The 128,279-nt window shown below is 41.9% G+C and overlaps 1 protein-coding gene, 2 long non-coding RNA genes, 1 other non-coding gene and 1 pseudogene across 12 annotated transcripts; 2 read left to right on the forward strand and 3 right to left on the reverse strand.

Moving 5' to 3' along the window:
- Positions 1–13,391: 13,391 nt before the first annotated feature.
- On the reverse strand, positions 13,392–20,529 carry LOC150049607 (uncharacterized). Its single transcript, XR_016538860.1, has 4 exons — positions 20,406–20,529; positions 19,874–20,006; positions 14,397–14,541; positions 13,392–13,476 (listed from the first exon to the last, which is right to left on the reverse strand). It is a non-coding gene; the product is annotated as an uncharacterized LOC150049607 (long non-coding RNA).
- Positions 20,530–24,872: 4,343 nt separating this feature from the next.
- On the reverse strand, positions 24,873–78,544 carry Zcchc2 (zinc finger CCHC-type containing 2). Of its 8 annotated transcripts, none has more exons than XR_016538809.1 (15): positions 77,595–78,544; positions 64,355–64,466; positions 61,510–61,586; positions 58,619–58,690; positions 54,769–54,881; positions 49,239–49,333; positions 44,600–44,683; positions 43,360–43,417; positions 42,413–42,548; positions 41,298–41,362; positions 40,811–40,905; positions 34,956–35,099; positions 29,606–31,111; positions 28,558–28,697; positions 24,873–25,164 (listed from the first exon to the last, which is right to left on the reverse strand). XR_016538809.1 is itself a non-coding variant. In XM_090352996.1 (14 exons), the coding sequence occupies exons 1-14, from the start codon at positions 78,528–78,530 to the stop codon at positions 25,154–25,156; spliced, it is 3,504 nt and encodes a 1,167-aa protein (XP_090209122.1). In that variant the 5' UTR covers positions 78,531–78,544; the 3' UTR covers positions 24,873–25,153. The 8 variants fall into 8 exon arrangements, 6 of the variants coding, with proteins under 6 accessions (XP_090209122.1, XP_090209120.1, XP_090209118.1 ...); XR_016538808.1 differs by lacking the exon at positions 24,873–25,164 and adding an exon at positions 26,535–27,411; XM_090352996.1 differs by lacking the exon at positions 28,558–28,697.
- On the reverse strand, positions 51,691–54,313 carry LOC150049609 (tyrosine-protein phosphatase non-receptor type 2-like; annotated as a pseudogene).
- Positions 78,545–104,060: 25,516 nt separating the features above from the next.
- On the forward strand, positions 104,061–104,166 carry LOC150049610 (U6 spliceosomal RNA). The gene has a single exon (XR_016538927.1). It is a non-coding gene; the product is annotated as a U6 spliceosomal RNA (small nuclear RNA).
- A 6,384-nt stretch (positions 104,167–110,550) lies between these two features.
- LOC150049611 (uncharacterized) lies at positions 110,551–119,286 on the forward strand. Of its 2 annotated transcripts, none has more exons than XR_016538862.1 (3): positions 110,551–110,817; positions 116,354–116,609; positions 117,468–119,286. It is a non-coding gene; the product is annotated as an uncharacterized LOC150049611 (long non-coding RNA). The 2 variants fall into 2 exon arrangements; XR_016538861.1 differs by lacking the exon at positions 110,551–110,817 and adding an exon at positions 114,264–114,317.
- Positions 119,287–128,279: the final 8,993 nt, after the last annotated feature.

The raw sequence follows: 128,279 nt of genomic DNA on the forward strand, positions 1-128,279 counted from the left end.
ATTGGCCTTCCAGTTCTAAGGGGGAAAAGCCAATGAGACACTCAGACATCTCTAATCTGGAGACAAGAAGGCCCATCTTTAGGACCGAGCTTGTCATTCTGTTCTCGTCACAGACCTCCATCTGGAGAGGACAAACATAACATCTGGCCCACATCATGGGCTGAATATGTTCACTGCTGTCCCTCAAGGGAGCAGGCACACTTGGAGAGTTGACACCTGTGTCTAAAAAAAAAAGGGAATCCAGAAAACCAGGATATAAAGGATATGAGAGAGAGACAGATTGGAGTACCAAAAGTCACAAGTAGGAGAAAAATGGCTTAATAAGGCTGGTGCGAAACCAAGAAAGAAAACTAGATTAAAAACATATGCAAAGAAAAGGAGAAATTGGCCAAGGAACAAAAGAAATCTATTAAGCATAAAAAAACATGAGAGAAGCTGAAGGAGGCAGAGAAATAGAGGATCCACCTAGGAAACTCATGAAGAATCAGGCCTCCCCTACACATCCTGCAGAAAAATAGTCCTGTCCTCTTATATTTTATGGACTGGGTGGGGAGGTGGGGGGAGAATGGACTAACTTTAGGGTACAAAGATTCCCAAACTTTGAAATACCTTCTACCATAATGTCCAAAAGCAAAGGGCATTAGACATGTTGTTGATTCCCAAGAAACTGGTAGCTGACCAGCCCTGTGCACACAAAGGAATTGTCCTTGTTTCTCTCATTTTGCTGGGGTCCAGTGATATGTGGCCTCCAAACTCATGTTGAAATTCACTGTGGCAATGTTGGAAGTGGAACCGTTAAGAGCTGATTAGAGCAGAGAGTAGACTTGCAGTTCTCACTACGCAGGAAGCTGGGACCTAAGAATCATGGTCTGCGGCCATGCAGAAAAAGCCCTTGAGGCTCTTATCTCTAGTTAAGCAATGAAAGTGAGATAGGAGATGTGGCTCAAGTGGAAGAGCACCAGACTGGGGCAAAAAAGGCCAAGCAAGAGCCAAGACCTTAAATTCAAGCCCCAATGTCCAACACACACACACACACACACACACACACACACGCACACACACACGCACACACACCCCACAAAGAGCTTATTAGATCATTAAAAAGTATGATTACATTTCTTCAGGGAGTGAGGTCTTAGTCTCCAAGTAGCAGATTACCTAGAGTGTGGGTTGTTACAAAGCAAAACTGCACTTCATGTTCAGCAATTCTATAGGTACCCACCAGCCCTGCAGACTTCCTCCATGTTCTAAAGCAGCATGAAACCATCCCAAGAGTTGTCACCTGATCTCGGTGACCTTTTCAGCCTCCAGAACTACAAGCCAAAAATAAACTTCATTTATAAGTTATCCAGCCCCTGGCTTAGTCTATTACAGTACAACAAATGAACTCAGGCAAATGCTGAAAAAAAAAAAGCCACAGTGAAAGACTGGTACCAAGTCTCACCCTAGCATTTGAGAAACACCGCCTTACTGAATCTGACAGTTTAGTCATGAGATTCTGTAGGAAAATAAAAGAAAGATAACATTAATTGGCACTGACCATGTGCTGGTTATTACTGTCTTATGAAGTCTCCTGGCTAACCCAGTTCTAGTAATTATCTTGTTTCAAAGAAAACCTAGAGATTTATGAAACATGCCCATGATAAAGGAGCAGAGAAAAGATTTCATCTAAGTCCCTTGGGTTGAGATCATCAAAGGGTTAAACTACTGTGCTGTCCGGCAGGGGCGTGGGGGGGGGTATTCTACATTTACTGGACAATTTGTGACCTGGCTCCTGTTCTTGCCTCCAGCTCCTCCTTTATACCCTGGGTGGAGTCCTGTTCTTGCAGTTGCTATTCCTATCTGTATTTGTTCAGAGGCTTCCTTCCTGGCTCCCTTCACATTCTAAGATCTTCCTTGTTCAGCAGCTTTGGTCTTGATGTCCAACGCCAACCAGAACTCAAAATCAGAACTCCAGAAAGATAATGCCAGGTAGATCTTTCTCATTTTTCTTTATTGGAGACTTGGTTCCGGTAGGACTGATGCCTCTAAAGGCAACACCCCCCAGAGGATTAAGTGATAGATAAACAATAAACTGGGCTTTCCTCCTCTTCTTAATAGCGTGTTAGATTCTTTTATCTATTCATCATTCGCTGATTCTGTTTTATGAGCAATCTAATAATAAAGAAAACCTCCATCACAAATCTTTTATAGGCTTGGGGAACATAGAGTCTGTGTCTGGGCTGTATGCTGCTGGGGACGCCAGGATGTGGGAATCCTGATGGGAAGGAATGAAATGGTACCCAGCCTCACTCTATATAGATGAGCAAGAGTTGACCTGCTTTGTAACATCTCCAAGGAAGAATCGTCCACAGTCAACCATCTTAGCTCACCGACATGCTTAACAAACCTTATTGCAAGTCATTTTTCTTCCTTGAATACAAGTCTTTTCCATTGTAATTTTAAACCAAATGTGTGTGTGTGTATAATAAATATATATATAAATAATTGTCAGGGTAATGTATAGAGGGGTTACAGTTACATTTGCCAGGTAGTAGGTGCATTACTTCTCATACATTGATACCCCTTCTCATGCTTTTGTCCCCATTTCCCTCCCCCACCCCTTCCCAATCATATTTCATCCCCTTCCCTTTCCTATTTCAAATAAAAGTATATACAATAAACCAGGTAACAAAGTCAGATACAGTAAAATATGAGATTAAACAAAGGGCAAAAAAGAGAAGAGAAATTATATAGTACATTAAGAATAGCATAAACCTTTTCTTATGAGCATCCTCAAGAGAGGCAAAGATCCCATCTGCCCATACTAGCTTTCAGTACAAAGCTTCATAAAAAAGAAAAAAAATCTCTGATCTTTTCTCACTTTCCAACATTTTGAAATTCTCTTTATAGCCTTTGCCTCTGTCTCTGAATCTCCCCCACCTCTCTCTCTGTCTCTCTCTCTGTCTGTCTCTGTCTGTCTGTGTCTCTGTCTCTGTCTCTGTCTCTGTCTCTCTCTCTGTCTCTCTCTGTCTCTCTCTCTCTGTGTCTCTCTCTCTGTGTCTCTCTCTCTCTGTCTCTCTCTCTGTGTGTGTCTCTCTCTCTCTCTTTGCTGGTATTGTGTGGACCATATTCACAGCCATGATGCTCTCCCTTAGCCTTTTTGCTGGAAGATGGAACTCTACCACTTGAGCCATATCTTCTCTACTTCCAACTTCTGGCTGGTTAATTAGAGGTAAGAGTTTCAGAGACATTTCTGCTCAGGCTGACTCTGAACCTCAATTCTCAGATCTCAGCCTCCTGCGCAGCTAGGATTGTAGGCATGTCCCACCAACACGTGGCATTCCATTTTCTTTTGAACAAACCTAGAACTTGGAGAGAATACCCAAAAGATGCATTTCAGTGATTCCCAGACCTGCCACTACAAAATCACCTGAGAATTACCAGTGCCCAATAGGCGTCTGTGTGGTTGGGCTCCACAATGACATTTAACATTTCAGCTGACTTTGAGGCTGACATTGATGTCACAGGCACCTGGACACCTTTGACCCCACCTGACCCTTCTCCGTTCCCAGACAGATGGGACAAGTGTCCCAGGAGCGCACCTCACCTCCCAGGACAGCCCTTCCCCTCACATAATAGCGTAATAGCATAGTTCCTGCAGTGAGTCAGTACACCCTTAAGTTTCTATCAGCTATGTCAGGTATGGCCTCTGGTACAGGAATATTTCCAATTCCCTTCCTTAACCTTTTCAAATCCAGTACTATTTAAGTCACAATTCCAGAACAACATAAAGACAGAATCAATAGGCACTTGTTGCAGCATTTGGTACCAGGCATGATGATAACACATAGGCAAAGTTCTGGTTTAGACGTCAACAAATCGATGCAGGGGTTGGAGGGGAAGAGCTGTTCAAAAGGCTAGCTCAGTGTCAAGTATCCGAACGAACCAGAATCAGCCTGAAGACTTTTTCTCACCCAGATCCCAGGGCCCTGGGATCAGAAGATCTGATCCTGCAGGCCTGGGTGGAGCCTGAGAATCTGGTTTTGTAATTAGCATCCAGGCAATGCTTTGGCTGACCAAGAGCCCACAGACCACACTTGGAGAACCACTGCGCTAATTAACGTGCACTTAAGGCGGTACTCATTAGCCTGCGGAATGAGACCCTACTGCGTCAAAATCAGCTGGGGAAGCTTTACCAAAAAAAAAAGGACAGAATTCTCTAGGGCGTAGGCAACTGGAATAAAGCACCATCCGAGAATCCCTTAGTAGAATTTACTAGAAGTTGAGCTCCACTTGACTATGGTTGTTCGTTGTTTTGTTTTGTGCTGGTCCTGGAGCTTAAACTCATGACCTTCCTTGGCTTCCTCAGACCCTTAGACCACATCTCCATTCACTTCTGACTTCTTTGCTGGTTAACTGGAGATAAAATGTCTCATGAGGGGCCGAGAGTTTGGCCTAGTGGTTAAAGTGCTTGCCTAGCATGCATGAAGACCCAGGTTCGATTCCTCGGTACCACATATAAAAAAAAGCCAGAAGTGGTGCTGAGGCTCAAGTGGTAGAGCTCTAGCCTTGAGAAAGTCCAAGGACAGTGCTCAGGCCCTGAGCTCAAGCCCAGGACTGGCAAAAAAAAAAAATGTCTCATGAACTTTTCTGCCTGGGCTGGCTTTGAACCTTGATCTGTGTTCCTCAGATCTGTTCCCTGAGTAGCTAGGATTACGGGTGTGAGTCACTAGCACCTGGCTTGGCTCTGGCTTTGATATGGTAATAGATGCTGTGTCCATTAAGTCTCAGCTCAGGATGTGAAATGCATTCACAACATCTTGCATCTCATCTCCAGAAGTCTCTTCAGATCTTGCAAATCGGAAGCTCTGAACCCAGCAAACCACCTCCCTTTTCCTCTCCTGGAAGCCCCTCTCAACTGCCCATCTACTTTTTGTCTCTAAGATATTGACTAGCTGGTGACTGGCTTATTTCCCTGGTCATCACAGCTCATTTTAAATTGAAGAAGACAGTTTCACTGCCTGGACAGCCTTTCGGCTGTTCTAGTCTTTTCTTGCTTCTGTCAGGCATCCTTCCTGTTCCTGCTTCCTTAAATTCTGACAGCAACTGGGGCCTGCCCTGTAGACACGGCTCCCTCCTGGACATCTCCAGCTGATTTCCTGGCCTGCCTTGCCCTTGGTATCTGTGGCCAGGTGGAGGTTAGGACTGTGTCATTTCCTACCCAGGCCCTTCTATTCAACCATGCATCGTGTCTGGACTTGTATAGTACATCGAGCTCAGTGACTCGGGATATTGGGGGATCATGTAGAATAAGGACACAAACTCAAAAGAAACTCTAAGCAGGCAAGGTTTTACTTCTGCAGAAGGGCTTGCTACTGACAGGAAGCCAAGTAATCAAGCAGGCACTCCACTCTGCCTTTATCCCTAATGCTTTATCTGAGCATCAACCAAAACCACAGCATTGAGTGGAAGCAGGAACTTGACAGAAAAAAATGATTCTTACTCAGCTGGCGCTCTATCACTGGAGCCATGCCTCCAGCCCCCAGAAAAACAATTCTTATACCAGGATATGGCTTCTCTAAACCAGCCTATTGTAAGATGGCAGCACCCTGTAAAATGGCTGTGCTTATGTCCTGTGATTACTTCGACAGGAAATATTCTAACTCGCACACTCTGGAGCTTGTGTTGGCAAGAGGATAAAGCAGATACTTACTGCTGAGCTGCAGCTCTGGGGCCTTCCGACTCATGAATGGGGAGCAGAAGAACGTTCTGGAATGTCAAATCTCCTTGATGAAAAAGCTCAGAAGTGGGGTCAGGTGTGAAATTCAGGGGAAACAGATGCTTTATTACATCCCAGATGGACTTCAGCTGTCCGGGGAACCTAGTATATTGGAATTGAAGGTAGACATTTACCTTCCAAAGGCTACTCCTTCATTATACTGCTTTGTGGTACGGCGGATTCAACAGCCTAATGAATAATGAAAGTCAATCCGTGCCATATGAAACGTACTATAAATAAGCTATCATCTGCCTCTTACACTCACCTAGCCCATCTAGACGGTGTGTTTTTATAGCAAATGCTCAGATTTCTTTTAACTCCAAGTTGAGAATGACCATTGGTCTCCTGGTATACCTGAGCTCTGGAGATTCAATCAACAGGAAGGGCCAGCTTCTGGAGAGCTCTTTCTGGGGAGGAGAGGATCTGGGAGACATGTGAAAGTCTTTGCAATGTGAAGAATTTAGAATCAAAACATCTGCCCGAATTCTTCCTCAGCTACCCAAGAGGATTCGCAGCATGGAAGTCCTGGACTAGAATGGAATTCTTGAAAGCATTTACTATTTTCATTTGTATAATACTTACTGAAAACTATGCCTTCATGGTGCTATAATGAAAGCTTTATATGACCGACACATACAGCTAATGTCTTTCGTGGCCATGCCAACTTTAATGTGTGTGCCAAGTAGGAGCAGGAGGTTGGTGACTTTCCAATTTACCTGCAGCTGTCAGCACGACCAGAAGTGTCTGTGAGACAGGCGACCCTGAATGTATCTCTGCCTTCAACTTCTATAGCGTCATGTGTAACACGTTAAGGCAAATTACATTTCTGGAACCCACTTTCACATACACACACTCAAAGCTTGGAAGGGAAAAGAGATGAATGCTATTTTAGGATCTGTATTTTGAAAGAATAGCAACTCCCTAAGTGACAGGAGAGCAAGCAGAATCAATTTTATAATTAAAGGATGGTGTAGGAAGTAGGAAAGAGATCATAAAGCTTTGGAATCATAAATAAGACATGCTCCCTGGGTGTGCGCATGTGTGTGTCTGTGTGTGTATACCAGTGCCAGGACTGGACCTTCAACTCAGGCTTGAGCACTATCCTTTTGCTTTTTCACTCAAGGCTGGTGCTCTACCACTTGAGCCACAGCTCCATATCTAGCTTTTCGGTAGTTAATTGGACATAAGCCTCATGGGCTTTCTTGCCTTGAGCTGGCTTTGAACCTTGGTCCTCAGATCTCAGCCTCTCGAGGTATGAACTACCAACTGGCACCTGGTTCTGGTTCTCCTTCTTAACATTGTACACTTGCATTGAGTCCATTTGATATATGAGATCAATGTGCCAATGTGGCTGGCACCCAGGATTTCTAAGCATGGGGCACATGATCTCAACAGAAGGGTGCATGTGTTTGAGTGCTAACAGACTCGAGACATGGGGTTGCTGTGCTTAGAGCAGAGGGGAGAGCAAAGCAAGCTCCTTAGGAGATATGATGGCTGCTGTGTACTTCAGAACAGGTATCTCATGTCCCTTCAGACCCACAAGATTCATGGAGTTCAATGTCTGCCCTTGCATGGTAGCCACATCCCTGGCTATATGAATCCATTTCAGGCCATCTGCATGGCACCCATGAGCCAAGGCTGTCTAGGGCCTGGGTCCAGGAGAAACTTCGAGTTCAGATGTAGGGTTGCTGTCAGGATGAAGAGGCTCTAGAAGCTTGAAGTGAAACCACAAGACCAGGCTCAACTCTGTCGCAACTTTCAAAATACAAATGTGCCCGAATTCTTAGGGGTGGGGGTGTCACTCAGTGGTAGAGTGAAGTCAGAACCCATGTGTGTACACACACACACGGACACACAAGCACTTATACCTTAAAGAAATCTTGAATATCTATTAAATTAAGAAGAGGAAAACCAAAAACAAGTGGGAGGGGGAAGCTGGGAGGAAGGAAAAAAAGAAGCTATCTTTAGGCCCGAATGGAAAGTGGTATTTATATATTGCTAGTGGTTCTAAAAATAGCTTTAATCTCACAGAAAAAGAATGTGGCAAGATGTAATGAGTTATCAAATCTCTCGTGTGCTTGGAAGCAGTAGTTTCATTTTGGGAGATTGTGCCTCAAAAAATAGAAACAATCCTATTTTAGAAATCTGTGGCAGCTGGGCTTGCAGTAGCTCGTTCCTGTAAGCAGAGCTACTTTAGAGGCTGATATGGGGAGGATCTCAGATCAAGGCCAGCCCAGGCAAAGGCTAGGGAGCTCCCTACTCGACCAATTTAAATCCTGCTCAGGGGTGCACATCTGTCTGCGCAGGGCACATATAGGAGTATTGTCCAGGACAACCTGGGCAAAAAGCATGACATTATTTTTTTTAAAAAAATACCAAAAGCACAAAGGACCAAAGGGTAGACTGCCTGGCTGACAAGTGTGAAGCCATGAGTTCAAGCCACAAAGCCATCAAAACCAATGTTTTTAATTAAAAATCTATAGAATCACTATTTAGATGGTAAGAAATGACAAACAACTAATGGTCTATAACAAAGCATTTATTAATAAGTTACTGTTAGCCTCAAGACATTGTGAGAACAGCCTAGTAAGTGGGAATGAATATATAAAATATTGAGTAAAATATAAATGGGAAATTTTAAGTGTACTTACCCGTCTCTCCTTTGTGAAGTGGTATGTCTGTCTGTCTATGTATCTATGCATCTATCTAGTCTGTCTATCTATCTATTTATCTATGTGCTAATTCAACTAGCTTTCAGCCTCTGCAGCATTGAATTCTGGGAGTCTTTGTCTCTTGTAATGCCCCCTTCTTGGGGCTGGGCCCAGCTCCTCTCCCCTCTCCCCCCTCCCCCCCTCCCCCCCCCCCCCCCCGCCTCACCTCAGTGGTGGATGACTCCCACATTCCCTGAGGCCGCTGGCCACTCCATCTCATGCTCAGAGGACTCCCCCCCAGCTCCTGCTTCCTGGCACTGCATCTCTTCCCTGCTGGGCTGAGAAAAGGGGGTGGGGAAGGGAGCAGCAAGGGACAGCTGGCACCACAGCCCCCCACCTTGCCTTTCATCCTGTCCCTCTTGGAATATGGGGGCTGCCTGTGCAGCATCCTACCTGTGTGACACAGATAGAAGGTGAGACTTTTCTTTTCCTACAATGTCATTGCCAGGCCAGGCGGGGCGTGTGTGACATCTGCCTCCATCCAGGAACAGAGGGCAGAGTGTAGGGGAATCTGTGCATCCCACAGCATTCCTGGGCTGCGGTTCTGTGCTGAAGTCCAGCCACAGCCGTCTGAGGTGGGAGTAGGGAAGCCCTGAAGGTGTAGGCAGGGTCCACAGGTGGCTGGGCCATGTCCTTCCTACACCGAGGGCAGCAGGATGGCAGAAAGGCCAACAACAGCAGGGAAGGATTTCCCAGCCAGAGACCCTGGAGCAGAGCTCAGGCCCGCAACTGTGCACAGAAGAACCTGGAGGCTTCTTTCTGAAGCCCAGCTTGGGCTTCTTGCTGTGACCCTTCATTGCAGGAAAGGCACAGATCTGATGAGACCATGAGGCCCTGGTCTCTGAGAATGTGAGTGGTGGAATTCCTGTGGTGCTGGTGATGAGGAAGACAGGAGAGCGCAGAAGAATGGGTTAGATGCAGCCTGAGCTGATCACACAGCTGGAACAGGAACTGAGAACTGCCAGCCAGGGCAGCTGCAAAGGCAGCTGGTCCCTCGAGAGAGAGGAGAAACACCTGAGCCTCGAGGGCCATCCCAGGCTGTCCTGGGGCCTCAAGAAAGAGCAAGAATCACTTCTCCCTTGGGTGCGAGATCCTGGACAGGCAGCAGCCCTGCTGTAGGAAGGCTGCCCCGTCTCATGGTGCCCTGTGGATGGAAGCTAGAGAGGGGAGAGGGCCCTCATGCATGTAGGAGGCTCCGTCTGCAGCCAGCAGACAGTGAGCCCAGGACCCCGAATGCTAACATAGCAGGGACCTCTGTGGCTCTGATCTGCAAATATGGTTAGGAAATGTCCCGATCTAGGAAAGAGCCTGGCTGAGCTCACCCACACCTCCTTTTCTCCCTGAGATTTCTGGTCTCCCATATGTGCATCACCTTCAACTCCATTCTTTTTTTTTTTTCGATTTTAATTTTTTTGTCTATTGTGGGGCTTGAACTCAGGACCTGGGTATGGTCCCTTAGCTTTTTCACTGAGGGCTGACACTGTACCATTAAGCCGCCCCTCCACTTTAGGGAGATAAGAGTCTCTAGCTTTGAGCTTCAGTCCTCATATCCTCAGCCTCCTGAGTAGCTAGGATTACAGGCAGGAGCCGCTGCTGCCAGTTTATTCCTCCTCCTGTTAGTTTTTCTTTTTCCTTCTCCAGTTATTGTTTGTTTGTTTGTTTTTCCCTGTGAGAATGTCTGGTTATAACAGGATGCTTGTAGGCTAATGACATCCAGCATGGGGGATCTGGCCAAGCACAAAACAGAAACATTGAAACCCACCCAGGCCTATGTCTCCCTCCGCCGACCTCCACCCCTCCAGCTGCGCTCAGAGGCTACTGCTGCTCCCAACAGCTGCTTCCGATCTTCCAGGCATCCCTTCTCCAAGTGACATCTTCCCATATCAAAGACACATCCAGCTGTCAAAATAAGGGTTCATATTTTCATATCCAGGACAATTACTGCTGAAAACAGATTATACAAACACACACAGGAGTGGAGGAAAGCGGAGCAGGCTGGGGGCCTGCTTCCATGACAATTTCTCTTTCCTAGAGATGCAGGGACTGAAATGACCTCAGAGTCTTTAGCACAGTAACTGACAAGCACATCTCCTCCCAGCCACCGAGCCTGCATCAAAGGAAAAGAGAAAAAGGGATAAAAAAGAGTTTGATCTCTGGAGGAGAAAGATGGGGAGGAGGCAGAACGCTTGAGACAAAGGAGTGGCAGAGCAGGGAGCTCATTATTCGTCTGCAACCCACTCCGCCCCCAACAGAATGATGTGTGCATAATGAGCATAGAAAAAATGTCAAGTGAATTTCTAACAAGACAAGCAAGATGCCAAGCAAGGGCAGCCGAGTGAGCGGCGGGGGGAGGACTGGGGGATGAAAAGCGTGATCCCCTTATGCACTTGAAAATAGGGTCCTCCCTTCTTAGACAAATAATCCTCACAGCCACATAGCTCTGAAGTTGACGTCCAATGGAAAGGTTCAGAACAGGGTTCGCAATTAGGAAATGGAAGTTCTTAGTTTTGTCTGGTAACCCTGAATAAATCCATGAACTGTTCTCTGCCTTGGTTTCCCCAATTACTCAGCGAGGATCCTAAACCTACCTAGACTTGAGGGCTATGTTGAGGATCAGATGACTCTTAGAAAACAAAGGACGTAGCTCAAGGAGCCCCAGAGGTGTGGGTGTGTGCAGAGAACGCTCAGTGCCTGAGGGTGGTACACTACCATTTGATCCACAACTCTACATTTAGCATTTTGGCCGTTGATTGGTGATAAGAGTCTCTCCAATTTGTCTTCCCAGGCTTTGAACAGTGATCCTTAGATCTCAGCCTCCTGAGTAGCTAGGATTACAGGAGGGAGCCACCGACCGTGAGTTTATTTTTCACTGTCACTGGGTTTCATGGCTCATCACAGACTTTTGCAGAGCTTGCTCACTCATGACTGCCTCACTTGTGACTTGGGTGACAAAGCTGCCCTGCAGTCACACAGTAGGTCATTTTCCAGTGGTGGGGTGCCACCCCACCAACAGAAAAACACTGACCTATTGTTTCCTGACAAGCAAGGCATTTGTGTTGCCAGCCTGGCCAAAGGGAGCTGTGATTTACACACATGGGGATTCAAAAGCCCTGCTCTACCAGCTAGTAGATCCCACGGTGGGACCCCATAGTGGGACCCAGAGCTACTACAGAGGTGGTGTAACAGTCCCCTGCCAGTGAGCAACATGGCACCCTAAAAAAATAGATGCAGGGAGAGTTAGTTCCTCACATGAATGCTGAGACCTTCGGACAGAGCTGGGGGCCAAGTGGGCTCCCTCTGGGATGCGGCACAACCTCTAGGCTGGAAGGAATTCCAGAAGTGAGATGAATCCATGTCAGGGCACAGAAGGGACATGGATATGACCTGGTTAATTCTAAATTCTCCTACCCACAACTTGCAGCAGTCCTGTGTTATGGCAGAGGTCTCACTCTGGGAGGTTGGGATGGTGCCTGTAGGGTTTGGGACAAAGTAAGGACAAGTCACCAATATGGCTATCCTTTGTTCAGTGGAATTTGTGGATCCAGGAGCCGAGTGGAGGAGGGGCTCTCTCTCTGCCCATGCAGAAATTCTGTTTCTGTTCTACTGTTCTATAGAACCTGTATAAGCTGTGGTCACATTTGTTGTTCAGTACATGGACTGCGCAATGGAGAGAAATATCTGGGAGAGCTGCTGGGAACTGCTGGAACAAAACAGACTGGAACAGAAGTGACTAAATCTGAGAAACACTCACAACATGGTCCCTTGGTGCATCCCCCCCCCAAAAGAGTTTGAAGTTGTAAACCTTGCAATTTGTGTGCATAGTTTTATTCGGATTGAGGAGACAGTCCCTTACAGGTTTCTGAGGGTGCGCAGCCCTTCTGACCTTGAGTCTAGTCTCCCAAATTGGGTGACTTCATATTGCTTTTGTTCTAAGCCTCAGAGCTGACACTAATCTCTTCTGGCAGCCTTAGGAGACAAACTTGGCAACCGACTATAGGATTGCCTGTCTGTAAAAGTTAAGCACAGAGCTGTCAGGGCCTGATTGTATCCCCCAAATTCACAGGCAGAAGTCCTTACCTCTGGTACCTCACATATGACCTACTTGGAAAACAGAGCCAATGCAGATGCAATGAATGCAAGGTCGCTCAGAAGTGAGGTGGACCCCCATTCTAAAATGACTGCCCCCACAGGAAAGTGGGTGGTCTATCCCCATGGGTTCCGAGACACAGGGAAAATGTCATGGAAAGAAATCAGTGATCAGGTGATATGTTCACAGGAGTGGGACAGATCATTCCGCATGGCCTCAGGAAGCACCACCCCTGCCATGTCACCACCTCCCAAACACGGAGACAACTCTTGCTGTTGCCTAATGTTTCCTTTGTTATGTCAGCCCAATTTAGACCGGTCCATTTCTCTGTCTGTCTGTCTGTCTCTCTGCTTCAATGCAAGCTAGGAAATCCACGAGAACGAGGCAGTTCCCAGCAGAGAGAAAGAGAGAGACAGCATGGAGAGATGAGGAGAGCATGCACAGATTGCACCTGGAGGTGGCCATATTGGGCAGCAGGTAGAGGAATCTGAGTGGAAGAGGACAGGCACCACTGGCATGATGGGACAGGGGGGAGCAGCACCAGGAGGAGTGGGCGCTGGCAGGCCATCCCCAGATCCTCGTTGTCCTTCACAACCAGTCTGATCCAGTTATCAGTCACAGGGAGATTCTCAAAATACACTCCACTTCCCTTTCCTGAGCAACTTAACACCCCAAGAAGGGGTTAAGCAGAGCACTTAGCATGGGCCCAATTAGCCCAGAAAACTAACCCTCCTGAGAGGTAGGAATCTGGAGGTAGGCCATTGCCCTTGGGCCTCTGTGTTGTCAAAACATAGGAGTTCTGGTTCTCAGAATCCAGCTGGGGAGTTTCACACCCTAATTGCCCCACTTTGATGGTCATTATTCTTCTCAACACCCAGGAAGATATTGTAGCTACTGTTTGGAGAGTTTTCAAGTTTCTAAGGTGAAAAAAGAGAAAGGAAGTAAAGGGAGAAAGAAAATGGATTGTTCTTTTTTTCAGAATTGAGAGAAATGTCAGGAAGATCTCAACATGACCAAGGGAGAAAGAGATTATAGGTGAGTAGGTTCCTTCCTTCCTTCCTTCCTTCCTTCCTTCCTTCCTTCCTTCCTTCCTTCCTTCTTTCCTTCCTTCCTCGTAGACGGAGTTCTACCACTTAAATTTTACTTTCCAGTCCTGTTTTACTTTGGTTATTTTTCAGATTGGTTCTCCCATTTTCCTCAGGGCTGATCTCAAGTGCCTGATCTGTGCACCCTAGTGGCTGGGATTACAGATATGTGCAACCATGCTCAGTTTAATAAGTGGTTGCCAAAGTGGCTCTGCTCTATTTTATATAAATAACAATAATCCAGGTTTACCTTGAATCCAATAAAATAAAAAATAAATAAATAAAAAACAGAACAAGCCAAGCAGATATCCACAGGGATATCTGCAGTAAGACTTTCCCAGAGATCTGGGGAGCTTCGTGCTCTAGGCAGGAAACGCACTTGTCCTGTTGGAATGTTACCCAACTCAGATTCAGAAGTTTGTCACGTGGGAAGATCAATGCCCAGAGACCTAGCTATTGGAAGGACAAAATAGGCTTCACAGAGGCCCCCTGGTGAAATCTTTGGGGCAGTAGGGTCAGAGTGGAAGCTACGTGCCCCGTGCCGAGAGCAGCCACTGGGAACTTGAGTCAGGCAGGCTGGTATTTTGACACACCAGAAGTGATCATCTACAGACACAGATTCTTATCTTGAGAGTAAGACACTCCAGGATGCAGAGTGAAGGCCATATCCTGAGAATGAGAAAGAGACCAGAAAGAAAGCAAGATGGAGTTATCGCTAACCACAGCCCATTACCATAGTGACAATTACCCACCTCATGCTGGCCCACTTGGACAGTTGCCCTTTCTGTATGGTTCCTCAGTATTAGATGGAAAACAGCTGAGGCTCTCCTTCTGGGGGGAGGGAGAAAGGTCAGCAGCACCTCTGGCTTCCTGCTGGGGTCCTGGCTCTGCATTTGGCTGGGTGCAGCGTCTGCATTGCCAGGATGGTACAGTGGTATCTGATCAGAGTCTGCTGCCACCACTCACTGAGTTCTGCACCTCCGCAGCAGAGGCCAGGAAACCAAAGGCCAAGAAGATGGAGAGCTTTCTAGGTGTTTCTGGGAAAACTGGCCTATGGTAACTGGAGGAATGGATCCTGTGCCCTGGGGATGGTTTGAGGAATAGGAAGTAAATAGGATCTGGGTTGTCATTAGCAGTATTTGGCCCGATGTGAGAGGGGCGCATGGGTGTGGATAGAAGGATTGCCCATCTACAAGCAAAACTGGGAAGAGGGCCTGGGACAGTGTGCAGATATGTGAAGCCACCTCGGTTGGAAGAAGATCATTGCTTCAATACTCCAGAATGTAAGAAGATTAAGAAGCTCTCTGGGAGTGTGCTCAGGGGTAGAGGCCTGCCTCCCAAGCACAAGGCCCTGGGTTCCTTCCTCAGCTCTAGCAAGGGAAAGAACATTAAAAACGGGAAATAAAGTTGAACGTGAAAAGCTCTTCAAACAGCAAAGGCACAGAAAGATATCTGGGTTGGTCCCGGGGAGGTTGAACCCTTAGTGAAAATCTTGTGCTGAAACAGACTGATGAACTGACATTTCCACTCGTCCTTCCTCACAGCCTCAGGGGTGCTACAGACAGTGAGTCAGGATGGTGTTGAAGCAGCAGGCAGCCATGGAAGCCCCTCTCAGGGCAGGACTGGAATGTGGTTCCTGGTACAAGAGTCTAGCTGGAATCACAGAAGTCAGAGCCTACTAAGTTTTAGATAAAATTATTGCCTAAGAATTAGAAAATGATCCCCCTAGAGTCTTTTAACTGTAGAAGAATTAAAATGACCCCTTGAGCTACTCAGGAGGCTGAGATCTGAGGATCAACGTTCAAAGCCAGCCGGGACTCAAAAGGACCTGAGACTCATCTCCAATTAACCTCTAGAAAATGGGAAGTAGGGCTTGGCTGAAGGGTAGGATGGTAGCCTTGAGCTGAAGAGATCAGGGACAATGCCCAGGCCGATTTCAAGCTCCATGATCCACAGACACACACAAAAAATCCTGAGACTTTACTTGAAAAATAACTAAAGCAAAAAGGGATGGAAGTCTGACTTGTGTGGTAGAGTGCCTACCTAGAAAGCACAAAGCTCAAACCTCAGTACCACTAAACATCATCAAAGCCCTTTGGATTCCCATGCATAGGAGAAAGCTCTAAGACCTGAAGAGTGAAAGGAAAAGGGTTTAGAGATGCAGGGGACACTTCTGTGCAGCTAGTGAAGATAACAAAATAAAGGAAAACTACCTTGGAGGTAAGGCTGGAGGCAGAGTAGAAGAACATGGACAGGAAGGACCTTTGGCAAAGCCTCGCCAGGGCACCATGCCTCCCGCTGCCTGAGTCACAGGAAGGAGCTGGTCAGTACCTTCTTACAGGAGGGATATTCTCTCCCTAAGCTCCATGTTGGATGTGGGGAGGGACTGGAAGGCAGACAACACATTGCTGTAGCGCTTCCCTCAAGCTTACGGGAAGAGGATGCTCGAGGTCTCCTCTGTAGCTGAGCAGATACCTCGCAAGTTTAGGTTGACATAATCAGGCAGAGGCTGAAGTGAAAGAGCAGCACATTACAGTGTTGGGTAGCTGGCTGGCGGGGTGGGTTGTTAGAACGATTAGACAAGCCTGACCCAGAAGACCGCTCAATGACATACCTGAGTCTTCTCCTTTCACAGCCCAAGCTGGGAACAGTCAACACTGTTCTCCATTGCCTTTCTCTCTCTTTGCTCATATATGGAATTATTTCCTGCTGTTCCAAGTAATATGTACCCCAAATTTAATAATAAACAAGATTATTTAACAGTTGGTGATGACCTTAACAAATCTTTCTCCAGTCATGTGTGTCTAGCCAATAAGTCCATAGAAAGAAGTTCTTCAGCAAGCTTCACTGAGGAGCTGGCCCCCATTTAAGGACATGCAAAGCCCATCATCAGGGTGTTCACCAAGATAGCTGTTATTTCAAAACCAAACAAAACCCAGGCACCAGTGGCTGATGCTGTAATGCTAGCTACACAGGAGGCTGAGATTTGAGGACCGTGGTTTGAAAGCAGCCCAGGCAGGAAAAGTCCATGAGACTCCTATCTCCAATTAACCACCAGAAATCGGGCACTGTGGCCATACTGTGGTACAATATTAACCTTGAGTGAAATAGCTCAGGGACAGCGCCCAAGCCCTGAGTTCTATCATTCAGTCTTAAGAAAGAACAACACTTAGACAATGTTACCACAGAGGTGAAATGTGAGAATGCTATACTATATCAAATAAAGGCCAAATGGGATGAGTAGCCAAACTCATAAAGACAGCAAACAAAAAGTTAGCTGCCAGGGCTAGAAATTGAGGGGCAGGGAGATTTGTATAATGGGTACAGAGTTTAATTCTTTTTTCCTGGCAGTCCTAGGATTTGAACTCTGGGCCTCCTACTTGTTAAGGCAGGCACTCTACTGCTTGAGCCATGCCTTTAGCCCTGGGCACAAAGTTTAAGTGTGCAAGACGAAAAAACTTCAGAAGATATGCTGTTCAACAATGTCAGTATACTTAATGTTGCTTAAAATAATTAAGAGAATGAATTTTGTGATAGTTGTATTTTATCACAATTTAAAAATTAAAATTCGGGGCTGGGAGTTTGGCCTAGTGGTAGAGTGCTTGCCTAGCATGCACGAATACCCGGGTTTGATTCCTCAGTACCACATACATAGAAAAAAGCTGGAAGTGGTGCCAAGGCTCAAGTGGTAGAGCTCTAGCCTTGAGAAAGTCCAAGGACAGCACTCAGGCCCTGAGCCCAAGCCCAAGACTGGCAAAAAAATAAAATTAAATAAAATTAAAATTCAAAATGTAACACAGCCATTGTTAAAACTCGATAAAGTATAAAGTGAATGTCACTCTATTAGCCTGGTACAGATTACAGCTGTTGTAAGTCTTGTGGAATTCTTGTACAGGAACATTTATTCATCAGTATAATGCAAAAGCCTAGTCTTGAAGAAGGAAATCCTCTTATAAAGGGTGAGACTTCATTAACACAATGTTTGATTCCTGGAAAACTGGACTGATGCCAGTATTTTTACTAAGTCTTCCAATTCGGGTTTGATGAATGCTATCTATGTTACAAAAATGCAGAGCTTCATATACAAGCCAGGGTTTGGACAACAACAATTATGGATCCAGGATGAGACAACGGAATACTTTTCTGCTTCACTCATGCACATAGTCATTGGTTGATTCCAACATCTCCCTGCAGCCAGGGAGACAGCAGTGGACAGGGCAGGTCATGTTGGGAAACAAACACAGGAATTGTAAATAGCCAGAGTGGTCTGAGGGAGAGAAGGGCAATGAGGTGACATTGAGCTGAGACCTGGAGCATGACAGTTTATGTATAGATGGTCCAGATGAATGGACAGTGCAGAGGGTAGGGCGGGAGTGGGGGCATTTCGCCAGTGCTGGAAATGCTCTACATCACCACTGGGCAAAAACTATGTAAAAACTCACTGAGCTGTGTACTTAAGGGGTACTCACTTTCTTCTCAGGGAAGAAAAGGAAGGGGAAGGGAACATTCCAAGTGCCAGGAGTCATATCTTTTCAGAAGAGGGACAGGCAGCCCCAGCAAACTCTGCTTGGAGCCTGTGGGTTTAGGGACTTGTTGTTGTTCTTAGGTACATTGAGAAGAGCTCTGTGCATCGGTAACCAATAAGATCAAAGGAAGTTATAAGGAGGCATCCTTATAGGCCCACAATTCCTGTGTCTGTGAAGGTTATACAAGGTTGGTGGCTCAAGCCTGGAGACTGAGATCCAAAGATTACAGTTTGACGCAAGGGTAGGCAGATAAATCCAAGAGACTTTTATTTCTCCATTGACCAGCAAAAGTCTGTGTGTGGCTCAAGTGGTAGAGCTCTAGCTTTAAGTGGAAAAAGCTAAGCAAGAGCATGAGTCCCTGAGTTCAAGTCCCAGTACAAGCATCCTCTCTTCCCTCTCCCAAAATAAGGTCAGTCCATGTCCTCTGTTGGCTGTGGTGGAGGACATGGTGAAGGCAATTGGCTATTCCATTCCACACCATACTTTGGTGTATAAGGAAGCACCAAACAACAGGATATTTGGAATTTCATCTAGAAAGAAGAAAGATGGGCTAAAACCCTCTGGCCATTTTCTGTCTCTTGGTACTGCTGCATTTCTATTTCATTGCAAAACAAAGAACAAAGAAGGTTGGGCCTGGTGACTCATGCCTGTAATCTTAGCTATTTAGGAGACAGAGATGGGGAAGATCAAGGTTTTGAGCTTAGCCCTGAGACTCTCTTCCCAACCAATAAAAAGCTGCGTGCAGTGCTGCGGATCTGTCATCCCAGCTATGAGGAAAATAGAAATAGGAGGATAAGAGTCTAGGGAGGTGGCATTGGAATAAACGTGAGACTGTATATAAATAAATAATGAAAATAAAACCAGGCTGAGGATGTGCTTCAAGTGGTACCATGGCCTCCTGCCAAGGTCAAGCCATGAGTTCAAATCTCAGCTCCACCCAAACCTAAATAAATAGTGAAATAGAAAGGCATTAAGAGAACATACAGGCTACCAGCTAGGGGAATATATTGGATTTGAAACACATTTCCAGTAAAGGACTGGTACCCAAAATATGCAAATAATTTAAAACTCTACAATAAGAAAATAACCTGCTTGAAAATCAGCAAAAATGTGAATCTCACCAAAGCATACACAAAGATAAACATTCTTAGGGAGCTGAACATGGAGAAAGTATGATGTCACATTTTGTCACCTAGGATAGTGGTGTAAACCCAAAACACTGACATCATCAAGGATACGGAGACACCGGAACTGCTGGCCATTATTAGTAGAGATGCAAAATAACATGGCTGCTTTGGAAGACTGGTGGCTTCTTATGAACCCAAATATACTTTTACCATGTGATCCAGCGGTGAATGCATTGGCGCTTGCTCAAAAGAGTTAAACCTTAACAGCTACTCAAAAACCAGCACATAAGATGTTCATAATTTGTAATTGCCAAATCTTGAAAGCAATCAAGATATTCTTCAACATGTGACTGGATAAAGGTAGGTCACATTCATACAATGGGATGTTAATTCAGCCAAAATTTTTAAAAAAAGGCAATGGAGTCTTAGAAACACTAGGGGTGTGGTAAATGCACACTAAGTGAAAACAGTCTTTCTGAAGAGGCTATTTGACTCCAAGAATAGGAAGTCTCCATCTATGACAGTGTGACAATGGACACAGATCCAATAGAAACCAGACCTGGGGTTTTGACTTACTGGGGATAGCAATGAGCTGGAATTCCCAGTCACTCCATTCTGATTCTCTGCGTACTGTGTGCTCCACTGAAGAGATTTGACGGGCTGGGATGGCGCCATGGGGAATCCTGATGCCACTGTCTCAGAAGTGGAGCTGTGGTTCAAGTGGTAGAGCATTATTTTTGAGCAAAGAAGCTCCAGGGTAGCCCCAGGCTCTGAGTTCAAGCCTTAGAATCAGTATGAGCGTGCACGTGCATACACATACACACGCACACACACACACAAAAAGTATCAACAACTAGCTCATCAAATATAAAATAGAAATTGCAGGTACAGGAGGGTGGCAATTAGTAAAAACGAAACAAAAAACCAGCCAACACAAAGAAAACCAAAATCAAAGCACCATCTAAATCAAAAGGGAAGCTTTCCTGACCTTAGAGACCCTAAAGGAAGAAGGTAGGTTTTGAATAAGGAAACACTTTTTTTTACAGGAAATACAACCGTGTTTTAGGGCTTACTGTACAGTGGCCTCTATTTAAACGTATCACCTTACCACACACACTGGAGAAGTGGACTCTCTTGTTTTCTTTCTTTAGAAGTCATGGCTCTCAAGTCCTGTCACCTCAACTTGTTAAGTGGTAGATTAGGGAAAAAGGAAATTTTCTTAGGCTGCGGTTCCATATAGGAGTCTACGAAATAAACAGATGATACATAGAATTTCAGGGGGGGAAATATGCACAATACTCCATGCAAGTGCCCAGAAGCCAGGCAAAGTTTGATACTTGAAGGACAGAGGGTTGTTTTTACAATGAGGGTAGTGGTGGGTGCAGGGTCTCAGAGGGTGGTGAGCTACAGGAGAGGAGAGACCACCAGCAATTGTAGACAAAATTTGTTATGCAATGTTTCAGAGCATGTGACAAGAGCCTGTGGCCATGTTGGGCAGAAGTGTCCATGTGCTCTTTCTCAGGTCAAGTGAGAGATCAGGAGATTCAGGGACAGTCTGTGTTTCCCCTTTCACCACATTCGTGTGGATCTAGACAGACTTTTCATGAAGTCTGGCTCCTCGAAGCTGTTCTTGTGTCTGCATTTTCTCTGAAACCTGAAATGAGCAGAGGAGGCATATTTGGGTATAGTTTATTCTTCCACAGCAATAATATCTAAATAACCATGCTCAAAGGTTTTTGCAACCAGCCTGGGGCTACAGTTCAATTGTAAGATCAAATATATGGAAGAAAAAAACAACTCTATAGCAATTTCTGATCTGGGTGGGGGATGTTGAGCAGCATTTCTCCACAAATACCATCTCTGCTACTGTGTGGTGAACTGTTCTCCCACCCTGAGTGGCGAGTACAATGTCAGGTTCATCTTCTCACCCTTTTGTATCTTCTTAATCCAAATGGAGCCTGCCCATCACCTCGGTCAAGTTCAGCTGCTGCCAGGGGCAGCTCTGCTGGGTGACTTGCTCCCACTGCTGATTTGTGGACTGCGCTGGGAGCCACCTTTCATGACTACCTTTGTGGGAATGGTTGGGATCTGCTGGTCTCCACTTAGGTCTAGAGAAGTGTTCTGGAAGCTGGAACAGGAGGCAGGGCTTAGAAGATGAAGCAGTAGAGGGAGGCAGGCACCAGGATGTAGGGGCAAGGCCCAGAGCTGCTGTGAGCATGGGTACAGCAGCCCTTTGGGGCAAGGCATTAAGACTCCTGGAGGAAACAGGAGGCTTTGGGGGAGGGTGGCTGGAAAAGGGATGGCCTAAAATAAGTGGCTGCAAGACCAATACACAGTGTAACCCAGCCATCCCCACTCAGTTTCCTACATCATCAGAGGGTAGAAGAGTCCCTGAATTATATTGAGTGGCTGAACCTTGGATAATGGCTGTGAGCCTCAGTCAAAGCCCTGTGCACTTTGAGCAGGCAGACTGTGCAGACCACGGTCCCTCGCCTCCAGCCTTGCCTGTTCCAGCAAGACAGAGAGGACCAAGGACCAGCTCTCACATCCTTGGTGCCTGACACCACCAGCTCCATCTTTACAGCCTATGACCTGTAACACCTGTGAGGCGGGCTTCCTCCCACCCCAATGGGAATCCTCTTCTAGGTACCACCAGTCCAGGGACCACACAGAGTAACTCCTGCAAGAGCCTGGGATAGCCTTTTTTTTTTTTCCTGGAAACATTCCTGTTGTCTGAATTGTCCTTCTCTGTGATGGCTCTGCTCCCTGGGAACTTGAATTGTGTAGGCACGTGGGGTGGGAAAGCTTCAAGGTGTCTCTGTGGCAGGGACCCAAGTGCCATGAGGAGAAACCCAATGCCATGCAAGCACTCCAACTTCAGCCTGCAGAAGAATTCAGTCTTCTTTGTCAAACCCACTCTTCCTCCTCCCAGGCCCTTCCTGGGTTAAAGGACATTCATGGCCCCCAACAGGCCCCCAGCGAAGCGCTTTGTGAAATAGGTCTCTCTCCTCTTCCCTAGGGATCACCCTCCTTTCTGCTTTCTTGGCTCACGGTGTCACTTCAAAATCCTCCCCCCATTCTGGAGGTTGGGCAGCACTAATTTCCAGCTATGGTGACCCCAGGGCTGGCACCAGCTGTGGTAGAGGTTCTTCCTGCTGGACTGAACTCGCAGCCCGTGTGCACGGGAGTGAAAAGGAGGGTGTGAATTCACACATTAGGACCTTAAGGTAGAACAGAAAGAACCACTTGATCTAAGGAAGGTACATCAGGGGTCAAGCAAGCGAGGCTATGCGGCAGTCATAGGTGGAGAACAGGCAGGCAATGTGTAAGCATGACGGGAGCTGTGTTCCAATAAATGTTTATTTGTAGACATGGAACTTTGAACTTGGCATGGTTTTTGGTGTCAATAAATATGACTTTTGTTTGAGCCAGGGTCTGGCCAAGGAGCTCAGGCTGGCCTTAAACTCATGATCCTCCCGCCTCAGTGTTTCATCTGTCTGAAGATCTGAACTAGCCTCAGGTTGCAGGGCTGTTGTCAGACCTTTGTATTAGTGGCCAATCTTTTAATAACGCCATGATTTCCAGTGCAAGACTTATATATCTGTGTTTTTCTATTTTTGCTAAATCTTCCCTGCTCCAAGGGGGGAAAAATTATTTTTGAGATGAGCCTAGAAACTGAGAGTCGGAACCGCTCCAGGAATACCACACTAGCACATTTGTACTGCCACCTAGTGGCTGCACATCCTAGCTTCAGTCTTGCCTGTTTTTCTTTCCCTGCAAGTACCTCTCCTGGAGGTACTTTAAGTCCACTGAAACCAAAAAGACAAGAAAACTAAACCATAACAAACCATTTAAAGCAAAAAAGAAGCAAGCTTTAACTACAGAATTTTGGAACTGGAAGGTTTTTGTTTTTGTTTTGGTTTTTTGCCAGTTCTGGGCTTGAGCTCAGGGCCTGAGCACTGTCCTTGGACTTTCTCAAGGCTGGAGCTATACCACTTGAGCCTCAGCACCACTTCCAGTTTTTTTCTATGCATATGGTACCAAGGAATCAAACCCGGGTCTTCGTGCATGCTAGGCAAGCACTCTACCACTAGGCCAAACTCCCGGGCTTGGAAGGAACTTTTGAGATCCTCTCATGACTGCAGTTTTCAAACAAGAAAAGAAGGGGCTAGGCTGGGGCTCAGTGGCAGAGCATGAGCCAAGGATGCAGGAGGCTCTGGCATGCCAGGCTCCAGGAGCCTGTTTGGGCATCCTGCCAGCCTGATACCAGATCAGAGACATCTATTCCTCAGTGATGCATGTATGACAGGACACAGAAGAGAGGTACAGCTGTATTCTTGGGTCCTGGGTGCTAAACTAGCCTTTGTGTCTTGAGTTCCCTAAAACATTAGTGGAGCACAATCCTTACCTCTTAGGGCTGAAAAGCATGAGTATTACCCGAGAATGAGGAATTTGCTGCATGGGCTGTTTAAGACACTGAATGATTTATACATTTTGAAATATTCAGTTAGGGCAACTGCGCTATAAAGGGCTGATTGGCTTGAGAAAGGTGGCTGTCAGTGTGGGTGGGTGCCACCATTTGGAGACAGATTTTATGAAGGTGTCACAGGTATAAATTCCCATGTGACAAAGATGACTGACCTAATGCAACGATCTACATGAGAGTGGAGGTGCGTTATAATGCCACCAATTACTGGTCCTTTCTTCTTGCATTAACTCACTTTAAATTTTTTATTTATTTTTGTGTCCATACTGAGATTTTTCGCTCAACTGGTGCTCTACCACTTGAGTCACAGCTCCATTTACAGCTTTTTTGGCTGGTTAGTTGGAGATGAATCTCTTGAATTGTCTGTCCAAACTGGCTTTAATCCCCAATCTTCGGTTCTCAGCCTGAGTAGCTAGGATTACAGATGTGAGCCACCAATGCCTGGCTAAATTTCTTAATCTTGAATGTTCACTTTGTTTAAAACACATAGAGACTGGAGGTATGGCTCAAGTGGCAGAGTGCCTGCCTAGCCAACATGAGGCTCATTCAACTCCCAGTACCACTGGGGAAAAAAAGAGAAAAAGATAAAATAGGATACTAAAAGCTTTTAGAAGCCAGAGTTACAGAAGAGGATATTTGTACATTTTAAGCTTTCATTTAGTCACGCAGTCAAGCTTGACAGCACTTGGATTTATGACAAGACAAAGGCTTAAAGCTTAGTTCTCAAGGTTCTAAGGTTTCTTGTTTCTGGAAAGTTCTCAAATCCTTGAAGAGACCCTGAGAAGACACCATACGGAACTATGACACGGCCTGCATGGCAGCCAGACTCACACCCTGGCCAGCCATTACCAGGAGTCTAGGGCCATATGGGTGTGGCTCCCCTGAGAACTGGGGACTTCTCAGTTCAGTTACTACACTACCATGGGCACAGAGATGGTCTTGGAGGTAGACAGGGGCGCAGAGCCTTCATGACTGTGTGTCTGAGGACCATCAATCTCCCTGGCCCACTGAATGCTCCATCAGTAAACCAGGAGGCTCTTATCCCCTTTACAGCTGTGGTAACTGAGTGTCCTCAGAGGGGAAGTGCCAGGGAAAGCACAAGTACCATCCACGGCTGTAAGATACACAGACACAATGCTGGAAGAGGAGACTGCTCAGATTGCTTCCACAGCCACTTGCCTGCATTCTTAAAGGTTTGAGGGTACAGGCTTACAGTCTCCATTGCTTTCTCTTTTACATTTAATTTTCTCTAAATTAGGTCAGTAGAAAATATTTGCTTGCTTGCACTGTCTTCATCAACCACCAGGTGGCATTGCTTTCCCATGAGCAATTTCTTTCCGTGAGAGGCCTGCCCAGACCTTTGAGGTGGATCAAATTGAAGCTGCAAGAGGAAAAAGAAAAACCATGAAGAGCCATGCAAGCCCCACCTTCCCCAGCCCCCCAATTTCAAGAGGCAAAACTTGAGTTATGAGCTTTAGGCCCCAAGCCTGAAGTCACCACGGATGGATGGTGACCACAGGAGCCCACAGGAAGAACTGCATTTCCCAGAATAGGACAAGGTGGAACCCCTAACCCCACCCTGCCTTGCTCCTAGAAAGGCTCAAAGAAAAGCTGTGCATACAAATTGCAGGCAGCTGGTATCCAGCAGCCAGTCCAAAGGGTTTAGATTTTCCAAGGACGGTATTTAGGAATTTTGTGAATTTCTGTGCAACCTGGCAAAAGTTATTTTTGTATGTACAGACACAATAGCTGTGATATGTATGCAGTTAACTTAAAATATTGATGCTAGATTACCTTGGGAACCTGAAGTGTGCAAAGGAACGAGCTGATGGAGGCCCTGGAAAACACAGGATTTCCCAATACGGCCCTGCCTGCGCTCTCCTCAGGGTCATGCCGAAAGTCAACATGGAGGTCTGCCATGGAAGTACAACCTTCGCCCCCAGGCCACACCTGCTGCTCAGTTCTGGGGCCCTAGAACTAGTCTCATCCCAGAAAAAGGCAGAGCACCCACTTCCTCATTTCATCTGCCACCCTACCAAACCTATCTCTGAAAATGGAGAGGTAGGTGGGGCGGAAGAAGAGGAAGAGGAGGAGAAGAGGAGGAGGAGGAACTCCTGTAGCAGCCTGACAGCCTCAACCTTAGAATGCTTTTGTCATTCGTAAGTCGATAGTTGGTGTTCTCTATATGTGCTAGGCTCATTTCAAAAGCACTGCCCCCATACCCGCCTCCAGACAATAACACAGGGCCCTTGGGCCGGCCTGGTCCTTCTGCGTGGTTCTCACCATGCTGGAGGGTGGGAGAGCACTACTGAAGAGCCCTGGCGGAATAGCGCACTGGCCCCCATTGGCCGCCTCCACCAGTGCTTAAGGAATGACTGATGATCTGAAGGCCTCAAGTGGAGCCTGGGTGGTAGAAGAAATAACCAAGATGTTCATTACTAACCCCCCGAGATAGCTGCCTAGCTGAGCAAAAATCAAAACAGTTCTTTGTTTTGGGCAAGGAAGTCCTAAGCCAGAAATGGGCGCTGCAGGTGGAAGGGGCTACAGGAATGAAAGCCCTTTGTCCCAGCGGTGGCACGGGCGGCCTGCACGGGCAGCACCACTTGGGGGAACAACTAAAGAACAGCCAGGTGGGCATGGGGTTGGGACTTAACTGCCCGGTTACAGAGATGGCGGGAATCCTTAAAAAAATAAAATGACCACACGTGAGACGTCTATCTCTAGTTTTCACAAAATTTACAATAACAACTCTTCAGCTGTTTTTCACTTTTTTTTTATTGCTGTTAATTCAAGGAAAAAAGGTTGCATAAAATCCAATCTGTTCTAGAAATATAAGTGGCCTTTCCAGTACATAACATTTCAAATATCAAAGTATATGGTAAACATACAAATAAGGAGAAGGCAACATACCTCCTATGTACAGTACAGTATTGTAAATCATAAAATAAGCTCCATAAAGTACAACTGGCAAGTGACTCACACCGAGCTTGCTCGTACGTGGCTTATCAACCCTCTCACCTGAGCAACTCAACTGCAGCTTAACAATTTAATAATGTGGTCCAAAAATACCCAGGTCAAATAAAATATATTTAATCAAAATAATTTCCTTTAGTTGAATTTCTTTCTTTCTAAATTAAAGCTCTCATCTACCCTTTCTCCCCCCTTCCCTTTCCTGTACTCCCCACCCTGAAAGTTTCAAAATGTACACTGGTGCTATAAATAGAAATGCCACTTTTATGAAGCATCAAAGTGAGCTGCTTTCTTCTTCTTCTTCTTCTTCTTCTTCTTCTTCTTCTTCTTCTTCTTCTTCCTCCTCCTCCTCCTCCTCCTCCTCTTCTTCCTCTTCTTCTTCTTTTCTCCTTCTTCAAGTTTTTCCTTCTGTCTAGCAATGTCAGACTTCTGAACCAAGACCAAGCATGAAGTTCCTCTGCTACATGCCAGCATAACCCCTCACCACAAAGACTCGTCATTTCTGCTGTGCTTAAGAATGGGAAAACTCGGCCCTCACCCTAAAACAATGACTACACAATGGGGGGTAGTTGTTCATTGCTGTTGACAGCAGCAGTCACCAAGAATCACACTCCATCTTCCAGATAATCTCAGTGCACTTCAGGAAATCAAAAATTACCTGGAAGTAATTAAGTACATAGATTGGCTTTTTAAAAAAAAAAAAAAAACAACTTTCTTTTTAAACAGCAGCATTAGACTTAGTGACATGACACTGACATGATTAAGACAATCTCAACACACTCAGAATTCAGTCTTTCACATTATAATCAAGCATAGTGGTAAACGGTTCTAAAAGTGACTCTGCTACGAGATGTGTGCCAAGTTAGGGGACAAATACCTGACTTTGTGGAAACCCATAGCTTCTGTTCAGATTGCAATAAACCACACATATTTTAAACACAACGTAACACTGAGAAACAGTTGGTACAGCAAGAGAAGAAATATTTACTCAAGTAGTGTCTTTGAGCAGGACACAGTGGTGGACGACGAGCAGAACTGGCCGTCGTCTCTCGCCACAAACACAAGCACACAGAGAACATTCACACCAGTGTGTTCACGCTGACTCTCGGAAGCAACAGGCTAGAGGAGTATGACGGAAGGAAAGTCGTTTCCTTTTAAGAAAATGTTTTTTGTCCATTTCAAATGCATATTTCAGCTTCCTATGGTTCAACTTCGTTCTTGTCCTTGTCTGTCTGGACAAGAAGCACTGCGTGTCTGTGCTCCTGTGATGCTGTTATTACGTATATACACACTGTCTTGGGAACTTGGTTAAGGTTGAACATGTTGCCCTTGGACTATTTGCAGAGCAGTTTACAGAAGTGCGGGCAATACACCGCCAGGCGCTCCTGCTGCAGGCCAGGCAGAGAAAGGGGAGAGCACTGAGGGGGTGGGAGAGAAGTGTCGTTTAGGGTGAAAGTGAGAAAAGCAGGGGAAGAAGCAGTTTCTTTTTTCAAAACCATATAACTGTCACCAGTGTTGTTTAAAAGAAAAAAAAAAGGTCAAATACACAGTTTTGAAGATTCAGTAAACATTGCACACAGCAAGTATTCAGTGTAAAAACAAATCACGCATCCACATTTTCCTTTTGATAGTTCGTCTGGAAGTTTAAGTTACACGTATCATACAAAGCAGCCTGCTGTTGAACCAGGAGACCAAAGGCTCAGAAGCATCTCATTCTTTCTTATTTTGGACATTGGTACAAGAGAAATGAAAACTTCCAACTGCATAGAAATCTAGGAAATGTATAGACAAAGAAACAAAATACCTTTCCTTTCCTCCCCTCCACACCCCGTGATCCCCACACTTGAGTGTGTTAAGTAGGCAAGCTTTACTTGTTTCAGTCTGCAGAATCCAACGTATCATTAGAAGGGGGGAGGGGAGGTGCGTATCTCAGTCTGTAAGTGCCTAAAAATGGGAAAGACAGAACGGCTAAGTCACCTCTGACAATGACATGCATGACAAATCACTACAAGCTCTTCAGAAGGCACCTTCTTTAGCACTAAAACCATTCTGAACCGCAAATAGGTTGCTTAAAAACAACAACAACAACAACAACTTGTGCTTTAGATTCAAACTAAAGCTATCAAACTTACTTGATCTTCCCTTAAGAATGCCAAGTCAATGAATGCTCTCCCAACTCTATGCTGCCACCCCCTTCCCACACCCAGGTAAGAGCTGGAAAAATAACAAAGGCCAAATTTAAGTGAATGAGAACAGCTTGGGAAAAACACTGAATTTGGTACTTTAGTGGTGGTATAATATTAAACTTAGTTCAAATTCTCTTATTTCCAAGCCAGTGTTTAACTAGTTTTTCTTATATCATACAATATCACTTTGGAGTTTTTCTTCTTATACATTTGTTAGGAACAAACAGGGTAGCACAACATACATGAGAGGCCAGCAGAATATGTAGACAATAAAGTCACTCCAAGCCTTGCATGCCAGATCACTGGCTTTCTTCCAAGTTTTAATATTTGAATTCTGCTTACTCTACGGAGGTTAAAAACAAAACAACAACAACGAAACCCAAAGAAAGGCTGGGAGCAAAGAATTATATAATTCCAATTCCCATTATATTCCTTGAAAAGAGCCTCTAGAGTTCCTTAACCGGACACTGGCATCCCTCTGACCTTACTTGCGCTATGTGTGACCTGGTCTAGACTAGGTTTTTCTGGCTGCACTTTATGATGCACTGAAAATATCTGTAAATAAACACACAAATAGATCTTTCTAACAGAATCACTTGATCAAGGAAGGAGAAAGGAACAGGTGAATTCAAAAACAAGTCCTCTGGGAGTTACTGTGATTATTACCTTGTTGGTTGGCCTCCATGGACGACTGCTTACAGTCCTGTGCATAGTGCCCGCTTACACCACAATTGTAACAGGAGACATTCCCATTCTTCTTGGGCCCGGAACCACTGGTATTGGCAACTACATTAGGTGCTGGATATATGGGATAGAATCTCCCAAATCCTGCCATCTGCTGCATGCCATAGCTGGCTTGACTACCCATGACTGGGTCATGCACTAGTCCATTTGCATATGGAGTCTGAGGCAGAAAAAAAGGAAGTTGGTTTCCATTGCTCTGATGTGCTTGGTTGAGGTAGCTGCCATTGCAAATGGATGGCAGAGTGAAGAACGATGGGACTCGGTACACTGGTCCAGGCATTGGATTGGGGTAATAGTAACTATTTAGCTGAAGGTTTCCATTGGTCCCACAGCTGCACCTTCGACCGCAAGAGCCACACGGCCCTGAGCCCATCTGCTGGGGCGGCACTATTGTCCCATTTGCGTTCGTGTTCCCTACAGCACTGATGTAAGATGTGCTGTCACTCTGTGCAGTACTGTGTGTCAAAGCAGGGCTTGGGCTTGGGGCGGGGCCTGGGGTATGGGTAGGGACTGCAGGAGGGACAGTGGACTGGGCCTGACTGATTCCTGCACTTGCTGGCTGGGCAGAAGTGGCTGATGTGTTGAGTACATTGGAATTCTGAGTGGGTAACACGCTGGCAGCAAGGGGAGAGCCTGGTAAGGTGTAGGACGCTGGTGGCTGTGCGGCTGAGAGGCCAGCTGCTGGAAGAACTACCTTCACATTGGTAGGCTGAGGGACTGTCCCTGTGTTTCCCTCGATTTGAGGCACCATTTGATTTAGTCCTACCACCTGGGATGCAGATTTTGTGATGGGGTCCGTGGCAGCCACAGGAGATCCTGGGAAACTACCTGGATTATGGACAGGAATAAAGGCAGTGTTTGGTGACCCGATGCTCAGACTTCCGGCTGGTTGTTGGGGGATATTAACAGTGCAACTCTCAGAAGACCCCTGTGGTGGTGGCAATTTAAGCCTTTGAAATGTTAGGTGCAAAGCAGGAGTACTGCTATGTGGAAGGAAGGTGGACGGAACAGGCAGAGGCGAGGCCAGCAATTCAAGGCGCTTTCCTGATTCCCCTGTAGACGCTGTGGGCCCCAGGATTCCAATGGGGGTTGAATCTGCAGACTCCCGTATTGCAGAAACAGCAACAGGACTAGGAACAAGCATCCCCATTGTTTTGCCATCTGCAGATTTGGGTGGAGGAATAACAACCTCAGGCTTCTGGGCACCATTGTGCATGACACAGTGTAGTGCTGGCATGAAAGGGATATGTGGATACTTGGATGAGTTCAAGGGGGAGGTCAAGGGGTCTTCTAAAATGTCTCCATTTTCATTTCCTAGTGAAACAATCTGACCAGGTGGCTTGACAGTGACAGTCTGGTTGACAGATCCATAACTTGTAAACCTGGTTGTTGATGGATTTCCGGAATCCTCAGAATTGCTGTCTGTGTCTAAAAGAACGAAAATAAAAACTATATAAAGCAAGAGAGACAGATACTAACCATACTAACCCAAACTGAACTCTCATCTTTCTTGCTAGAGATAAAACAGGTATAAAGTGGACTCTGAAGTTTGGATGTGCTCTCTATCGCATATCCTAATTGCCCAGGCTAACCTCCTTTTAATTCCTGGCTTTCTATAGCTCATCATTATATGCATACTTTAAGAAATACGGGGACGCAGTCGCAGAAACAAAACAAAAAGTTTCTTGGAGGGGCCGGGAGTTTGGCCTAGTGGTTAAAGTGCTTGCCTAGCATGCATGAAGACCCGGGTTCGATTCCTCGGTACCACATACATAGAAAAAAAAGCCGGAAGTGGTGCTGAGGCTCAAGTGGTAGAGCTCTAGCCTTGAGAAAGTCCAAGGACAGTGCTCAGGCCCTGAGCCCAAGCCCAGGACTGGCAAAAAAAAAAAAAAAAAAAAAAAAGTTTCTTGGAGACTATGTAAGGCATAGTATAAAACACAGACATTGGCTCCTGATTTTATAGGGAATAGAGACATAAAGTAAATATTTGTACTATATGTATTTCAATTGGGTGAAGAAAATTTAAGGTTGCTACTAGTCCTAAAAATGAAAAATCTATAGCACAAGAAGAAAAGCAAATATGAATGCATTTTATTCCAAATCCAAACAGCAGACAGAAAAACTGTCCTCACTAATTCACTGCTCTTATGATTATATGCAAGAAACAATTTCAGTGTAGACTTGTAGATTTCCAAACTTTTGTTATAAAGCAGGGGACAGACACTAATTCACAATCGTTTCCTTATGGTCAACCTAGACATTATATTGATTTATACAGGGACCACTCCATTAAATGCCACGCTTATCTAATTATATTTCTGCTCATAAATAAAAGCTGAAAGCTACTTAGAAGGCTGAGATTTTAGGATTTAGATTCAAAGCCAGTTTGGTTAGACATATCTATGATTCTTACTTCCAATTAAATAGTCAAAAGGAAAAAAAGGAAAAGCTGGACGTGAAGGTATGACTCAAGTCGAATACTAGCCTTGAGCAAAAAAGTTAAGCAAGAGTAAGAAGTCTTTGAATTTAAGTCCCAGTATTGGCACAAAAGAAAGAAAGAAAAAAAGGTTTAAGTATACTACATACTTAAAATGGATTTACTGAAATATGTTAAACGATTTTTAAAACAGTACTAAAAACAAATTAAGATTAATGGAATCTACTGAATGTCAGCAATGATATTAAATGAACTATTTTAATTTACAGTAGAAAGACGACATTCAATTAAAATCTTTGCAGCAACTTCTCATGGTGGATTAATATTTTGGCTATTTCTTAGTAAAGTTTGCAAAACAAAGACTATCTCCAAATCAATAATGGCTTTGAGGTACTTTATCTGTAACTATCTCACCAGTGCAGAATTAAGGGTAAAAATAATGTCCAAAGAATATTTTTCAGGTGGTCTGTTAGAGTGATGAGTGGGCTGAACTTTGTTTAAATTTTCTGAAGCCAAAGCAAGTAGCACCATGATTTTAAATGGTCTAAATAGTTATTCTGAGCACCATACTTTTCTATATATTAAGAGTCTAATCTTGTTTTTGTATGGACTTCGGAAAGCATTATGTTTCTACAATAACTCCTTTCCATTGAAAGAGACAAATAAGCAATTAAAATGTAATTAAATTAATTAAACAGAAATTTAATTAAAATTTTAGTAAGCGCTTATAATTTTTTAAATGGTCAAAACTTTCTATTAGGCCAAGAGCATAGCCTAGTGGTGGAGTGCTCACCTAGCATGCACGAAGCCCTGGGTTTGATTCTTTGGTACCACATACACAGAAAAAGCCAGAAGTGGCGCTGTGGCTCAAGTGGTAGTGCGCTAGCTCTGAGCAAAAAGTGTTCAAGTATAGTTCCCAGGCCCTGAGTTCAAGTCCCAGGACTGGCTAAAAAAAAAAACCCCTCTCTATCATAATATATATGGATTGACAAAGGTTTAAATGAGTCTTCTACCTAAGAAAGACATTCCTTTTGTTAATAACTGAGATTGTATGAGAAAGGGCAGGTTCCTCTACACAGGCAGTCCAACTCACGCTGTTTGACAGAAGAAAGGGATGCTACAAAGTTATCCAAGTATTTGACAACCAAGTCAAGTCTGCAGAGTGAGGTAAAGAATTGCAGTATCATTTGTACATCCTTTAAAACCACCGTCATTAGTCAATGAAGCTAACTGGACACATCTATTCTGGGTTCAGCATAAAAATTCTCTCAAGCTTCATTATAAATGAGAAGTAATCTTCATTTTCTTTCCATCAGACAGTAGTGGCAAAGTCACTGCACACTACAAAATCAATCAAATTTTAATTGTTTCCAAGTAGCAGCACAGCTGTATAGGTCTCTGAAAAGGCAATATGGAAGCTTTGGTCCTAGAGAGGTGCAGACTGCCCAGTAAGAAACAGAGTGATGGTTTGAGGAGCTCTACAAAAGAAATCACGTGATAATGCTTCTCACGGCACGCATACTCCTTTTGACAAAGATGTCAGCAATCAGATGATGTGAGCACGTGAAGAATGACCAACATATGCCTTTTCAAAATATCACTTGCAGAAGGCATAGATCATCAATACCAACAAGAACCGCAGCAAAATTATTAAAAATCAACCTCCAAATTGTAGAAACTAAGGCTCATAGCAATCTGTGGAGGGTTTACTTAGGGGAAGAAAAATCCTTAAGAACAGAGATTTATGGCCTTTCTCTTGTCCCAATCTCACCATTTCTCCATCTCTGAAGCAGTCTTGGCTGACTAACAGCCCCTTAATTACAGTAGCTATGAAAAACAGTACCAGCAAGTCATTACACAGGGCCTGAGTTTGGATTTCTCAAACCTGTAAAGTCAACGTGTGAACCTGTTTGGCAGTTCATGTTCACAAGCACATTAACAATCATTATCCACAGACAGGTCATAATTAATCAGTGGTAAGTGTTTAGCAACATGGCTATCTGAAGTAGTGTGGTCTGGAGCTAAGAAGAGGCTGACCAAAATATTTAAAATGAAAAAGTAGAAAATGAGATGTCCACAGGGAGCTGTGAATGCTTTCACATATACTGAGGATTAAGAAAGCAATGCCTGTATTTAGGTAGCATGCATTCCCAAATCATATTTGTAATTACATTAAATATAAAAGGACTAAACATTCAGCTCAAATGGCAAAAATACAAAAACTAAATACAAAACCGATGATTTAACTACATAGTTTCAAGAGACACAGTTCAGATTTAAAGACAAAGGGGATTGAACTAAAAGGATAGAAAATATAGTACCATAAAATTAGAACCTCCTAAGAGCTAGAGTGGCTGTATTACTATTAGACAAAATAGACTTTTTTTTCGGTTGGTCATGGGGCTTGAACTCTGGGCCTGGGTGCTGCTCCTGAGCTCTTCAGCTCAAAGCTAGCACTCACTTTGAGCCACAGCACCACTTCGGATAAAATAAATTTTAAGACAAATATTATTAACTGGAACAAAAGAATCTTATAAAAATTAGGCAGATATTGAAAGTATAAATGTATATACATCTACCAGCATACACAATACAGTCTTTATATATTAATGCGACATTTTCTTATGATCCTTTTTTCTTCTTTTTTTATTTCACATGAAGTGAAATAAGCTTATAACATTAACACTTCTAGAAACTGCTACCACAAGGCCTTAAGAAACCTTCTGTAGCATTTAAAATGAAAATAGGATATAAGTTTATAGAAATATAAAATCGTTTGGCTTTGATTTCAGTAAAGAACACAGTATTTCCCTTCACCCCTTCCTAAAAGCAAACCTCTGTCCTTTTCTTCTTCGCTTTCAAAACTTTCTCTTCCATCATGTCGTGGACTAGATGGAGAACTGTAACTCTCTGAAGATGTTTCTCCACATGTGTCATGTCCAGATCCAATGTCCAAATTCACATCTAAAAATAACAACTCTATTAAAAAAAATCATGTTAAGAAGTTCAATTAATTTCCAAAGTGAACTATTAGAAATTAGTTTAGCTATACTTTTTTCAGTTTTCCTATGAACTCCAAATAGCTTTAGATTTTAGTGAAAATTCATTACTAAGTAACAATTCCAACTCAAAGTAATTGATAAAGACATTATTAAAACAAAAGCACAGAAGAGAAGAAGTCAATCTTACTGACTTTAAGCATTAAGGTTTCTTTGTAGGGTCTGTGCAATACCATTTTGAGCCACTTTCTAAATTTAGATATTCTAAATTCTCAAGTGCTTGTTGAAAACTTACTTCAAGAATAGAATAGTCACACAAAATGATAATTCACTTAACTAAAGCAGGGAATTCAAAAGAATAAAATGCTTTTCATTCAGCAGACTGAACAGTTCTTTAATTTCTGCCCAAGGATGAAGTTTACAACAAGATGGGGTAGAGGTAAGTATAGAACCTGTGATGACCCATTAGCTACATCTGCTTTGGGCACATTACTGGCGTGTCTGGTTCTGAAAATGCACACTGGCTCAGAACTACGACATGTTCTACTCATTTTTTAAAGTCCAACAGGTAGCAGAGCTTCTATCTTAATGCCTTAAAGTATCTTTGAAAAGAGAGGATTTGTGTAATGAACCACTTAGATGACTAACCTGTGTCTTTTCAAGGGGGTAAGTTTGTAACAAATTAAGACTTAAAGAAGCCTAAAGCTAACCAGGTAACTTGAGGGTTGGGAAGGATGGGAGTGGTGACACCGGTCAACAGACACTGTAGTTATAAACTGATTTGTTGAAAAGAAACCCCTCTGTACAATTACTAAAAGGTAATTTAAGAAAAGAGAATAAACATTCACTAGTGAATACTGATTTATTTTTTCACATATTCATTCATGAATACTGAAAAAAAAATCAAAGCATTAAGAATGCAGATGTTTTTACATCTTCTTAGGTAGTATTTTAATGCCACATTGCACAAAACTCATGAGAATATTAGAAAAATGGTAGAGGAGTTTACATGGCAGGCAACACTTTTATAAAAAAAAATATCGACTATACCAACAGAGGATAGATTCTGAATTACTAGATACAATAAAGCTAAAGAAAAGGGTACAGGCCAAGACATTGGCCTGATCAGATAGTTTAGCATTCAACCACACCCATGAAAACACAACCTTTAAAAACTGTTGCACATTTGAAACTCTTGCATAGAAATAGTACACCCAGCATTCACCATAAAATGAACAAGTTAAGCAGCCCTTTTCCCCCACAAGTAGCTTAATATGTAAAACCATTTTTACACTATTCTCACTAGTACTTTGATTACCACAATGCTATATATTAAATTGCAGTTTTCAAAGAACTTATTAACATGTTAAGTTTAAATCTACAGTAGAATTATCTCTCTTTGATGAAGTGCTTCAGAATTATGCAGACCTTGGAAACTATATATACTCCTATATGTAGAGACAGAAGCTGCAGAAGGGTGACACAATTATGACAAACATTATGTCACAACTGCCTTTGAAAGAGAGATGCAAACAGACTTTTCAGTGTATCTCAATAGTGACTTACAATGTAAATCCTTATTTCTACAATTATTTTCTTATCCTGAGGCTTGAACTCAGGACCCGGGCTCTGTCCCTGAGCTGCTTCTGCTAAAGGCTATTGCTCTACCACTTGAGCCACAGTGCCACTTTGGCGTTTTCTGAGTAGTTTATTGGAGATGAGAGTAACACAGTTTTCCTGCCCAGGATGGCTTTGAACTTTTATCCTCAGCTCTCTGCCTTCTAAATAGCTAAGATTATGTGAGCCACCATCACCTGGCTCCCTACAAAAATTCCTATTACTAATTATGAATTATTGAAATTTTTTACAAAGAACCATTTAACTAAACAGGTGACGGGGCCACATTTATCAACTCTGGAATATTAACAAAAATTGGCTAACTTTATAGCACTGTAAATCTTGTAAAAGAAACTGAGAGGCCAACCAACTCCTTTCCCTTCAAACTTTATGGTATCATCATTAGAAACACAAGAGTGGGGTGGCAGAAGAGATGCTATGATAAACTTAGAAAAAAAAATTTTAATCCCAGAATTTAAACGTGTGTGTGTGTGGTTTAAGCCCAGGCTTCTGCCTGGTGGTTGTATGTGTTTAGGGGTGTATGTGTGTGTGTGGTTTAAGCCCAAGACTTAGGCACTGTTCCTGAGCTTTTATGCTCAAAATTAATGCTCTATTACTTAAGCCACAGCAGTACTTATGACTTTTTGGTGGTTTATTGGAGGTAAGAGTCTCATGGACCTTCCTGCCCAGGCTAGTTTCAAATTACCTAGACTGGCTTCAAATTGTGATTCTCAGATCTCAGCTTCCTAATTAGGTAGCTAGGATTACAGCTGTGAGCCATCAGCACTTAGTTTTTTAGCCTGGCTTTTTACTGGATGTTCTGGAGATGGAGTCTTACAGACTTTTCTGCCCCCCAGTCTGATATCAAACCCTGATATCTATAGCCCTGCTTCCAGAGTAGCCAGTTGGCACCCAGTAAGGAGTAAGCTTAGATATTGCTTTGTGGCAATGCATACATCAGACACCTGAGTTTCTGAGAAAGGCCCAGGCTGTCCTCAAACTTGTACTCCTTCTGCCTCTTCCTCCTGTGCTTGTGGATTATAGAAGTGGACACTGGGCCTAATGCTAAGACAAAAAAGTTAGAACATAAGCTCAATGGTTTCCCTCATTTGTCACAATCAGTAGAAACTTGGGGCTCTCCTAGTAGAGATTTACAATAGAGAAAACCTAGATATATAAGGCCATATAGTATGACGCTAAATGAAAGGACCTCCAGGAATAGAAACAAAAGCCATATAATGGGTGATTGTTGTTTTTAATGTACTATGTTATCTCTCATCCCTTTTGCTTTCCCTTGGTTAGCCCATATTGTTACAACATTTCACCTGGTTATCTAATATATTGTATATATGAGTATTTGGTAATTGGAAGTTGGATAGGGAAGGGAGGAAAACAAGATGAGGGACGAGGGTGAAGGGAGGGAAATGGGGACCAAGACATGAGAAAGGGTATCAATGTATGTGAAGTAATGCACCTTCTATCTGGTGAATATAATGTAACCCTTCTATTAATTACAATAAAAATATATGAGGGAAAAAAAGTTAGATGCCAGGCATGGTGGCTCATGCCTATAATACTAGCTACTCAGGAGGCTAAGATGTGAGGATCAAGGTTCAAAGCCAGCCTGGGTACAAAAGGAGACTCTCATCTCCAATTAACCTCTAGAAAACACGAAGTAGGGCTTGGCACAAGGGTAGGGCGGTAGCCTTGAGTTGAAGAGCTCAGGGACAGAAGTCAGGCCGAGTTCAACCCCTACGACCCACAAGAAAAATAGAAAACTGAAGTATCTTTATTTTGCTCCCTTTTTTAATTTGTAGATTTCTGAGCTTCACGAATATATTATCCCAAATAGAAGGTCAACATTTAAAACAGTTGGTGTGTGTATGTGTGCATGTGCCAGTACTGAGAACTGAAATCAGGGTCTGATGCTACTCCTGAACTTTTACGCTTAAGATTAACATTCTACTACCCAAAGTTAACATTCTACTACTCGAGCTATAGTTCCACTCTGGCTTTTTGGTGGTTAATTGGAAATAAGGAGTCTTACAGATTTTCCTGCCTGTGTTGGCTTCCAACCATGATCCTTAGATCTCAGCCTACTGATTATCTAGGATTACAGGCATGAGCCACTGGTGCCGGCTTAATATAATACATTAAAACTATATGTATATATGTTTGTATAATATTTAAAATATTATATATGCATGTATATGTATATGTAAACACATAACTATAAATATATATTTAAAAGGAGCTAGGTTCTGGTGGGCTCTTGCCTATAATCTTAGTTATTCAGAATGCTAGATCTAAGAATCCCTGTTTAAAGCCAGCCTAAGCAGACAAACTACAATATTCTTATCTCCAATTAACCAGCAAAAACCCAGAACTAGAGGTGTGACTCAAGTGCTACAGCAGCAGCCATAAACAGATGGAGAGAGAAAAAAATTGGTATTTGGGATGTTACAAAGTTCCTATTACAAATGATCTTGGGAGGTTATAAAGTTTAATAAACTGCAATTATATATACATACACTCATATATGTTATATATATATATTTCTGAATTGTTTACTGGAGATAAGAGCCTCACAAACTTAATATATATTTTCATATAGATTAAGGGGGGAAAAACCTAAATTTGTGAATAGCACAGGACCTAGTACTACTGAAATACTAAAGTTTTTACATATAATCTTACCATCTAGTGAGTGAGGCATTTTCTAGATAATAAATGAGAAAACTACTTATTCGGAGAGGTCACATGTCTAAGAAACAAGGGACACAAAAGCCAAATCCACTGCTGTCTCTGATCCAGTTCCTGTGCTTCTCCTTTAGAAATAGGAAGCTATAAGAATGGCGACGAAGGGCTTGGGAGAACAGGAGTTCCAGAGATGGGAAATGAGACCATGGTCCTGTGAGGGGCAAGGTGTATGCAACAGATGCCTACCACGAGACTCATCAGTTCAGAATCTTCTTGGAAGACAAACGTAGTGGCTGCATGGAAAAGGAGCCATGAAGCCCCAGCAAAGATAATTTGGGCAGGGGTTGTTCTAGTCATCAACCCGCAGATCTTTTACTATCCTTAGTAATGCCTTTTCCTCTTGCTTTCAGTGGCCATCACACAAGGAACCTCAAGAGCCAGCAAAACATGACAACATACTGCTGGGACTGTATCCTTGGGTAGACAGGACAGAATTTTCCATGTCATTTTTACTCCCGGTGGAGCTGACCGGTGGAGTTGGCTAAATGAGTTTAGATCAAAATGCAACCATTTTTCTTTCACAAAATACTCAATCTCTCAATACAATACTGAATTTAAAAAAAACAGACCCCATTTAAGAAATATATTATAGTGATTTACATTGTATCACAAGTGAATGTATTATTGTAAGATTGAAATTTTAAAACCTATTATTCATGATTCCAGCTACTCCTTATGTTAGAAACACACAGACCAAATAAACATTCCCCAGAAGTCTGTGGGCTTTTGTTTTCATTTTTTTCTATCTTTACTATTAACAGTAAAGACCAAAAACAAACCCAGAAAGCCAATGAAGTGGTAGACTGGAGTGTATTACAGCCAAACAAACCATAAGCCTAAGAAAGAGTGCAAGAGACCTTAAAATAATGGTGGGTAAATGGACAACACACAAAAAAATTCTAATCCAATAAAAATCTGAGTCTTCCCCCACAAAAGAAAGCTACTAATGAAAAAGTTAACAATATTGGAAACATGACACTTAAAACATGTTCAGAATAGCACGAGGATGGTCTGCAAAACTGTAGAGAAGACCCATGGCCTTGGGCCTCGCTGAGTAGGAATGGGTCAGAGACGGAAACAAGCTGGATGACTATTGGCATGGAAGAGGTGAAGGAAATGTCTACGTCCATGGCTGACTTACAGTCCTTAAGTTTAACTTGATTAATTTCAGTATAGTTTAATTGGGGTTGCATACACATCAATGCAAGGCAAAACTATACCAGGATATGACACAATAGTTCAATACCTACTAATACCAATAAGAATTAGGTTAAACAAGTATGCTTGGGGAATGGGTATGTGAAAGGAACTCACCTTTTACACTGCCACCATGGGCATGCTGAGAAGCGGAGAGTCTAATACCATTTATTCTACTATTCAATCTGTTGTCAGTTTTCTTCATTTTCTCCCTAAATCAAATGTATACATAACCAACACTTTATAAGGTTTTCTGTCAAACACAGTAATAAGTACTCTACTACTAAAATTCCCCTGGATGTTTTTATGGGCAACTTAAGTACAAGATTCATGAATTAGTACACAGTCTCAGAATTCTGTTTTCCCTCTTGTGGGAGGGGAACTGAACCATGTGATTAGCCTTGAAGTACTAGCCTAAAAACCCAGTTTTATGTCTGTCATCTGCCTTTGTTAATACTTCTAACTAAAACTCACTAGGCCCAGAATACAAAATCACTAATGAAAAAATGACTATATTACATAAGCTAGATAAATCCATAGTCGAATGCTATATGCAGTCTTTCCTTCTGAATTTCCATTACTGGAAACATTAAATCGGACCTACTTTTCTACTTGTGGCTTTCCTTTCTTCTTATTTACTGAAGATATATTCCGTTTTTCAGCAGAATGCTAGAGGAAATAAAAATACAAGTCAGATGACAGCTAAACCATACTACTATAAATACCTTTTATTCTAATATCAAACACTAAAAATGAATGTCTTTCCCCATTGTACATTGTAACAAATTTACATTTCCAACCTATTTTTGAAATCATTCACCAGAATCATGTATTATATATGCTTGGACAATACTTATTAGTTATCATGATTAAAATTACATTTCTTCTTAGATGGAGTTATCTTATTTTATTCTGAATACAGCAGTGCCTTTCTACAGTTTTGTTTTCAAATATGGCAAAAAAAATATAGCCACAGAAAGTTCTAGAAATGAATATTTCCTGGTTTTTTTTTAGTTAGTTTGTTTTTTTGCCAGTCCTAGGGCTTGAAGTCAGGGCCTGGGCACTATCCTTGGACACTTTTTTGCTCAAGGCTAGAGCTCTGCCATCTGAGCCACAGCGCCACTTCTGACTTTTTCTGTGTATGTGGTACCAAGGAATTAACCCCAGGGCTTCATGCATGTGAGGCAAACACTCTACCATTAGGCTACATTCCCAGCCCCAACATTTCCTGTTTAAAGTTGTTACTTTAACAAGCATGATGAAATCTCAAGACATGAATCTCATTACCACCTGGCTCGCACTCATGCCAGCTGAGTGACCATACTCATTAACATTCATTACTATATATTATAATGATTCCAATTTATGATTAGTGCTTTAAATCTTACTGTGTCTAACTGAACAAACTGAAACTTCTCACAGGTTAGGTAATGTGCAGGAAAAAAAAAAACATGCAGACTATACGAGATTCAGTAACATCCACACTTTGAGGCATCTACTTGATGTCTTTAGATTAGAATGTATTTTCTGTGGCTAAGGAGGACAAAATCCAATACAGAGCATATCAAGTGAGTAGGTATTGCTATAGGCTTGTCAGTATTCCTTTCATCTTCCCAGATATACTCTCTGACCGAATGCTTACAGAAATCCTCATTTTTAAAAAAGGAAGACAGAGGAAGCAGCAATTTTATATGGTACCAAACAGCCTCCACCCCATACCTGGTCGGCTAAGGTCACACAGTGCTCTTGGTGCTGGATGGTGGCACAGTTTTGCTTCCTCCAATCCACAATTCCATTCTGTTCTGAATATTGCATGGTAAGCCCATCCAGTGGAGAACAGCTTGTACCAACACTGCTATCAAAAAAAGATTACGACAGTGTGAAAGATCTGCCTCCAATAATTAACCCACACATCATTTCAATGAAGAAACTACAGTAACTCTTTCTTCAGGTTGTCTTAGACAGTATTTATCTTACTTGAATGCCATGTGATAGGCTTTAGGAAAAAATTATTATGAGAAATAAATAGACAGATATTGTCTGGGCACTAGTTGACAAAGGCCTACAATCCTAAGTTGAGACTGAAAGGATTGTGGTTCAAGGCCAGCCTGGGCAAAAAGATACTCTCTCAAGCAATAGCTGAACACCTTGGTGCATGCCTTTCACCCCAACTATGACAGGATGTATGAAATAGCAGGGACTGTGGTCCAGAACAGCCTGAGCAAAAAGAGAACACCCCCCCACCCCCAAACACAAAAAAATCTACCAAGGCTAAACAGAAGGGAAAAAAATGCAAAAACAGCAACCTAAAAGACAGCAAGAAGGGGCCGGGAGTTTGGCCTAGTGGTAGAGTGCTTGCCTAGCATGCACGAAGACCCGGGTTCGATTCCTCGGTACCCCACATACATAGCAAAAAGCCGGAAGTGGTGCTGAGGCTCAAGTGGTAGAGTGCTAGCCTTGAGAAAGTCCAAGGACAGTGCTCAAACCCTGAGCTCAAGCCCAGGACTGGCAAAAAAAAAAAAAAAAAGACAGCAAGAAAGGAGACAAAAGGATATACAACATACATGGGTCAGAGCAAACAACAAAGCTATAGAACTATTGCCAAATATATTTTAATGGTCTGAATGTGCACAAAGACATTTATGTTTTAGGACTCAGATACCTACTTCACAACAGGACTCTTCCCAGTATGTTTCTTGTGAATGGTGGTGTGTTGTAACACATCTAGAGTAAGAGAAGAGGTCATTCATTGATTGTACCACATGTCCCCGACAATGTCTAAAGGACAGTACTAGTGACACAAAGCAATCAGTAGAGATGGATGGCCAGAACGCTTGTATACATTTCCTAACACAGAAGATACTTAAAGGAAGCAAGCTTTCAAAGACATACTGAGTGACTAAATCATCTTAAATATCCTCTCCAATGTGTGTCACCTAATAGCACATCAACGCTGTTCAAAACTAAGAAAATTTTGCTGGGCATGTTGGCATATACCTGTGACCATAGCTACTGGGAGGCAGAGGTAGAAGGATGCACTCTAAGGCCTTCCAGGCAAAAATATGAGACTATATCTGAGGAATTTAAAGAAAAAGGACTGGGTGTGGCTCAAGCAGTAGAGTGCCTGTCTACCAAGTGGCAAGCTCTGACTTCAAAGCTCCAGTATAGCCACACAAAAAAGTCACCCCCTGCCCCCCGCCCCCGCAACAAAACCCCACAAATGTGTTGTGTTTGTCTCCTGAGAGTTTGGGGTTACAGTTTTAGACCATCATGCCCAGATGAAAGCTTCATTTTAACTACCCACAAGTGTATTCACAAATATATACATTGGTGTGCATGTTTAAATATACTACAAATGCGCTTTAACTATCACCAAGACCTAATATACCATGATTTATCTGTATTTGTTGGCATTTGAAATACTTGAAATATTCAGGCATTTTCCTGATATTTGCTCTTACAAACACAAGGTTGTGTTGAGTACCTCTCAACACTTCTCCCTGGGCATATGTGCAGCAAGCTTCACAGAAGTATAATCAATGGATAGCAGCATAAAATTCTCTCCAGCTTTGCCACACGTGCCATCCACAGGGCTTGAGTTTCCCTTCCTTGATAAAATCAATCTGATGAATATAAAGTGATGTTTAACGGTTTGCATCTGCATTTTCTCAAATTCTAACGAGAGTACACTTGCCTTGCGTTATTTCCTACTTACATATTTTGTGTATATTTTTTATTTTGTTTTTTATTGTCAGGGTAATGTAGAGAAGGGTCACAGTTACATTCGTTAGGTAGTAGGTTGTCTATATTTGTGACTTGGATGATTTCTAAAACCATCATCTCATCTGCTCCATCCCTGTAACAACATGCGACAGAATGATTTATTCTAGGGAGATCTGCATTTACCTTCTTCTTGACTGGAAGCTTCTGAGCTGTCTTCTTTTAAGTGTTCCAATATCTTAGAAGTCTTCAGAGAGGATGGTAAGTTACCTGAAGGAAGCAATTCTTACTTTTAATTCTATTATAGTGGGAGATAAGATAAACACATACACCATAGTGATTACTTTCCTCTTGAGAGAGAAGACAGTGGAGAGTTAGTGATAAAGAGCACATTTTTTCCAGTGAGGGCCTTCAAGACAGACTGATGGAGTTGTGTGCAAGCACACATTTGTCAGCTCCACAGTGCTTCCTCGTGAGATGAACTGACTAGAAGGGTGCTCTCAAGCAACAGGGACTGGTTTAACTGTTTTCAAATCTTCCGCTTGTTCATTTTTGGGGGGCGGGGCTGATGCTAGGGACAGAATTTGGGACCTAACACTTGCTTTATCATTTCAGCCACACCCCTCAATCCCTTTTCTGTGGCAGGTAATTTTCAAGGCAGAACCAGAGTTATGCCTGGGCTAAGCTGGCCTTCGATCTTTCTGCAGTGCTTCCTCACTTCACTGGAGAGGGTAGGCAAGCATTACTGTGCAGTCAATGTACTTTTATACCTGGTCTGGCCTCATCATCCCTTAATCTCTACCTCCCAAATTGCTGGGAGTCAAGTCACCTAGCTTTTGTTACTGTTTTTTTGGTGTGTGTGGGCACTGTCAACTGTGGGGCTTAAACTCTGGGCCTGGGCACTGTCCCTGAGTTCTTCAGCTCAAGACTAGCACTCTACCATTTGAGCCACAGCACCACTTCTGGTTGTCTGGCATTTAATTGGAGATGAGAGTCTCACGGACTTTTGTGCTCGGGCTGGCTCTGAACCGAGATCCTCACATCTCAGCCTCCTGAGTATCTAGGATTACAGGTGGGAGCTACCAGTGCCTGCTTGTTACTTTTATAAAACGCAATTAACAATGTTGCAAGCTGTGATGGACCACTAAAAACTCCCAGTACTACTCTGAATTTATGTCCTTCTACTACAGAGCAGTGACAAGCCAACTGTGGCTCCAACACTGGCTCACAGAGCACATTTTGATAGCAATGGAACTTAGAATGGGACATAAGTTATTTAAGAATTTAATACTGTTTTCTTAGCTTAAGTTGTCAGGAGATATAGTATCGCTCTCTGTACTAGAACAAACAGTAAAGCTATCAAATTGAAAACAAATACAAAACCCTGTGTGCACAAATGCACCTTGTCAGCAATGTGCTCAGCAGTGATTGTGCTCAGCAGGAGTAATCATACTGGGAGTTTCCAATCTCAAGTTGTGTGTTTTCAAGAATATTTTAGTTTCACAACCTTAACATAAAGTCTGCTGCCCTGGTTAACATTGCTGGTGGGACTAAAACCTTACCAAACCATCCAGAGTCGTCCTCCTCACGTGGCACACCCCTTTCCTGGCAGTCTATTGCCCTAGGCTTATTAATTCAATGCCCTTGTAGATTTAAACAGATGCTACTGACAGATAACATTAAGAAACAATTCCACCTGGCTCAGGCTATATGGCTATAGGTCTATATGGCTCTAGAGTGACCGTGACTTTAACAAACATATTACCATTTTTCAGACATAAATTCATCCACAAAGTTGTGCTTCTTATCTGAGTCAACTAGTCACAAAGAGTTGTATTTTTTTAATTGATTGTTAATTATGTTCAAAATAAGGCAAGCGCATATGTGCACAAAAAACACAAACTCCCTCTAACAAAAACTAAAACTTCCTTTATGTACAGCATCCAACCAAAGCTTTTTACCTTCTCAATGTGAGTATTTTATTTTCTCTTTAAGAAAAATGTTCTTCCAAGAATCAAAACAAATCAGAGAAAGGCTGGATAAGTGGGACTGCATTAAACTGCAGAGCTTTTGTATGGCAAAGGACATAGCTAGTAAATTAATTAGGAAGCCTACAGAGCGGGAGAAGATCTTCACCAATCATACAATGGACAAAGGCCTCATATCTAAAATATATCAACAGCTCAAAAAATTGAATCACTCCCAAACTAATCTCCAAAGTAACAACCATCCCATTAAAAGACTTAAAGAGAGTCTTCTCTGAAGAAGAAACAAAAATGGCCTATAGACACATGAAGAAATGCTCAACATCTCTGGTCATAAAAGAAATGCAAATCAAAACAACTCTAAGATTCCACCTCACTCCAGTTAGAATGGCCAGGATCAAGAAAACTAATAACAACAGATGCTGGAGGGGATGTGGCCAGGAGGGATCACTATTACACTGTTGGTGGGAGTGCAAACTCATTCAACCACTATGGAAAGCAGTATGGCGGCTCCTCAAAATATTAAACATAGAGCTCCCCTATGACCCAGCAATTCCACTTCTTGGCATTTACCCAATTGTCCATAAACAAGGACACACTAAATCCACTAGCAAAACGATGTTCACTGCAGCACTATTTACCATAGGAAAGATATGGAACCAACCCAGATGTCCCTCAGTTGAGGAGTGGATCAACAAGATGTGGTATTTGTACACAATGGAATTCTATGCTGCTGTCAGAAAGAATGACATCGCCCCATTTGTTAGGAAATGGAAAGACTTAGAAAAAATCATATTAAGTGAAGTAAGCCAGACTCAAAGGAACATAGGCTCAATGGTTTCCCTCATTTGTCATAATCAGTAGAAACCTTGGGCTCTCCTAGCAGAGATTTGCAATAGAGCAAAACCTAGATACATAAGGCCATATAGTATGATGCTAAATGAAAGGACCTCTAGAATATAGAAACAAAAGCCATATAATGAGTGATTGTTGTCCTTAATGTACTATGTTATCTCTCATCTCTTTTGCTGTCCCTTGGTTATCTCATATTGTTATAGTATCTCACTTTGTTATCTGATATATTGGATATATTTGTATTTGGTTATTTGAAATTGGATAGGGAAGGGGGAAAATAAGTTGAGGGGTGGGGGTGGGGGGAGGGGGGAGGGAAATGGGGACCAAGACATGAGAAAGGGTATCAATGTATGTGAATTAATGCACCTTCTATCTGGTGAATATAATGTAACACTTCTATTAATTACAATAAAAAATATATGAAAAAAAAAGAAAGAAAAATGTTCTTTGAGGGGCTGGAAGTTTGGCCTAGTGGTAGAGTGCTTGCCTAGCATGCACAAACACCAGGTTCCATTCCTCTGAACCACATACACAGAAAAACCGGAAGTGGTACTGTGGCTCAAGTGGCAGAGTGCTAGTGCTAGCCTTGAGAAAAGCCTAAGGACAGTGCTCAGGCCCTGAGTTCAGTCCCTGTGACTGCCCCCCCCCCAAAAAAATTATTTGATATAAACTGAGCAGAAATTCTCAAAAAGACACCTAAGTTTTATGGGTGAAATATCTGTTTTAAAGGAAGGTTGTGAAAATAGAAGGCAGACTGTAATGAATGCTGAAACAGAAAGGCAAAATTGAACACAAGAAAATGGTAACAAAAAAGTACCCTGGGAAAGCTTTTGGGAAGATGTGATATTGATATTTCAATGGGAGTTGTGATTTCAGTGGAAGGTAATAAAAGACAGATGTTAATAAGAGGAGGAATGAACTGAGACAAGAGGACAGGAGGTAGGGAGCCCACGCCTTTGAGTAGCTAGAACCCACAAGGCTGGAAAGCAAGCTCAAAGACAGGCTTGACTTTCCTATTAAACTTTTGAAGTTTTTAACATGCTATTTGCAATAAGATTTATCCCTGTGCTAGTCCTGGGGCATGGTAGATTAAGAACTAGCATCTGAATTAAGCCCAGGAAGGCAAGTGGTTCACATGTGTAATCCCCCTAACCTAAGTGGCTTATCTCCAATTAACCACCAGAAAACCAGTAGTGGAGCTATAGCTCAAAGTAGTAGAGCGCTAGCCTTGAACGAAAATGCTCAGGGACAGCACTCAGGTCCTGAGTTCACACAACAGACAAAACAAAACAAAACACAAAACAGGGATTTGCAGGTAACTTGTCCATGTATAAAATTAAGTACAAGGAATAAAAAGACATTCCCTGATCCAGATGGATTGGCTTATAAATAACCAGACACACAGAAGATTAACAACATAAATAGGCAACTCAAAACAGAGACAGAGTGGTTTACACTAGTATCATCACATCTCCATCTCTGTAAGCAAGCACTGTCAAAGAACTGAAGAACTGAAGGAATCAGCATAGCCAGGACTTTCAGAGATTCTTAGTCTGCCTTGTTAGCCTTTATATATTAATCTCTTTAAATTTTCAACGCAGTCAAATCGCGTTATACCTTGGTTCCCTTATTGTGGCTTCACTATATTGCATTTTTGTTTGTTTTTAAAACAACACAGTGATCTCTCACTATTGCAGGAGTTATGTTCCAAAGACTCCCATGAAAAATCTGCGAAGTAGCAGTGTTATATAATTGTCCCTCACTATGTAACAGTTCACTTATTGCTACTTCTTGGATTTTCACCTATCACAAGGGGTAGGTAACTCCAGGGAAGTTATCGCAGGGGATTTAACTCCAGAGACAGGTGAGGAATCACTGTACAAAATTTATTTAAATGACAAATAATTATAAAATGACACAGCAAAAGGCCACTTGCAAAGGAAAAAAACCCCACAAATTTCCACAGACAAACAGATACTACTTACTGAGATTATGCAGAGAGTCTGATGACATGGACCGAAAAAAGCTGTGCACTTTCTGACTCTGTAGAAAAGCTTGGGACGATGTTGAAAATAGCTGCCTGCACATTAAAAAAATGCTTTATTAATTTCATGTATATACACCCTCAAAATTGCAGTTTAGGATTATAAAGCAGACTTAAGTGACATTTCATTCATGTATAGAAAAAGAAGTGTTTTCCCCCCTAAAGAATGTTTTACAATATATTTCCTATAGGAAAGAGCAAGTAAAATACAACACAACTCATTTATAAGGGTTTACTAAATAGATTTGTAATGGTACGGTTCCAGTTCTGGCAAAGAGCTATTATTTCAGTCTTATAATCAAGTGGTCCAATAGTTGCATTTTTGCAATGTGTTTGGGAGTGTCTTCTTTGTCCCTTCTCTAGCCTATTAGGCTGCTCCATTAAGTTAGGAGGAACTATTCAGGAGGAAAGGTGGAAAGAGTACAAGAGCCAGCAATGATGCTTTTAAAATGGCAATCAAACAAAGACAACAGTCACTGAAACTCCTCATGTGCATATGCACTCAGTTTTAAATCACTCATCTAAACTGAGAATACCTGAGAATATTATCAGAGTATTTTGGAAACAAAACTAGAAACAGATTTATTTATTGGTTATTAATAAACTAGGAAACTCTAGTAAGTGAAATGAAGACTGGTAGAATTTGAAGTCAAAATACTCTAGCATAATTTAGGATAAATAATAAATCAATAATGTAACCAAGAATCATTTTTTTGAAATGGAAGTCAATTGAGGTCCCAATATCACGCAGAACAACAAAATAAATTCTGAAGTATATAACACAACTTTAATTTTTTTTAAAGTAGGAAGAATATACATGGCCCAAACTCAAGTTACAAAATAAAAGGCAAGTGTCTTCACTATTCTCCAGCCCCTTCTTTTCCACAGAGACAGGAACTATACTATTTTATGACATAAGATAAAGCCCTTTTGTTTTCCCTAGAGATTCCTAGTCAAAGTGTGCATCAACATTCAGTTGTTTTTTTCTAGGCAATATAGTTTAGTAAATATTCTTCAACATTCATCTTAGCATGTAAGATGAGGAACCAGAAGTATTCCCATTCATAGACAGCAGTATTTAACTTTTATATTGCCAAATGGCTTTCCATACAAGTTTTACCACTTTATGCTTATTACCAGAGCCCCTGCCAAGTGTTTTTCTCTTTGCACATTTAACAGACAAAACAAAACCACAAGGGTTTTCTACCACACAGCAGTAGGAGTACCTTGCCATGCTTAAATGCCATTTTAAACTATAAATTTGTGGTGGTTTATTCATCATCTCACATTTTTCCTCCCCTAATCATTTTTTAATATCTCATTCTCCTTTTTCAAAGGACACGTCATGGTGCTATTTTTTGAAGAAGAGACAGCTTGAAAAAATCCTACCTCAAAACTTCAGTCAAGTGAGCTGATGTGTACTTCTTTTACTTAAAACTAAATCCTGATTTACTCCAATGATAAATTAGGGCAATTACACTGAAATTTTCACAGGGAAAAAAAAAAGCCCAGTATGGGTCATCCAGTTTCTTTTTTTCTTCTTTTTGAGGGAGGGTCTTACTGTGTTGCTCAGGATGTACTCTAACTCACTATGTAGATTAGGATGGTTTCAAACTTGTGACCCTCCTCCCTCAGTCTCCCAAGTGCTGAGAGCACAGGTGTACACTATAAGACCTGGCAGAAACCAATTCCCCAACAAAGTCTTCATCAACTGTTACTTTCCTAGTCAATAAACATTTTCCTTGGACCGGGAGTGTGGCCTAGCAGTAGAGTGCTTGCCTAGCATGCATGAAGCTCTGGGTTCGATTCCTCAGTACAACAAACATAGAAAACCCCAGAAGTGGTGCTGTGGCTCAAGCGGTAGAGCCACTTGAGCTTTCTCAAGGTTAGTGCTCAGGCCCTGAGTCCAAGCCTCAAAGATACACGTAAAAAAAATCCTGTGTTTTTTACTTTTCTTTTTAAAACAAGGCTAACTGTAAAACATTAAGGAAATGCAAATCAATATATATAGAAACTGCTTAGTCACAGTTCCAACTGCTCATATCAAACTTTTTTTTTTGGAAAAGGGAAAATATATCTAGTATACAATTGAATCAATATACAACTTATATTGTTTTGTGGTAACAGACTCCAAGTTGAACTCTTAACTACAAAAGATTAAATACTTACAAAATTATCTTTACTCTGAAATGGTTAGGTATATGCAGTGTTGATGCCCATATTAACAGCACATTCTACATTATACACATTACTGAAATGGCATTTTCTCTTCATTAATAATGTAGATAAAACCACAATATTTATTGCTTATGTCAAAGGCAGGTTAAAATCTAGATAGCCTCCAAAACCAATCCTTGTAATAAAGGATTTCTCAGTGCTGGTCAGGTAAAGTATTACATCTGACATGTGTAAGTACAGTTGCAAACAGTCCCAGTTTTCCCACAAACACTAATGTGCTTAGGTTTCAGAGGAACCTGCAGTGAAGACCCTGAGATGCTGGGCTGGTGACTGTAAAGATCACTCATCTGGCTGATGTCTGTTCCACTAACCAGTTTTGGAGTACGAGGCATTTGATGCTAACCGACAAACCCTGAGATTAATGCAACACTGTCAGCTACTGGTGCAAAAGTTTGCCAGGCAAAATGTTCTTAATAGAACATGTTGGTAAAAAAAAAAAAAAAGTGACTGACAGCCCAATCTTGGTAAGACTAGGTTGCCAACATACCACCTTTGTTTAGCCTGTTTCATCAGCTGCACCTTCTGTCCTCTGTAGAACATGCTATTTCCCTTCACAATACCTTGCATTTTAGAGGAAAGTCCTGTACACTGGTCACTTGTCATTTTCTATTCTAGACCTATTCTGTTCCCATTGCAGCTTTCAGTGATTATTTTGTTTGGTGAACGATCAAAAGCAGGACCTTTAGAAAGTTCTTTTCATCATTTCTGTATATTTGAATCTCCCTGTATTTGAATCTCTCCTTCTAGTCTGGCCATTTAAGAAAATCTGATCTGGTGTCTGAATAAGTACTATTTGGTATTTTCTCATATTCAGTGACTCTGGTTCAACTGTAATATCATCTCCTTTTCCATCAGAACAAGACATGTGTCTACCAGAGAGAAGGAGCAGGAGTGCCCAATGCCTGCACTACGGTGGATCACCACAGGCCTGTGGGTCAGGGTTTAAGGAGCCAGATTCTCTCACTTTAAATAAGGATCCAGATTCTCTCATTTTAAGCAAGAAATGGAAAAATGAAGCTGGTGATTTGGGTACTCCACAATCTGGCCAGGTAGTATAATGAAAGTGAGATATTGCACTGGAATCACCACTGTTGGTAGTAGATGTACATTGTATAGTATGACTTCACATCTTCAAACAAGAACTTCACACCAAATCCAGTTTCTTTAAACAGCATCTCTCAGTATTCTGTAAGCCAGTACTATGCACTCTTTTTTTTTTTTTTTTTTTTGCCAGTCCTGGGCTTGAGCTCAGGGCCTGAGCACTGGCCTTGGACTTTCTCAAGGCTAGAGCTCTACCACTTGAGCCTCAGCACCACTTCCGGCTTTTTTCTATGTATGTGGCACTGAGGAATCGAACCCGGGTCTTCATGCATGCTAGGCAAGCACTTTAACCACTAGGCCAAACTCCCGGACCCAGTACTATGCACTCTTTAACAGATTCTTCCTCAACAATTTGGTCTGGCTTGACAACTGCTTTGGTCTCCTGCTGTGAAACCATGAGCCAGAAGTGACAATATGTGTTAGCAAGTTGGCCTTGTGTTCAGATGTAACTCTTTTGTACCTCTTCTATGACAATTACATTGGCATTAATATAATCATTTTCAGAAGTTTTCAGTTTAACATGACTATGATCATATGGCTCATATCTCCTCCATATCTGTTGTACTCTCCATTTTCTAGAAACTTGGCCAGTCTAGGAGGATAGTCATAAGACTCATTTCAAATTTCTAACTATAACTTTTGCCAGCAAGACTAACATCTTAATCTGTGTGTGTGTGTGTGTGTGTGTGTGTGTGTGTCTAGCACTCTACCACTTGAACCATAGCTCCATTTCCAGCTTTTTAAATGATTAATTGGACTCAAGTCTCATGGACTTTCCTGCTAACTAGCTTAAAACAATGATCCTCAGATTTCAGCCTCCTAAGTAGTTAGATTTCAGGCATGAGACCCGAGTGCCCCGTGGGAGTTCACTTGTAAAGAAATTTCAAGTATTTTTTCCCCAAGGCACTTGTTTACTTACAGTACGTTTTCTTATTTTACTTTATGAAGAGATTTTTTTACCTTTCACATTCAAATTTATTTAATTTTTTCTAGGTATTATGTGATATGGAAAAAATCTGTCACATTCATATAACAAATCTTATGCTCTCTTGTTTGCATTTATACTTTGGCTGTCTAACAATAGAAATCTGTTTTTTGAGACAAGTTCTCACTGTATTACCCAGATTGGTCTTGAACACTCTAATTCCAACTTGACTCTTTTGCTCCAAATACTCCCAGGACTCCTGTTTTCCAGACTCATCTATTTCATACTTCTCAGTCCAACTCAGATTGATTGTCCATCATTTTATTTATAACTAAGCAGTCACCCTAAATTTCTCTGCCTCTTGTCCTGCTGTCCCATCTAAGAAAGCCCTACACAGGATAAATCCTATATTCCTTATATTTGGACTGGGATTGATAGAATATATGTCAGAGTAATACTGCACATACAGAGCTACAGGTGAAAGCTACCTCTTACCCAGTTGCTTTCACTGGTTGTGAAGTATTTGATCATCCTTAATTCCCCTATTTTCATGAACATCTTTTACTTCAGAGAACATATAAGCCATTAATCAAAACATCCTTCTAGTTCCCATCATCAAGGTCCTTGCTTGGAAAGGGCCTTGTCCATGAATCACCATCCTCACCTGTTCCATCTTTTCCTCTCTCTATAGGTGCACTGGGAGGTTCTCGGATAAAGTCCCATGTGCCTATGGCATTGTATTTAGTTTTCATCTCCCCTATACTCATCCTGTCCAATAGTTCAACAATCAAATGAAGACAAAGATGCCAACCTTAACCCATACTGGGGATCCAGGAGGGCAGATGCAAGGAGGCAGGTGCTTGGAAAGGGTTGTTTTCCCTCACATCCCATTCAGGAACCTATTTATTTGACAACTTAGAACATCTCCTAAGTTGAAGTACAGGAAGCTCTTCTGATAAATTTTTTATGGGGAAAATAATAGTTTTTACTTGATAGTCTCACATTTTAGAAGCAATGGAATTTTATTATCTTAGAGAACTGAGCAATACAATGACAAGCTATGGTGTTTTACTATGAACACAATGGTTAGAGATCCATTTCACAATGTTCTCTAGAGAAAGAATCTCTGTCATCTCCCTAAAAAAGAGACTTAAGCACGGGCAGCCACCTGTCAGCTGCCGTGGTTGGCCATCAGTAAGACTGCTACCTCAGTATGGGCTCCAGGTCAGGGTGTCGCCGCTCCTCCCTTTTTAAGGAACCCTGATTCAGGGCTCTTAAAATGGTTTTGTCAAAAGTCTCTGAAGACAATTCCTTTGGAAGCTAGAAAAGAAAGATACAGATGTCCCAAGTTGAGTTTCTCCTTAATGACATTACATATGAGAGGCATAAAGTGAAAATAAAAGATAAAATGATAATACAGGCTATCACATAAAATGTTTCTTTTTTACTGATCATCCCAAAGCATTTTTTCCCCAACCCTTCACCACATAAGCTCCACACCCATGTGGTTTCCCCGAAGGAATATAGCATCTCTTCTAGGACATATTGTGAGGTATCTAGGGCATCTGATTTTGGGACATACCTGCATGGAACTCATATGTTACTCCCATTACATTCTGCATTAGGCTGAACATTTCATACAGTACAGCTGGTATTACTTCAATTCTAAAATAGTATTCTGAAAGGTGTTGTCTCTCCTCTATAATTACCAGTTTTCAGACTCCAGTTTCATATTTAATCTCAGGCAATGTCAGACTATCAATGCACCACATAATGGACTGAGAGGCATGAAAATCAGATGAAACTAATTAGAAATTTCTTTCAAATCAGTTAAGGTGCCCTGGGAGTTCAAAATCTTAAAGAAGCATGGCATGGCCAAAAAAAATTCTAAGTTAAAACCAAAAGCTTGTCATTTTATGTGAACCGTTTGCTTTAAAAACATGCTAGTAAACTGCTTCTTTAAAAATTTTCAAGTTTTTCAAAAAGTCCAAGTTTAAATTTGACTTTTCCTACTAATTTCTGAATTACTGTTACTTCCACTAAAATTGAAAGTAATTAAAATTAAGTAGACTTCATTAACATAATCTAAAGGGCCTTAGGAATACAAAAATCTATATAAACTGGTTTACACACTAAGTTTTAATTTCAACAATCCATAGTTAATACCTTTTGTAAAGCATTGAGTCAACAATTAATTGGAAGATCTAGCAAAGATAGCATAAAACATTAATTTTAAGATGTTCTGCCAGAATTAAGCTTCTCTGGCTCATGATATAATGTGGGAAGACTGAGAGCTCTGACCACTAGCAGAGAGAAAACATTTTTCAAACAGAGAACCTCTGACCCTACTATACCTTTATTATATCACCATTTTTTTTTTTTTTTTTTGGGCCAGTCCTGAGGCCTGAACTCAGGCACTGTCCTTGAGTTTTCTCAAGGCTAGCACTCTACCACTTAAGCCACAGCATCATTTCTGTTTTTTTTTTTTTTTCTGTGTACATGGTACCAAGAAATCAAACCCAGGGCTTCCTGCATGATAGGTGAGCACTCTACCACGAGGCCACTCTCCCAGCCCTTCCTGGGCTTATTTCAAATCATAATCCCTCAATCTCAATAGTTGAACTGCTCACATACTAGGCAGAGTGTAGACATGAAATCACTGGTATGTACAGCTTGATTTATTTTGAAATGTTTTTTTTTTTTACCTGTAATTCCAGGGCCTATATTCAGTCCTAAAGACAGCATATTTGCTAAGAGGCGTATTTGCTTTGGGGTGGGAGGAAGAGGGCAGGAAAGAAGCAGCAGCTCTAAATCTACAGCCTAATGCATAGTCCCTTACAAAACCTCACTACAACTTATTCTGATACTCTCTTTCCATTTATTGGGTCAACCAATATTCAAACTCCTGCTCTAATTCTAGATACTGTTGTAGGAAGAAAGGAAGACAAAGGTACTATTTCCAGGAAGGGGGAAGAGAACCTGATAACCCTGACCGCATGCCCCTGTGTCTTCACTATTCCACACTAGAAATTCAGTTCAACGGCATCCACCTACGTTAAAGGATATTAGTGAGTCCACGTTATCAAAAGGAAAGTTCTGCTCTTGACTTTTTGAAAATGGCATTAAAAAGAAGGGAGAAAAAGATAACAGTGAGTCTGAAGACTACCTAAAAAAGAGGGAATTCATTTTAAGAAATATGTTACACGTTATTTTATGTTATTAAGAAACATTTGCACTATTTCAGAAAAAAAATTCAAATGTTGGCTGCTTCTTTTTTTTTTTTAAAGCATTCAATGTTTAGAAAAATTGTGTGTGAGAAAAAATAATCTGCCAAGATAATATGTAAACTTAAGGGAGAGAAAGAAATGATAAGAGAGGAGACACTGCCTGGGAACCAGGATGCGAAGGGGAGTGTGTTAGGCTCCTCGACTGGACTTATGTAAGATGACCAACCCACAGGCAAACCGTGTGAAGTAACTCTGCCTTCACACGTGGTAATTTGGGAGTTCAGCCTTTACCTCTGAACCTCCTCTAACTCACCTCCACCATTACACTTGTGTCATAGAAAAGATGACAGAAGAGAAATAAGAGCACATACTTCCCTAAACCAAATGGTTCTATTAATGACTTCCTGCCCATAACACTTAATAAGAATTTTAATATTAAGAGACAAATAAGTTAGACATAAGCAGAAGAGATTTAACAGGTAAACATAGGGGAGAAGTAGAGCAGCCAGCAGCATGCCAGCCAGCAGCTCTTTCTCTGATGGGCCATTGCCTCATTGATGGTGCCTGGCCCACCCGCAGTCTCTCTCTGATCACTCCTACTACTAAGCTCAGGAAACATCAGTGCTCACAAGCTGGCTCCTTTTACCACTGAAAGCTTCCTCACCAAGCTTCTAGGACTGCTAGTTCTCTCTGGTGACTAGAAGCAAATGAAACTCCCCCATCTTTACAAGCAGGTGGGCACTAACTTCAATAGGTAAGAGTCCTTACCCTGAGAGAGCTTAGTTTAAAATAAGCCACAGAAAAAATAGAATTACTTACGTCACCCCCAGGTGTTACTTACTTAAAAACGACTAAAAAGAATTGAATTGTGTATACCTTAGAGAACCAGCCTCTAATGTGCTACTCAAAGCTCTGTAAATATACAGTCAAACCAGATCTGAACAGAATATATTTATGATGATAACGGACAACTTAAAAACCAGAACAGAGGCTGGGGTAGTAGAGTGCCTGCCTAGTAATCATGTGACCTAAGTTCAAACCCTGGTCCTGACAAACGCCAAAACCAAACAAAAACAGCACTGGCCTAGAAATCCCAGGCGCTATGGGTGAAATAATTATATTTCATTCAAACGCGGGCAACCGAATTAGAAGTGTTTTTCATTTTTGAATTTTCTGCTTTATTTCCTTATTAACATTAAACTTTAAAATATTGGTTGAATAAAAGTAATTTATTGGACAGTTAAACCTATTCCTTTCCTTTTAATTTTGATTTCTATCCACATACTTTTCAATAAAATCTATTTTTTTTTAAGCCAAGGGTTTTAACAAACTGTATTTAGATACCTTTTACCTCTGCAAACCTGACTAGTATATTTCTAACACCTTATTCCTAGTAGTTTCAAGATTCTGTTATATGGGGGGGAAAGGAATTGGAACTCAAATGAGACAGAACAGAACAAGATTCAAAGGAAGGCGCGACAGGGAGCACAGGACAACAAGCCCCTTCTCACTTTGCACACACATTTGAAGAAGTACCCTTACAAGAGCCACCAACAATGAACATCTTTGTAGCAAACTAGGAATAAGATACACATACACACACACACACACACACACACACACACACACACCCTCCCTCCCTCCCCCTCATTTCTTTATGCTGGTAACAAAAGCTAACTTAGGTTTTAATAACATTGTGTGCTTTACAACTTAAGAGTTGAAGCCCAATTTTACCTGTGTTTTAATTTTCTTAACCTTTTTTTAACACTGAGTTTTTGGATTGTTTAAATTATGGAAAAATCATTTTAATAAAAAAATCTGTAAGTTTACCTTCAGTAGAAATTCTTGTAGCTCTTGATGGGTTTTTGTTACTGTTGTGACTGAAAGATCAGACCAATTTACCTGATTTAAAAAAAACACATATTGCATGGTTATTGCTAAGAAAGGAACAGGCTTAAAAAAGTAAAAGCCATGTGTAAAACAAAAACTTAAATTTTATTTAGAGTAACAAATTATAAAGTTTATCTAGCACTGTTATTATTTCTTCAGTTACTAAATTATACAGTAAGTTTACTCAAAAAAAGTTTTCTAATGAATCCCTTTAAACTGCACATATTTTTATAAAAGCATCCTTATATTGTGACTACATTTTAGTTTTTCAGAAAGTAAATTTTTTATGCCTTATTGCTTTTCTTGGTAATATTATGACTCTTAAAATGACAGTGTAGATCCATGTCTCCAAAAGACAAAAGCACTATCTCCTGAAGTTTATTAAACAGTATTCCTTTCATTCGAAAATAGTGCTAAAGTTTGAACTCAGGGCCTTGATCTTGCTAAGCAAGCATTCTACCATTTAAGCCATGTCTTATCAGCCTTTTTTTTCCCTGCCCTTGTTATTTTCCAAACTTTTCAAATTTTCCTGGTCCTTGTTTTCTGCATGGGCCAGGCTAGACTGTGAGTGAGCCTTCTATTTATGCTTCCCCGGAATGACAAGCATGTGTCACCATGTCGGCTTTTCATTGGTTAAAGTCTTTTTGCTTGGTCTGGCCTTGAACTATGTTCCTCCTAATCTCAATACCCAATGTGATCTCCAAGTACAGGTAGGTACCACCATGCCTGGCTAAATATAAATTCTTAGAAAAAAACTATTTCATGTATTTTTGATTTCTGATGAAATTTCATCTTTGAAATCTTAGCAAGATGCAACATTTGAAAAAGGCCAACTTATTGCAATGTGACTCTAATAAGTAGAAGAGCCCAAACTGGAGCCTACTGTGCTACTCTACCTCCTGAACTTGGTTATGGAGCATTGCTACCTTCTTCTACAAAATTACCTGAGCTATGCTCATATATCTTGGCTATGTCAACTATTCATACTGTTGTCATGTGCTTAAAATACATACAAAATATTATTCAGCAAACCTCTTGATTGGCACATTTCTCAAGTGACTTTTAAATGCTCCAATGATTATGGAGTAGGCACTGTTCTTCTGGGTCAGGAAATACAGGAATGGACAAGAAAGACAACAGCAATCTCCACTGTCCTCGTTCAGTCTAATGCCAGAGACAGGTAAAACAAAACTACCAGAAACTAGTGCTTTATAGGCAACAAGTATAGAACAGAACAAGAGTAGTCACAATGTCAGAAAGTCCCTAAGAAGAAGTAGCATTTGTGCCCAGCACTAATTGTGCCCTGCTCTAGAGCACAGGGACAAGGAAATCTTAAGGAATGAGCTTTGAGCAATAGCAACCAAAGAAATGGCAAGCAAGCCTGAGTGAGGGCAAAGAGAACAAAACATGCTACATGTAAGCCAGGGAGATTAAGACTAAAACACCAAAAATTAAAAATAGTACTACCTACAAATTAGAGGACAGAATTCTGACCTTCAATAAATGTACTGAGCAAGTAACATAGACTGGGAAGGTAGAGACTGAAGATGCCTGTTTCACAATAAGATAATCTATAGGAGGATTTTGAAAGATGACAAGAGGAGACCTTTGCAAAAGGAAACATTCTGTCAGAGGACCAGAAGTGACTCCAGAGGCATAGCTAAAATCCACTGGTGACGCAGTAGAGAAATGTGGCCATATGCCACGTGGCTTACAAAAAAGGGCTCCTCAATAATATGCTTGGTCCAAGTTAAGAAAACAAAGTGTAAAATGTACACCAGGATTTGAAGACTTATTACAAAAAAAACCTTCAAAAACTTCATTTTTATATTTCTTATAGTTCAGATTAATAGAAACAGTGGATCAAGTAAAATATCAAAATGGGAGGTGGAGAAGGATAGTGAAAAGGTTTGCCAGCGAAACCCAAGAAGGGTTGAGAAGATGTGAGCAAAGAATGCTCATCACGGTCAGCAAGTAAAAAAGAGCTTGGAAGAGACTTATCCTGGCCATGACAGAAGCAGAGATGGGCTCTTTGGTTAATCAGGTAGCACACAAGAGAGCACAATTATAGCTCAGAAGATGAGACCACAAAAGCGGAGACTAAAATCAGCTTGGAAAAAAAAAAATGGCACAGAGAAAGCAAAGGAAGAATGTCAGCAAGAATAATGCCAGAAAGACAGAGCCTGTGATCTTTATTTTACAAGTAGTATGAAAATACTTGCTTTTACTTTTTAAAAATGTTATCTTAATTATTTTTCTATATCTAAGGCTTTTGTTTCTCCTCTAATAAAACTGCTATAGTAATTTTAATGTGATAGGATTTCTTTTCAAAAACCTTGGCAAACTGTAGTATTATTCTTTTTTTAATAGTTATTTTCCATTTATTTTATTAATTTTATGTTGAGCCCAGGGCCTTATGCATGACAGGCAAGCATGCTACCACTAGGCCACCTTCCCAGCCTCTCCTATAGGGTTATTCTTTTTTGTTTTTATTGTAATTAGTAAAAGGGTTACATGATATTTGCCAGATAGAAGGTGCATTAATTCACATACATTGATACCCTTTCACATGTCTTGGTACCCATTTCCCCCCCCCCATACCCCCTAGGGTTATTCTTAAACCAGTACATTTCCTTCATTACAAACATGTTGCATACACACAGACAGAGGCAAACATATATACACATATACTTTATATATGTATACAAACATGTGTGTGTATATGCATGTTAATTCCTCGTTAAATTCTCAAACTTGCCTTAAGTTCTTTAAAAAATCAAAATCACTTAACACAGCAGGTGAGAGACCTTTTGTGGATGAGAATAGCTTACTTTGAAAGTGTACTCCCAATATTTGTCAGCCCTTTTTCTCTGCACTCCTTTCAACATTATCTTCTCAATGTGTACAGCTGAAAGACAAAACATGCATGCTGACTTGGACTGTAGAGATTAGACACACACTTTAGTTATATAAGATAATCCTGTAATTTGACAAATGTTTAGGAGTTAAGCTATGTCACTGCTGGCCTTACATCATAAAATAAAGCAAACTGAATTTATTATAGCAATATGCTGCTCACCCATAAAGCCGCTTTTTTTCTAGAAATATGCATTGTACATACTAAATGCTCAAGTATTGCCAAGCACTTTACTAACACCAAACATAAACCATAGAACAAATAGTAAAACATATGTGTACTGAAGATAGTCTTCTAGACGATGACAGCTATTATTTACATTTTCACAAAAACACTACTTTAGACTAAATGTAATTCATTCCATTATTTATACATAGTAGATATAGGCTACAATAACTAGTTTTATATGTTTAGTTTTAAAAAGTTGAAGTACTACAGTAAGTTACAAATGTAACAGGTAATACGTAACTTTTCTCAAATGTGACCCTTAATATAAAAAAGTAAATTACAACAACAAACCGAACACCGTAATCAATTATGAAGGTCTATTGTAAATTTTTTTTCACAATTTAGTATAGATAAAATGGTTAATTGGTTTAGAACCAATTACTCTGAATTCAACTACATAATCAGTTTATTCATAAGCTAAACAAATGTGACAATTGCCAACTACTCATTTTACAATCAAGTATCATCAGAGGAATTTTTTTTCTGTGTCAATCCTAAGGCTTGAACTCAGAACCTGGTTGCTGTCCCTGAGCTTTTATGCTCAAGGCTAGTATTCTATTACTTGAGTCACACAACTCCACTTCCAGTTTTTTGGTGGTTATCTGGATATAAACAGACTTTCCTGCCGAGACTACCTTTGAAACTCAGCTCTCAGCTAGGATTACAGGCAGGAGCCACTAGTGCCAAGGGTAGAAATAATCAATTTTTAAAAAGGTAATGTGAAAACAACTATACGCCAAGGACCTAAGAAAAGCAGACTGTTAATCGGGTTTGAAGAGAAGGATAAGGACCGTTCAACAGCCAGGGAAGTGGCCAGGGAGGCTGACAGCAATGAAAACCTTATGGGGCAGCAGAGAAGTTAGGAAAGTAACCAACAGAATGGCAGGTCACGTTAGATTTAGAGAGCAGGCAATGAGAAAGAAAAGGGAAGGATTCATTTGGCTTGAGAAGAAGTCAAAATAGATAAAAATGAATAACAAGCTGGGTACCGGAGGCTCACATCTATAATCCTAACTGCTCAGGAGGCTGAGATATGAGGATAGTGGCTCAAAGCCAGCCCAGGCACAAAAGTCTGTGAGACTCTTATCTCCTCCAACTAACCAACAGAAAACTGGAAGTGGTACTATGGCTCAAAGTTATAAGAGCACTAGTCTTGACATGAAGAGCTCAGGCCCAGAGTTTAAGCCTCACAACTGACAAAAAAATTACATCTATCTATTATCTATCTATCTATCTATCTATCAATCTATCTATCATCTATCTATCAATCTATCACAATAATTAAATAGTAAAAATTAACAGTGGCAAAAAGCATAAAGAAAATGGTTGTTAGGTAACATGGAAAGTGACAATGAGAAAACATAAGGCATAAAACAGAAATATGCAGGAAAACAGGAACTCAGAATTAACAAAGGGTGAAATAATAGTCTTTGTGCCAAAAAAGTATCTGGTGGCCTGTTTTGTGGCCATTTTCTCTCTCATCAACCAGAAATGGAAGCACAAGAAAATCTCAAAAGTCAAATGGAAAGCATGCCACCTCAAAGGTCAAAGTGAGGCGCAAGGGGTATTATCTCAGTTAAGTTTAGCAGAAAAAGCCACAATGATGTTACCAGACATGGAAACAGGGCTATTAACTTCAGCCTAGAATTCCGGTGAGAATTGGCAAGGAACAAGCACCTTTACACCTAAATTAAAGCTAAACTACATGTCTTATAATTTGCAAAAAGTTATGAATGTAACAAAAATTACCTAGGATATTAGCTTAAAGTTAGCTTTAGCATTTTTACGTAGTCCTTATGCTTTTCTAAAATATTTTCATTAAAACAAAAGAAGCTTCACTCTAAAACCAAACTGCTTTAAACTACAAGCAACATGAAGTAGTCTAGGATTGAAGTAGCATAGCTGTCATGATGAAAGTGGAAGATATGATAATTAAATAAACCTTTTCTCTCAATAAACATTCAGATTTATTTTATACCTCTAAGGAGAAATATATGATACAGAAATGATTATTACAGGGACTAAATGGAGACATCCTGATGTAATTCTAAGTTGTTCTAATAGAGTATGTTTGTTCTGCTACAGCCTGTATTTTGTGTTTCTGCTTTTCTCTCAATATAGGTTAATGGACTCCCCAAATGCAAAGAGAAGGGACGGTCCAAGCTCATTTCTTTTTAGATGTCAATGTCCTTTCATTCCTCAACCCCAATCCTATTAAGAAGTGCATTATTGCAGGAAAAATAGATTAGCCAGCCATTTATTCACTTACAGTGAACTTGGGAAAAACTTTTTTCAGTAGATATTGAGCACTTTGGAAATACGATAAACTCTTTGTCCTCTGGAAGCACATGACCAGGTTTAAGATAAAGGAGCAAAAAGAAAACTGTCTCTGAGATGAGACAGATGCGTGTGTTCAAGGAGACAGGGCCCAGAGTATAGACAGCACCTAGAACACTGGCTCTGCAGCAGAATCTGGGATCAGTAGTTTTATCTATGAAGTATAAGGAACATTCACAATAAATGTAACATACCTTCTTGCTGAGCTCTGTGAGGCGCCACAGTCAGTCCATTCTGAGGTACTGGGACTTGTTCTATGAAACCAGTGTCACTTCTTTGCATGAAATCACCATGAACGAAGGCATTCTAGAGGATTAAAGTGGGCCTGCATTAATCCACACCACAGGACAATAAACCCCACAAAAATAAACCACAGTATTTATAATAATGATCATAATAGCATTATTTAGGGACCAAATAATTGTCACAGGAAAAGCAAACTAATGGGTATTTATTTACATTCAACAATATTATTCTTTTTTAAAAAACTATAAAGCTGTCTTAGAATATTGGGGAAAAAAAGTATATTGCTATTCAAAGTTGCTAGTCATGTCAGTTCTAAAGAATAGTGCAAGAAGATTAAAAGGACATACAGTAAATAGTACAATTCATTCTAATCCCCATAAATACAGATATTTGTAATTTTATCTTATTACATAATTATCATTCATTCCTTTGTTTTGAAGATATTCTAACAGGATTATTTTGAGAGGAAAATCTTTGCACCAGTGAGTTTACTATTAAAGGCAAAACATTTAACAACAATTAGGAACTAATTTTAACTAGATTTAACTAATCTTTAACAAACTATACAATTTTATGCCTTAAGGATCAGACCATGCAGTTTTCAAGAATTAAAGAATGAAAGTGTGTAATATTATATGTTGTTATTATCACATTGGTTAAGCTGAAAAAGAAAACAATCCTATAATAGTTTCCTATCATAACTCACATCTTATCTTCCCCCTTCCTGCTCAAAACCTTAAGCTATCACTCATATCAAAAATCACTTCAACTTTTAAGAACCAACTGCAATTCTACAAACCTGTACATAACACATACTAATTTTTAAATTGCGTAAGTGATATGAACAAAGGGACTTAAATTTCATAAAGATGTCTGTCCATGTCCGATATTTTGTACTCCTGTCTGGTCTTGCACACCTGTCAGATGAATAGTATGGAATGCCTGCTCTCAATTCATGAAAATAAGGTACTACACTAGATATTCTTGAGAGCTAAGCTTCAGCCTTATAATCTTGTAGAAAACCAAGAACTAAAGATCGTCTACAAGAATCATTTAATGAGCATCCAGCCCTGTTCAGTCAATGTCCCACTGAACCTGGTGGCCATTTCCCAACTTTCACTATTAATGATTTTAAAATGTGGCTATCAGCTGGGCCTGGTGGCTAATATCTACAATCACAGCACTCTGGAGGCAGAGGCAGGGGTACTAGAAGTTGAAAGCTAGCTGGGCTATACAGAGAGACCCTGTCTAGCCCTTATTTTAAAAAAAAATTGATGTAAGTTCATTTAACAATAACCAAGTCACATACACTTGAACCCAGATCACACAATCTTTTCTCACAAGGTAGAAAATGAATCATATTTTCCTAAGAGATTCTCTACTTTTCAAAAATATAACACCATTGTAAGTACTTCAAACAGAGAATGAAACATAGAGGTACGGAAGTAGCTCAGTGGAAGAGCACCAGCATTTTCCTAGCTCCTCCATTTTTTCTTTTAGAGAGAAGGAAGAAAAAGAAGGAAAGAGACGGGAGAGAAAGGAAGAGGAATCCTCCTAAAAAGTTGTGTTCACTGGAGTCTCAATTCTTTTTTTTTTTTTTTGGCCAGTCCTGGGGACTGAATTCAGGGCTTAAGCATTGTCCTTGGGCTTTTCCTCAAGGCTACTGCTCTACCACTTGAGCCACAGCACCACTTCTGGCTTTTCTATGTATGTGGTTCCAAGGAATCGAACCTGGGTCTTCATGCATGCTAGGCAAGCACTCTACCACTAGGCCAAATTCCCAGCCAACAATCCAATTCTTTTTTTTTTTTTCTTTCATTCCTGGGCAAGAGCTCATGGCCTGAACACTGTCCTTGGACTTACTCAAGGCTGGAGCTCTACCACTTGAGCCTCAGCACCACTTCCAGCTTTTTTTTCTATGTATGTGGTACTGAGGAATCGAACCCCGGTCTTCGTGCATGCTAGGCAAGCACTGTACCACTAGGCCAAACTCCCGCCCCCAAACAATCCAATTCTTATAGTAGAATATCTTTGTGGGGGGCACAAACTCAGGGTCTTGTGTTCTTACCCAGCTTTTTCACACATGGCTGTTGCTCTACCGCTTGATCCACATCTCTAGTCTGGCATTTGGCTGGTTAATTATAGAAACTGTCTCTCAGGCATTTTGCCCAGGCTGACTTCAAATAAAGATCCTCCCTGTCTCAGCTATCTGAGTACCTATAATTACACATTGTGTGCTATTAGTATGTGGCTCTAAGGAAGATTTTTTTCAACGTCTGACATGTGGCATGAACTTAAAATTACACTTTAAAAAATAAATGAAGCAAAATATACAAAAATAGCAGTTTCATTAGAGAAATGCAAATCAAAATCACAACAATAACTACTTCATACCCTAGTGGGTGTGAAGAAAAAAAAGAAAAGAAGAGCCAGTGAAAACAGGAACTGAACAGTACTGAATTGTATTCTCAAAAAGATTAACAGGGCAAATTTTGTTATGTATATCTTAATAGTAAAATAATCATTCTGTCTCTAAAAATATTCTAATACTAAACACAAGAAAAGTTTGCTTCATAATCATAATCAGTTTGGATATAAAACTAAGAACTTTAAGAACACAATTCTCTAGAAATATGGTACATCTCTGTAATCACAGTTATTCTGGAGGCAGGAGGATCACAAGTTTAAGGCCAGCCTAAGAATTTTCCAAGATGGTGTTTCTACATAAAGTCAACACAAGGCCCAGGGGTGTCACTTTAGGGGTACAACATGTAGGAAACTTCGGGTTTAGTTAACAGTACAGTAAGGGTATGTGTGAGGGGGTAAGGAAAAACACAATGTAACAGTCAGGGGAAAAAAAAAAAAACAACTAATAAGCTAGGGAGAAAAATGAAGTTTGAGTTTCTAAGGAACTAAGTCAGTAGATCTCTAGTTTTTTTTCTCTTGCCCTAAGTCTCAGTAGTTACTAATGCTGCAAAATCAGGCTAAAAGCAGAAGCTATGGGCCAGGAGTTTGGCCTAGTGGTAGAGTGCTTGCCTAGCATGCACAAAGACCCGAGTTCGATTCCTCGGTACCACATCTATAGAAAAAAGCCGGAAATGGTGCTGAGACTCAAGTGGTAGAGCTCTACCCTTGAGAAAGTCCAAGGACAGTGTTCAGGCCCTGAGCTGAAGCCCAGGACTGGCCAAAAAAAAAAAAAAAAAAGTAGAAGCTATTTACACAGGTCATACAAGAGGCTCAGAGATCAGAATTAAGGCATTTACTAGCCACAATTGTTAGTAATACTGTTTCCCCCTTTACATGTCGCATAGCTTGACATCCAATGGAGGGAAGGGTATCATAAAACCTGAGAACTACTGGTTTAAGGAATTGTACAGAGGGGAATCACACCCACTTTCTCTGTTAAGTTTGATTTCCCATTCCTTAGAATGGGAATTATTTGAAGAATTATTACCTTTCTGCAAGAAGATGAGTCAAAGAGGCAAAAGTTGGACTAATCTCTACTCAGTGAAATATACAAGTTAACCCAATGTAGTAATGCCCTGAGAATCATCCCCATCGTGCCTGATAAAAGGCAACTTCTGGACTGAAAATAAACATGCACGGTAACATATTAAAATTGTACTGAAACAACAAAACCGACACAGCAGTATGAAGGAGGCCAATGAATCAATAGCCCAGAAACAGCACAAAATGATTTCTGCTGTGATGGTAGGCTCCTTGCGATGTATTACAAAGATGGGTGATAAGGTGAGTCAGCAAAGTTTAACAGAATTAGCCACCTTTTGGGGGCAAATGTACTACTGTAGGTATTGAGTGGGATTGGGAGGATAATTTAGTGAGTCTGTGTGTACTCCACCATCATAGTCAACAGATCAGACAAGGCCACTGCAGCAAGCCACTGTACTAGAAACCATGAAAGATTTTCTCAATACGTGAGAACTAATAATGGTTAGCTAAGCAGAACTAGATAGATGAAATAAAATAGGACAGGGAAAATCATACTCTCTTTTTGGAATTTTATGAATAATTAAAACTATTTTTTCCACTAAAGAAACTGAACACACAGGTTCACTTCCATTAAGGAAGATGTATCAGAAGCTTTCCCAACAGAAATAGAAAAGAGTGAAAGAGAAGCAATGGCAGCCTTAGTGTTTTCCTTGCAAAGTTCTCCCCGCTTTCTGCTACTTCAACTTAAATAATGGCATCTTGTAGTTGACATATGACTTGGTGAAAAATAAAGACTGTACTAGACCACAAAAGGACCAAGGAAGAGGATCCAGAGAGGGCAGCAGCATTGCTTTAGAGCCCGGAGCAATGCTGGGGCCTGCTATGCAGCATTAGCATCTAGGTACTCTTTTCTTACTGTCCCCTCCAGAAAAGAACAACTTTTTTTTTTCCCAGTAGAAAGGAGGAAGCTGCACCCGGAAACTGCTACCTATATACCCGGGCCAGTTATCTTCAACAGGAAGCGAGCTGGCTGATGGTGACAGAACACAGGCACTGACAGGCCCACTAGCTCCCATAGCAGACCTAGCCTTCAGAACAGGATGTCTCTGAACTACATACAAATTTAGGTTTTACAGAGTTCAAGAAAGACCCTTGACAGTAAGTAATGTATAGATCAGTCAGCACTTACAGGATTGAGAACATTTTGGCCTGCAGACATATACGATCCGAAACGTCATTTGTTACGTAACAGAAAAAGGAACAGACACAGATACATGCTTCCCCTCAGCTTCCCAAAACCTATCTGCCTGCACTGACAATTGTGTATGTCCACAAATGATGTTATAAATATCCAAATGGACCTTGGTAGAGAAAAAAATTTCCACATGACAGTATCAGTATGGTAGGATTTGTCACTAACGGCACCTGTTAGAATAGGAACTTTATAAGCTAACCAAATAATTTCTCCAAACCAACAAACTATTCAAAATGTCACTGGTGGCCTCTCTATATGTAAGGTAGGACTTTAAAAAAAATGAAGTTATTCCAAAAACTACAGCCTCCCATGGCATGAGATCACACCATCCTCTCTAGGACCAGTAAAACAAGAATCTACTGCTCTATGGAAACTATGGCAGCTGAGACAGTCTTAAGAAGAAGCATAAATATCAGTTACTTTATAGACTGCTCATTTCAAAAAAATGAGATGGGGCTGGGAGCGTAGCATAGCAGTAGAGCGCTCGCCTAGCATTTACAAAACCCTGGATTCGATTCTTCAGTTCCACATACACAGAAAAAGCCAGAAGAGGCACCATGGCTCAAGTGGCAGAGCGCTACCCTTGAACAGTGCTACCCTTGAACAGTGCCCAGGTCCTGAGTTCAAGCACCAGGACTGGCAAAAGACAAAAAAAAAAAAAAAAAATGAAGGGCCAGGAGCTTGGCCTAGTGGTAGAGTGCTTGCCTAGCATGCATGAAAGCCTGGCTTCAATTCCTCCATACCACATACATAGAAAAAAAAAAACAAACTGGAAGTGGTGCTGTGGCTCAAGTGGTAGAGCTCTAGCCTTGAGAAAAGTCCAAGGACAGTACAAGCCTGGCAAAGGGGGGGGGGGGAGGGAAGGAGGGAGGGTGGGAGGTTGCAGACCAAAATCTGGAGAGTAAACACTAGAAGAGGCTCTATGTAGTAAACTACTCAAACAAGAAGAAAATACTTTGTAATGTATGCTTCTCTACCTTATCAAAACATCACTGTCAGATACAGTAGCAACTTACTCACTTTACATACAGAATGCTAATGCCCTGACCTGACAAGTATTTCATATGTGCAACTATTCAGTATTCACCAATTGACTATTCATGTCAATCCTTACAATTCTGTTTATTATTCTTTTAAAAACCATGGCTACATTATGTAGCCATGATCATTTTTATGAAGTACCTAGATAAGTATAATTCAAAATAAGACCAAAAATCACTGTCTGATGCATTTAGTCTTACTGCAAGTTGTCACATTGCTATTTCTGAGCTATATTTGAAAAGCAAAAGAAATTATGACTGAGCACTTGGAATATACGCAACACTGACAAAAAAAAATGAGATAATGATGCCCGGCCTTTGGGGAATTAATTTAAAAACCTAGTAGGAAAGGTCAATTTTATATTTTGAAATAACACTAACAATTACAGAAGTACCAAAACCCCAACCAAATATATGTGCTAGAAGAACTCAGAGTTGGCAAAGACTCCTAAGATTGCTACAGAAACAGTTGTAACAAACACCACCCAGAGGAGGTGTTCCTTGGAAGCCCAGGCTAGGGTGGAAGGCAAGGTCCGGAAGTTGGAAGTCAAAGACCCACTTAGGGTCTACGAGTTACTGAAATAAAATGCAATTATAATTAAATATTTATTTAGGAAGATGTACCTAGCAGCAGTATCCAAAAGACAGAAAATAGGATGAAAGCAAGGAAATCAGTTAGGAGAATATTTGAAGTGTTTAGGCACAAAGTCTTGAAATTCTGGTGGCAAGGAGAACTGGGTGAGTCTGGAGTTCCCTTGATACAGATTAAGTCTCACGTAAAATCCGACCTTCGGGTGATATGTGCACCATAGGCAAACATACACAATATTTTTGCTTATGACCATACAAGACTCTTTGTAAATCAACTCCTATTATCTTGACTATGTACAGTGCTGTTGTTTTTATATACAGAATCACACGGAATTTTACAACAGGTATATGAACTAGATGAGGAGGTCCTACCCTACATTGATTATAAAGTGTGTAATGTGACCTTTTCAATACTTAAATCTGACTGCAGAATGAGCATTAAACACTTCTAAGGAGCCAAGATATGTGGAAGGGAATTAAAGGTCACACATTCCTTGGAGCAGAGGAACAGAAGGAAAAGGGCTGCCCTGGGCCCACCACCTATATAACATAAACACTCAATGAGGCACTTCCCTTTTCCCAGGACTGTTTATAGATCGGGGTAGAAGGGTTGTCTATTGAATAAACAAGTTTATTGTGACAGAAAAATTTCATTGTGTATAAGAAGCACTTTATATACTGTCATCCATAATGAAAAATAGTGCTGGTAACATTAAACCCATTATGTTTTAGAGCAGTAAAAATCGTGTGTGTGTGCGCACATGTGCACATATATTTTTGGTAGTTAATTGAAGGAAAGAGTCTCACAAACTTTCCTTTGCAGCTGGCTCTCAACTTTGACCCTCAGATCTCAGCCTCCTGCATAGCTAGGATTACAGGTGTGAATCACCAGCACTTGGTGACCTGTTCTCGTTTTTTGTTTTTTAAAAAGCCTAATAAAAAGCAGGGTGCAGTGGCTTACTCCTGTAATCCTAGCTATGCAGGAGGCTGAGATCTGAGGAACGCAGTTCAAAGCCAGACTGGGCACTAAAAATCCATGTGACTCTTTATCTCCAGTTAACTACCAGAAAACACTTGTGGCTCAAGGGGTACGGTAGTAGCTCAGGGACAACACCCAGGCCCAGAGTTCAAGTCCTACAACCAACAACAACAACAAAAAAGCCTAATATATCTCAAGGAAAATAGTAGCTTTATTTTTTAAGACAAGGTCTTGGTAGCTCACTTTCAGGTAGGCTCTCACATTTTAGTCCAGGTTGGTCTCAAGCTTGTTTTTCTGTTTCAGACTACTGAGTGCTGAGATTACAAAAATGCATCACAAAACCTAATTCAAAATAGCTTTAGTTTCCTATGTCAATGTGAACACTAGATAAAGATTATAGCTTCAGAGACTGATAATCCCAATTCAAATATGTACTTTCTCTATTCCCATCCTAAATACAATTGTGGTCCCATTATGTTTTCTATTCTTGGTGGCACAGTACTGTGGTTTTAAAGAAAGGGGCTTAAAAACTTGCCACTTTACTATTTGAGCTCCTCTCCCAGTGCTTTTTTGTTTACTTTTCAGGTAAGGTCTCACATTTTTGCCGGAGGATATCCTCAGCCACAATCAGATTTTCTGCATAGTTTGGATTCAGCGGTAAACCACCACATCTGGCTTATTGGTTGAGATGGGGTCTTGCTAACTTTTTGCTTGGGTGGGCCTCATCCTACAATCTTCCCAACTGGTTCAGGAAGACTCCCTCCCCCCCAACTAGGATCACTGGTGCGAGTCTGCATGCCTCGTCTAAAGAATATGCATTTTCTTGACTTGTAAACTCGGAATTTCTTCTTGGGTTTCAACAACTTTTGTTTTAAAAATAAGTATTACAAAAATAATTGTGCCAAATAAACATGTCTCAAATACTATTCTTTCATTTACCAGCCCTCCTTGAATGCTAATTAGGAGCATGACAAAAAAAGCCCAAAATACAAAATACTTTGCTATGTGAAACTTAAATAAAAATTTAAAATCCAAATAAACATCCTGAAAATAAAATACTATTTGAGAAAGCAAAGTGCAGAAGGGCTATTCTCCACCAAGAATGCACATTCCAAAAAGAGCATGTTATTTTTGCCTGTCTTGTTAATTCCATCACCATAACCCCAAAAGGAAGTCACTCTCCCCAACTTTTAGATAGCCTGGTTAATAAAACCGAGCCAGTGAAAGGGATGAACTTTAAGACTCCAAGAAGTGCTCTACTAAACCTGGTGCACATGCGCTCCTCCTCCCCGCTCCACAAGGCCTTTACAATACACTGCCCCACAAACAAAATTAAAACTGGTCACAAAAACCCATGTATGCACATATAGAGATAGGTGGACACTGACATATATGGATGAACTTGAATTAAAGCCCTGTAGTCGCCCCTCCCCATCAGGGTACTCACCTGAAAAAAACAAAAACAAAAAACCACTGTATAGAAAACATTTCCCTCAGGGAGGACATCCAATAGCTTAGCTTAACTATCATGTATTCAATTGTTTATTGAAGACCAAATGCCAGGCTCTATTCTACTGTATCCTAGCACTCTAAATGTAAGTGTCATTTCAACTTTTTGTGTGTGTGCTGGCTACTGAGGCTTGAACTCAGAACTGACAGGGCCGTGAGCTCTCAACTGGCCTTTTTCAGTCAAGGCTGATCCTCTCCCACTTGAGCCACATCTCTACTTCTGCTGGTTAACTGGAGATAAAGGGCCTCACAAACTTTACTGCCCTGGCTAGTTTTAATCCCAGGATGCTCACATCTCTAGAATTTACAGAACTAAGAAAGTCATAAGCAGGGGCCATAGTTTCAGAGACACTATTGAATTCAAGGTATCTAATTTCTAGCACTGCCTCCAAAATTAAATGAAAACAAGCACTGAAACGATCCTTCTCACCCAGACATGGTAGCATATACCTATAATCCTGTGGCTGAGGCAGAAATATGGCAAGTTCAAGGCCAGCCTAGCCAATACAGTAAGAATCTGTCTCAAAACAGAAAACATTATTATTCTTTTTAAGTCTTTTTAAAAACAAAACAACAACAACAACAAAAAACGTCCTTTTAGTCCCTAAACTACTAATATAGTTTCTATCGTGTGAAAGAAGTCCAAGCTCAAGGACAATACGAAGAAGGTATCAATTTCACACACACACAAATTATTTTACTTTATTCACTTTATCAATTTTAGTCATTTTAAGTTCAAATGATACAGTTCACATATGGTTTATGAGTTCAAATGACATTGAGACACAGGCTCATGTCTAATAGCATTGCTTAATCTTCAAGTGTAGTGAGGCATTATCTTAATCACGTAAACTTAAAAACCTTAGTTCCTTTTCAATAAAGAATCATTCATGGATGTTACTTTAAAAGGTACACATGCCGGGTGATGGGTCACACCTGTAATCCGAGCTACTCAGGAGGCTGAGATCTGAGGATCCTGGTTCAAAGCTGGGCACTAAAGTCCATAACAGTCTCATCACCAGGAAAAAAAACAAAACAAAAAAACAAAAGTGGCACTGTGGCTCAAGGGGTAGGGTGGTAGCCTTGAGCTGAAGAGCTCGGGAACAGCGCCCAGGCCAAGTTCAAGCCACACAACCGATTAAAAAAAAAAAAAAGTATTCAGGCAGATTTACAGTGTCTTATTCTTAACATCTATTTCATGTTTTGTCTCCTGAATAGGAAGAGATCCATATTTAAAACCACGCATCTTCAGCTATGTTATGTCTCTAACAGAATGACTTCATTCACACACTTCCTACAACACTGTTAAATGAGTACTTTTGCCCACTGCCCATTGGCCTATTGCTGAATTTAATGGAAGCTACTGGCAAATCTGGTGCTAAGAGGTGGTGAGAAAATTCGACTTGCGTGCACAAGCCTCCTAAAAAGAACGCTAATATTCAAGACGTCATTTAACGTAACACATCTTGCGATCTTGTAACTACCATTGCGATTTCAACCATGGCGTCCCACGAGGTATATGCTAGACCTGGTCAGCTCCAAGAGCTATCAAATGACCGCACCGACGCCCATGCGCGCCCTGAAACACCACTTGCTACCACAAGGCATTTATTTTATTTTATTTTATTTTTCCAGTCCTGGGCTTGAGCTCAGGGCCTGAGCACTGTCCTTGGGTTTTCTCAAGGCTAGAGCTCTACCACTTGAGCCTCAGCACCACTTCTGGCTTTTTTCTATGCATGGGGTACCGAGGACTCGAACCCGGGTCTTCGTGCGTGCTAGGCAGGCACTTGAACCACTAGGCCAAACTCCCGGCCCACGAGGCATTTTTAAAGAGAGCTTCTGGTTCGAGGCTTGTGAGAACCAGCGCCGCCTTCTGGGGTCAGTATACTTTCCGTTGAATTAAAAGGGCTCAGTCTCGCTGTGCCCACTCAGCACAGGCGAACATACAAGGGAGCACCAGGGTGTCCCCTCTTAGTAAGGGAAGCCTGACTCCTCGTCGCCGCACGCTGCCCACAGGTGGCCGCGGGGTTAGCTGCACGCGAACTTCCTCTCCCGGGACGGGGTCCGCGGGCCGCGGCCCACGTGGTCGTGACGTCAGCGCCTTCCCGCCCCCCCCCGGCGAGGGGGCGGGGCCGCACCAGTCACGTGGGCAGCGCGCAGCCGCCATCTTGTGGGGCGGAGGGGAGGCGCCCCCGGGGCAGGACCCCCCCCATCCGCACCGCCGCCTGAGGGCCGGGGTGCGGGGCGCTCCGTGGCCCCCAGGCCCCTCGGGCTGGCCCCGCGCCCTCGGTCCGGGGAGGAGGAGGAAGGGGCGCACTGCCCCCCGCCCCGGGTTAACCGCTGCAGGCCCCGCGGCCCGGAGCCCCAGCGGGGTGGGACTGCAGAGTCAGCCGGCGCACCTGCAGCCCGGTGACAGACAGACGGCCGGGAGGGGAGGTCGCTGAGACCCCGGGCAGCCCGCGGGCTCCGCGAGCCCCGCCTCGGGAAGGGGTGGCGAGCTCTGGCGGCCAGCCTGCTCGGCTGCGGGAGCGGCGTCAGCTCACCGGGGGTGCGGGAAGCCCCCGGCCCAGGGCCCCTCGGTGGACGGCCGCCGCGCGCAGGGCGCTCCCTCTGCAGGACTGGGGCAGCGCAGGGCACCCAACCTGCTTGACCACTCCTCCCAGCCCTCTCTGACCGGCCGGGAAGGCCGGCCACACACTGCAGTCAAGGTAAATCAATTCGTCTGATAGCATGAATCGCTCCCCTTGGTCTAGCTGCGCTACCAGACTCGTATTAAAAGCAAAATTTAAAGGTAAAAGGGACCCCTAGCAGCTAAAAATCTCAAATCAGTGCTGTACCCTGGTTGGAATGGTATGAATGGAATGACAGAAGTTGTTCCATGGTGGCATCCTTTCCTCAGACCTAAATTCAAGGTTATCTTTACTACAGATAGGCTGATACAAGAAAACGCGTGAAAATATTTACGCACTGTTCCAGAACTCGTGCTTTCTTCTAGAAATGTAATGGCATATCTTTTCAGACATACTTCACTGAGTAGACTGAGGGGCGGAGTGGCTTTTTCCATTTTACACATGCTTACATACTAGTAGTAACAGGCATTGGAAGAGGGTAACATTTCACGATCAACTAGGTATTGCTGGGTACTAGCATAACTCCATCTGTGCTGGATAACATATCTATTCTCAAAGGTGAGTTTGTCACTTCGCAAAAGCCTCAGTGTAAAACTGCGGGGCTCACCCTACATTATTTCTAAGTCCCTTTCAGCCTCTTAATACCTTATTAGATCCATAGGTAGTGAGTAAAACACGATGTGCAACTTTATGACAGCATAGATCTAAGTTGAATTTTCATGCAAAGAGGAGGGAATCCCCTTTCCCACTATGGCATTCTGGAGATCATTTAAGTTGAGAGGCATGACATCCAAATCAATACCTTCCAAGAGACTGATCCACACCAGTAAGTCCTTAATAAACATAGTTTTTACTCTATCCTAAACCTACTCCCCTCTTCGCCATCAAACGGTTATTCTCAAGGACTTTACTGGGCCTACATAATGAAATTGCTTTCAGGACTCTTAAAAATCTTCACTGTTTGCGACACATGCCTCATCTGGATTCTCATCTAAGGCATTTTGGAGATTAAATGATAACTGCTGGATGACAGCAATTCCCACAGTAAGGCCAACAGAGGACTAGGGACTAGGCCCCTTGGACAGCTGGCTGAGCCAGAGGTGGAGCACAGGAGCAGGCCACCCAGGGCTGTCTTTTTGACCAAGACACCTTGCATTTGTACTTAAGTAAATACGCAGGTCTCCACACATCGACATTTGTCTGGGAAATATTCCTCCTAATAGAAACCAAAAGACCCATACGAACCATTTTTAAGTTTGGCCCACTTTGGCATTTCTGTCAAAGATAAGGACAGCAGGCCTGGTTCAAGCCTTCTCAACACTTCATCCACGATCAGGCAGAGCTTTAAGACCTGAGAGCCAGAAAGGGAACTAACTGCCTGGGGCCAGACTGCCGGCTGGCTGACAAGACAGGCTCCGCTAACATTTCCCTTTTGCCTGTACCTCAGTGCCAAGACCCGTCCCGAGACCCTCCAAGCGAGAAGAGCTCGGGGCTGGGAGCTCCGGGTCCTCCGTGCAACTCCAGCTCGGGGAATATTCTGCTATGGCGGTGTCTACGCATGCATGGGGTGGGGGTTGTCAAGGGGCCCAACGGAACGAAGGTGAGGGCTCTGGGGCTGAGAGCCAACGCAAGGGCATTTCAGGGCACCTGCGCCAGGCCGGGGACGAGGTCAGGGGGCTTCCGAGGGCGAGGCGGGGGGGGGGGGAGGGGGTGACGCCGCGGTGCAGGTCTTACCTGGGGCCTGGAGCCCGCAAAGTTGCACGGCTCCATCTCCGCGTCCTCGGCGACCCCGCGGAGCGCGTGGCGGAGCCTCTCCAGGTGCTCCCTTAACGTCACCCGCTGGTGGAAGGAGAACGCCGGGTGCAGGGAGGCCATGGTGAACAGCAGTAGCAGTTCCTCCTGGGCCCTCGAGCCGAGCCCGCCGCCCGCCCCGGGCTCGGTGCCGCCGCCTTCCGGGCCCGAGCCGTTTTTCTCGGCGTCCACCTCCGCCTCGCCCACCTCGCCGCCCGGCCCGTCCTCCGCGCCGCCCCGCGAGCCCTCGCCCCGGGCCGCGCGCAGACTCTTGAGCACCGAGTCCACCTGGGGCAGGAGGCGGTGCAGGCGGCCGGCGGCCTCCCGGTTCTCCGAGCCCAGCAACGCCAGGTAGACGATGAGGCGCGAGCGCACGGCGGGCTCTCGGAAGTCGGCGAGCGGCCCCGGGTCCGAGAGGCCATTGGCCTTGGCCTCCGAGTCGCGCAGGTAGTGGTAGTCCTTGCGCGCCAGGTCCTCCAGGCACGAGCCGAGGAAGCGCAGCTCCAGCGGGTTGCACAGGTCCAGCAGCCCGCACATGAACTCCAGGCGCTGCGCCGAGCCCAGCACCAGCCCGAACCACTCGTACACCCGTTCCTGCTCGCGCAGCGCCGCCGCGGCTCCGCCGCCGCCCGGCATGCCCGCCGCCCCCGCCGCCGGCCCGCCAGCAACAGGCGGCCCGAGCCCCAGGGGCGGCGGCGGCGGCGGCGGCGGCGGCGGGGGACCCCGCGGCGGGCCTGGGGGCGGCGGCGGGGGGCGGCAGTCGCGACGGCGGCGTGGCGGTGCCTTCGCGCCCGGCCGCGCGTCCGCGTCGGGGTCCTCCGCGTCGGGCGGCGGCTCGGCGGGGTGCGTCGGCTTCAGCGGGAGCTTCATCCTCAGCATCCTCGGCTAGGGCGGCGCGGACATGCGAGCGGGGGCGGGCGGGCGGGAGGAGCCGCGCGGCGGGGCGGGGGCCGGGGCGGCGGTGGCGGCGGAGGCCGAGGCCGAGGCGGCGGCGCAGCCGTCAGGAGCGGGGCCGCTCCATGCCGCCCGGGGAGGGCCGGGGGTGGGTCTCGGCCGGCGAAGGGGGCGGCGACCGGCCCGCGGGGTCGCTGGCGTCGTCGTCCCGGACCGGAGGCGGGGCGTGCCCGCAGAGGCTCCTCCCCGCTGGGCGCCGCGCCGGTTCTGGGAGCCCTGGTACGGATGGGAGCGAGCGAGCGAGCGAGCGTGTCCTCCTTCCGCCTCCCAGTCCCTGTCGTCCGCACTGGGCAGGGGCGGCGGCGCCGGAGCGTTTCCCTCGCGAGCCCGTGCGGACCGAGCGGCGGTGCTGGGCGGAGACGCTGGCGGGCTCCGCGCACCGCGCCCTAGCCAATCAGAGCGCCGGGATGACGGTGACGCGCAGCTCCCCGCCCCGGGGACCGCCTTCCTGCGAGAAGCCCCGCCCAACCGCTGCCCGGGCGCCGTCCTCCGGCGGCTTCCGCGCGGTCCTGGAGCCGGGCCCCTGGCAGTGGCGGGTGGACGTGGGGTGGGACTCAGGGGCGGCGGCGAGGTGAGCCAGCCCGGAGGCAGGGAGAGGCGTGCGGGGCCCACGTGAGAAAGGGAAGCGAGCGCCTCCGGTTGTCTTTTTCCTCCGCGAGGAGCCCTGCCCCGCCTCGCCTGCCGACCTCGGCGTGCGCGGCCACCTCCGCTAGCCGCACCGGTCAGCCGTCCGGACGCGTCCGGAGAGGGGTCGTGCGAGCCCCGGACGACCCGGTCCGAAGCCTCGCCCCTTAGTGGACTTGGTGGAAACCAGCAGTGGGAAATTTCCCGCCGCGTGAAACTTTGCCCAGGGTCCCTCCCGCGGACGCGGTGACGCCAACCGGGAGCGGGGTCGGTAGCCCGGCCGCGGCGGTGGCTGGGCGGCGCAGACGCCGGACGGGGCCCCCGATCGCGGGCCTGGCGCGGCGGCCGCAGGGCCTGGGGGGAACCTGGGGCGGAGGGGGACCTGCGGCTGCGGTGGGGGGGCGGAGGGGGACCTGCGGCGGCTGGGGTGGGGGGGCGGAGGGGGACCTGCGGCTGCGGTGGGGGGGGAGGGGGACCTGCGGCGGCTGGGGTGGGGGGGCGGAGGGGGACCTGCGGCTGCGGTGGGGGGGCGGAGGGGGACCTGCGGCTGCGGTGGGGGGGGAGGGGGACCTGCGGCGGCTGGGGTGGGGGGGCGGAGGGGGACCTGCGGCTGCGGTGGGGGGGGGAGGGGGACCTGCGGCTGCGGTGGGGGGGAGGGGGACCTGCGGCTGCGGTGGAGGGGAGGGGGACCTGCGGCTGCGGTGGGGGGGAGGGGGACCTGCGGCTGCGGTGGGGGGGAGGGGGACCTGCGGCTGCGGTGGGGGGGAGGGGATGTGCAGGAGGTGAAGCCTCTGACCCTGCAAGCTCTGGGGTAATCTTCCCCCGTTTCGTGAAGGACACCTCTCCCCCCTCCACCCCCCCAAAAGTGTCCATCCTTTAGGAATCATTTATTTGCGGAGAAACGTATGGGTTCCTCACATGAACATTCGGGATTCTTGTGCCCGAGTAAATTTCCTATGACCAAACAATTTAATAAGTTACCACCTTGATCGGATAGAAACTTTCCAGATTCGATTAGGTTTTGAAGGTTTAAAGCACTCCAGAAATGTCTCTCTCGCTGTTGCTTTATAACTGATTTAATCCAAAGTTTTAAACCAGTTTTGAGTTTGGGGCAGGTTAGTAAAAAGGTAGTCTTTTTGTTTTTTTTTTTTTAATGTGAAGAGAAAGATCTTTAATGCTTTAAAATTTAAAAAGTCCTACGACAGCTGTGTAGTAGGAGTCTAATGAAAAAGTCTTCAGCTGACAGGATTGGGATCTCTGTTATGAGAGCACTAAGCTGGACCCTCTTTATCCCACCATATCAGATCCAAAAAGCTTTACAAAGCAGTACACAAATGGAATCCTACATCCACTTTGGTGATAAAGTTGGGAAGTGGAAAATTACTTTCAAGACTGTAGGTTGGCAAAACATAGGAAAACCCACCCTGTCATCTGATCTTTCCTTATATTCCTCTAGTGTAACTTAAAGTCGGGCAGAAACTCCATGAGAACTTGTATGGAAGTTTTGTGTGCTTGAAAGTAGGGCTCTCTAGATGTTTTCTCCTCATGACTGGAATTAAACTACATGAAACCAAGCCTCCTGAGTTTCTTTCTTTCTTTCTTTCTCCTTTTTTTTGAATTGTGATTTTCAGATCTCACCTTCTTGAATAGCTAAGATTTCAGATGTGAGCCAATAGTTCCTGGCTCCTGGCTTTTTTTTTTTTCTTTTTCTTTTTTGCTGTCTACTTAACTACCTTGGCATCTACTGCTACTGTTTTATTTCCTGTTCTCACATTCCTAAAGCCTTGGATGGAATGCTTTAAGCACTAATTATTATGTTAATCTTGCTAGTTAATACACAGGCCTCACAGGCCTTGGGTAGTGAGTGTGTTAACTTCCTGTTTAATTTTTACATGTGACTCAGGCAAAGATTTTTACATTTTCCATGGCACCAATAAGTCAATAGTTGTTTTGTTGTTGTTTATTTTGGGTGGTAGTGGGATTTGAACTCAGTCTCTTGTAAGTTTGATTCTAATTCTGAAAAAGGTTCTTGTGAAGACATTGACTAAGCTTACCAAGTTCTCACTGAACTTGAAAAAACACGGTGCATTGAAATTTTTGAAGTAACAGTAAAATCAACCCGTCTTTAGAGAATGTCCAGAAATAAACTTGATCTAATGTTGTTTGATTTGGAAAATCATTGAGCTACTGGTTTATGATAGGAATTAAATGAATTACTTGAGGCACCCATGGAAGAGGTCCTTCTCTAAGCTCCCTGATTCTGAGACACCTCTCCAGGGCAAATAGACTTTTGGCCCAACTGTTCAAAACAGTGAGCATTGTCAAGAGGTTCCCGAAGAAGTCAGCACTGATTTCTGCCATGGAAATGGGGAATTAAAGATTGAAAATAGAAAAATAACCATTCCTGTTTCCCTTAGTATTCTCTGGAATTTGTTGAATTCATGATCTTTGTTGTTGTTTTGGGCTGGTCTGGGCTTGAACTCAGGGTCTAGGTGCTGTCCCTGAGCCTTTTTGTGCTCAAAGCTGCCACATGAGCCACAGAGTCACTGCTGGGTTTTTGTTAGTAGTTTATTGGAGATAAGAGTTGAGAGTTTCATGGACTTTACTGCTTAGGCTGGCTTCAAATCATGATCTCAGTCCCCTGAGTAGCTAGGGTTACAAATTGAGCCCCTATGCCCAGCTCAAGGCCTTTTCAGAATAAATAAATAAATTTATTAGTAAGCTGTTTATTCTCCTCTGCCATCTCTTATCCTTTTATCTTTATAAAAGTATCTTGAATTTTGTTCCCGTTATCTGGTCTTCTCCCAGACACCTTGTATGAATCAAGTAATATCTTTGCTCATGATCAATAAAAAAAAATTGAAACTTCCATACTGGAGGTTCCTCAAAAGACTAAACATAGAGCTCCCCTATTATCCCACTCCTGAGCATTCATCCAAAAGACCACAGCAAGGCCATACTAAAGCTGCCACCACAACCATGTTCATTGTAGCATTATTTACCATAGCTAAGATATGGAACCAACCGACATGTCCCTCAGTAGATGAATGGATCAAAAAGATGTGGTACTTATACACAATGGAATTCTGTGCTTCCATCAAAAAGAACAATATTGCCTCATTCATAAGGAATTGGAAAGACATGGAAAAATTATATTAAGTCAAATAAGCCAGACACTAAGAAAAGTAGGTTGCATGGTTTTCCTCATTGGTAAAAACTAGAATGTGTTTATGGTACTCAACATGAACTCCAAGATATGGAAACAAGAGTATCTTATTATGTCCTGTATGAAGGGTTTTTTTCCCCCATTGCTCTTAGTTTTCAGTACCTTTATATTATATAAAAGATTATTTGATCTGTGGAAGGGAAACGGAATCACAGAAACAGCAAAGGTTAAAATAATATAACATTGATCCTCACTTGACACTATGTTGGATTGAGGGGAAGGGAGTAAGGAGGGGTAAAGAGGAGAAATAGGAGATGAGATAACAGTTTAAAAACAAATGTAGCCAGACACCAGTGGCTCACACCTATAATCCTTGCTACTCAGGAGGCTGACATCTGAGGATCACAATTCAAAGCCAGCCCAGGCAGGTAAGTCTGTGAGATTCTTATCTCTAATTAACCACCAGAAAACCAGAAGTGGCCCTGTGGCTCAAGGGGTAGGGGCAGAAGCCTTGAGTTGAAGAGCTCAGAGACAGCTCCCAGGTCCAGAGTTCAATTTCTACAACTAAAAATAAATAATACAAATGTACTCATTACCTTACTTATGTAACTGTAACCTCTTGCTCCTCACCTTTTCAATAAAGATTTAAAAAAAAAACAAAAAACATCCATAATACTTTTTTTTTTCCAGTCCTGGGGCTTGAACTTAGAGCCAGAGCACTGTCCTCAGGCTTTCTCAAGGATAGAGCTCTACCACTTGAGCCATAGCACAACTTCTGGCTTTTTCTATGTATGGTATTGATGAATCGAACCCATGTCTTTGTGCATGCTAGGCAAGCACTCTACCACTAGGCCAAACTCTAGGCCTATGGAAGGGCCGGGAGATTCCATAATACTTTTGCCACTTGGTTCATGATGGGACTGGTTCATGATGGAACATATCAAAAGGTCAGGCAAGATGATTTGAAGGGAATTCCCACTGGCCAAATAGGACAAAAGTCAAGTCTCCAAAGAGAAAAGATGCATTATTGAATTTAAAAATAGCCAAATCCATGGAGATTCTAAGAAAGTGGGGGAAGGCAGAGTTGGGGATGGTGCTAGGAAAGTTTTTATAGAAGGATGCAAAAAATATTGTAGAAATAACCCTTTGCCTCCACCAAACATAATAGTTTGTTCAGTCATTTTTCATCATTAGGTGCAAAGTTGTTGGAAAAGAAAAGAATTTCATGTTCCCAAAATATTACCTAAAAAAAGAGATAATGTTGTCTTAATGGATAAACTTAATGGATGCTATCCTAACTATGTTTTTACAATTAGTATCACCATAAAGAAGGCAGTCCAATATCGAATTCTTCACTATGTCATTAATGCCATTGGCAATGGTATCATTTACAATATTTTTGACAAGATAGTTATGTTTAACTATGAAGAAATGAGACAATTCTGGATTGTAAGATGCTGTATGAAAGGACTAGGCTGGATACCAATGCCAAGAAAGTAAATATGAGCAGGAGATTGCTCTAGATTAAAGGAAATTAAGGATACATAACATTAAAGTGTAGTTCATGATCCAACTGACCCTTGGATTTTAAGACACTCCTAAGATGTTTTACCAATAGATAAATTTTTATTTTATAGACTCTTTATTAGACACTATGTCAATGCTAACTTTCTTGGGTGAAGTAAAGACACTGTGCTATAGGAGAAAGTCCTTGTTTTCAAGAGACAGAAATCATTGAAAGTTGCAAAATCATAGAATGGTATCTACATCTTATATATCGCTCAGAAAATAATAGGAATGCAAAGCAAATGTGATAAAATATTAGCAGTAGGTATATTTAGGTGGATGGGAAATCGTACTATTTTAATATATTTTGTTGTTATCAATAGAAGGGTTACATTATATTCAGTACATAGAAGGAGTATTACTTAACAAACATTGCTACCCCTTCTCATGTTTTTGTCCCAATTTCCCTCCCCCATCTCTCCCCTCATCTTATTTTCCCCCTTCCCTATTCTATTTCAAATAAACAAACATATATACAATATATATGATAACAAGGTAAGATACTGTAACAATATGAGATAACCAAAGGACAACAAAAGAGAGAGAAATAACAGTACATTAAGAACAACAATCACACATTATAAGACTCTTGTTTCTATATCCTGGAGGTCCTTTCATTTAGCATCATACTATATGGCCTTATGTATCTAGGTTTTGCCCTATTGTAAACCCCTGCTAGGACAGTCCAAGGTTTCTACTGATTATGACAAATGAGGGAAACCATTGAGCCTATGTTCCTTTGAGTCTGGCTTACTTCACTTAATATGATTTTTTCTAAGTCTTTCCATTTCCTTACAAATGGGGTGATGTCGTTCTTTCTGATGGCAGCATAGAATTCCATTGTGTGTAAATACCACATTTTGTTGATCCAGTCATCAACTGAGGGGCATTTGGGTTGGTTTCATATCTTTGTTATGGTAAATAGTGCTGGTAATAGTGTTATGGTAATAGTGTAAATAGCATTGTTGCGCTAGTAGATTTAGTATGTCCTTGTTTCTGGACAATTGGGTAAATGCCAAGTAGTGGAAAAGAACTCCCGTATGACCCAGCAATTTCATTGTACTATTTTATGCATCCAGAATATGAACAAAATCACAATATATAGTAATGTACCATGTGATGTTTTGGGTCAGTGATGTGTAATATATATAGTAGTGGTCCGTTTGATTACAGTGGAGCTGAAAATTTCTTACCACTTTTTTTTTTTTGTAATAGGAGTTGGACTCTGGGTCTACACAGTCCCTGATCTCTTCAACTCAACTACTTCTTGAGACACAGTACCCCTTCCAGTTTTCTAGTAGTTAATTGGAGATAAGAATCTCATGGTCTTTAGTACCTGGGCTGGCTTTGAACCTCGATCCTCACATCTCAGCCTCCTGAGTAGCTAGGGTGACAGGCGTGAGCCACCAAGCCCGGCTTCTTACCACTTAGTGATATTAGGGCCACCATGCTGTCATAGTGCAACACATTCCTCACTGCTTGTCATGATGCTGGTCTAACAAACCTACTCTCCTGGCAGTTATGTGAACAAATAGCACATACAGTAATTTTGAATGAAAATAACTGTGTCCCTGATTTGTATATTTAGTATATTATACTTTCTCTCAATAAAGTTTCCTCCATACTGTAATTTTTAAAAAGTCCCATAAAACAGGATGCTGTGGTACACCTATGCTATACCTCAGTTATATCAAGCAGACACATCAAGTGACCTGTGCCATCTGAATGTGTTTAAGTACATTCTCTGATGTTATTGTAGCAAAGAACTTGACCAATGGAACATTTTGCAGAATGTATCTTCATAGTTTAGTGATATTCTACTGTAGTACTAAATATATATATATACCTGTGTATATGTGTGCACATATATGTGTATGTATACATATATCTGTATACAAATATACAGATATATGTAGTATTAAATATATGAATACAGTTCAATGCTTTTAAAGGTTCTTAAAATAACTGGTTATGTAAATAAGACAAAAAAATCAATCAAGTCCCTGAAAACTAAAAGATTTACAGATGGGTCTTAAGAGAACTGTTTTTTAAAAATATACTATCTCAGGTGTGACATTGACTAAGATATATTGTATTCATAAACTGTTTTTGTTAAATGGAAAGAAATTATATAAAATTAAAAGTCAAATAAAAAATATGTTATCTCAGATGCAGATATTTCGAAAAATTACCCAGTGAAGCTGGTTAAAATCAACTTGTCATGGCTTGCAGTGTCAGAAGGTGTCCCAGGAGACAGTTGGTCAATATGTTATGAAGGAAATCTGAGACACAGCCAAGTCCAAGCAAGGTCATCCTCAAATAGAAATACATTTTTTAAAAGACTTCAAAATAATCATACTAGAGCCATGCCACACATGGTATTCTATGTGGATCATATTCTAGTTAAATTCTTAGTTAATTTTTATTATCTGCCAGAATTTGAAAGGATACTTAAAGAGTTAGTTGTAATCTACACTAAGGCCTGTATCAGTACATGCTAAGGTGAATGCACCCTTCATTGCAAACTGATACTATGTCTGGTAAATGGGACTTATCTATCACTTGAAGAGACTATGTCTGGTAAATGGGAGTTATCTATCACTTCTCGTGCGGAAGAGGTAGATTTTGAGGGTTTATCTCTTACCGTCATGGAAAATCTACTTTTTTTTTTTTTTTCTGGTGCTGGCTCAGAACTCAGGGCCTAGGTGCTTTTTATGCTCAAGACGAGCACTCTTACCACTTAAGACACAGCTCCACTTCCAGCTTTTTTGGTAGTTGATTGAAGATGTGAGTTTCACAGACCTCCTGGCTTTGAACTGCAATCATCAGATCCTAGCCTCCTAAATAGCTAGGATTATAGGTGTGAGCTACATTTTTCTACATTTTTTCCCTCTCTCATATTGTGATTATGACTCAGATTCAAAAACCTTTGGTAATCAATCCAGTACTCCAATGATTTACTGCTGGAAAACACCATATTTTGGTGAATGGAGATGTATAAACCAGAACTAAATCAAGAATATCCAAGATTAGGTTGGATTTTAAGTGCCAAATCCTTGTAGATTAGAAAATTCACTGCCTGTGAATCTTACCACTTTAAGGTAATTAGATGACCTAGGTATGGTGATTTGCTCTTTTTGTTCTTTAACATTTAATTTATACTTCCTCTAAACTTAAGTAATTTAGATCCCAAATAATATCACTTTTAGAATATTCCGGTTTTTTGTTGTTTGTTTTAATCAGTTGTGGACTTAAACTCAGGGCCTGGAAACCGTCCTGGAGCTTTTTTGCTCAAGGTTAGCACTCTACCACTTTGAGCCACAGTGCCACTTCCATTTTTTTGGAATGGTTAATTGGAGAAAAGAGTTTTACAGATCCTTTTCTGCCCAGGCTGGCTTCAAACCACAATCCTCAGATCTCAGCTTCCTCTTGAGTAGCTAAGATTATAGGCATGAACCACCGGCACCCAGCTGAATACTATTATTAAAAATTATTGGAGTAGTTGAAATAAATGCTAGAATTTTAAATGTTAGTTATCAAATTTAGAAGGAGTTAAAAATCATTATGTACAGTAGAAAATATATACCAGACTCAACTCCATATACAACAAATTACATTTTAAAATGTGTTTTTAAAACTGTGCCCAAATACATGGCAAATTTTATTTAGTATATTGGAAAAGAAATTGTAACAAAAACTCGTTACATAGGTTCTACATCTAGGAAGAGAACATGTCTTTTCTCATATTGTAAATTCTCCAGGCAGAAAAGAGAGTATTTGTATTTTATTGACTAGTGCCTAGAATAATGTCTTTACTTCTTTCAATGTATTAGAGCAAAGTTCTAGGGACATTAAATGTTTCATGTATGTTTACAACACCTCTAGCCTTATGTACAATCACATGAAACTAAATTTATATTCCTTTTACAGAGGGGGAGACATGGCCTCTGTCAGGATTTGACGAGAATGTAATCACTAGTAATTAATATGTCTTAGAAATATCTGAAAGTAGAAACCCTTTGTCCCTCTTTGTTCTGGTCTGTAGCATTACAATAGGGCCAAGTTTTAAGATTGTAAATTCTTGTTTATTGTTTTCTTTTTTAGTTTTTGAATAAGTATCCACTTTCCAAACCTATCTTTCAGGTATATATTGTTGGGGTAGAATGTTAATTTTATACTATGTATATATGTGTATTAATATCACATTATGAATATTCTGTTTTATACTATGTGTCTAATTCTATCATATTCATCTATTTTGGAAAGCTAAATTTTAGCAATCAGGACATATTTATCTAACTTGGTAAGAGTAGGCACTCAAATCTTCTGTCTTACTCATTGTCTGGAAGGATTCTTATCTCATCACAATGCTACATCTTAGCCCTCCCTGAGGATACTTTCTTTGGCTCGCTTCTCACGTTATTCTATCTGAAAATAGTCTTTCTCTTTTTTTCTTACCATCATTTAGTGATTGTGCATTGAGGGCCCTTTCTTATAATATTCCATGCATGTACAAGAGCATGTTTCTATATTATTTTCTCCTTAAAGCCATAAGTTACTTAAGAATGGATCCTCTCCTTTGTTACTTACTATATTTATCATAAAAGTTAGCAAGGTGAGTATGTAGTAAGGATTCACTGTGATACTTAACATTTATAAAATTCCTTTAAAAGCATTTAGGTTACAAACAAAAATAATTCTGCAAGTTACACCATTTCATTATTCCACATAAAACAGTCCATTAGGGGGCTGAAACTAAGCTTTGAGGCTATTCAAAATGCAGATAGTTTAAAAAATACTTACAAGCTGGGCATGGTGGCATGGTATAATCCTAGCTACTCAGGGGCTGAGATCTGAGGATCACAGTTCAAAGCCAGCCTGGGCACTAAAGTCCAAGAGACCCTTATCTGCAGTTAACTACTAGAAAACTGGAAGTGGCGCTGTGTCTCAAGGACTAGAGTGGTAACCTTGAGCTGAAGAGCTCAGGGACAGTGCCCAGGCCCGGAGTTCAAATCCCACAACCAACCAAAACATAAAAATATTTACATAATCATACTTACTTGGTATCCTGTACCTACAGCATAATTTCTCAGGTTCTATAAGCATGCTGTCTCTCTCCCTCCCTCCTGTGTCCCTCTATCTCTCTGTCTCTGTCTCTGTGTCATGTATATATATGTTGATGTATATGTTGTGTGTGTGTGTGTGTGTGTGTGTGTGTGTGTGTGTGTGTGATGACCTATAATCCTGGCCTCTGTAGCTTCCCATGTGAAGGACCTGAGTATCAGGACGAGCTCTAAAGGACCATTAGGAAGCTTCTTTTTGGAAAGAAAGTATAGAATTTTAAACCTTCACCAATGTCCACTTCCACTTTCTCTTTCCAAAATGAAGGATATAGGAGGCATTTGTCGGATTGACTGCAAATTACTCTAATATTTTTAAAGTATATGAAATTTATATTACATTAGATTATGCACTTGACTCCTTTGAGTTTAGGAGACTTTAGTGTACAAAAGTGTTAGCTTTGTCTTCTTATGCTCCAGTGATTAGGGTGATGAGCAATCTCTATGAACATTAGTCTCCCAGCCCAGAAGCCCCTTCTCACTTCTCTGTTTTCCTAAGACTCATCATTATGCAGTATGAGAAGGAAATTACCTGACCTCCCCATGCCAGTCTGTGGGCTAATGTTTCTCTGGGCTATTGGAGCACTTACTACCCAGTTCAGAAGCCGTAAATCCTCTCTAATTATGTGGACAATTCTTCTCTATATTATGGGACGTAGACTACAACTTATACCTCTCTTTATGCAATTCTGGGAAATATATTTACTAACCAAAGCTTTATTTTTGTTTTTTGAGACAGATTCTCATTATGTAGCCCAAACTCATGTAACCCCCCTGCCTCAGCTTTCTGAGTACTGGGAGGTCACATCTGTACTATCACACTTGACTCTGAAGCTTGACTTTCACAATTCAAAGATAGTCACATTAAAAGACTGCTAACAACCTTTCAGAAGCATCCATAAAAACAAAGGACATTTATGGACGAAGCAGACTGATGTAAACTGTATTGAACAGGATGTTTGTCTTGGACAGCTTCAAGGAGCTGATGTTACCAGGGATATTAAATAGGCTTCTTTAAACTGATAATTGCAACAATCATTTTGTAATAGCAATAGGTATCAAGAATCTTAAAAATTTGTGGACATTTAGAACACCCACTTCTGGTAATGCATCCCAGAAGAAAATTAATTCTGAGTCAGAAAAAGTAGAAAGGAAATATATATAATATATGCACATATATGTGTACATATATATAATATGTTCATCAGAATCATTTGAAGTATTAATGTTTAAAATTAATAATAAAATACATGATAAGTAAGAAAATATTGTGTAACTATTAGAAATTGGAGCTCTAGAGCAGGTTGAATTTCTGCACAACTGGAGATCAACTGTGAGTGAAGAATAGAAGAAAGAAGATGATGAATTCTTTCTTCCACTTCTGAACAATTCATGTTCATGTGAGGTAGTGACTGGCAAATTCATGATCTAATAAAGTAGATGCATTTTTGCTTAATGTGAGAATAAATTGGCATAGTACTAACTCTTAAATCTGTTTAAAATTCCTGTTTGGGACCATCTACTTTAGAATAACTGTTTTATTTTAACCTAGTTAAGGGTCAGAAAGGAACAATGATAAGGAACACAATCAGATGGTACCACTAAGAAGAGAAACAGAATATCCTGAGAAACAGAACTGAAAGTTAAGCGACAGGAAAAAAAATGAAATGAAACTGAAACTTATCCAGTGATACAATTAAAAAAAAAATCCTGATCTTAACAGTTCTAGCAGGTAACTATTTAGGAACTAGTATTTCCAAAAGTCAAACAAATGTTTCAAGTTTCCCCAAGTGCCATTTGTACTAGAAATGAAACTTTTTTGTTCTTTTATCTGTCCTGAGGCTTGAACTCAGGGTCTGGGCACTGTCCTGGGGCTATTTTGCTGAATATTAGTGCTCTACCACTTTGAGCCACAGTACCATTTCCTATACATGAAACTCTTGACTAGTTAATCTGTATGAGTCTCAGGTTATTCCTGTGTGAAGATGGCAACTTGGATGTGTCAACTTTGATATATCTTGGTTACACCTCTCATCAGATATAGAATTTTAATCATTTTTTTCTCTTTGTGTCCAGTTATTTTTCATTTTTTAAAGCAGTATTGGAGTTTGACCTCAGGGCCTTTAGCTTGCTAGGCAAGTACTCTACCACTACTACTTGATTGATGCTTCTACCCCTTCTTGCTTTTATTACTTTGTTGTTGTTGTTATTATTATTATTATTGTCATTATTTTGCCAGTACTGGAGCTTCAAGTCCAGTCTCTACCACTTGAGCCACAGCAGCACCACTTCTGGCTTTTTCCAGGTATGTGGTACCAAGGAATCTAACCTGGGTCTTCTTGTATGCTAGGCAAGCACTCTACCACTAGGCCAAACTCCCGGCCCCTTCACTATTTTTAATACGGCCATTATTATTATTATTATTATTGGTCTAGTTTTGCCTGGACTATGATTCTCCCTATTTGTGCTTGTGGCATAGCTGAGATGACAGTGTATGCCACCAAGCCCAGCATTTTATTGTGAACTTGTGGATCTTGTGAACTTTTTACCCAGGCTGGCCTCAAGCTGCAATCCTTCCAATCACAGCCTCCAAAGTAGTTAGGATTAACAGGTGTGGGTCACCATGTCTAGCGTCACTCTTTTGATAATTCCCTGTTATACATTAAAAATGTTTTATTTCCTGTGAAATCCAATTAACTTTTTTGTTTCTTGTCCTTTTACATCATTTTTCTCGAGTCTACTGACAAATGTGAGGCAGTGGACTTACCCTTCTGTTTTCTTTCAAGAGTTGCTTTTTATCTTCTAAATTTAGATCTGTGAATCAATTTGAGTTAACTTTTACCTACATTATAAAATATGGATCTCACTTCATGATCTTACATGTCGTGCTGTCCTGCACTACTTTTGAAAGACTGTTCTTTCCCCTATTTTATTGTCTTGGCATCCTATCAACTAGCCATAGATATATGGGTCTATTTATAGACTCTCACAACTATTCCATTGATCTACATCTTATTATTTTTAATAAGTGTGTATAAGAGTGTGTCAGGATGAACTATGGCCTGTTTACGTAGAAGCACGGTAGGCCACACTTCAAGCATTCTGGCCAAAGATCAGATGCATAGTTGTCTTAGTCTGGTTTCTATTGTAACAGAATACAGAAGTCTGGGTAATTTATGAAGACAGGGGGTTTATTTTGGCTCATGGTTCTGAAGGCTGGGAAATTCAAGATTGGGAGGACACATCTGGTCAAGGCCTCATGCTTCTTCAATTCATGGCAGAGAGTGGATAGGATTGAAGAGAAAATTGAGAAAGCCAAACAACTTTCTTTTGAAGGAACCGAACAAGTTCTACAAGAGTGAGAGCTCATGTAAGGAAAGCATAAAGCTATGTCTAATCTTCACTCCCGTGATCCAAACCCTTCTGTCTAAGGCCCACTTCCTAATAGTGAGGAATGAAGGTTCCTACACATAGATGGAAAGAGCTGGCACGCACATCATAGCAATAGAGCTGGGAAATTTTGATAAAATAATAGAGCTGTTAAGATTAAGCACAAATAGTTATATGCACATAGGCTAAGACAATTTTTTAAGAACATGAAATAAATATGGAAACAATCTATTTAACCTTACTTGGCAGACCTGTCTTAGGAGCAACATTTTTCATTATGTTAGTGGATGAACTGTTTGAAACATGCTACAAACCTCTTGAATTTTTTGCATTAAGCAAGTATGTGGATGATAAAACCAAGAAGAAATCAGGATGGGCTTGCTTAAAACTTTTAAGTCATCCCCCATCTTCATTTTTTTTTTTTGTCAGTTGTGAGGCTTAAACTCGGGCTCGGAACTGTCCCTGAACGTCTTTGAGTGCAAGGCTAGCGCTTGATCACTTGAACCACAGTGCCACTTCCTCATCTTCAAGTTTTGCAGCATTGCAATCTGCTTATCTTTCTGTTAAGGTGCAGGGATTCCACATTCCCAGAAGTAAATTTAGTTTATGTACACTCAGTCCAATGGCTTAAATGCTTTACTGTTTCAATTAAATCATTTATTGTTAGTGTTATTTATATTCTATGATACATATGCTGTTTAATTATAATCCAGTATATTTATATTGTTGATTAATTAAATTATTGTTATTATTGTTAATTAATTAAAATACTTACCTCAGGGCTGGAGATGTAACTCAGTGGTGGAGTACTTTCCTAGTGTGGACAAGATCATGGGTTCAGTGTGTACTACTTCCAGAGAAAAAAGACCAAAAACGGTTAAAAATAAATGTCTACCAAAATGTATTGGATGTTTATTTTGTACATCATGCTAGATAATGACAGGTGTCATAGGTTTATGTGTTCGTTCATTCAAGGAGCACTATGAGTGCCTCCTGTGATTCACACACGTGCCTTGGGTACGAGGTGGAGCAAATGCAGTCTCTTCCTGAAGCTGTGAGGTCCTTGTCAACTTCTTATGGAGGCAAGTAGCAAAGGTGATGGAAAGTTTCCACAGCCCTACCTGCCCTGATTCTACTGACCCCACCCTGAGTCCCTGGGCTCAGCACCCCAGCTAGTCAGATCCACTTCTTCCTTCACTGCTCAGGTGAGCCAATGGTTTTAGGTGGGGACAAGATATAACTAAACCAAACACGGAGCAAGAGGCCTTGCTCAGTACTTGCTCGGTTCAGTCACTGGATTTATATTGAAAGGGCATGCCCACTCCCTCTCTAGGGCCGGTGTGGCCTTTCCTGTAGTCCATCCTTGAGTGGTCTTGCTGAAATGACAATGCATGGTTTTTCATTTTTCTTCTAGGCCCAAGGAAGACCAAGCATGGATATCTGTGGAAACATGGAGAAGCATGGTATACAGCATAAGACACTGCTATAAGGCAGTGGGTGAGGAAAGAAGACAGCACATCCTCTTTCTTTCTTCCTTTCAGCCACTAAATTCTGCTAATGGGAGCCAGACGAAGGGGAAGCCAGTGCTATAGACTTCATGAACCCTAGCAAGTGGAACACAGGCCATAAAATATGGAAGATATGAAGATCAACAATTTCAGTCAAACACATACCATTGTAATAAGATGTCAGGCACGAGTCCAGAGAATCAAAACCTATAAATCTGGCCTACCAGGTATGCTTCATTGTTTCACTTTTCAACCATGGACTATTTTGTCTTTCTTTGGAAAGAAGGGCCATTGATTTTTGGGATACCGAACAGTTCAAAGTACAGTAATGTTTCCTGGGTCCTTCTAGCCCAGTTAGAACATCTGACCAGAGGCCAGAGTGGCCAGAAGCTGATTCCTATTTCAAATACAGTGAGATAGCTGATTAACTGGCTTCCTGCTATGTGCAGCTAGCTTCATTCTCTAGGGAAAAAGTACATGAGTAACTGACCATTTTATAGTCACCAGGCACTGAAAGTTTTAAGTCTTCTTTTTTTTCTTTAAAATCTTTTTGTGTGTGTACCTGAATTTCTGTCATGTAGGACACTGAGACAGGAGGATTACAAGTTCAAAGCCAGGCATCATAGCAAGATCCAATCTCAGAAAGCAAACAAAGCAAAACAAAACACTGGCAAGAGGTGGTAGCTCACATCTATCATCCCAGCTCTTCAGAATATGGAGATCACAAGGATAGCCATTCAAGACCAGCCCAGACAAAAAGTTAGTGAGATCACATCTCAATTAACAAACCTCTTTCTATGGCCTTTTAAATGAGAATCACTTAATAATAATAGTGATAATAATGTTTTCATTTCCTATTATTTCCCAAATTAGCACATAATTTCTTTGTACCTGGCCCTGAAAACAGGAATAATATTTTCTTGTAACGCCAAGTAGTATGCCCAGTACACACACTCTCTGTCTTTGTTTCTCTTTTTATATATAGATAGATAGATAGATAGATATAAATGAATATTGCCAAAGTAAGCTGCTATACATCTTTTTTCCTATACATCTTTTACTGTATTCATGGTTATTACTTAAAGAACATCTATTTGTTATCAGAATTCCAAAACAACTAATTTTATCCATGTAGTTTTTTAAAGTTATTGTTATCTTTTATTAATCAACTGTGATCTTTATACAGCCATATACTTTATAAAAGAGAGCTAGCAATTAAACATGGTGGTCCTTCTTGTAACCCCAGCACTGGGGGGTAGGCAGAGGTAGTAGGATCAGGTATTTGAAGGCATCCTGTGCTTCTTAGCCAAGAGCTGGTCTCAAAACAAACAAAAAAACCAAGCAAGCAACAAAAATATCAAAAGCAAAACAAACAAAAACTGCTAATTATGTTCTAGATAACAGCTGTTCCAGAGAACTATCTGCCATAATTCTGTGTCTGTACTTCCACTGTGGTGATCTGTACCCATCCAGAGCCCCTGGACACTTGCATTCTGGGGTCAGAATGAGAAGCTGAATTTTAATTCTTTTAAAAATATTTAGTTTAGCTGGGTACAGTGGCTCATGCCTATAATCCTAGCTACTCAGGAGGCTGAGATCTGAGGCTCAAAGTTCAAAGCCAGCCTGGGCAATACAAAGCTGTGAGACTCTTATCTCCAATTAATCACTAGAAAATGGGAAGTGGGGCTATGGCTCAAGGGTAGGGCAGTATCCTTGATCTGAAGAGCTCAGGAACAGTGCCCAGGCCAAGAGTTTAAGACCCATGACCCACACAATACACACAATACACACACACACACACACACACACACACACACATTATTGTTATTGTAGATGTACTGCAAAAATGTGATATACAGTCATATAAGTGAGGTAATGAGTTTATTTCTTTTTGACCCATGTCACCTCTTCCCTGGTTCCCTCCTAATTTTTCCCCCCTGTCCCCACCCGCAAGATATGGGTTCATTTTCCACATAGTGTCTAGTAAGTACCACTGTTGTATTTGTTCACCCTTTGGATTTTGTTTCTTCATTAACTGTAGCTGTTAAGGTTTAAAGCTGGATGCTAGTGGCTCACTTTGTAGTCCTGGCTATTCAGGAGGCTGACATCTGAGCAAGGAAGTAAAGCCAGACTGGCTAGGAAAGTTCATGAGAATCTTATCACTAGTTAATCAGCAAAAGAGACAAAGTGGAGGTGTAGCTCAAATGAGAAGTCATAGACTTGAGCAAAAGAATCAAAAACATAGTGCCCAGAACCTAAATTCAAGCTCCAGTACCAGCACATATATCCCCAAATTAAATATGAATAGCCACATGTGTATGCTGGCTGTCATAACGATCACTCAAGCTTTAAATCAATTCTCTTGTCCTAGTGTACAAGGTAAACACCATGTTTACCAGGGAACTGTATGTAATTATGAAAGCATTACCACAATCTGAAGAGAAGATGAAAATAGACTCCAGAATTATATGTTTCAGTATGCATAACAGCAGAGTGACTTCCTGGATTTAAAAAGTTTCTCTTGATGGTACTGGACAGGCCTCACCTCATGTCAGCCAGACAAGGACTTCTACCACTTAAGCCATACCCCTCGGCCCCTAGCCATAGTTTATGGATCTCTAATTATCCTGCTAACATATGGACAACTCACTGACATTCCTTTCTACAAAGAGTTTTGTGAAAGTTACAAAACCCAAAGCTCTTTTCCTTGCAGTGTGTGCTGTGCTATGCTGTCCTTCACTTAGACTGGTGTTTTACTTTGGCTAGTTCTGAATGAGAAATGAGCCAATACCATCAAAGTCCCCAACATTCATGTGATGATGTCAGAAGAGTGAATTCATCAGCTATGGTTTGGATGTGGAAATGCCCCACCCTCCAAATGGTCATATGCTAAAGGTTGGCAAGCAGTGGGTACATTTGGGGCACGTGATTATATAGGGAGGGTTCCTACCTTATTACTGGGCTTCAGCTACTCACAAAAGCAATATGGATGTTAGTACCCTAATTTGTGTGTGTGTGTGTGTGTGTGTGTGTGTGTGTCTATGTGTGTCTGTCTGTGTGTGTGCACGCACACACGCACACACGCGCGCGCACGTGCACTAGAGCTTCAACTCAGGCCCTAGATGTTGTTCTTTATGGTTGGTTTTTTTGGGGGGTTGCCATGGGACTTGAGCTCAGGGCCTAGGCGCTGTCCCTGAGCTCTTCAGTTCAAGGCTACTGCCCTACCTTTTGAGCCACAGCACCACTTCTGGTTTTCTGGTGGTTAATTGGAGATAAGAATTTCATAGTGCCCAGGCTGGCTTTGAACTGTGATCCTCAGATCTCAGCCCCCTGAGTAGCTAGGATTATAGGCGTGAGCCACTGTGCCTACTTCCTTTATGCTTTGTTTTGTTTTGTTTTGTTTTTAACATAAGGCTCATGCTCTGGCAACCAAACCACATCTCCACCTCGGCTTTTTGGTGGTTAATAAAAGATCAGAGTTTCACTGGGCTTTTCTTGCCTAGGCTTGCCTTGAACCACCGTCCTCAGATCTCAACCTCCTCAGTACCTAGGATTATAAGCATGAGCTACCTGTTCCTGGACTAGTACTCTTCTTGAACTGTACCCTCATGGATACATTTGGGAGGCCAGACTCTAAATTCCAACTGGGAGGTGAATCATCTTGGTTTTTGTTTTAGTGTAGCCAAAGTTTTATATACATTCCGGAACATTATTTCGAATATGCCTATCAGTCAGTTCTTAATAGACTATCGGTTCTACATAAGAACATGATTGTATTTTTCAGTTACTATACAAGGAGATTTCGATGTTCTCTAATCTTTCAGATAACATAATTTGCTATTCCAAATTAGCCTCTCTCTATCTCCAGATCCCTAGAAAATTACTTTAAAATACTTGTTTACTTATAGTTCTGAGACTTTTGCTTTGGCCTCCTGATGGCCAATGCAATTGAATCGACCTTCTTTTAGAACTCGTCCTTAAGTGGCAGCTTGACAGCATGGCAGGTGACCAATGACCCAGCTAGTGGTCTACTCTGCTCCCAATGATGGCTTTATTAAGACCTATCTGGCTTCCCAGATGGTTTTTGTTTTTTTTTTTTTAATCTCTCTCCTCTTTGCAGCTGAAGGGGTGCTTTCTCTCTCCTGGTTTTTTTTCTGACGCCTTTTGTTTTCCCTTTCTCCTGAGAGTCTGAGGCTCATTGGCCATCACAGCATTGTGACCCAACTGTGTGTTTTGTCTGTGCTTTTGCTCAGCCTGCGAGATTTTTAGAACTAGCCAGCTGTTGCAGTAGTATTCACAGCAGTAATATTCCAATTTCCTTCTTGCTCTGGTTTTGATGACCTCCAACAAATCCAGTCAGCACCTGTATCTGTAAGACACCTTCCCTTTCCCTGCTCCAACCCCTGCCATGGTAGAATATTAGAACAAAAGGAGATGAGAACCTACACTTGGAAAACACATAGATTTGATTGATTGATGACAGTATTGAGATTTGACCTCAGGGCCTGCTACTTCCTAGACAGGTACTGCACCACTGGAATAACACCTCCAAACCAAAAACTTAGAGATTTAAAAGAATATGAAATAGGGCCCGGAGTTTGGCTTAGTGGTAGAGTGCTTGCATACCATGCATGAAGACCCGGGTTCGATTCCTCAGCCCCACATGCATAGAAAAAAGCTGGAAGTGATGCTGTGGCTCAAGGGTAGAGATCTAGCCTTGAGAAAAGGGTCCAAGGACAGTGCTCAGACTCTAAGTTCAAGCCCCACAACTGGCAATAAAAAAAAGAATATGAAATGATAAACTGGTACTCATACTCAAATACCTGAAAGTCGTATATAGTAGTTAAAAAAATACACTTTCCTACTTCAGGAACCGTTCCTCCTCCTCACCACTTAGCGTTTTCTTGGAAGGTTCATATTTCCTTGTGCTGTAGGTATTTCTTTACATTTCAGTTACTCTGAGATTAAATTTTAGTTTTGTTCATCTGTGTTTCTCCCAGACCCAGTACAGCGCTTAGATAACAGTTGGTGCTTAATAAAGGTTTTATTAGTGGGAAAGAAAAAAACTAAAAAAAAGAAAAGAACTGTTTCAGAGACAAGAAGAGTCTGTTGAAAATGCAAATTGTTCCAAAACATTAACCAATGGAGTAAAGTGATCCTGGAAGCCATTAGAAAGGTGTTTTTTTGCAGCCACAATGCAATGCTCTGCCTCTGGTTTGGGAGAATAAAACAGGAGATAACACAGTATTGGAAAGGGGAACCCTGAGGTCAAGACAGGATGATAGGATGAGACTCATCGCACAGGGTACATCTTCACACCTGCCCTATAAGAAGAAAAGCAAGTTCAATTCATCATCAGGTGTGGACAGCCTTTGAATTGGCCAGGAATTATTTGGGAATACTTGTGAGTATAAACTCAAACAGATAACTGAATGGTCTTAATCCCAACCAAGTAATATAATAGTCCTTACTAAGACTCAGAAGACAAAGAGCATTTCCATTATAACCATTCTCCTCATTAAACAAACAGAAACATGTTGGGGCCACTACAACTACACAGAGAGATATCTCTGTCAGGAGATGGACCATAGAGGTAGATGTTGAGTTGTCCTTAGGCTCCAAAGGCCTGTGGAGTAGACAAGGGTGAACTGAAGCATGGTGCTTGTTTTACCTTATGATTTGACCATAGTTAGCAATGAGCATCTCCATCAGTAAAAGGTTTCCCCACAGCGTTAGTATTCTGTTAACGTAGAAGATGGAATTCAGGATTTTTATATCTTCTGAAACAGATGGTTGTAATTTAAACTTCATGAAATACAGGAAAGAAGAAATGCAATCAAAAACCTGAAAGTCCTAGTTTCTTATTTTCGAGGCCAAAGCTTACAGAATAATTGTATAAATAGTTCTGAGACTTTCTTCCATTTTTCTTCCTTCCTGGAGCTAATCTGCAAAGTCTGTGTGGACACATCTAATGGTTGGCCAGATGGCATTTCAGGAATCACTTTTTAAATGCTTGAGATCTAATCCAGTGCATTGGAGAAGCACAAATGCTACAGAATAAACAGGCACTAGTGCTTCACACCTTTAATCCTAGCTACACAGGAGGCTGAGATCTCAGACTCGAGATTTGAAGCTAGCCCAGGCAGGTAATTTCAATAAGGAAAAGGCATTTTATCACTATATTTCCTAACACTACAGAAAAAAAAACAGAACTGATTTTTTTTACTTTTTCTATAAAATCTAATTTGCAAAATTTAGAAATATTTTATTTAGAAAAAAACTAAGACTAAGTAAGCTTCTATAACAAAATACCAAACACACTACATTCAGTGTTGAAGCCTAATCCCTAACAGGAAGATCTTCATAGGTGAGGCCTATGGGGAGTGACGAGGTCACGAGAAAGGACCCCTCAAAAATGAAATTAGTGCCTTTCTAAAGAGGGTGCCACTGCTTCTTCTGCACTGTGAAGTTTCAGGCAAAGAACTGCCCTGTGGGATCAGATCTGCAGGTGACTTGATCGGGGACTCACCAGTCTCCAGAACTGTAAGAAATAAATTTCTCTCAACACCAAGTCAGTGGTACGTATTTTTGACTGTTGTTAAAGTACGACAAGTGAAAGCATTCTAAATGGGAAATTATAGGCTGTGTGCAGGAAATAACCAGCGAGGGGAGGAAAAGTGGAAGGTGACCCCTGCCACAGTCCCTGTGGACTCTCTCCATGTGGGGAAGGATCTTAGCAGAACTGTAATGAGTTAAGGACATTCAAAGCTTTTCTCTGCAGAAATGCATAGAACTCTGTGACAGGAGAGTTCCTAATGGCTGATAAGGAGTAGGAGTGGGAGCATGGGGGACGAGAAGCACTGAGTTCAGATCTTGTGAAGTGATGCTGATTTTGCAATTGCCCTGCTTCAATTTCCTTGGTAGCTTCCTACTGTTCAGAAGATCAGGTTCAAAATGCTGAGGGTGCTCTAACAGACGGGCATGGCCTGGCCCCTGTGGCTCCTGGAGGCTCTATTCTGGCCACATGGGCCTCCTTCAACTCTTCAGGCTGTGTGGATTGGCCCCCAACATTGGTCTACACACTTTCTCTCCTTTCTCTTTAGACTGTTCTTTTACTGCTGTGGGACTGTGATACACCTTTGTCACCATTCCTAGTTCAGCTTAATTGTCCCTTCAAGGGACATTTTCTCAGAACCTTTGATTTGGTAAATCTCTTTTTATTCCACACCCCAAGGGCCCCCTGTAATTCTCCTGTGCACATGTTATTATATGCCTGTAATCATTTTCTTATTGCCTTTATAACCTTTGGAAGGTTAGCAAGGCTGTGGACTTGTTATGCCCCTCTCCAAATTCTAAGTATTTAACAAATATTTGTTCATTCCTGGACAGTAATAAGATTCTGCAGTTAGATGATGACAATGGAGATGACCAGGTAGGCATGGAGGAAATATCTCCACGTGTGACCCCCTCTCATACTGAACATTCCGGAACAGAGGTCAGCAAATTATAGACACATCCAAGTCAGGCCAGCTGAATGGGTTCATAAAAGCAGTTTTACTGGAATCTAGTCACAGACATTCTTTTTGATGTTGTTTAATTCTGCTCTGCATTACAATGCCAAAGTTGAGTCATTGCAATGGGAAGAGAAGAAGAGGGCCTGTAAAGCCCAACATATGTCCCACCTGGCCAGATCCCAGTGGAGCTTGGCAGCTCTGCTCTGGAAGAAAGACAAGAGAGAGAGAGGCTCACGACAACCATGGCAGTGGTTAGCTTTGTGTGGCAGGATCACAAATGAGCTTCATATTTTTCTTAATTTTCTATATTCCTCAGATTTTTCTACAAAGAACATATATTGATTTTCTAATCAGTAAAACAATAAAAGTTATTAAAAACCAGATGGAGTGCCCTACTAATTGTTTTTGGTTTGTAATTGCTAAATGTTCTAAACTTTTTTAAAGGAAAATAATTTTGTTCAAGCTCGTCTTTTTACTGACTTCAGGGAACGTAACGTGATGACTCTAAGGTAGCTAGGGACAGTTGTGTTCCCTCTATTTCCTGTACTCAGGAAATTATGCCTTCCTGCTATTTGAAATCTGACTTTTGATTCTGAGTTTAAAGAATCAGATTAAAGATTTTTTTACAAAAGATTGGTTCCAGTAAATGTGTACCTGTGACATTCTAATCTGTTCATAGAGCAGCTTCATGAGAACACATCTGTTTTCTAGATTTTGATAACTATTAATATTAACTAATGTTACAAAAGACAGACACAATTCTAATTGTGATGATATATTTTTTAAAGTGTTTGCAAATGTCTTCAATTAAAACAGAAAATAAATAACCCAGGCTTTGAAACATCTGGCAAAAGAATGGGGTTGTATTTCTCATTGCAGCTCTAAACGCTCAACATGATTTAAGTAAATGGAGACTTTCCATTCACAATGTTCCATCCGAATGTAAGCTCCATGAGAATAGGAATTCTGCTGTTTACGGCTAGGTTCCCAGCATGCAGAATTTTTAAGAAGTACGTTGGAGGGCTAGAAATGTGGCTTAGTGCTACAGTGCTTGCATGAGGCCCTGGGTTTGATTCCTTAGTACCACATAAACAAAAATAAATAAATAAATGTTAAAGAAAAGAAGTACATTGGAGGCCGGGAATGCGCTTAATGGTAGAGTGCTCACCTAGCATGCATGAAGCCCTAGGTTTGATTCCTCAGTACCACATAAACAAAAAAAAGCTGGAAGTAGCACTGAGGCTCAAGTGGTAGAGTACTAACCTTGAGCAAAAGAAGCTCAGGGACAGTAAACAGGCCCTGAGTTCAAGCCCCAGGACAGGCAAAAAAAGGTACATTGGAGATTTTAAATAAATACATTTTTGTCTATAAATATTTGTCAAATTAATGACAGCTAGATACTGATCTTTTGGGCAAATGGCCTTCTATGAAATAATTTTTTGTTAATTATACAAACAGTGTGCCCTTTTAAAAATACAGAAGATTAAGAAAAGAACAAAGGGGCTGGGATTTTGGCCTAGTAGTAGAGTGCTTGCCTAGCATGCACAAAGATCCATGTTTGATTCCTAGGTACCACATACATAGAAAAGGCTGGAAGTGGTGCTGTGGCTCAAGTGGTAGAGCTCCAGCCTTGAGAAAGCCCAAGGACAGTGCTCAGGCCCTGAGCTCAAGCCCCAAGATTGTCAAAAAGTAAAAAGAAATGGACAAAGGAAAAAATGTCCTTTCTGTTCTTTCAGATTTAATGTTTCCATCTTTGTTTTGTTATACAGTTGTCATTTTTGGCATGTATAGCTTTTGAAATGCAATGTTAACCATGTCTGTATATAATTTTGTCTCCCTTATAAAGTTAGTCCTGCATTATAAGCATATGTAATGTATTTCCAAGATCTTTGCAAACATTAATTTTAAGGATTGTAAAATGAATTAAATTGTGTATCATTATTTACTTAATTCCTGTAGTAGTTGCCTTTCTTTGCAATTATAAACAATGCATTTAGTGAGTTTTCCAAAGAAAAAATTTTCAAAGAAAGTCTTCTCCAGGTGGACAGTGTTGATTTTGTTACAAGAACAAACAACCCTCCAATCTCTGTGTTTACGACAGAACAATGATTCATTTGTTGCTCATGCCATGTAGCAATTGTAAAAAAAAAATGGAATGAAATAATAAAAAAATAAGTTTCATCAATATGAGCCAACAGCTATTTATTGAGTTCTTGTGATTATAAGGCCAACTTTGAGCCCTGAAGGTAGTTGAAAAGACTTGTTTGATGAGTCACAGATCAGTGAAAACTGGGAATTCCATTTTATAACAAGCTGCACCACAGCAGAAGAAGAGAAATCAATAACGGCCAAAGATCATTTCTCTATGTAGTCATTGGTATGCCACGTCTGTATTGTTCTATATAGAGCTCTGTTCTTCTGTCTGCTTCTTTAAAACCTTTGTGCGTGAAGGCCAGAGATGTGGCTCCAGCAGACCCAGTGCCAAGCAGTAAGCTTGGTTTTGCAATTCCCTCATACTTCTCCTAACCTCCATGCTATTGTGAAATTTTCCAAGCAAACCCATTTTAGTGTTAGTTTCAGCAGCATATATATTAAAATTGGACCAATACAGAGACAACTAGCACTGTCCTCTGCTCAGGTGACACAAAAATTCATAAAGCATTTCAAGTTTATAAAAGAAAAATGTTTTTATTAAGTAGTTGTACAAAGGGGGTTATCATTCAACAAATCAGTTTTTAAGTAGAATGCATCAAGGTCAACTCTTTTATCATCCTCCCTCATCCCTCTGTCCAAACTCTCCCCTCAGTTTTCCTAGTTTCACTGGATATATATTGAATATTATGAATGCATTCTCCTCCCTCTTTTTTTTTTTTTGGTGCTGGTCTTAGACTTGAACTCAGGGCCTGGGTGCTATTCCTGAGCTAGCACTCTACCACTTGAGCCATAGTGCTACTTTTGCATTATTGGAGATGAGTTTTTGTGTAGCTTATTTGCCCATTTATTGAGTTGTTCATTCTTTCAAGGTTTAGTTTCTTGAGATCTGTGTATATTCTAGATATTAGGCCACTGTCTGACCTATAGCTGGTAAAGATGTCTCCTATTCTGTAGGCTATCTTTTTAGCTTGCTAACTATGTCTTTTGCCATGCAGAAACTTCTTAGTTTTATTCCTTTTGTCAGTTTTTTTCTGTGATTTGCCAAACCTCTGGAACTTTACTCAGAAAGCTCCTGCCTGTGCCAAGGTCTTCATGACAGGGATGTAAGACTGGCTCAATATGTGTCAATCAATACATGTAATACAACATACTAACAGAACCAAAGACAAAAATCACAGGATCATCTTACTAGATGCAGAGAAGCCTTTGACAATATCCAACAGCCTTTTATGGTATTGGCTCTGAAGAAGCTAGGATGATCATTCCTCAACATAACAAAGACTGTTTATGACAAACAACAGCCAACATCACACTAAATGGTGAAAAGCTAAACCCATTTTCTCTTAAATCAGGAGGAAGACAAGAATGTCTACTTTCTCTGTTCCTTTTCAAATACTACTAGAATTCCTAGACAGAGCACTAAAGTAAGAGAAAGATAAAGAGGATCCAAATAAGGAAGAAAGAAGTAAAACTATCTTTATTTACATCCTATACCCGATACTAATGTAAAATACCATGTCATTCCATAGATAAAAACAATCTAGAAATTCACAAAAGGCCCTGAATTGAAAAGATGATCCTGGGTAAAACAGTAGTGCTAGAGGTATAACAATTGCAGACCTCAGACTCTACCACAGAGCTCTCATAAGGAAAACAGCTTACTACTGTCATAAAAGTAGGCTTGAAAACCAATGGAGCAGAATAAAAGATCTAGAAAGAAGCCTACTATCCTACAGCCATGGAATATTTGATGAGAGAGGCAAAAAACATAGGGTAGAGAAAAAAAAACACAAAACCCCAAATCCTCTTTATCAAATGGTGGTATGAAAACTGGACATCCACGTGCAGAAAAAGAAGCTAGACCACATCTTAAATGGATCAAAGTCTTCAATGTAAGACCTGAACCATTCAAACTACTCCAGAAAAGAGTAGAAGAATCATTAGAACTACTTGGCACCTACAGAAAGAATACTCTTTCATCCAATAACTCTACTGCTGGGAATTTTTCTGAGGAAAAATTAAAGAAAACCAAATCTCTTGAGATTGTCTCCAATAAACCCCCCAAAAGCAGGAAGTAGAGCTATGACTCAAGTGGCAAAGCACTAACTTTGAGTGGAAAAGCCAAGGGACTGCACCAAGACCTGAGCTCAAGTCCCAGTAGCAGCACACACAAAAAAGAAAATCCATACCAAAGTATTTGTAATACATAATGATGGTAAGCAGTTGGCAGTAGATTTACTAGACTGAATATAAGTACTCTGTAAACATTGCGAAGTATGAAATTTATACTGACTTACCAATTCTTGATGATTATTGGTAACAAGGGAAAATTCATCTATCCTGTGCAATTTTGTTTAAATCATTACACATTTAAAATAAGATGAGGAGAAAACTGGCAAATGAAATTATTGATTTGCAAGGATGGAAATTCTAAATTATTTTATTTCAGTTATTTTAAATATTTTAAACAAATGACATTTAAAAAATACAATAAGGGGGGGCCAGGAGTTTGGCCTAGTGGTAGAGTGCTTGCCTAGCATGCACAAAGACCGAGTTCAATTCCTTGGTACCACATACATAGAAAAAAGCTGGAAATGGTGCTGAGGCTCAAGTGGTAGAGCTCTAGCCTTGAGAAAGTCCAAGGACAGTGCTCAGACCCTGAGCTCAAGCCCAGGACTGGCAAAAAAAAAATACAATAAGGTCCATTTCTGGAAAGAGCTTCATGTTCAATGAATGTTTTTAAGAGTTCAAAGTAGGGGCCAGAAGCTTGGCCTAGTGGTAGAGTGCTTGCCTAGCATACATGAAGCCCTGGGTTTGATTCCTCAGTACCACATACATAGAAAACACTGGAAGTGGTGCTGTGGCTCAAGTGGTAGATGAGGTCCATACTAGTCAAGACAAAAACACAAGGCCCTATCTCAAAAATAACCAAAGCACAAAAGATACCTGTCTATCTAGCAAGCATGGGTACTGGCTGTTAGTTTGCTAGCTTTCTGGAAACCATTTCTCTTTTGACAAATTCTTATTCCTTGTAACACACAAACTAAAAGATTTAGATAAAAATGTAAAAATAGAGCTGTTTGGAGAAACAGTCACCCACTGCTATCTGTTGGTTTAACTTTCCACAACACAAGAGATGAATAACTTTGAAGACTGAGATGTGCTTCCATATGAAAAATGTGGATCTGAGTGACAGAAGATCCTTCTTTCTTTACTCCATCCCTCCCTTCTTCCCCTCCCTTCCTTCCTTTCTTCCTTTACCACTACTATTTATTGAACTCAAGGCATGGACACTGTCCCAGCTTTTATAAAATCAAGGGTAGCACTCTACCACTTGGGCTTCACTTCTGGTGATTAATTGAACATAAGTCTCATGAATTTTCTTCTCTAAATTGGTTTCCAACCATGAGCCTCAGATCTCAGCATCCTGAGTAGCTAGGATTACAGGCATGAATCACCAGAGTTCAGCAAAACTGAACATACTAAGTCTTTCCTTCCCTGTGCTTGGGACTGAGCCCACAGTAGACCCTCAATAAGCTGTATATGGAATGAGAAGGAAGGAGTTTGGTGCTCCATAGATCACAGGGATCCAGGTGTAAGAGGCTGAGAGGGCAGCAGGAAAATCTCCCAGAAACCTCGAGAGAGCAGTCTCTACTGTTCTGTCTCCACAGAGATCTTCAGAGGATGAGAGAAAAACAGCCCCACCACTATCATTGATGGTTCAGTTTCACATCCATCCACAAAGACAGCAGCTGCTAAAATCCACACGGGCACTGCCTATTGGACTCACTACTGTGTCCTGACTCTTGTCAAGATGTCACATTCTCTATTGGATGTTCTTTTGGGCTCTGATATAAAGAAAACCAGATATGGGAAGCAATGTTTATCCTGGAATCAAGAATTCTTTGGACACATTATTGTCCTTTGTCATTTGAAGCCTTAACACATCACCAAAGCCAGATATTCTCTTTATTTTAGTAGCTTGCACTATCCTGTTTTGTTTTGTTGTTACTCGTTTTGGTGTTTGAGGTTTTGCTGGGAGCAGATACTGGTTTGTGTGTGGGTAACTTTGACAGCACACACAACACATACACAGCAGGAGTCTTCTCCAGAGGAAAAATGGCATCCATTGCATCAGCCAGTGGCCACATGCTACAAAGACACCTTGGCTGTGATCCTGCAGTTAGCCTGGGATGTAGCATAGTGATGTCTGTGTTGGCTGCTTCTCTGGGCTGTGCCTGCACAGCGAAGAACCAGTGTAGGCTTACCACCACTAGGGAAGTTTAATGGAAATAAAGACCACAACCAGTCATGGCATAATTAGCATATTCATGCAGTACAAACACTTGACTCTCAAGACACAGGCACTTGTGTTGAGCAATAACTTGCCTATGATTGCTCAGGCTGGTCTGGCAAGGGAACACACTGGATCAGGAGCCTGGCCAGCTTGGGTAGCCATCTGGGCTCCTCTGGCCCTGCCTCTGTGTCATCTTTTACCCTAGTTTCTTGCACATTTAGCAAATTATGTCTGTCCCTTGGGTCAATGTGAAATTTCAATTCCCTTTGCAAACCACTTTGAAATCCTCTGTAGAAATGAGAGTAATTGTTAAATATGAGTAATGTGTTAGAATCTGAGTCATTTCTTTTGGATAACTAACAGATCATTTTTTCTGTTTCTGTTTTGCAAGAAAATTCCAGAATGTTAACATCTGCAGACTGGCAACCTCACCTGAATTCTTAGCTCTTCAGGTGGCTTGTCAACAAAGAAGCTTTTATTTTTAAGGCAAAGATTCCCCCCCCACAAACCTTGTGATTTAAATTATCCGATGTTTTCCTTTGCCCAAAATTGAAAAGATGCAAAGATTTCAGAAAAGTGTGGGAAATGAACCTCCTACTGCCAAGATTCTGGATGAGCAACTCTTTCTGAGCAGTTTTCAGTTGTCTGCTGTGATAAATGATGGATTTCTCCATTCCATTACCTTCAAGGGATTAAGATGATGCCACCTTCCTGTTATATCTAGTTTTATGAGTCACTTGTAGGATGGTGTATCATGACTAATAATATTGTTTACTCACTACAAGTATCAGAAATCAATTGTGGGTACTTGAATCCAAACTAGTGAAAGGGTGAGATGACTTGGAGAGTGCTGAAAAATGGCACAGACAAGAGCTTCGGAAACTGGGAGGTTGCTACACAGCTATTCTTAGGACTGGTCTAGTACTAGCACCACTGGTCAGGCTACTCATAGGCCTTGTGGCTACCTGCAGCCCTCACACAGGACAATGCCATTGACTTTGGCATTGGAGACTTAACCGATGACCATGCTGAGTGATTTAATTGTTACAGTAAGAAAATTTATTTTCCACACAATATTGTGCAGGTCATAAAATTTCTCTTTGGCCCCTTCTCTAAAATCACACTGCAGCTGTCATCTGCTGTAAACACAGCAACCATAGGAATTTGTTCATAGTTTCTTCCACTCCATCTAAAATCATTGTGAACAATGAACCCCCCTCCCTATATATAACTAATAAAAAAATTATAAGCTAGGAGCCAATGGCTCACTCCTACAATCCTAGCTACTCAGGAGACTGAGATCTGAGGATTACGGTTTGAAGCCAGCCTGGATAGAAAAGTCCTATGAGACTCTTATCTCCAATTCACCAGAAGTGGAGCTGCAGCTCAAAGTAGTAGAGTGCTAGCCTTGAAGAACACAGCTCAGGGACAGCTTCCAGACCCCAAGTTCAAGCCCTACGATCAAAGAAAAAATTCCATTTAAAATATTACATACATAAATAAAAGATTAAACATAAAAGTTGATACTCTCTTCTTCACTTCTGGTTATATCAGGTTCAGGAGAAAATGGGTAAGAAGGAGGTAAATGGAGCCTCATATAAAGAAGTATCTGTAAAAGAAGCAGAGAAATGAGCCCAAAGGTAGAGGCAGACAGAGAAGAAGGATTTTAAAGATAATAACTTGGATATACATTCATTTCCCTGCAGGTATGCGGGTAGGGAAGGCAGCAGGCACTCCCTGGAGGAGAGCAGGTAGGAAGCAGGGGTGGTAGTATGGAGCTCAGCTCGCCAGGTGGTGGAGGGAGGGAGCTCCCTGCATGCGGACAGATACTTGGGAAAGGTAGGATGCAGCAGTTCTTTTTGATTCCTTTTGTCTTCTCCATGAAATGCAGAGTTGGCTGCTGATAATTAAGAAATGGAATGAGAGGTAAAAATGGGAGGAAAACTTCTCCAGTTTCAAAGGCTTATACTTTTTGTTTAAGGTCCCGATTTTTAAAGTAGTCCACGATAAAAATCACATGGGGAAAAAAAAAATCTCTTAAAATGTTCACTAGTGAGCCAAAGCTGGGAATGAATTGTACGTATTGTTTTAACCCTGGGAAAGCTAGTCTGTCAGAACAGTTTCTCTCTCAAGCATTTTTACAAACTACCACCTATTTACCTTTCTTCAGAATGGAAGAGACAAACCAGCGAACATCTGCTTGTCCAAGCTGAAAGTCCAAATTGTTTTTCTATCGATTTGAACTAACCTTTAGAGAGCAACAAAGGAATCTTCGCAGCAAAGGGAACTATGATGGCGCTGTGTTGAGAAGAAAAAGAGATGAAGCCAGAAGCGGAGGTTTGCTCTTACAGAATGTGAAAATGGTCTTCTCAGAGCAGAAGCAGCAAATGTCTTTCATGCTAATATGAAAAGCAACTTAGGGACTTGTGGGTATTTCAAAACTAGTGTTTAGAAACCTCCCACCCACACTTCCCATCACTCTCCACCAGCTCAATTTCAACACCAGTCTAATAGTGCAATGTTGATAGTTCCCTGGCTGAAATGCTTATCCGGAGACAAAAAGGGCAGGGTGGTGGTGGGGGGAGATAGGGATAATGTTGGTGATTTCTCTGTAGTGATATGATGATGTAGATTAGTTTGATTGAAGAATTTATGTTCAGCAGAACATTTTAACCAGACCAGGAGTGTTCTCTTTGACCCTTTCCTGGAAGTTGTACTTTTAGCTGTCACTTGAGAAGAGCATCAGCAAGAAAAGAAATGTGCAACTTTCAAGTTCATTGCAAGCAATTACTTGACCCTCCTCTCCTTCCAACCTGATGTCTTTGGGAGCTGATCTCATTGGCGTGTGGACTTGTATTCATTTGTTAACTAAGGTAGATGATTGCCTTTATTTATGCTCTCCCCTATCTAAGGATGAAATGCTGACTGTAATTAATTGTATTGGATGGAAAAATGAGAGCTGATGAATGATTAGAGCCCAAAGGCGACACTCAAGACTGCAAATCATGGGGAGTAAATACCAGAGCTCATAGACTGGGCCTGCCAGTGGAGGCAGAAGTGACTTCCCAACAGCTTTTCTTTTCTTTTACTGGGCTTTGAACTAAGGGCTCTCTTTTGGCTTTTTCCTCTCATTATTAGTGCCCTCTATTTGAGCTACAGCTTTACTTGCACTCTTATAGGTTGGAAATAAGTAACAGATTTTTCTAACTGAGCTGGCTTTGAACTTTGTACCTCGGATTTCAGCCTCCTGAGTATTTAGGATTACCGACATGAGCCACCAGCACCCAGCTTTGCCTCTTTGGTTTTTGTACCGGTCCTGGGGATTTGAACTTAGGACCTGGCTGCTGTCTCTGAGGCTTTATGCTAAAGGCTGGCACTCTACCACTTGGGACACAGATCCACTTCTGGACTTTTTGGTGTTTAATTGAAGATAAGCGTCTCACGGACTTTGCTTCCTGGGCTGGTTGTGAACCTTGATACTCCTGTTTCAGCTTTTGAGTAGCTAGGATCACTGACATGAGCTGCTGGTTGCCTGGCTTGTGTTTTGTGTTTTTTTTTCCTCTCTAGTTACAATATTTCCATATTAAATAAGTTTGGGAGGGAAATGTTAGGGTTTTTTTTTAATTAGCTTATTTTGTTTCAAAAATGGCAGGAAAAATCACACATGCTTATAGAGTACCAGGCAATGTTTTGATACAGTGTACGTGACCCACAAAGCTTCATCCAGAAGCATTGACATATAACAAGCAGTGCCCAGCGGAGGGCTGTGACTCAGGACCTGGCTCCACTCCCAGAGGGCATTCTCCATCTCCTGTAGTCCCAGTTTCAATGGCACTCTGTGAGTCAGCTGTCATGACCTCTTTGGGCTAGTTCCACTACCTGTCTCCTGGTGCAGGGCCTTTAATCTGAATGCAAGGACCTTAGCAACCTATCAGCGGGGACCTGAAGCTGCCCAGGGAAAGCAAGAGATTGCACTGGAACCCTGGGGAAAGGTTCCTGAGAAGATACCACATCCAAAGTCCTTTGGGATGGGAAGCATTCTGGGGATGTGAGTTATCAAGGCAGAACTCACCATGGCTTCTCTGCATTGATATAAATAACTCTGCGCTGGCAGCAGATGGGAGGAGAGCCAAATAGTAATGAATACTAGGACAAACAAACGGGCCTTCGGGGATGCCGGCCCAGCCATGGCAAACCACAGGTGGCAACAGGCTTGGAGGTGGTGGTGGGCGAGGCTTCACTAAAAACAGTGCATTAATCACTTGTGAGTGAAGGGAAGAAGCTCTTAGAATCTTAGAATCCAGTAATTAGGAGAGGCCACACCACATAGGATTAGAGCATTGATTTGTCTGATTTGATGTTTAAATACGAACCCACAAATCAGTGTTTATATGATGGATACTTTCTGGTGTACAGTGTACTAAGCTTGGGGGAGATATTGTTTCAGTACCCCAAGTAAGTGCAAATAAGTAGAAGGAAGTCTGGCAGTACTGGATACAGCTAACTCTATATTAAAAAGAAGAAAAAACATATTGCAAAGCCAAAAGCCAGTCACTCACTGGTGGCTCACACCTGTAATCCTAGCTACCCAGGAGGCTCAAATCTGAGAGACGGGGTTGGAAGCTACCCTGGGAAGGAAAGTTTATGAGATTCTTATCTCCAATTAACCAAGAAAAAGCCAGAAGTGGAGCTGTGTCTCAAGTGGTAGAATGCCATCCTTGAGCATAAAAGCTCAGGAACAGTGCACAGGCCCAGAGTTCAAATCTTAGGACTGGCACACATACAAAAACAAGCAAAAATTATTGCTTTAATAAATAGAGTCTTAAATCTATGTGCCAGTGCCTGTATATAGAGATTCCTTTCTTGAATACTTGTTTGTTAAACATGACATTTGAAATATGATGTAAAAAAAATCAATGTTAATAAAAATCTAAAAATAAATAAATAAATAAAGTCTCTCACATGAGATTGGAATACTGCCTCTGCTCTCAGTCACTACCCTGGGGCAGTACTCTCTACCCTGGGTAGAAGTGACCAATAATTTGGACACTTGCTCAGCAAAATAAAATTCCTCTTCGTGCCCCAAAAGACACATAGCTGTCCTTAAGTGAACTTTGAGAAGAGACCCCCCTAATTGAGGTCCCATGTTTATATGCCACATATCCATCCCTATATCATCATAACAGAATGCCTCATGGGAATGGACATGCACGGTTTAAAAATTACTATTATGTATCTGCTGACACCTGTTATTAAAAACTGTCCACCCCAAAGGAATCTCCTTCTGTGAGAGGGGCTCTTAAACTCTCCCTTCATCTCCTACCACACCCCATTCCCAGGTTTGGAGGGGAGTTTTGGTGTTTGCTCAGGCCTGATCCCACACTGTGGAGCTGTTACCCCATTACCATTTCTTCACTTTTACCTCAGGCAGTCTGTGCTTCTCTCACAACTTGTTTCCTTTTGCACACTTCTTTGAGGAGCTGAGAACCTACATCAACTGTCCACTGGCCCCAAACATCTGCCAGTTGTTGCATCTGCCAATACTGTTCATAAAGCCTTTGCTTTCAACCCCCCCCCCCCAGACAGGACAGGAGAGCTCTCTTACTCTTCAAGACTCATTATGTGACCAGAGCTTTGTCATCAGCCTGCCCACTCATTCCAGGCGACATCAATGCACCTCTCTCTGTTTCCTTGGGAACAGGACCCAGCAGAAACCCCACGAGACTGGTGGCACCTCCAATCTGTACATAGGTCATGAAGAGAAACCTGAATCCCCACACCATTCTTGCCTTTGGTTCAGCTAAAATTTAAGAAAACCAAGACAAAGATTCAAAAAGGAAATGAAAACTAAGACCTAATTTACCATAAGAGCTAGTCATTTACCCCCTGGAGGTATGAATAGCTCATGTTTGCTCTGAATCAGGGCTTTGAATAAAAACCATATGTGTTAAATATATATTTAAGCCTTACCTCAGACAGATGACTAATGGGTGCTTTGCTGTGTTTTGGTTTGCTTTTTTTGTTCAATGTACAGAGATAATTATTGACTCAATAAAATCTAAACTATTATCATAGTATAATTGGAAGCCAAGGGTATGATTTTTCTCTTTCCAAGTCTTCCCAGCTGTAGCTGACATGGCCATAGAGCAGGCAGTGCGAGTATGAGTTCCCATGTAGGGTTTCATGGCAATGGATGGGGAGGAGATCCACACACACTGCCATGAATCCTTTAACAGCCTTGCTGTAGGTGATTCTGCAAATGTTCCTGGGATGTGACTGTCTACCCCCATTCCTAATCCACTTCTCTCCTTGTCTCCCAGGAAAGAGAGCTGGTTTTCAAGTTTTACCATTTGGGGAGAACCAGCTGCCATCTGTAAGCTCTCCTCTTGTTTGTTTATGCGTTCTCAAGGTCTAAGAACAGTCCTGAAACATCCAATGGAGCCACTGTGCATCTGTTCAATGGTCTGGTGACAGAGGACTAGGAAACAAACAAGTGGCCTGGAGCAGGGGTCACCTGTACAGCCACCTGTCTTTAATACCAAGGATCGGGGTTGTGCTCTTGGCAGAGGAGCTGAATCCAGACACACACACACACACACACACACACACACACACACACACACACACACACACACGCTCCTAGACAAAATCCTCATCCTTCTTTATGGCCTTTCCCCAGACTCAGCTCTGGGTCTCTTTTGACTTAGAAACAGCCACCTTCTGGGGTGAATCAGCACAAAGCATTCTGGGAATTGTGATGCCCCAGGGAACGACAGTCTCTGTTTGAAATGTATGCCATTAAATCATCTCAGTCATCATCATAAGGTATACATTTGGGGGCACTCCATGAGAATACCAAGTGATTCTTCTTCAAACCCATTTTTACATCTAGCCACACAGCTCAGCCACACGCTCAGCTTCTGTTTAGCTTCTACTCTTTGTGGGATGGGTAGTGGAGCCTTCCTGGAAAGAGAGGGGTGCAGTTGCCAGATTTCCACCTCTGTGGATCCTCAGATCCTTTGCATGGCATGATAGGAGCTACAGTGTTCTTTGAAACTTGCAGCAGTGGCCTCACTGCCTAGCGTGTGACTCAGGCCTTGCCTTCCTCAGTCTGCTTGTCATCTCGCAGATAGTGCTGGGTACCAGGAGTGTCTGCAGACATTCTTCCTCAGCTCAGCATGGCTGCTGAGTCACTGTCATAGAGGTTCTTGCCACCAAGATGCAGATGTAGTAAGTACTGTCAGCTCAGTCCACCTGATGATGTCTTTCTCACAGTGGAGTCCTCAGTTGCCTTCAGTTTTCTTGGATGGTTCTGCTGGGTTATTTAAGCCCATAAAGCTGTGGCAGCCTTTGGTTGCTATTCAGAATCACTGGTGCCCCGTACAACTGCTTACACAACAGAGACAGCCTCCATCGAGATACTAAGAGCTTGGCTCTCATTGCTGCTTTATGAATGAATCTGTCTTCATTTCTTCATGAGGATATTGATACTGTTTTGGAATGAGTTTCTTTGACCCCTTTGTCCCCAACAGCAGAGCCCAGGTCAAGATTTGAGGCAAATACTAAAGGAGGATTAGTCTTCTGGTACAAATGAAACAAATGGTGAGAAGAGGTGTGGCCTCAAGTAATGTAACTGTATCTCACACTGCTCTGGACCTCTGGTGAAGGCAGGGCCATGCTCCCTTTCAAGGTTCCTGGGAGGCTCCTTCCTCTCCTCTCCCTGGCTTTTGCCCATTGCTCAGAATCCTTGGTTTGTAATGGCTTGCTCCACTCTCTGTCCTCACACCCCTTCTTCTGTGGGTCTCCGCATGTCCCCTTTATGTATCTTATGCAGAAATTCTCATCAGAATACTCATTCTGATCTCATCTCAGTCCTTAATTTCTTCTGCAAAGATCCTGCTTCCAAATCAGCTCACATTCTGAGCTTCCAGGTGAATGTGGGGAGACACTATTCTACCAAGTAAGTCCAGGGCTCAAGGATCCTTTCACCCTGGAATGACTGATGCTGTCAGTGAATTATACCTGCAGGAAAGACAGCTGGTTCAGAAGATAGGAAAGAACATGGCGGAGGCTCTAAATTATTTTCTTTTTTCATATATTTTTATTGTAATTAATAGAGGGGTTACATTATATTCACCAGATAGAAGGTGCATTACTTCACAAACATTGATACCCTTTCTCATGTCTTGGTCCCCATTTCCCTCCCTCCACCCCCGCCCCTCATCTTGTTTTCCCCCCTTCCCTATCCTATTTCAAATAACCAAATAAGCATATATACGATGTATCAGATAACAAGGTAAAATGCTGTAACAATGTTAGATAACCGAGGGACAGCAAAAGAGATGAGAGATAACATAGTATATTAAGGACAACAATCATTCATTATATGGCTTTTGTTTCTATACCCAGGAAGCATTTTTAAATGAGTTGACTCAACCTTCAAGGTGCCATCCTCTGAGGAAAGGCAAATATCTCTTGGGAGGAATTTTCTCAAGCTACAGTCATCAAAGGGCTGTGCACACCAGGACTATCGGCCAAGGCGAGTTTTCACAATCAACATCTGTTTCAGGAATTCTGTAAGAGACACAGGAAGGATTGCCCTGAACATAAGAAAACTTCCCTTGTTTAATGGCTGTCTCTTCTGCCAATGTTTTGCAGATCTCAGGTGTGTAACCTTGGTTCCAAACCACTGTTAGCCACTTTCTAGCAGTGCTTTGCTCCGCGCTCTTCTCTTGGGAATAGGGTGGGGTGAGGGTGGAGGGGAAAGAAAAGAAAAGGAAGGAAAGCTCACTAGAGAGCAGCTGGTTGAAAGGTCAAACAACTCGGGTTTCAGTCATTTCACATTTCCTGGAATAATAAGGCTAAAATGTGTAGCCAGATGGCAAATGGAGTTGGGTTTAATGGTTGAAATTTTGTGTGAAATGTGTGGCTGAGCAGCGTTGGGTTAGGAAAGAGTCTGGGAGTGTATTTGGGCTAAATTGTCAGGGTACTATGAAAGTGACAGTGTGCCCCAAACATCTAAAGGGATGTAGACATAGGTCACAGATGTGCAATTTAGTATATAGGGTTTAGGGGTGTTTTTTTAAAGGATCATTTCCTAAATATGTTGTTGCCAGACACAGGTAACAGATTTTGGTATAAAATACATAAACAAACAAAGTCATAGAAAAGCAGCTATTTCTATGCCATTACTCTTTTTCTACATTTCTAAAGTCATCTGGTTGCTCAATGTACAAATCTTGTGATTTTTTTGAATCATGAGTTCTTAGAGGCAAAGTACTGTATCTATTTATATTCCCTAGTGGAATACATGCTTGGTATCTGTTGTGTAACCAGGATTGCTGGGCTTGAGCCAAGCCTGAGCTAAGCGATTTGGAGTTGGGGTGAGTAAATTGGGAGGGAAGGTATTCTAGTTTCAGTTCTTCCCCCCACAAAAGGCAGCTGTATGAGTTCCTCCGTTAGCAACTCAGTTTCTCCATCCCTAAAATGGGAATCAGGAATCTGCTTCTCTCTTTCATCACAGATTGGAGTGAGATTGCTTGAGGCTGTGTATAGAGGATGAGAGATCCTGGCCAGAACCACAGCTTGTCCTTGAAAAAATCATTCCTGCCCCTTCTTATTTGCCATGACAAATAAGAAGTTTGCACGAGGAGGGCACTGCCCAGGAAATCCGGCTCTGAGCATTACAGAGGGACATCTGGAGGTCTCCAGGGCCCAGCCATTCTGAAGATGCCAAACAAGGAAACATGACCCTTGGGGAAGTCAGCAGTGGCCTTCAGGAGTACAAGAGGGGAGAGCAGGCGGATCCGGGAGCTGACCTTTCACTTCCTAATCTGCAGGAGTCCAGGACAGCCTGGCCAAGGTCGTTCAATTTCCCAGTCAGCTCCTGAGGTCATTTAAAAGGACCTCAGAAATTATTCAATTAACCTTAGCAGCTTTCTACCTTTTAAAAAAAGAAGCAAGAGAGAAAATACAATCCCTCCCCACCCCAGAATCCCAAAGCTAATCTGTGGCTAAAGGAGACAAGAACTCTACCTTCCAATGGCCTAGGAAGACGATCTGCAAGAAAGTTGAGAGAACCCCCAGAAGAAAACCTCTAAGGTGCCATGAACAGCTGGACTTGAGAGGTGGACAAGACAATGTTGGGTTTCCCTCCCGGGTCAAGAGGGTGTAGCTTCTGCAGGAGAAAACAAACCTGTGAGCTTCCAGTCTTTAAATCTATTTAATCAGTATAATGAAAGTGGGATGGAGTTGTGGGGACAGAAAGGTATGTCTCTCAGATCCGAACTGCCATCTTGAGAACAGTGAATTTTCTAATGAAAGTCTGTAGTGGATTAAAAGTGGGTTAAGAGTCCAGAAAATGCAGGGACAGCGTCTATGGACAACTCATCACAAATAAGATCATCTCAAAGTTGGCCTGCTCTTTGTTCTCAGCATGCACTGGGAATTATAAATACATGTTTATGACCTGCTACTCTTACTGGAATTATCTTTCATTGCTATATACTCTAAACAATTATAGCTATTGTGGAGTTCAATAGTATATGCGGAAGCCTAAATTGGCACATTTTTATTGTTTTGCCTATAATGAATATTGGATTCCACGTGGAAGTGAATTTGACTGTCAAGTCATAAGGACTCAGACATGTATGGTTGCTCCTTACAGTGGAAAAAGAAACAATGAAGTGATTGTAGAGCCAGAGGGATGGAATTTGGGTAACTTCAATTCTGTCATTCTGTGGAACCATCCCAAAGACTTGCAAACTGTGGATTTGAGGGAGTTTTTGTTGTTTTGTTTTGTTTTTGTTTTTGTTTGTTTTTTTTTTTTGTGCTTATCCTGGAGCTTGAACTCAGGGCCTGTTTTGGTTTGGTTTTGCTCAAGGCTAGTGCTCTATCGCTTGATTCGTGGCTCCACTTCTGGCTTGTTGGTGGTTAATTATAAATGGGTCTCCAGGCTGGATTGGAATCATGTGCTCAGAACTAAGCCTCTTGAGTAGCTAGGATTACAGGCGTGAGCCACCAGCACCTGGCTAAGACTATGTTTTGAGTAGTACTGTAGTTTGGGATAAATGTCTTCCAAAAGTCCATGTGTCAAAGGCTTGATCAGCAGTTGTGGCACTTCATGGAGATGGTGGAACCACCCAGAGGTGGGACTAGTGGAGGAAGTTAGATCACTGGGGACATGTTCTTAAAGGGGATGCTAGGGAAGCCCTGGATTCCATTCCTTGGTACCCCATACATAGAAAAATCTGGAAGTGGTGCTGTGGCTCAAGTGGTATTGTGCTAGCCTTGAGAAAGCTCAAGGACAGTGCTCAGGCCCTGAACTCAAGCCCCAGCACTGACAAAGAAGACAGAGAGGGGCAGGGGAGAGAGAGGGGAGGGAGGGAGGAAGAAGAGGAAAAAAAAAGAAGAAAGCAAGAGTTTGTGACAAAATGAAGTTACATTTTTTAAAAAAGCTAACATACACAAAAGAGATGTTAGGCAAAATGACCACAGGTGCCAGGCTCACCTAAATAGAAGAAACTCAAGAGCAGCACTGTGGCCACAATGGATTGCAACAAGAACTGGACAAGAATGCAATGACTCAAGACGTGTTTGCTTCCACTGAGCCATTGTTCCCTGATGCTTTTTTTTCTTCTTTTTTTTTGCACAAGAAAAACTCAAGAACTATATATACTGGAAATGTATGATAAATTTCCTTGTGATTTTATATTCTCTCTCTCTCTCTCTCTCTCTCTCTCTCTCTCTCTCTCTCTCTCTCTCTCTCTCTCTCTCTCAAAAAAAAATCACCAGTGGTAACATAGGAATCTCTAGTATTAATCCTGAAGAAAAAAAGTCATGCATTGTATTAACATTCTGGAATATGTTGTGACATGAGATTTAATGGATCTTGATCTCCTAAAAATTTATGCTGAAGACTTTTGCTAATTCCCCATGTATCTCTCACTGCAGGAAAAATAAAACTTTAGAAGTTAAAAATGAATGAAAAGAATTTCTTAATCGACTATGAATGAAGATGAATTACTCAATCTGGCTGTGCTGTTAGAATGAATATGCCTGGAAAATCAATTTTGATAAAATCATGAGAAAATTGGAAGATGTCTCAGAAATAGAAGTTACGATGCTCTAATCATCACCAACAGGAAGATTTTAAAATTCCCATTTTCTCAGAAAAAAATCTTTTGCAATTTAAAATATTTTTTCAAGCTGGGCATCATGGTACACACCTGTCACCCTAGAACTCAGGAGACAGAGGGCTTACTTTTGGCACTAGACTATTTCTTTATTTGTTATATGAATGACTTAGAATTTATAAAGCAGATGTCCACTATATCTATTTGTTTTCCTTTTTTTGTCAGTCCTCGGCTTGAGCTCAGGGCCTGAGCACTGTCCTTGGACTTTCTCAAGGCTAGAGCTCTACCACTTGAGCCTCAGCACCACTTCTGGCTTTTTTTTTATGTATGTGATACCGAGGAACTGAACCCGGGTCTTCGTGCATGCTAGGCAAGCACTCTACCACTAGGCCAAACTCCTGGCCCCACTATGTCTATTTATATATGTGAAGATTAACTTTAAAAATTCTTTTATTATTTGTGTAACTTTACAATAACTACTAAAACTAATTTTGTCATATTGTATGAGCATTGTTAAAAATGGTCCATTCCAGGTGTCGAATTTACTAACTTTACTGTTAGGGCTGAGAGCATTCCAGGGGCATTCTGCCAAGTAAAGGTAACATCCGTGCCTATCAAAAGAATATCAACAATATTGTAACTTGGCATCAACACTGATACTTCTATTTCCATGGTTACCTTTATCACACAGCAGACATTTGCCATCTGTTTCTCTTCCTAGCCGATAAAGGGGATTTCTGCATTCGACTGAACAGTTACCTTGATTCTGCTGCAAATATCAGCTTCCAGCTTTAAGTTTTCTTGCCCCAAGACCAGCCCCATATAGGACAGAGGGATCTATTTATATTGACACCTCCCTCTGGTCTCTCCTCTCTTGTCTTCCAGAAATTTAAATTTCTCTCTCTCTGCCTCAGATACCCTCTTTTCCTGGCTCCTTATTAGGTCCTTCCATCTTGAAGGCTTTGTGATAGATACACTGGAGAGAGATACACTGTGGTAAGATAGATACCTGTCACTTATTTGGTATGTAGTTTTAGTCATCAAAGCTCTGTCTCTTACTGGATGTGTGATTGTAAACAACTCACTCTCTAAGCTTCTATTTTCCCATCTGTAGACTGGGGGAGGAATGTTAAAGGCAGCCAGCTGTCTTTTTGGAAAGACCTATCCTGCATGGTGGGCTTTGGTCTTGCTATTAGGGACCCATAGTAAGCTCTAACCAGAACTTCCTCTCTGGCCTCTCTAAATGTGTCACTCAGACAGCTGCACTGAGGATCATGAGGCTTTGTCCCCAATCATGAAGAGGAGGGCTCAGATCAACCAGCATGTTCTAGGCATTGAGGAAAGGCTTCAAGGATGCCAGACCAGGTAACTTCCTATTTGCTATCTGTGTTTGTCTCTTAGCTGTCAAACTGAGCTTGTGTCCGATTCCCAAATGCTATCCTTTCCTTACTTGCTTGACACAATCAAGGCTACAATGTGGTTATTTCAGCAAACACAAATATGCAGTTGGTTGGTTTGAACCCAGACAATATTTTTTCTTTGAGCCAAAATCCTCATTTACGAGACGGGGCCAGGCCAAATCTCTAGGAGTTGTTTGGCAATCCTAACAATTGGCAAAGACAAAAAAAAAAAGGTAAACAGTGTTTTACAAAACATATTAAATGCCAAACATTTCCTATCTTAGATTCTAAAATGTAGTTATGAATATTTACTATCTTTTTCCCCCTTAGGAAATCCAGGAACAAGTGCCAAAATGTTCCAAGACTCATGGCAGGGCTTCTGAGTCACATCCATGCTCCCAGCAGTCTGCCAGAGAAGAGGGAGGGGGAGTGGAAGTGGACCCAGAAGGCCCCGTACATCCAGGCTCAAGTCCTTCTGCCCTGCCACTGCCCTGGACCACCCCAGCCCCTGAAGCCCGCATCTCCTCTATTCTTAAACGACCACCTAAAGTCATTCTACTCACAGCCTAACCTTCCTTAAACTCCTACCATAGCCTAGAACAGTAAATCAATGAACAAAGCGGACTTACTCTAGGGTCCCAGGGAACCAATAAATCTTGGCCCTAAAACTTTCTTCTTTGTATTCACAGCTGGTGGGTTGGAATTGTGTAAAAAAAGTTTTCAAAATCCATTATGATTTTGATTGTGCACTTCTAGTGTGAGCCTTCTAAGCCTTCATCTCAGAAAACTCCTGTAGAAACCCACCCATCTCTGACCATTCGGCACTTCTGTCTCACTTCCCTGCTGTCTCTAGATGGTGTAGATGTGTGAGGGGCAGAGGTGCCCAAGCTGTGGGGACAGGTTGTCATGGATGAGGCATCTTCTACAAGTGAGCAGGCGCATACAGCTCAACAGCTCGTTCTTTCTTTCTCAGAAAAGGGACAGGAATGAAAGGATGTGAGGAAATCTAGTTCCCGTCAGCTGTCGCAAAATCTAAACCCAAGCACCTACATCTAAACATTGGAAATCTAAACTGAGTTGACCATTTTGTGCTTTGGACTGGAAAAGGTGGGTGGATTGATATTGGACCAGTTTGTTGGAAGAAGTAATTTCTATAGACTTGGAGTTCTTTGGAACCTTTTGGCAGTCTGTAGGTGTCATGGCTCTTGGGCTTGGCCATGAGGCTGTGGAAAGGGTTGGGGGGTCTCTATTAGAAGCACTCTTGGGGTGGGGGTCATTGAATTTCAGAAAAGAAGATGAAGCCTCCATCAGAAAATAAGAACAAAATTACATTCAAGTGAAACTAGGCTTGTAGTGAAATTATTTAGCATTGGTGTCTTTCATGTGGGCCAGGAGTCTTCCCTAAAAGCTCATCAGAGCTTAGCTCTGAATTTCTCGCAATTATGCAGTATTGGTAGTGGTCACCAAAGAAGGCTCCAGCCCCCTGTCTCAAGAACCACAGGACATGGTCCTTTTAACACTGCAACTCTCTTTGCTGTGTACAACTAACTCAATGTTCTATCATTAGAAATTTTGGGGCTTACTACCACTCTCTCATTGGGGCTCTCTGCATTGTTCATTGGCTTAGCAATTGTCCTTGAGCTGTGAGGTCCAACAAGTAGCCACTAATGGCTAGTTAGTTATTTTTGAAATCTAGATTAAAGTGAAATAAACTTCGATTAACAACTCATTTCCTTGGTTGCTTCAGCTACCTTTAAAATGTTCCTGTCGATACAGGTCGCCATATTTGACAACACAGAAAGCTTCCATTTCTCTGATGACAGTTATTCTAGACAGGATTCTATGCACCTCTGACTTACTCAGGTTTGTCTTCAATGAGCAATACTTCCACTGTGACATACCTTAAGCCAATTTTCTTTTCTACCTAAAGAATTTTAACTTCTTTTAACCTGGGTATGCTAATGAAGATTTTCTTGGGTTTTTCTGAAAATATTGTAGCTTCACTTCTATTTTATAGAATGACATTTTTCCCTTAAACATTTAAAATATGCTTTTCTGTGTAAGAGGTTAACTGTTGGTTTGATCATTGCTCCTCTGAAGAGATATATCTTTTCCATTTGAGGCTTCCATGATTTTCTCCTTTTATCCATTTGACTATGATAAGATTTGTGGATTTGTGTAAGGCTGTTGTTTAATATCTCTATTTTTTTTGAAAAATTTCAGGCCATTATCTCATTACATAGTTCATGTGCTCCATTCTTTTTTCACATTCTGGGACTCTAATTGCATGTGTTAAACTCCTTTGCCATATCCAATATGCTCATTTCTGTTTTTCTAAAAGTACTTCTCTTTTGTGCTTCAAGATGGATACTTTTCTCTCGACCTATTTTTCACTTCACTAATTCTCTTGCCTTTTCCACCCTTCTATGAACCCTTTCCACAAAGCTATTGATGTGTGTTGTTTCACTTGTCAGTTTTAACATTCTCCCTGGTATCTCTAAAAACATCAATTTCAGTTCTCTGCTGGAAGTTCCCACATTAAATCTATTTTTGAATAATAAATCAGTTACCTTAATGACCATGTCTACTATTATCAATATCTCAATCACCTGTGATTCGATTTCATTTCTGATTCATCTCTTGTCTCTGGTCATTTAGTTTTGTGAACTGGCAGGCCTAACAATTTAAAGTATAAGTGAAACACCTGTAAGATGTTTTTATCTCTTCCAAGGAGTCATGAATCTTTTTCTGGCAGGAAGCTAGAGTACACAAATTACCCTGATCCAATCAGGGACTGAAACAGATTATTGTCAAGTTGACTCAGTAAATTGGGTTACAGGATTCTAAACCTGTCAAGAGCAGTAATTGTGCATGGTTTCTAGCAATATATAATGTTGGCTGTGCTTCGTGGATAGCATAGGTAGAACACTTCCATCACAGCAGAATGTTCTCATGTCATTCTAGAGAGGTCAATAGGCATAATTTACACAGGCTTGATGCCTTGGGTTTTATTTTTCTCAAGCTTCCATCACTGCTCCATGAGAAATAATTGTGGCACTCTGAATTTTTGTACGTTAAAAGGCAAACTTTGTGTGTGGATACTTGTGCCTTAGTCCATTTAGACAGTTAGAGCACAATATCATAGCTAAAGAAATCCATTGTTCACAGTTCTAGAAGCCGGAAAGCCCAAAATCAAGGTGTCAAATGCTTGGGTGTCTAGTGAGGGCCCATTTTCTGGCTCACAGATGGCATCTTCTAGTAGCACCCCGAATGGTAGTATAAATGAATGAGTGTCTTTGAGCCTATTTTATAAGATCATCCAACCCATGAGGGAAGAACCTTCATAACCTAATTACCGCCCCCAAATGTTCCACCCCCAATGCCATCAATTTTGAATTTAGAATTTTAACCTCTAAAAATTAACATTCAAATCATAGCAACGAGTATAGAGCGAAAGGGGAATGAGTAAATACGTAAAGGAGAGGGGAAAAGCTCAGGTGAGTGTGTTAGGCTGGTGCCACTATGTACCCCACTTCTTTTAGCCTGGGTATGCTAATGAAGATTTATTTGTGTGCTGCTCATTCTCCGCATACTGCCTTTAGAAAACCTCTGTCCACTTTGGCGGACAGACTGGAGTGCAGGGTTGTCTTTTGAGGTGAGTTCAGAGATACAAGAAGATAGCTGTTCTCCAAAACACATATCCTGGAAGAATGAGCACTCTGTTCCAGAATGTTCAGAATGCTCTCAGAATGTTGGTGAAAAGCTGGCCACATAAGCATTAACACCCTGAACTCTGGTTCGTGTATATATTTATGTCAAGTATATCCCGTAGTGTTGCAGCAGTAACAAGGAGGCTCCAGGATATTTGTTTTAAAGGCCATTTTGCACAGGAATTAGACTGGAAGGAATGCTCAAATGCAGGGCCTCAGCTATGTCAGTAACCAAGAAGATAGGAGGTGGTATCTGAGAGATGTCTAATGAAAGCTATTATTTTAAGACTCCAACTTGTGTCTATTTCTCAAGACTCTACATGTATTTGTTTCTGAACTGCAACTGCTCATTCCTGCTTCTCACACTGTAAATATAGAGAGTCACTCTTCGTAGCTAGAACTACAATGTTGAAAGAACAAACAACCATCTTTATCCCAAGTCTCTGGCCTTCAAGAGGCATAAAGCAGGTAATGGCGGTCCCAGCCCTTCCTACCCACAAATCTTTGAAAACCTTTGAAATCCCACTGGCAACTTTTCCTTAGTCAGATTGGTGTTCAGGGATTGACCGAATCACCGTGAAGGTCTCTGGTGGGGCTACCTGAAGAGTGGGGTATTTCCAGGGAGAGATCCATGCTTCTCAATATCAGGTCTTTCAGCTGCTGGGGTAGAATGAAAGACAGAATTGTCATGTGAGGTGAGGTCAGTGATACCTGAAAGGCTTGGCCTTCTTTTTTTTTTTTTTTTTTTTGCCAGTCCTGGGCTTGAGCTCAGGGCCTGAGCACTGTCCTTGGACTTTCTCAAGGCTAGCACTCTACCACTTGAGCCTCAGCACCACTTCCGGCTTTTTGCTATGTATGTGGGGTACTGAGGAATCGAACCCGGGTCTTCGTGCATGCTAGGCAAGCACTCTACCACTAGGCCAAACTCCCGGCCCCCAAGGCTTGGCCTTCTAAAACACTCCCACCCTCTTCTTGGTGCTGACTGACTGAGGAAGAATGCTCTGAAGAGAGAAAGCAGCACACAAATATTTATTGTTTTCAAGTTGCTGGTGATGGTCTCCTGCCACGAAGCTTTACCAGAGCGAAAGCAGGAAAGATGGAGGCTTGAAGATGCTGAGTGTAGAAGATGCTGAAGGTTCATTTATTTTACATTATCCCTTGAGGGGTTCAGGAGGGACAGCCTGCCTGTGAAAACACAAACGGATAAGAGTTGGCTTGGAGAAGCTGGCACACCTGGGTTTGTCTGTTGAGAGTCTGTCTCAGAGCCATTCAGCAAGGAAAATAAAGGGCATCAGAGCCAATCAGAACTCCATTCTATCATTCACAAACTAATAATCAACTTTGAAATGGCAAGAAAAAGCAAAACTTTCCACAGGCCAGAAGGTTTTTTTAAGGCATATAGTATCTCAACCTGAGAACATTTCTTACAGTTTCATGATTATTTAATTCCCATTATTTATGGCCTAATGCTTGCTTGCACACCAGTCTGTCTTCCCATGCTGAAACTTGCTATTTTTGTTAGCCGTTGACCAAGCCATTTCCTTTATCTTGAGCATTTGACATCCAACTGGAAATGCACTTTATCCTGTCCTGGTGTTAAAACTGTTCGCCCCTCAGCTGGCCAGCCTCAGAATGTTCCAGAAGGGTGTTAATGAGCACAGAGTGTTCTATTGGTCTGGCCAGGCCTGGCTGGCATCCACCGATGATGAGGTGCTAACTGTCCCTTCCCCGCCTGCCCGACCACCCGCCATGCTGGGGCGCCAAACGGACCAGAACGACAGTCACATCCTATATTAAGCTCCATGGACTTGAGGGTCTCCAGAGACCCAGCTGAGTTCATGGTACATCTGATATAGTGAGTGGGAGTACAGAAAGGGTTGGGGGATCTTGACCAGAAATGGGGCTGTTAATGAAGGAAGCATGGGAGGTTAAGACAAACGTCCAGGGGAAAGAATTGGGTTCTAAATCTGCTTTCAGGGGCTCCTCGGTTTTTTGGTTCTGTGATTGCCAGACATCCATAGGGAAAGGCAAGAACTCTTGGGCCAACCTTCAACAGAGCTCCCCCTAGTGGAATTGCTTTTAACTACAAGCACTTTGCTACCCTTGAGAAGAAGCCCTACGCAAAAGGAGCCAGGCATCTGTCTCTAATTTTAGGCACTTAGACAATGGCATGATTGAGCTTGTCTAAAAGTAAATGCCCCAAAGCAACACGCTACAGTCTTAATACTAATCAAGCACAGATATTTCAAATCCAAATAAGTTACAGTCTCTATTCTTCACCAAAGATAGGAGAGTGGATCCTGAGGCAGAGATCCTGGCAACAGAGAAAAGGCAGGTAAGGAGAGAGGAAGTAGCAAGGATCTGCACATTTCTATAAAAGATCAGCCTGTGTTTTCTATTAAATGGCTAGCCTCCTGCTGGAAGCAGAAGTAGACCGAGGACCGGGCAGCACCAGGCTTTACGAGCAGGCTCTCAGCCATCCAGAGAGGTAAAAAATCCCCATCCTCTTCTCTCCCCAGGTGGGGCCAATATGACACAGACACTCATGTTTAAATGCTTTCCACATCAACTGCTGCTCAGTGAAGCCTGAACACAAATCTGTTCAGTGCCCCCGCCCCTCTTGGGGAGAAGCAGTGTGATCTAATTTCATAAGGCTGGAATTTCAGGGAAATAAACACGGCTCAGATCAATATGCTGACCGCATCTCTGTTAGGACAGTGCATTTATTTCCTGTGGCTATTGTAGCAAAATCCCACCAGCAGGACTGGAACTTACCTTCCCCTAGAAACTTAACCTCCTCTAGAGCCCAGAGTTCAAAATCAAGGTGTTGATGGGGCCATACTCTTTCTGGAGAGAACTTGTTCCACAGCTGACTTTGCTTTCGTGTTGCTGCTCCTTGACTTTCTTGGGCTTGTTAGACAGTTTGCTTCAGCTGCTGTCCCATGATTGTGTTTTCTGCATGTCTTCCTATCACTTTCCTTCCTGTCTGTCTGCGCAGGTCCTGCATCTCATTTCTACTCTTTTTTTTTCTCCAGTTCTGGGGCTTGAACTCAGGGTCTGAGCACTGTCACTTTGCTTTTTTGCTCAAGGC

The sequence above is a fragment of the Megascapheus bottae genome, chromosome 19 (genome assembly GCF_031878675.1).
Source record: "Megascapheus bottae isolate mThoBot1 chromosome 19, mThoBot2.hap1, whole genome shotgun sequence".
Lineage (NCBI taxonomy): Eukaryota > Metazoa > Chordata > Mammalia > Rodentia > Geomyidae > Megascapheus > Megascapheus bottae.

Coding starts and splice junctions, on each gene's coding strand:
- Zcchc2 (XM_090352991.1), bottom strand. CDS start 78,530: ATGCTGAGGATGAAGCTCCCGCTGAAGCCGACGCACCCCGCCGAGCCG. Junction 44,684..49,238: donor AGACTCTCTGCATAATCTCA/GTAAGTAGTATC, acceptor TGCTTCCTTCAG/GTAACTTACCATCCTCTCTG. Junction 43,418..44,599: donor AGCTTCCAGTCAAGAAGAAG/GTAAATGCAGAT, acceptor CTCTTACTCTAG/ATGTGTTACAACACACCACC.